The sequence below is a fragment of the Elephas maximus genome, chromosome 23 (genome assembly GCF_024166365.1).
Source record: "Elephas maximus indicus isolate mEleMax1 chromosome 23, mEleMax1 primary haplotype, whole genome shotgun sequence".
NCBI lineage: Eukaryota > Metazoa > Chordata > Mammalia > Proboscidea > Elephantidae > Elephas > Elephas maximus.
The window spans coordinates 48,815,573-48,959,751 of record NC_064841.1 but is presented as its reverse complement, the minus strand read 5'-3'; the positions used below and the strand labels follow the sequence as shown (position 1 = coordinate 48,959,751).

The 144,179-nt window shown below is 37.2% G+C and overlaps 1 protein-coding gene across 1 annotated transcript; it reads left to right on the top strand.

The window, feature by feature from the left end:
• Positions 1 to 25,167: 25,167 nt before the first annotated feature.
• Positions 25,168 to 106,084, top strand: PSPC1 (paraspeckle component 1). The gene is made up of 9 exons (XM_049867373.1): positions 25,168 to 25,722; positions 33,154 to 33,455; positions 44,078 to 44,173; positions 47,931 to 48,127; positions 64,152 to 64,236; positions 74,348 to 74,453; positions 89,887 to 89,944; positions 93,032 to 93,201; positions 95,490 to 106,084. Exons 1-9 carry the CDS (start codon positions 25,354 to 25,356, stop codon positions 95,673 to 95,675), a joined length of 1,569 nt encoding a protein of 522 aa, XP_049723330.1. The 5' UTR covers positions 25,168 to 25,353; the 3' UTR covers positions 95,676 to 106,084.
• Positions 106,085 to 144,179: the final 38,095 nt, after the last annotated feature.

Here is a 144,179-nt window from a genome sequence, read left to right as displayed (position 1 = left end):
AATATGTGGTCTATTCTAGAGAATGTTCCATATGCACTAGAAAAAAAAGTATACTTTGCAGGAGTTGGGTGGAGAGTTCTGTATAAGTCAATGAGGTCAGGTTGGTTGATTGTAGTAATTAGGTCTTCCGCGTCTCAGTTGAGCTTCTTACTGGATGTCCTGTCCTTCTCCGAAAGTGGTGTGTTGAAGTCTGCTACTATAATTGTGGAGGTGTCTGTCTCACTTTTCAGTTCTGTTAAAATTTGTTTTATGTATCTTGCAGTCCTGTCATTGGGTGCATAAATATTTAATATGGTTATATCTTCCTGGTCAATTGTCCCTTTTATCATTATGTAGTGTCCTTCTTTATCGCTTGTGGTGGATTTAACTTTAAAGTCTATTTTGTCAGAAATTAATATTGCTACTCCTGCTCTTTTATGCTTATTGTTTGCTTGATATATTTTTTTCCATCCTTTGAGTTTTTGTTTGTTTGTGTCTCTAAGTCTAAGGTGTGTCTCTTGTAGTCAGCATATAGACGGATCGTGTTTCTTTATCCAGTCTGAGACTCTCTGTCTCTTTATTAGTGTGTTTAGTCCATTGACATTCAGCGTAATTATAGATAACTATGTGTTTTTTTTTATGTGTTTAGTGTTGTCATTTTGATGCCTTTTTATGTGTGTTGTTGACAGTTTCATTTTTCCACTTATTTTTTTGTGCTGAGACGTTTTTCTCTGTAAATTGTATGTTCCTCATTTTCATAGTATTTGACTTTATGTTTGCTGAATCGTTATGTTTTTCTTGGTTTTTATTTTGAGTTATGGAGTTGTTATACCTCTTTGTGGATACCTTAATATTTACCCCTATTTTTCTAAGTAAAAACCCAACTTGTATCACCATGTATCCCTCTCCATATGGCAGTTCTATGCCACCTGTATTTAGTCCCTCTTTTTGATTATTGTGATCTTTTACTTATTGACTTCAATGATTCCCTGTTTTGAGCATTTTTTTTTAATTAATGTTTATTTGTTTTTGTGATTTCCCTATTTGAATTGATATCAGGATGCTCTGTTCTGTGACCTTGTGTTGTGCTGGCATCTGATATTACTGGTTTTCTGACCAAACAATTTCCTTTAGTATTTCTTGTAGCTTTGGTTTGGTTTTTGCAAATTCTCCAAGCTTGTGTTTATCTCTAAATATCTTAATTTCACCTTCATATTTCAGACAGAGTTTTGCTGGATGTATGATCCTTGGCTGGCAGTTTTTCTCCTTCAGTGCTCTGTATATGTCATCCCATTGCCTTCTTGCCTGCATGGTTTCTGCTGAGTAGTCTGAACTTATTCTTATTGATTCTCCCTTGAAGGAGACCTGTCTTTTCTCCCTGGCTGCTTTTAAAATTTTCTGTTTATCTTTGGTTTTGGCAAGTTTGATGATAATATGTCTTGGTGTTTTTCTTTTTGTATCAATCTTAAATGGGGTTCGATGAGCATCTTGGATAGATATCCTTTCGTCTTTCACGATGTCAGGGAAGTTTTCTGTCAGCAGATCTTCGACTATTCTCTCTGTGTTTTCTGTTGTCCCTCCCTGTTCTCGGACTCCAATCACATGCAAGTTATCTTTCTTGATAAAGTCCCACATGATTCTTAGGGTTTCTTCATTTTTTTTTAATTCTTTTATCTGATTTTTTTTCAGCTATATTGGTGTTAATTCCCTGTTCCTCCAGATTTCCCACTCTGCATTCTAATTGCTCGAGTCTGCTCCTATGACTTCCTATTGCGTTGTCTAATTCTGTAATTTTATTGTTGATCTTTTGGATTTCTGAATGCTGTCTCTCTATGGATTCTTGCAAGTTATTAATTTTTCCACTATGTTCTTGAGTAATCTTTTTGAGTTCTTCAACTGTTTTATCGGTGTGTTCTTTGGGTTTTTCTGTAACTAAAAAAAAAAAATTTTTTTTTTTTTTTTCAGTTAGCTTGCTTTATTTCATTTCTGAGGTCATCCCTGATGTCTTGAACCATTCTGTAATTAGTTTTTTATATTCTGTATCTGGCAATTCTAGGATTGTATCTTCATTTGGGAAAGATTTTGATTCTTTAGTTTGGGGGGTTGTAGAAGCAGTCATGGTCTGCTTCTTTATGTGGTTTGATATCAGCTGCTGTCTCTGAGCCATCACTAAGATATTGTAGTGATTTATTCTGTATTTGCTCACTGAGTCTTATCTTGTTTTGTTTTCTTTCAATATACGTAGATGGGCTACTAGATTGCGCTGTCTTGATTGTTGTAGCCCTTGACTCACTTATGGCGTATAACCAGCTGGTTTGGGCTGTTACCAGCTATATATGCCTGAGTCCATTCACTAGTCTTGAGTAGAATCTGATTTTGAGTCATCAAGTGTGTGATGCAGACTGTCACCTATCCACCTAGAGAAGTAGTGGTGCTAGTTGTGTACACCGGATTCTAGTAGCAGCTGGGGTTCACCCTGTGGGGGGGCAGGATGCTAACAGGCTTCCCCCAAGTGTCAGTGAGGTAGGTGTGTCTCTATTCCTAAAGCACCTTGGTGGGTGGGCTCTGCAGCTGTACCTTAGGCCCCCAATGCAAGTACCTCTACAGATTGGTAGGTGTCACCCTGTTTAGACCCCTAAGGCAGGAGGCTAGGTGGTCTGGGGGGAGCTTCAGCCCTCAGTTCCCTGTTGTGGGTCAGTGAGGGCTCTGTTGAATATGCAGAGTTATCAGACCTGAGAAACTTGTCTTTCCAGTAAATCTGCTAAAACAAATGCAGTCAGATTCCTGTCAGAAACGCCTTTGCATTATAGTAGCCACCTTGTTCCCTGTAGGGATGAAAGCCCGAGACTGTGGATCACATATGCTTGGCTGGAGCTGGTTCTGTGTTTTTAGTCCAATTAGGGAAGGATTTTTGGTCCCTGGGTTTTTTGTGGTTGCTTCTCTCAGGCCAGAAGAATGGGTTAGGAAAAGACCAAAAAAAAAAAAAAAAAAAAGGAAAAGAAAAACCACAGCGCAATTCTCCCTGTGGCTCAGGAAATTGCAATGTTAATGAAGCCAACTGGGAAGGGGAGGGATGTGTTCAGATAAACAGGAGAGAGTAGCACCCCGGAATATAGAGAAAATTACTTATCTTGCTTTGGATGACTGTTTTATCTGAGATTCCCGAGGGGCACATCGCCTGTGTGCGCTGGCTGGGTAGAGATTGCCCCCAAGGTTCAGGCCTGCGACCCGTGCTTGCATTGTCTCAGAAGCCGTGATCAGTTCCTCTGCTCCCAGTCCAAAGCCCAGTGTCAAGGTTCCCCAGCTCGGATGCTGCACTCCCGGCTCCAAAACCAGTCGCTTTGTCCCGGCGACTTCTCCTCCCGCCAGCCTCATGGCCACGCCGCCTGCACGGACGGGCTGGGCCCCCTCCTGAGGTCAGTTCAGGGGAGTAGGGCTGTGCCCGTGTCTGCGCTGTCACAGGATGCTGTGTTCAACTCCCCTGCACGCAGTCCAAAGCCCGGCGCCAACGTTTCCTGACTGGGACGCTGGCTCCAGGCTCCGAAAACAGTCGCTGTTTCCCCGTAGTTGTTCATTCTCCGTCTCTGTCACTCAGGTCAACTCTTTAAATCTGTGTTTGTTGGTCAGGGTTCGTAGATTGTCATATATGTGATTGATTCACTCGTTTTTCCGAGTCTTTGTTGCAAGAGGGATCCGAGGTAGCGTCTACCTAGTCAGCCATCTTGGCCCCGCCTCCTCTTGGACCTATAATTTTGATTATTGATTTATATTCTGTTTTTCAATTATCAACATGTTCATTATTGAGGTAATTGCATTTTTGTTACTAATCATAAAAAAAAAAAGATGTTAGCAATTCTTTAAAGGAAATGACTTTGTTAGGTTATCTCTATCTGTAGCTACTGCTAGTAACCTTACACGTTGCTGCATTTTTCACCAAAATCCTAGGTCAGCTAAAGAAAATTGTGATACCTTAGCTTCCCCATTTTCGAATTATCATATAATATCACCTCCCAGTATAAATGCTAGCTCAGCTCTTAAGTGGGCTAAAAGGATAAAATTATGGAAGCCCCTGATTGTTAGTCATACACCACCAATTCCTTGTTTTAACTGCCATCAAATTTCTGATTACAGCTGCAATAAATTATGATTGAGGGGGCATATAGATTTACCGGTAAAGAAGGAGAATATTTTCAGACTCAGCATCAGAGTACTCCTTGATATTATTCTGATTGGTATGAAGCCTGTCTCAGATGCATAACTACTAATCAGCAAGTTCCTACAATTTACGACAATGAAGTGTTTATGTAATTATTCACAGCAAGAACTGCTTTTCAGACGCCTACCCATACGTGATAATTCTTTACTTGAGACTTGGTTAACATGTGCTAATTTTTCTATTTTGTACCCCCATTCTAATCAAGTGGTATGTGTCTGATATAGATGCACCTTTTTATGTGGGAGTTCAAATTATACTCACACACGATCCTTTTCCTAAAGACAATTCTTATACCTGAGCTATCCCTTGTATTGAGGTGGTGTATGATGGGACAATGTACTTTGGGATCTCTAGGATTGCCCCTAGACATTCATAGCTATGATAGTTTACATTGGACCTGTAAACTAAAAGTAACAAAACTAGTGAAAAGAGAACCACCAAAAACCAAACCCATTGCCTTCGAGTCGCTTCTAACTTATAGCGACCCTAAAGGGCAGAATAGAACTGCTCCACAGTGTTTCTGAGAATGCAAATCTTTACAGGAGCAGATTGCCACGTCTTTCTCTTGTGTAGCCGCTGGTGGGTTTCGAACAGCCAACCTATTGGTTAGCAGACAACCTCTTTAACCACTGTGCCAACAGCACTCTTTAGTGAAAAAACAAAATAGACAATTCTGTAGCAGAATATGCAAGGGAGGAAGGTCATCTTTGAGGGCTTTAATACCTACCTATGGAATAGTTGAGTTAGAAAAATCTTAACTGAATTTATCCATTACCATGGCTCAAGTTGCTGATGAAGTAGCTGATGGAACGGTGGCTCAACAAAAATCCTTAATTTCTTTTTTTTTTAATTTATTTATTGTGCTTTAGGTGAAAGTTTGCAAATCAAGTCAGTCTCTCACACAAAAAGCCACACACACCCCACTGTTCACTCCCAGCTGCTCTCCCCTTAATGAGACAGTGTATTCCTCCCCTCCACCTTGTATTCCCCATGTCCATTCAACTAGCTCCTGTCCCTCTCTTCCTTTTCATCTCGCCCCGAGACAGGAATTGCCCACATAGTCTCATGTGTCTACTTGAACCACAAAGTTCACTCCTCACCAGCATCGTTGTCTATCTTATAGTCCAGGCCGATCCCTGTCTGTAGAGTTGGTTTCAGGAATGATTCCAATCATGGGCTATCAAAGGGTCCGAGGACCGTGACCATAAGAGTCCCTCCAGTCTCACGCAGACCCTTAAGCCTGGTCTTTTTACGAGAATTTAAGATCTGCATCCCACCATTCTCCTGCTCCATCAGGGATTCTCTGTTGCGTTCCCTGTCAGGGAAGTGATTGGTGGTAGCTGGGCACCATCTAGTTCTTCCAGTCTCAGACTGATGGAGTATCTGGTTTTTGTGGCCCTTTCTGTCTCTTGGGCTCATATTTACCTTGTGTCTTTGGTGTTCTTCATTCTCCTTTGCTCCGGGTGGGCTGAGACCAATTAATGTATCTTAGATGCCCACTTGCTTAGATGGCCCAAGTGGGATGCAGACCATTTTCCAAAAGTGATTTCCAAAGTGGTTGTACCATTTTACATTCCCGCCAGCAGTGTGTAAGTGTTCCAGTCTCTCCACAGCCTCTCCAACATTTATTATTTTGTGTTTTTTGGGTTAATGCCAGCCTTGTTGGAGTGAGATGGAATCTCATTGTAGTTTTGATTTGCATTTCTGTAATAGCTAATGATGGTGAGCATTTCCTCATGTATCTGTTAGCAGCTGAGTGTCTTCTTTGGTAAAGAGTCTGTTCATATCCTTTGTCCATTTTTTAATTGGGTTATTTGTCTTTTTGTTGTTGAGCTTTTACAGTATCATGTAGATTTTAGAGATCAGACTTTGATCGGAAGTGTCATAGCTAAAAACTTTTTCCCCATCTGTAGTTAATTTTTTACTCTTTTGGTGAAGTCTTTGGATGAGTATAGGTGTTTGACTTTTAGGAGCTCCTAGGTATCTAAAAAAAAAAAAAAAATCCTTGGTTTCTTTAGTTAAAGTAGTTTTAGACCATAGAATAACATTACATTTTTTATTGACACAACAAGGAGGGGTGTCTTAGGCTGCGTTCTCTAAAAAAGCAATATCAGTAAAGCATATAAATATGTATAAGGTTCATTGCTGATGAGTTGGCAATCTACCTCTTAACCACTATGCCAGCAATGCAAAAAAAAAAAAAAAAAACCCACTGCTGTCAAGTTGGTTCTGACTCACAGTGACCCTATAGGACAGAGTACAACTGCCTGACAGAATTTCTGAAGAGCACCTGGTGGATTCCAGTTGCCAACCTTTTGGTTAGCAGCCATAGCTCTTAACCACTATACCACCAGGGTTTCCTTACTATGCCATCAGCACTCCATACATATATATAGACAGAAATTGATATCAAGGTAATGGCGCACATGATTGTAGAGGCTGGAATGTCCACAGTTCATTGGTCAGACTGGAGACTTCTCCTGATTCACATAGCCACGGGGGCTGATGAACCCAAGATTGGCGGGACAGAGAGCAGGGCTCTTGCTCACAGGCTGCAAAGACTAGCAAATTCCAAGATCAGCAGGCAAGACAGCAGGTAAGCTGCTAGCTTAGCTCACAAGAACTGGAGGTCAGACAACCAGGAGCCAGCTGCAGGATCCAGAGGGAGCAAAAACCCATGAGTCCTGCCAGAAAGTCCACCTATATTGGATGCAGACCATACCACCAAGGAAACTCCCCTCCAACTGATTAGCTACTCACAACAGATTTCATCATGGAGGTGATCACATTGTATCAAATCTCATCATGGAGTTGATCACATCATCATACAACTGCCAAACTACACCATAATTACCTAACCACTGAGAATAATGACCCAGCAAAGTTGACAGGCAACCTTAATAATTACAAGGGGTTTGTGCAATAGCCAATACTTCATTTTGTACTTGCATAAATAATACAGAAATGCAACAATGTATTAATCAAATTTGCCAACAAGCTTCTTGGTTGCATATCACTCCCATAGAGATCACTGACTTATTTGTGTGGTTTCCTCAGAGAATTGGGTGTTGGACTCATTCCTTTCTAAAAGGCATGTTGAGTATTTTAATTTTATTAATAATAGTATTCAGCTTAGTTAAATGCACTATTTTTTGTGTCATCAAGTGCCAGCACTGTGGAACCAATCCAACTGCCAAACAAATGATGTATTCTGCCCATTTCTGCAACACTGTGGATGGCTTGAATGCGTTGTATTAAACACTTGGGCTTTTTGAGGGATCCTTTTCCATCACCCTACTGAAGAACCAGATGGTATCTGGTTAAATAGAGCTGTGAGTTTAAAGTACTTGCTATGGTGGCCATCTAGGAGCCACCTCGGCCTAGGGCATTGTCTTCTGCATGATCATCAATGTACATCCTGTAATTCAATGATCAAAAGGAGGGATTGATTTAGGATTATAACAAGAAATTTGCAAATTTTCCAGGAATTAGACACACCAAAAGAACTGATTGAACTGGTTTTGGTTGTTGGATTAAGCTGGCTAAGGATAAAAAGTCTTTTTAAGTCAAAGATCAATTCTTTGAGGAAAACACAGTAGTTTTAGGCAAAGCATCTTGTGAATACAATGGGTTGAGAGAAAAGGGAAATACAGCCATTAAGCACTTAGATATCTTTAGTTAAAATATCAACCAATCCTGAGAGATTTCTTTGTTTATAAAGAAACCTAAATTAACCTAAAAAAAAAAAAAAAAAAAAAAATTAACCTATGTATCGATAAATCCCCTTTTCATCATGATGAAGCAAAATTGTATCCAATAATGATTTTTTTGCTGTCTTTCTCCTGCTAAAATGGTGTAAATATAGTGAATAATCAATTGGCAGACTCAGTTTGATCTTCCTCTTAAGGCAGTTGGGTGTGTCCCTCACTGGAGTGATTTGTGTTGTTTGTTTGTCTTCAGATAAAGGATTTTTTCCTTTTCCTTGCTAATAATGATTTGTCCTCCATTTAATTCTGGAACAGTTGACACCAACATGTCTGACTGCCCCCTCCTCTAGTGGTCAGGTGGGCATGTAGCATGTCACACAGGCTTTGAGGTATGAAAATGGGTGAAGGTGGGACCTTGGGGCACCTTGTCTGTGATGCCAGGCAGAGGCATGTGTCCAAGAATTCTCTGTCTCCACCAGGTCAGCTTCCAATATCCATGGAACTGTCCCTTTGAGTCTCTCTTCAAACGTGCAGGGCATGTGTAGGTGTTTTCTATCTTCATCCAGACTTCTGAGCCAGGGGGTGGGGGCACTCTCCTGTTATGCTATCTTCTTCTTTTTGTAAGTAATCAAAGTTACTTTCCATGTGCTAACAGTCTGGGAGTATCTAATACGTTCAGGCTCTGATCAGAAGGACATAATATTCATGGAGGAATCTTTATTAGCAATTGGCCCCCTAATGGCCTGGTTATTTAGATATCTGAGAAAACCTGTGAGGGTTTTGCAATAACCACAGTATGTTTGTCACAACTAAGAAAATAGCATTGCTACAACGCTATCAACCGAAGTACAAACTTTATTTCGGTTTCATCAGTTTTTTGTTTTTTGGTAACAGCTTTATTGAAATATAAGTCATATATCATACAGTTCACCTATTTAAACTGTTCAAGTCAGTTTTTTTTAGTGTAGTCACAGAGTTCTGCAAACCAGAATTAAATGTAGAACATTTTCATCATCTCAAAAAGAAAACCAGTACCTATTATCAGTCACTCCTGATTTTTCCCTACCTCCCCCTCCTGCCCTAGTCAACTATAAATATACTAATTGTCACTGCACATTTGCCTATTTTTCACATTTCAATATGTGTTCTTTGGTGACTGGCTTCTTTCACTTAGCATAATATTTTCAAGGTTCATCTATGTTTTACCATGTATCAGTAGTTCATTTCTTTTTATTGCTAAGTAATATTCTATTACATGGATGTACCATATTTTATTTAATCTGTTAATCAGTTGATAGGCATTTGAGTTGTTTCTACGTTTTAGCTATTATAAATAATGCTGCTATGAACATTCCTGTGCAGATTTCTTTGTGAATATAATAAGCTTTCAATTCTTTTGAGTATATATCTAGCACAGGAATTGTTGGGTCATATGGTAACTACATGTTCAACTTTTTGAGGTACCTCCATACTGTTTTCCAAACCAGCTACACCACTTTATATTCACACCACCAGTATATGAGGGTTTCAATTTCTCCACATCTTTGCCAACATTATTATTATTTGTCTTTTTTATTGTAGTCATCTGTGATGGTTAAGGTTATGTGTCAACTTGGCTGGGCCACAATTCTCAGTGGTTTGGCAGTTGTATGATGTTGTGATGACTTCCATGATGAGATTTGATATAATGTGATCACCTCCATGATGGGATTTGCTGTGACTAGCCAATCAGGTGAAAGGGAGTTTCCTTGAGCATGTGGCCTACATCGAATACAAATGGACATTCTGGCAAGGCTCGTGGACTTTTGCTCATTCTACATCCTGCAGCTGGCTCTTGTTCATCTGACTTCTGATCCTTGCCTTGGGACTTGAGCAAGCAGCTTACCTGTGGTCTTGCCTGCTAATATTGGGACTTGTTGATTTTTGCAGGCTGTGAGCAAGAGCCCTGTTGTCTGACCTGCCAATCTAGGGTTCGCCAGCTCCTGTGGCTACATCAACCAGGGAGCTCTATCCTGACCCACAGACTTGGGATGTTCCAGCCTCTACAACTGCATGAGCCATTTCCTTGATGTAAATCTTTCTATACATATATGCTTCACTAGAAAACCCAGCCTAAAACACCATCTTGCTTTTGTGAAAGTGCTGCAATGAACATTGGTGTAAAATTATCTTAAATCCTTGCAGTGAATTCTTTTGGGTATATACCTAGTGGTGGAGTTGCTGGGTCGTATGGTAATTAATTTTTGAAGAACTACCAAATGGTTTTTCACAGTGGGTAAACAATTTTACATTCCCCTCAGCAATGAATGAATATCCTCACCAACACCTATAGTGTTCTTTTTTTTTTTTTGTAATAGTCACTCTAGAGGGTGTGAGGAGACCCTCAGTGGTGCAAATGGTTAATACTCTCATCTGCTAACCATAAAAGTGGAGATATGAGTCCTCCCAGAGCTGCTTTGGAAGAAAGTCCTGGTGATCTACTTCCAAAAAAATCAGCCATTGAAAACCCTATAGAACACAATTCTAGGCAGTTATGTTAATGAGGCAGTGCTCAATCTACAGGATTAGGTTGTGTCTTTAGTCAATCTCTTTTGAGATATAAAAGAGAATCAAGCAGAAAGGAGAGGGAACTCTTTACAACCAAGCAAGAAGAGCCAGGAGTAAAGCACATCCTTTGGACCTGGGGCTCCTGCACTGAAAAGCTCCTAGGGAAAGATTGATAACAATGACCTTCCCCCAGAGCCGACAGAGAGAGACTTTCCATGGAACTGGCACCCTGAATTTGGACTTCTAGCCTCCTAAACTGTAAGGGAATAAATTTCACTTAGTTAAAGCCATTTACTTGTGGTTTTTCTGTTATAGCAGCACTAGATAACTAAGACACTCCCACTCTGTGGGTTGTTTTTTTAGAGTAGGTATTTTAATATGTCCATGTTGTCGTTAGGTACTGTCAAGTCAGTTCAAACTCATGACAACCCTAAGTACAACAGAACTAAAAACTTCCCAGTCCTGCATTGTCTTCACAATAGTAGGTGTGTTTGAACCCATTGTTGTCTGGAATTTAGGAAAATGGTCTAGGTTACGTGCATCTTTGGGTATCATCAGCTTATAGATGTTAATTGGTAGTAGGTAACGTTGTGCAGGAAGAATGTATAGACAGAGACCAGAAAAGAGTCTAAAATAGAGCCTTGAGAAAAACTAACATTTTGAAATTGATAAGGGGAAAGGACTCTGCAGATGAGATAAAAAACGAGTGGCCAGACAGCAAGGAAAAATCAGGAGGAAGTCACCTTTCAGAATTCAAGAGAAAGAACTTTTCCAGAATTGAAAGTAGTTTATAGAGCAAAGGTGTCAAATGACGCCAAAATGTTAAGCAAGATGAGGACTATTAGTTAGAATAAAGCTAACTGCTGTAACAAAGGATCTCCAAACACAGTGGCTTAAAGTATACTAGAAACTTATTTATCTTGCATAACAGTCCTGTGGAGATTAATTAAAGTCAGTGGGGCAGCTCTAACGTATGCAATCGTTCAGGGACTGAATTGTTTATGATCTTATTGTTCTACTATCCCTGGAGCATTGTGTTTGTGTACATTGTCCAAGCTGTCACTGTCATATCTAGGTTTTAGCTCATACTACAAACAGCTAAGCCTAAAGAATAGCAAGTGTTGATGTGGATGTGCCAGAAAGGGAACTCTCATGCTGAAAGTTGGGTAGAATTTAAACCGGTGCAATCACTTTGGAAAACATATCATCATTATCTAGTAAGGTTGAAGGTAGCGTAACTTATTCCACAGCAATTTCACATCCAGATATACATCCTTGAGAAACTAGTACATATATTTACAAAGAAACTGGAATAAAAATGTTTGCAACAGCATAGTTTGTTATAGTCTCAAACCAGAAACAACCAACATGCACACATATCCACAGTAAAAAGGATAAATTGTGATATTTTCAAACAACTGGATACCATAAGGTGATGAAAATGAATGAACCATAAATACACAAACAATTAGGAGAAATCTCACAAACATGATATTGCACAAATGACTAAGGCAAAAATACGTACCGCAGGATTCCACTCATATAAACCCCCAAATCAGCAAAGCTAAAGTATGTTGTTTAGGGATGCATACCATGATGATAAAACTATAACTAAAGGCAAAGAACTGGTTCATATAACGTCAAGAGAACAGTACCCTCCAGGTGAGAGAGAAGAGGTGGTGATTGGTGAGTGGAAGGCAAGGCTTCTAGGTGATCATTACACATCTATTTATTAGACTGTACATATTAAGTTATTTTTCACAATCAAAAGAAATATAGAACATTTACTCTTGAGACAGGGAAGAGATCAGGCTGGATAAATTAGATAAGGGCTACATTTCAAGCTTCTGTGTGCTCGACCAGCTATAATTAAATTTAAACCTAAGTACAGACCACCATAACTTTTGCTGCTGGCACCCAAAAACTACTTGTAATTAACAAACTAGGTGCTTAGACAACATAAGGGGCTACATTTCAAAGCCCTTTGTGCTTGACCAGCTATAAATCACTGATAACCCTCCTGAGTTGTTTTTCAAGACCTCAGACGTGACTGCAAGTTTGGGAGTCCTCATGACTTTTGACCTGTTGGGTACGAATTCAAAGGTTTCCTCTAACCCCTCAGGATACCAGTTGTAAGCTCAGGGTTCCCCGGCTCCCTCACTTCTGCCCTATTGGCCCCCACTACAAACTCAGTTTCAACAATTCACTGGAATGACTTACAGAGCTCAGGATTACAGCTTTATTACAGCAAAGAGGATAAGTCAGGACCAGTAGAAAGAAGAGATGCATAGGGCAAGGTCTGGGAGGGTTCCCAATGTGGAGCTTCCACGTCCAAAAAAAAGCATGTCATCCTCCCAAGTACCAATATCTTTGGCCAACCTGAAAACCCATGGAACGTCTGGGTCCAGAGCCTTTACTGGGGCTTCATGACATAGGCACGCTTGAGTGAATCATGCCTCCCTTCCCGTGAGATTGGTTGATATCAAAAGGCAGGTCTTTTTGGCCTGGCCAGCCCCACCAAAGAGTCACCTCATTATTGTAACCTGTTAGGTTAGGTGTGGTCTGGAGGCCTCATTAAAAATACTTCAATCACTGGGGAAATTCCAAGGTTTTAGAGGTTATCTCTCAGGAAAGAAGGACAAAGACCAAATTCTTTGGTAAGCTTAATTTTAAACACCACAAATGGAATAAAAAATGTTTTTAATGGAAAAACCCAATTCTTAAATGAAAAATTATCAATAGAGTTAAAAATCTCCTAAGTGTCCTTTTCTGAACACATGCCTCTTTCTCCCCAGAAGAGATATATACTGTCCTGAGTTTGGTGCTTATTTTTCCCAAGTAATCTTTTTTTTTTTAATCAGTAATGGTATATTCAGGGTTGTATCCTTTCACCGTATTTATTCAATCTGTATGCCGAACAAATAATCCGATAAACCGGACTATATGAAGAAGAATGTGGCATAAGGATTGGAGGAAGGCTCATTAACAACCCGCAACATGTAGATGACACAACCTCGTTTGCTGAAAGCGAAGAGGACTTGAAGAACTTGTTAATGAAGATCTATACTTGGGTATGGATTACACTTCAACATAAAGAAAAGAAAATCCTCACAACTGGACCAATAAATAAGCAACATCATGATAAATGGAGAAAACATTCAAGTCGTAAAGGATTTCATTTTACTTGGACCCACAATCAAGGCCCATAGAAGCAGCAGTTGAGAAATCAAATGATGCATTGCTTTGGGCAAATCTGCTACAAAAGACCTCTTTAAAGTGTTATATATATAAAAAAAAAGTCACTTTGAGGACTAAGTCGTGCCTGACCTAAGCCATGATATTTTCCACCGTCTTGTATGCACATGAAAGCTGGACAATAAATAAGCAAGACTGAAGAAGAATTGATGCATTTGAATTATGGTACTGGCGAAGAATATTGAATATACCATGGACTGCCAGAGGAATGATCAAAGTCTGTTTTGGAAGAAGTACAGCCAGAGTGCCCCTTGGAAGAGAGGATGGCAAAACTTCATCTCACATACTTTGGACATATTATCAGAAGAGACCAGTCCCTGGAGAAGGACATGATACTTAGTAAGGCACAGTGTCAGCAAAAAAGAGGAGGACCCTCAATGAGGTGGATTGACACAATGGCTGCAACGGTAAGCCACTTGTGTCATATCAAACATAGCAATGAAAGTGAGGATGGCACAGGATGGGCAGTATTTTGTTCTATTGTACGTTGAGTTGCTATGAGTCAGAACTGACTCATCAGCAAGTAACAACAACAACAACTTTTTCTTACTTGAAACACAAATATATGTATAGCAAAGCAATATATAGGAGCCCTGGTGTTGCAGTGGTTAAAGGGATTGACTGCTAACTGAAATGTTGACAGTTCAAAACCACCAGTGGCTCCACAGGAGAAAGATGTGGCATTCTGCTTCTTCAGAGATTTACAGCCTTGGAAACCCTATGGGGTCGCTGTGAGTCAGAATTAACTCGACAGCAATGAGTTTGGGTTTTGGATGCAATACATTGGAGCCCTGGTGGCACAGTGGTTAAGAGCTTGGCTGCTCCACCAGCCACTCCTTGGAAGCCCTATGGGGGCAGTTCTACTCTGTCCTATGGTGTCACTCTGAGTTGGGATTGACTCAACAGCAATGAGTAAGCAATATATAAGGAGCCCTGGTGGTGCAATGGTTTACTGCTAGGCTGCTAACTGAAAGGTCAGCGGTTCAAACCCATCAGCAACTCTGTGGGAGAAAAGACTGGTGATCTGCTCCTATAAAGATTACAGCCTAGGAGACCCTTTGGGGCAATTCTATTCTGTCCTTAAGGATCACTGTGAGTTGGAATTAACTCAGTGGCAGATAACAACAACAAAGTAATATTTTCGTAGGCTGGGTTATCTAGAGAAGGAAAGCCAGTAAAGTGTGTATATATATATATATGTATACATATATAGAGATTTATATCAAGGAAATGGCTCATGCAGTTGTAGAGGCTGTAATGTCCCAAGCCCGTGGGTCAGGATGGAGGACTCACCTGATTCATGTAGCCACAGGGGCTGGTGAACCCAAGATGGGCAGGGCTCTTGCTCACAGGCTGCAAAGATCAACGAATCCCAAAATTGTCAGGCAAGACGCCAGGTAAACTACTAGTTCAAGTCCCGATAACCAGAGGTCAGATGAACAGGACCCAGCTGCAGGATCTGGAGTGAGCAAAAGCCCATGAGCCTTGCCAGAAAGTCCACTTATATTTGATGCAGGCCACACCCACAAAGAACCTCCCTTTCAGCTTTTTGGCTACTCACAGCAGATTCCATCATGGAGGTGAGCAGATTGTATCAAATCTCATCATGGAAGTGATCACATCGTCATGGGACTCCCAAACTACACCAAGACTTCCAAATCACTGAAAATCATGGTCCAGACAAGTTGACACACAACCTTAACGGGCACAAACATATAGTTCCTTTGCATGTTTTTAAACTTTACATTATTTGCTTCATACCATGTGTGTTCTTCATTTGCTTTTGTAATTCTGCATTGTTAGTGAGATTCATTCATGTTGATGCATATAACTAATCCACTTGTGATAACTGATGTTCGGTACTCCAATGTATGACCACACCACAATTTTCAAAAATTCCTTCTCATATTGATGAATATATAAATTGTTTTATATAAGATTCTCCATGCTGTGTGTAGCAGAAGCATGTTAATTTTCATTGCTATATGATGTATCAATGTATGAATACACTACAGTTTATTGATCCACTAAATTTTAATAGATGTTTGGGTAATTTTGAATTTTGAATATAACAAATAATTCTATAAATATCCTTGTACATGGCTTTTGGTGCATGTTATAAATGTGTTTATATTGGATATACATCTAGTAGTAGACTACCACTCATGGGAATGGCACAGGACCAGGCAGCATTTTGCTCTATTGTGTATTGGGTTTCCCTGAGTCTGGGGCTATGCAATGGCAGCTAATAACAACAACAAGAGACTCCACCTAGGAGTGGAATCTCTCAGGTATAGGGTATGCATATATTAAATCTGTCATTTCCATTTGCTTGCTTTTAAATCCTTTTTTTCTTGGAGGTTTTGTAGTTTTACTGTGAGGTAGGTCTATTCTGCTTCGGATCCTCCTGAATCTAAGAATAACTTTTTTTAAAAATCAATTTTCCAAAAATTTTCAGCCACTACTGCTTCAAATATTGTATTTCTCCGTTCTGTTTAACTCTCCTTCTTGAATTTCAGTTAGATAACTCCATACAATGTCTCTCATTTTTAATTTTTTAACCTTTCAATTAAAAATAATTTTAGTCTTTTAGAAATATTGCAAAAATAGTATAAAGCATTCCCATTCATCCTTCACCTGGATTCCTCAACAGTTAACATATTATATATAAAAAAAAACCACAGTGTAATTATAAAAATCAGGAAATTAACAATGATACACTGTTATTAATGAATCATAGGTATTATTTTTAAAAAATTCTTCCCTTCATGTCTTCCTTCCCCTACCACGTTCTCTAAAGTCCCACCCATTTGTGAGAGTGAGGGAGAGGCAGGGTGATTTTTATGCTCTTTTATCAGTGAGGCATGGATAGCTGGAAAAGGCTTCAGGCCACCTATGCAGCAAAAATCAGACTGAGGTGGACCTTGGGTCCATACGCCAGCCCCAGACTGCCTTTTCTACCCACACTGATTGCTCACTTGCTCTGGGTGCCCTTCCAGAACATATAAGGAAACTGGTTTGAGGATAACACAGAGTTCTGCTACCCAAAATTTCACGCATTGAGAGTGGCTTTTTTTTTGTTTTTAAAGCAATTACTCTCCATTTACCCCTGCCCCCAGTCCCCTGATAACTGCTAATCTACTTTTGTCTCTAAGCATTTTCCTGTTACAGCAATTTAATACAAGTGCAGTCATATAATATTTGTCCTTTTGTTTCTGACTTATTTCACTTGGCATAATGTTTTCAAGGTTCATCCATGTCAAAGCACATATTAGAAGTTCATCCCCTTTTTGTGGTTGAAGATTTAGCCCTATGTTTTATTATAAGAATTTTATGGCTTTAGTGCTTGTTGGTCAATTTTGAGTTAATATTTATATACGGCATGAGGTAGGGGTCCAACTTTATTCTTTCGCACATGGAAGTCCAGTTGTCTCAACACCATTTGTTGAAGGAACCATTCTTTCCCCGTTGAATGTGTTACTGGTAGAAACTCCAGGTTTTTACTCAGGATGACTTGTATTGGCCAATAAACAAGAAACCAAGGTGAGAGAACAAAAAAGCCATATTTATTTTGTTGTACAAGGAAATGGAGTCAGTAGGTGCTTACTGCTGCCAAGACTGCTCGCTAAGGATACGCAGGCAGGTTACTTTTAAAGGGGTTTACGAGTAGGGAGTTCATACAAATTACGTCAGCAACATTCTTAATCATACTATGTAGGCCTAGGTGCAATGGGGTTTACCTATAACCTCCAACCAAAAGCACAATTCAAATGCAAAGCTGAGAGGAGGGAGCCCAGGAAAGGAAATGATTTTGCAATACAATACTGTAGGGGAGGAAGCCAGGTAAAGAACACAGTACTGTGGGGGTTCTGTCTCAAATGGACATTGCTTTTTTTTGGATTCAGGGTATTCTTGGTTGTTATAACTCTTTGGCTGGCTTTTAGAATTCTGACAAAGCTGGTTCTGCCAGTGTTTGCTAGGGTTTTTTTTTGGTGTTTCTGAGCAGGGATGTGAGTGTGGAATTGTTTACACCATCATCTTGCCTCTTCTCCTCCTGAATTCGATGCTTTTGAAGTGTAGTGGCCAATTCTTATGATTAAATTCAGGTCATATGTTTTGGGTAGGAATACCATAAAAGTGATATAATGTCCTTCTCAGCGCATCATATCAGGAGGCACATGCTGTTAATTTGTGCCATTACTGATAATGTTAACTTTGATGATTTGGTTAGTTGCTGTCTGCCACCTTCGTAATTTATCTTTGCAATTATTCACTGTCTTAGGGAGTATTTCCTGGGTCTCAAAGAAATGATAAATTTCAACCTCTAATCCTTGCAAGGAAACCCTGGTGGCTTAGTGGTTAAGTGCTACGGCTGCTAACCAAAGGGTCGGCAGTTCGAATCCACCAGGCGCTTCTTGGAAACTCTATGGGGCAGTTCTACTCTGTCCTATAGAGTCACTATGAGTTGGAATCGAGGGCACTGGGTTTTGGTTTGGTTAACCCTTGCAAGGACAAGACCATAGTTACAAAAATAGTTACAAAATGTCCAAAACTAGTAATTTATCATGTCGTTTTCCTTTACAGTAGGAATATTTTTTTTGTCCAGCTTTTTCACTTAGGTTGCAAATCTCTGAGGGTCCTGGCTTTATTTGGGGAATCTTAGTTCCAATTCACTACCTTGGGTGGGTCCAAGGCTTTTTTTCCTGCCCCTTCCCAGACATTAACAAAGCAAAGCTTTCCGTCCTGGAAATCAGCAAAAGCCCTCAGGGCAGCTCTGGCTTACCTCTCTGGTTTCCTGATTTCTTTCAATTTTTTTGGTCTCTGGATTTCCCTTTGGAAACCTGGTGAGGCAGTGGTTAAGAGCTTGACTGCCAACCAAAGGGTCAGGACACTTTTTTGCAAGTTTAGCTCTGCATTTAAAGAATTTTTTCTAGTAATTCATCCAACCTTCCTTGGTGGTTTGTAGCAGGAGGGCTTTTCAACATATCTTGTCAAGATCCTATGGGAATCAAAAGCCTGACACTGCCCTGTAGAAGATTGATATTAGTAGAGCAAGAGCAGAGGCAAGAAGATAATTAGAAGAGTACTCCAGAAGGTATTAGATAATGATTAGTAGTGATTTAGGAAATAATACTGGAGTCATTATTCTCTGTCTTTGAGCATAGAGAATGTGACTCAGCTGGAGCTGGACTCACAAGGATGTATCAACCGGGCCCTGAGATACAAAGACAATAGCTGGGACAATGTTGGAAAATATCTTTTAGGGAACCTTTCACATAAGCCAATCAAACAGAACACAAAAGACTTTCCACTCTTATATTTTCCTATTAGCATTTAGTGAATAGAAAATTTGTTGAATCAATGAAGACCCTCCTGACTGTCCTCACCGAAACCTGTACCAATGATTATTAAGAAAGACAATTCAAAATGTAGGATTACAGTTTCTAGCTAATCTATGAAAAGGTGAAGCTTTTGATGCTTTGCCTGTTTGTAATGTTAATACATACTTACGACTCCGTAATATTCCTTGGACTACTATATTACTCTGTAATATTCTTGTGACAGCATGCTTGTCCATTTTCCCACTTTTTTCTGTAATATTTGCTGAAACTCAGGCAGACATGGCTCTGGAGGCATGATTGTCCATTTCCTACACTACCCCTTTGAATATATGCCAAATAAAACTTTCTTTTTGCTTCATTAGGCTTGGTGATGCTTTTTGCCCTAAAATAGTAGTTATTAGATGGTAGTGGCTTGATTTAGAATGCTTGTGTTTAGGATATATTTTGGAAGTAGAGCTAACAGAGTTTGCTGATTGGAACGCTGAGTGTGTGTTAAGAAGTCAAGTGTGACCACTGGTTTTTGGCGTGAGGATGTGGATGAATGATAGTGCAAGTTATGAAATGAAAAGGACTGTGATAGGGAAAGGCCTATAAGTTAATAATCAAGAGTCTTGATCTGGACACATTAAATTTGAGATTCTCATTTGACATCCGGGTACAGATCCAAAGTAAGCACTTTGCCTAGTGATTATAGAGACATACTGTTTGGATTCAAATCCTAACTGTATCGTTTATTAAATGCATGATTTCAGGAGGTTACTTAACCTTTCTTTGTGTTAGTTTTTGCATCTGTAAGAAGGTGATGCAATAATAGTACCTACTGTAAAATATTGTTATGAAAATGAGTTAATAAGTATAAAGCACTTAGAAAAATGCATGGCACAATTTGGGATGTCACATCTTGATGGGGTGGGGGTGCTGCTAAATATCTCCTCACAACAAATAATTATTCAGTCCAAAATACTAATAATGCCAAAGTTTAGAAAATCTGCTCCAGCCCATATGAGGCACACCTGGTATGGATGTTCTGACTTCAAGGAATGAATGCAGCGAAAGAAGAGATGAGGACCAAATCCAGTGGTTCTTCGTGTTGAAAAAAAATCAAAGAAATGGAAACAAAAGGTTTATTCCAAGCAGTCATTCTACATGAATGCAGGGAGATAATTTAGTATCTAAAAACAAGTGGCTAAATGTAGGCTAGTTACAATTGTAAAAAAATAAATCTTTGAATTGGCTCAAAACAATAATATAACATTTGATAGTTCCAAAATTTAATAAACAATTTGCAAATTGGAGTAACATGAGTCTCCATCCATGAAGGAGAAATGAAAAAGAAGCTCTCTCAAAGATCAGAGATTTTAAAGAAATAATCTTTTCTAAATGAATATGAATTTCCATGATGACCAAGTACTCAATGGTTACTGAGTTGGCATTAAAAAGGTAATTCCTGATGATTTGGACCTCCTGGAATTAAAATTAAAGAAGCCCACAGTCTTTTTCATTAAATCGCAAGGTAATGGTTTTGTTGTTGACTGCCCTTTTTTAACTGGAAAGGAGAAATTTACAATACTGCACAGCAGCTTTTGGTAAAAAAGAACGAGTAAATACTTTTGCAGTTTTGGTCAGTCTTTTTTTACAGTTAATTTTGGTTTTGCGGGTAAGAAAAAAATTTTAAATCAAAGTAAGATGTCTGTTATTAGTTTTTTTCTTTCACAGCCATCATACTGAGTTTAAGAATTCTGAGAAGGACATACAGACTGAGTAGTGGCCAGTGAGGTGGAATGAATAACAGGAGAATGTGACATTAAAGAAGGTAGAACAGTGTTTCAAGAAGGGGGAAGGAAGCGATCAACAATAATACTAATATTTATGGTGCTGGAAAAATTTCCAAGGGCTTTACATTAATTAATTCATTTAATATGCACAATAACTATGTGAACTAGGCATTATCCAGTTTTATAGTTGAGGAAATTGAGGCACAGATCTACAATGACAAACAGTGCTGAAAGGTTGAATAAAGTAAAATCTCAGATTTGACTATTGGATCTGGCCAGGTGGATGCTGCTGCAGATTACGACAAGAGAGGGTTCAGAACGGAATTTTGGGGATAAAAGTCTAATTAGTGTGGTTGAAGGAGAAAAGGAGTGATAAGGAAGTAGAGACAGAAAGTATAAACAACTCTTATCTTTTTTTAATTTTCTTTCAAGAGGAAAAAAGAGCCAAACAACAACACGCAATCTAGGGTGTTTTCCTTTTCTTCTCTCTTGTTTTTTTCCAAGATGAAAGATACGTCAGAGTTTGTTTTGCACGTGGGAGTCATCCAGTACATATCAAGAAATTGATCATTCAGGAAATTGGTTAGATAACTGCAGAAGCACAGTACTTGGCAAGCGGATGGCATCCAGTGTAAAAGTGAATGGGTTGGCTTTAGAGTGAAGCATGGGCAGTTTTACATGGTAATGAAGCCTCTACGGAGCTCTGCTCCATCGCGGTTCCCCGCCACCTCTGCAGCCCACCAAACCATGGCTTCTAACTGCGGTTTGGCCCGACCACACCGCGGCCCTAACCACAGTTGGAATTTGGTGCCAGAATCCTGTGCATGCGCGAACCAAGATTTTGGCGCATGCACAGGTCCTGAAGAGCTCTGTCCTCAATCTGTCCTTGGACCTAAACATCACCAACATGATTCAACATCCGGACATCCAACTGTGGACATAGGAGGGCTAAGGGCAGAGAGTTTTGGGCACCAAACCCAACCCCCTGGACACCATTGGAAATAAAAAGCTCCCCACCCCTCAGACAGCAAGCACGTGGCCTTATGTTCGCTAGACCCTGCCACATTGCTCCTTATCTGTGCAGACAATAAATTTCCACTTTCTGCTTCCCTTGCAACTGGTGGTGTGGTGTCTGTCTTATTTTTTTTTTTTTTTAATAGAACAGGACAAGAACCCTCGTTCAGTAACAGTAACAGGAGAGAAGGTAGAGTACCTGGCTTCAGATGGAGTTACTTTGGTAGATTTGTGTTGAGTGAGGTGATTTTATTCTGATTGTGACTTTTTCTTCAGTGAAATAAATGAAAGGAGATGTTATCAGCTACCAGTAAGCCACAGAGAAAATAGTGTGAAAATTATTTAGGGAAATACCCAACCAGTGCCCTCGAGTCCATTCCTACTCATAGCGACCCTATAGGACGGAGTAGAACTAGAACTGCCCCATAGAGTTTCCAAGGAGCGCCTGGCGAATTCGAACTGAGAGGGAAATAACTAGGGGCTGAGGTCCCAACTGGTATTTGTGGTCATAAATTTAAAGATAGGTCTAAGGCGATTGCTGAGACAGAGTGAGAGAGAAAGAGAGAGGAAAAGACAGTGCATTGGCCTGAGCTTTTTGGCGCTGGGATTTTTGACAGAGGGAGGAGAAAGTTGCAACGGATGAAGGAGGATATCGCCTATGGTATCCTCAAGTCCTGTGACATATAGGATGTAAGAGAAAAACGCATCCACCTCTTCAGAGATTGCTGCAGGAGAAGCAGTCCTCAGAGGATAGCCAAATTTTGGGTAAAGCAGGAAGGTGGGGTTGTTATGTGAAAAAGTTAAGAAAGGAGATTTTGCTGATGACAGGGAGTTTCCAAGGGCTCAATAGAAGGCTCTGGAGCAATTGGGAAGGGTGGGGGAAATTAGGTCAGACTGAGGAATGTATAAACATGTATGGGGATTAGAATCTGGGTGACAGTGACCTAGGACTTAATTTTTTTGGGTAGTGACTGAGATAAATAGGGATTAGCCCTGATTGTGTTTAAAATTTTTTTTTCGGACAGTGTAAATTTTGTTTAAGGTAAGCATACTAACGGTCACCCTTTTAATTACAGTTCCACAAGTTTTGAAAAGGCATACAGTCATGTAGCCACCACCACAATCAAGATCTAGTTATATCACTCTAAAACTCCTGTGTTCCTATGTAGTCAACCTCTCCCCACTACCGCAGCTCCTGGCAACTATTGATCTATGTTCTATCTTTATAGTAGTTTTACCTTCTCCAGAATGCTATACAGATGTAGATTTTTGAGTCATGTTGTTGTTTATTCATTTATATTGCTGAGTAGTAGTTTATGATTGGTAAATATGAATGTACCACTATTTATCCATTCACTAGTTCAAGGACATTTGGGTTGTTCCAGTTTTTGTTGATTATAAATAAAGCGTTGATAATACAAGTTTTCATTTCACCTGGATAAATACCTGGAAGAGGGATTGCTCTTATAAGGAAAGTATATGTTTAAGTTTATGAAAAAGAGTGAAAAACTTTATGAAAAACTTTGTTTTTCAGAGTGACTATGAGTTCATTCCTTTTTAACATGCAGTGAAGACTTAGTCTATGCCAGGAGCAGTACTGGGCAGAGCTGAGTAGTTGGTGATAATCACCTATGGCCCTCAAAGCCTAAAATATTTGCCATCTGTTTCCTTACAGAAAAAGTTTGTTGACCCCTGCAATAAGACTATGGCCTACAGGAGTTTACAGTCTGGCTGTTACTTTTTTTTTTATAATTTTTATTGTGCTCTTTTTCTAAGTGAAAGTTTACAAATCAAGTCAGTCTCTTGTGTTACTTTTATAAGCATTTTTATGGAGAAACCTGTGAGGTGAATAACTATTGCTGGCCATATGTGACTGTTAACAGCACAATTATTTTATAAAATCAGATTGTGTCATTAGAAATGAACTGTTAAAAACAATAAGACTTTTACAAAGAGATCAACTATTTATTGAGAGAAAGACAGATGGCATACAGGTAATCAGTTCTAGAGAGTCTGCTGTGACTATCATAAAAACGGTTTTTGCTTATATGCCATTTATGCCTCATAATAAAAGAATGGATCAAGGAAATAATACTGGAGCCATTATTCCCTGTCCTTGAGTGTAGAGAATGAGACCTAGCTGGACTCACAAGGACTCCCATGGACACATCAACTGTGCCTTGAGGTATAAAGACAATCTTGGAAAATGTCTTTTAGGGAATTTTTCACATAAACAAATCATAAACAGAGCACGAAAGACCCACATACTTCCCACTCTTTTTTATTAGCCTTTAGTGAATAATAAGATTTGTGGACCAATGAAGACTCTCCTGACTGTTGTTATGGAAACCTATACCAATGATTATTAAGAAAGACAATTCAAAATGTAGAGTCATGGTGACTTAACATTTTTTAGTCAATCTATGAAAAGGTAAGGCTTCCAATGATTTCACCCGTTTGTGATGTTAACATATACTGATGATTCTGTAACGTTCCTTAGACTCTGGCAGACAGCTCTGGCAGCATGCTTGTCTGTTTCCCACTTTTGCCTTTTTGAATATATGCTGAATAAAACTTTCTTTTTGCTTTACTAAACTTTGTAATACTTTTACCCTAGAACAGAACGTACAATTAGTTTTTTGAAGGTTATACAGTAGTGCACAAGAACAAGGCACATGGAATACCCAAAATCCCAGAGACACAGATCTTGGGGAAAAAACTTTTAGGTTAAATATCTACCATCTGTTACTACAGTGATTAACGTCCTTGGCAAAAAAAGAAGTGGCATTAAGGGACTGGTGAGGTTGGTGTGTAGGGTATATTTAATAAGATACCCAGAAGTCTTGGAGAGTTGTACAGGCTTCTGGGGGGTTGTTTAATTTTAACAATACTAAATACTTTGCTCTTCAAACGAACAGAAATAAAGGTGTTTTCACTTGTTTAAGTCACTGGAAAATATTTTGTTATTCAATGCTCAGTATAAAATTAAAGGTTTCATTTCTCCATAAGGTTACTGAAAATTGAGCTAGACATTTAAAAGAGTAAGGATGTCCTCCAAATCACTGTATTTTCACACACTGCTGCGCACATCACATAATTTTTCCTACAAGTACAAACAACGCGTATTAGAACTAGAAGTTCCCTGTGTATTAGCCCACGAGGAGCCCGAAAATCGTTAAGGCTTAAAGCGCCTCGCTCCAGCAAGTCCCTGCTAGCCGAAGTTCCGTTGGCGCCAAAACTGCGCAGGCGTGCTGGCTGAGGCTTAGGCCTTTGCGACCTGCGGCAGCGTGCGAAGGGGGCGGAGCTCGCATTTGGAGTCTCTTCCACTGACTACAGGTTTTGGCAGCGCCATTTTGTTTGTGCAGACGCCGCGGTTGTGAGTCCTGGAAGGTACTGTGGCCAGCTCCGCTACCTAAGCTTCCTCCTTCTCGGTGCTCGTTTCATTTCCACAGCTACATATAGCTTTATATATACCGGCAGAGACATATATTCCGTGTCCGAAGTAGACAGACTAAAAGATGATGTTAAGAGGAAACCTGAAGCAAGTACGCATAGAGAAAAACCCGGCCCGCCTCCGTGCGCTCGAGTCGGCATCGGGGGACAACGACCCGGCAGCCGCCACAGCCCTGGCTCTGGCTCTGGTCGGGGAGCAGGCGCAGCCGGGCGCCGCGCCGGAGGACCACCCCGAGGAGGAGATGGGGTTCACCATTGACATTAAAAGTTTCCTCAAGCCTGGCGAGAAGACATACACGCAGCGCTGCCGTCTCTTTGTAGGGAACCTGCCCACCGACATAACCGAGGAGGACTTCAAGAGGCTCTTCGAGCGTTATGGCGAGCCCAGCGAGGTCTTCATCAACCGGGACCGCGGCTTCGGCTTCATCCGCCTAGTGAGTGTCCGCGGCGCGTCGCCGTACAGCAGTCGCGACTCCCAAGGATGCTGCTGGCTTAGTCTAGTGCGGGAGGCGGATGAACGAGTAAACAAAGGGGGCTCACCGGTTGTGGGAAGTGGTGGCGCGAGAGGAACGCAGTGAGGGAAGGAAGGAGGGTCTTCTTTGGGGAGGAGACCTCCGAGCTCGGACTTCCTTTCTCCAGCTACGTTGGAAAAAGCCTTTGTGGCCTTTTTTTCGATACCGGCTTTGTGTGGCTGGTTAAAACTGCTGGGCTACGTTTCCTTCCCTTTCTGACTGTGCACAGCCGTTTAGTTTATTTAGATTTAGGGGCCCTGGGCTGCGGTCCCCCCAACATTTTATGTTCTTCGGGCTTTGCTGGGTGGATGAAGCCTGCCGCCACGCGCTAGGTGGCGTAGTTACTGAGGTTTTCGTTTGCCAGGGTATCTAAAAAGGCCGGGAGGCGCAGGGGGGTTGGCGGGGGGTGGGCAGCGGTTTGAGAAAGAAATTCTTCGAGGCAAAATTATAAAGGAAATGAATTGGGTAAGATGAAAAATCTTTGGAACGGAAGCTTCGGTCTTAGTAGAAATTTCAGTGGGTATGAAGGACCAACCCAGCAGCTCTCCTTTTAAAAAATTAATCTAAATCACCTTCTTGGCGGCAACCGTATCTTCGTACGTTTCACGGTAAACTACGTTATTTCTCACTTCAGCGCAGAACCATTGTAAACTGTCAGTTGCCTAAATTCTATTCCAGTTGCCCTGTTCAGTCTGCGGTAGTGGGTTGAATTGTTATGTATCTAATGTAATATGATCTCCCCGCCAACATTCTGGGGATTTCCACGCTTTTTGGGGGTAAGGATGGAATATATACTACTTTATGTTCTATCTACATGTTTTAGTATTAGAATATTATGTAGTCAACCCCTTTTTGATCTAAATCCTGAAAAGTTTTCCAGTAAATTATGCAAAAATTGTGTCTCATTTATGTTTTTACGAAATTACAACATTGAGGGTTTATCTGTATGACACAATATCTACTTAATTAGGTTTTCCTGTGTGCATTGTGGTGAATTCATCAACGTCAGTTATACAGCATTATTGTAACTCGTATTTGGTTGTTGAATTTTCGAACAAAATGTTTCAAAGAGCAGGACATTTTTACGCAAATGAGTGTTTTTTTTCCATTGTCTTTCCAGTTAGACCCTCATATCTGATGCTCATTGCAGTTTGTGGAAGTTTCCTTATTGGAGCTTTGACTTTCAAAATATGATTTTCTGCATGAATGGACAAAGCAAAATTTTAAAATGTGGCGAAAAATGATTATAATTAAATGACACTATTTTTTTTAGGGAGAACTTCTGAACATCTAAATGGCTCCAAGAAAAGGTCAGATCTTCATAGGAGATTAATAGTAATGAGAAATGGACATTTCCTTAAAAATCCAACTTAAATACATTTTAACATAAAATTAGAAATACTTTTACTTATCTTTTAGACATAGAGAAACAGCCTATCTCTTGGTAAAATTATTTTTAATATAAATGCAAAAGTTATTTTAAAGGAAGCAAGGTTCCTAAAATAAAGTATTATAAGCAGCTTTTGGTAAGAAATTTCCAAGAGGGATGTTAATGTCACATTTTCATCATCCTTAGCCTCTGGAACAATCTTGTCCTTTCCTAAAGTTGACATTCTGAAAGAGAAGGAATGGTTGAAGCTGCATTATTCCAACTGAATTGTAAATTTTATTTATTCTTAATTTAAATTTAAAAACCATATGTGGACAAAACAAAACAAAGCCAAACTCATTGCCGTCGATTCTGACTCTTAGCAACCCTATGGGACAGAGTAGAACTGCCCGATAGGATTTCCAGGGAACAGCTGGTAGATTTGAACTGCTGACTTTTCTGTTAAAGCCAGGCTCTTAATGACAACACCCCAGGGCTCCAGTGGCTGCTGTGTTGGACAGATTGCACAACAAAGCTCTACTCTAATAGTTCCTGCTTTCCCGCCATTTTTTATCACCTGTGGGGAGTTAATGTATAAATTGGGAGGTGAGAAAGGCCACTGTTGTTTGCTCCTTTGGGATATGCTCTTCTGAAGCTATCACTGTAAAGTTTTGTGTATGGATGTTAAAACTTCGTCAGTTGGAAATTTGGATTTAGTTTATAAAGTTAGACTTTATGGATAATTTTACAGTGTAATCTGTGAGTAACAATAAATGTTTCTGAGCTATTATGTATTTTTTTACTTAGAAAAATCAAAGTTTATATTCAATCTGAATATAAATACTGCTACAGTGGATAGGGTGTGTAGTGGCTTTAAAATAGTCGTGTAGGTTTACTTGGCTTATGTTTCTAGTAATTATTAGTCAGTTAATTGATAAGGTGAGACAACATTTTTGAGATGTATAGTGTAATTATTGCTAGTACGTAGGTGGGGGAAAGCTTTTAAGTGGCTGTTCCACATAAGGCCCTAATCAATATGGTAAATTTATGGTACTTCAGAATTGACTCAGTGGCAGCTGGTTAAGGATGAAATAAACTGTGTGTCTATTTTGGACTATTTTGACTCTTCGACTGTTTTGTTTACTGTGGGCTTTTAGATCCAAACCTGCATGTTCTTTTTTTAGATTTTGGCCGGTAATTGACAGTTTAGATTGGATAAGTTAACTGAAGAGTTGTAGTACATTTTAGTTTAATGTAACTAAAACTGAACCTGAACTCAGTTTCCAATTTTAGCTTTAGTAAACCAAATTTCTGGAGCAATGGATTGTGGTCCACGTCCAGCAACTTCACATGTCTTCTACTGTAAACAGAAGGCCACTTAAAGTATTTCCTCTGCCATTCATGCTAGCAGTGCTGATCCTATACCATCTCAAAAATTTACTCATCTCATCAGTTAACTGGGGATTTGCTAGAGATGCCTGTTGAATCAGAAAGCCTCAGCGCAAGGCACCCAACAATCTTGAGTTTTACCAGCTTTCCATGTTACTCTGATGGCTTGCCAAACTTTGAGAACCGGTTCTGGAGAAGCCAGTTAAAGATGAACTGAATTTACTTTTACGTAGTCTTTGTAGACTCAAACCACCCATGCTTTTTCTTTTTAATTATGAAATGATATATTAAAAAAATACTTATTATAAACTATTCAAATATGATAGAAGATATTGCAGAATGTACTTAGTGAGCCTGTCCAGGATATCATTTACAGTCATCTTTTATTGCAGGAAAATTTTCTTACAGTTCTAGCATTAGTGAAAAAGTCTTTCCTCCCCAAAACACTTCCTAAATATGATCATGTTAACTTTTGTATATAATTTTTCCTCCAAAATCAAACCATACTATATATATTATGATTTGATTTTTCGTTTAATAAATGTTTAACTTCTTTTCGTATCATTAGGTTGTTTTTAATAACCATATTGCATTTCATAGGATGGATGTCCTGCCCTTTAATCAATCTTAAACTGATTGACTTGAAGGCTATTTCCAGTTTGCATCAGTGGATTTCCTTGTATTAATTTGTTACCTAATACTTGTCTTAGTTTCCTAGGGATGCTGTAACAAAATAACATAAACTGGGTGGTTTTAGAGAACAGAAATTTATTTTCTCATTGTTGTGGAGGCTGGAAGTCTGAAGTCAGGGTGTCGGCAGGGCCATGTGCTCTCTCTCTCTATTCTGTGGGAAGATCCTTCCTTTTTTCTTCCAGCCTCTTGTAGCCCTGAGAGTTTCTGGGCATTCCTTAACGTTTAGATGCATCTTCATATAGCACCTGTCTTCCCATTTTGTGATTTATTTCCATATCTCTTTTCCCCTTTTATGACACCACTCAGAAAGGAGTGAGGACTCACTCCACTTCTGTGACCTCGTAAATTTAACAAATAACACCTTGCAAGAAAATCCCTAACTCCAAACAAGCTCACATTAACAGGTACAGGGACTGAGGTTAGAACTTCAGCGCATGTATTTGAGGGACACAATTCAGTCTGTAGCAGTAACCTTGCAGCTTTAAGCAGTTAGTAAACAGTGAGAGAATAGTTCATGTACTTTGAAAAGAGCCCTAAAATGGAAATCATTTTACCCTAGTTTTAGTAGCTACTATCTTGGGGCAGTCACTTAGTTTCTTGTATCCTTCTCAATTATCAAGAACCTGTAGTTTCACTCTTTGTGCACAGCGATGCAAGGACAGCAGCTGACAGACAGGATTTATGGTGTATTGATGGAGACTGAATTCTGTGTAGGTTTAAATCGTGGCACTTGCAGTGTGATCTTGGGCAAGTCCAACCTCTCTAGGCCTGTTTCCCCATGTGTAAGTGGGGATAGTAACAAAACCCACCTTATAGGATTGTTGGTGAGGATAACGAAGTGTGTGCGTGCTTAAGTAGCATATACCCCCCCCCCCCCCGCCAAAAGAAACCAAAAACAAAAAGCCCAAATCCATTGCTGTTGAGTCCGGTGACCCAAGTAGAACTGAGTTCCATAGGGTTTTCTTGGCTATAATCTTTATGGAAGCAGATTGCCAAGCCTTTCTTCTGTGGCACTGCTGGGTGGGTGCCTAATGCCAATTTTTCCTTTAGTAGCTGAGTGCAAACCATTTGTGCCACCCAGGGAACTCTGTCTCTGTACTTAATAAAAGTTTTATAGTTGTGATTTACTGAGGCATAAAGTAAAGAATTCTTTGGTCTCATTTCAAAGATAAAATTTTAATTTAGTAAATAGGGTTTTAAAAAGTAATTCTAAGAACAGATACTTCAGTACACATTTAGAGCAGTGGTTCTCAAACAGGCAGTTGTGCCCCCCAGTGGACATTTGGCAATAACTGGAGACATTTTTCATTGTCAGAACTGGGAGATGTTTCCATTGGCCTCGAGGCCAGGAATACTGCTATACATCCTACAATGCACAGGATCAAACAAAAAAAAAACACGTTGCCCTCGAGTCAATTCTGACTCAAAGGGACCCTATGGGACAGAGTATAACAGCACTGTAGGGTTTCCAAGGAGTGGCTTGGTGGATTTGAACTGCAGACCTTTTGATTAGCTGCAGTAGCGCTTAACCATTGTGCCACCAGGCACAGGATAGCCTCCCACAAGAACTGTGGCCCATGATATGTATAGTGCTGAGGTTGAGAATCCCTGACATAGAACCATTTAAAACCATGAAAAAAACATAAGCTTTGAAAAAAGAATTCCTAGTATAAAATATTTCTGACAGCATTTTGTTTGCCTGGCATAAACATTTCACTTGGCCTAAACAGCATTAAAAATTGAATTGGTTGCCATTAATTAAAAATTAGATGATTTAACATAAAAACTGACAATTCACGTTGTGAATGTGTCTGACTGAATCTGAAGAGTAAAACCAAAAAACCCAAACCAGTTGCATTGATTTGATTCTGACTCATGACGACTCCACGTGTTGTAGAGTAGAACTGTGCAGATTTTCAAGGCTATGACTTTTTGGCAGATCACGGGGCTTTTACGCCTAGTTGCCTCTGGGTGAGTTTGAATTGCCAACCTTTCAGTTAGTAGTTCAATGCTTAACCATTTGCACCACCTTACTTGAATAGCAGTTGCTCTCTAGAAACATTCTGTTTCTACCATGCCTCCTGTTGATACCCCACATCCAAACATTTTATTGTGAAAACTTTCAAACATGGAAATGAATAGAGTATAAATCTACCACCTAGAGTCTATAATTAAATTTTGCTGTAATTGATTTTTCACTGTTCATCCCTCTTGCAGTCCATCAGTTTGTGACTCCTAAAAACTCCAGCATGCTTGTCATTAACTAGAATCTAGTATTTTTTTTTTAGGGTATTGAAATTTAGTACAGTGCAGTGTACAAATTTTAAAGCGTACCATTTGGTGAGTTTTAACAAATGCTTCGTCTCTAACTCAAACCGTTATCAAGATATATTCTATTAACTTCACACCATGAGGTTTCCTTATTTGCTTTCCAATTCCTAATTCCACCTGACAGCATTTTAATTTAGGCTCCATTTCTCAGGGTTGTTGGATTAAATGATGTATTAGGTACAGAGTGCCTGTCCCTTGTTAAATATCCGTTAAATGTTGTCTGCTGTTACAACTGTTATTAATGAGTTAAGGATAATAACAAAATGGCAATTTTGATTATGTCTGAAAAGGTTAGCTTCATTTGTTTTTGTAAAAATAGTTTGTAGTAAGGTTTTTGCATAAGGGCAGTAACTTAAAGCTGTAACGAACATTCTAGCAACTGAATAAAGCTATTGTGACATTTTTTCATAACATAGTATATTTGTACTCTTCTTACACATATAGTGAAAACCCGGGTGGTGTAGTGGTTAAGTACTACAGCTGCTAACCTGAAGGTTGTCAGTTCAAATCCACCAGGTGCTCCTTGAAAACTCTATGGGGCAGTTCTCCTGTGTCCTGTAGGGTTACTATGAGTTGGAATAGACTCGACAGCAATGGGTTTTTGGTTTTACACATACAATGCCTCTTTCAATTCTATCTGGAGAGTTCTCACAACACAAGGAAAGAGAATATACCTCTATTAAATTTACCAGTTATGTATTGCTGTAGATGGAAACCCTGGTGACATAGTGGTTAAGAGCTAAAGCTGCTAAACAAAAGGTTGGCAGTTCAAATCCACCAGGCAGTCCTTGGAAACCCTATGGGCAGTTCTCTGCCCTGTAGGGTTGCTGTGAGTTGGAGTGGACTCGATAACAACGGGTTTGGTTTTTTTTTTTTTTTAATTGTTGTAGATGCCTATGTTATATGCCAACTTCGAGTACTTCAAGGAGAAGTTTCTCTTGTGGTTTCAGCCCTGAGCTGCTTTTCTAATAAGTGCATGTGTATGCTTGCTTCTCTTTATATAACGGAGAGAACTGTTGTAGTTCTTCATATGCATGTTTGCTTCTTTATAAAATGGTGGAAACTATGTATCTTATGAAAGTATTTCTGGAGAAGTGGTTAAAATGCGACTTAGTAGTTTTTACAGATAGTATGAAAGAAAATGGAAATTCTGGAACAAAAAAAGGAAAGGGGATTTATCTGGCAGTGTCGGGAAGGTGGGGTGCTTATGAAGGGTATAGGCAATTCTGTTTTTAGTAGTTTCTAGTAACTGGCACTTGGTCTCCAAAAGTGATTATTTCTTTTAACATATATAGGAGATTTAAGAACTATATTGCTTTGAATATTTAATAGCTGGTAATTTGTTAATCTTTAAGTGACACCTTTGAACAGGACAATGGGGTTGGAACTTTGTACTTTAAATGTTTAAAATTATTTATCTTTGATTAATAAAATGCATGTGATACTAAAATTGAAAGACAAAAAAAGAAAAAGCCCTTTCTTAAAGCTACCCAGTTCCCCCTAGAAGTAAGCTACTATTATAAATGTGTGTTACTATCAACTTTAAAAAATAAAATTTTCCTCCTAAAAAGGAATCCAGAACACTGGCTGAAATTGCAAAAGCAGAGCTGGATGGCACCATTTTGAAGAGCAGACCTCTCCGAATTCGCTTTGCTACACATGGAGCAGCCTTAACTGTCAAGAACCTTTCTCCAGTTGTTTCCAATGAGCTTCTAGAACAAGCATTTTCCCAGTTTGGTCCAGTAGAGAAAGCTGTTGTGGTTGTAGATGATCGTGGTAGAGCTACAGGAAAAGGTTTCGTAGAATTTGCAGCAAAACCTCCTGCACGAAAGGCTCTGGAAAGATGTGGTGATGGAGCATTCTTGCTAACAACGTAAGTTTTAAGCTTCCTGTCATTCTTTGTATCCAGTTGCATATGGGCTTGTTACTGTTGTGGAATTCTGTCTTTCTTTGCAGCTCCTCCTGTTCTTGATATTTGGTGAGGAGACGTTGAGTAAATACTCGGTGAATATAAATAAGGGATTTTTGTGTACCGCTAGGAATCAGGAGTCACACTTTTTTCAAACTTCAGTTTATTGAGTCATCATTGAATCTTAGGAATGTTTTAATACATTCTGATTTTCATTCAACTTACCGAGCATCTACTATATGCAAGCAAAATTTTACATTTAAATAAAGTAACCCTTTAGGAATTTTAATTAACTTTGTTGAGGTATAATTATACACAGGAAACCCTGGTGGCATAGTGGTTAAGAGCTACGGCTGCTAAACAAAAGGTCTGCAGTTTGAATCCACCAGGTGCTCCTTGGAAACTCTGTAGGGCAGTTCTACTCTGTCCTGTATGGTCGCTGTGAGTCAGAATCGACTTGACGGCAGTGGGTTTGGTTTGGTTTTGGTTAAATCTATACAGGAAAATGCACACAGTTTTAAATGTAGAGCTCAGTGAATTTTGAGAAGTGTATCTACTCATGTAATCACTACCACAATCAAGATACGGAACATTTCCATCACCCTACAAAAGTTCCCTTGTGCTCTTTTGCAGTTATTTGCCAGTTCTTGCTCCTACTCTGGACAGCTACTGATTTGTTTTCTGTTTATTTTATTTTAATAGATTAGTTTTGTCTATTCTAGTATTTTATATAAATGAAATAACATAGTATGTACTCTTGTGTCTGGTTTCTTTTGCTTAGTAAAAGTTATAAGATTTCATTATTGTTGGTGCATCATTATTATTATTTTTTTTTTAATGACAGTCATATTCCATTTTATGGACTTAACCACAGTTTGTTCAGTGATCTGTTGGTGAACATTTGATTTTAACTACTGGTTATTGCGAGTAAAGCTACTGTGAACACTTACATGTAAGGCTTCTTTTGGGATTATGTTTTCCCATGATTTATGGGTTAATTACCATATGTTCAATTTTATAAGAAACTGTCAAACTATTTTCCAAAGTGGTTGTGCCCATTTACATTCCTGCCAGCAATGTGTGAGAGTTCCAGGTGCTCCACATTCTCACCAACACTTGGTATTATCAGTCTTCTAAAAATTTTTTTAGATATTCTTAGTGAGTGAGTGAGTGAATCTTTCATGTTTTCTTGAGGATTTTTTTTATTTGTGCTTTAGATGGTTTACAGAACAAAGTAGCATCTCATTAAACAATTAGTACACATATTGTTTTATGACATTGGTTAACAACCCCACGACATGTCAACACTTTGCCTTCTTGACCTTTGGTTCCCTGTTACCAGCTTTCCTGCTTGAGAATTCTTATAGCTTTTATGCCTGTGATCCATTTTCAGTATGATGTGAGGTAAGGGTTTGTTTTTTTTTTTTTTTTTCCAAACATACCCAGTTGTTTGAGCTTCTGATTGAAAAGGTTATGATTTCCTCATTGTTACCTTTGTACCTTTATCAGAAATCTGGATTCTCTTCTGTACCATTGATTATTATGTCTCTTCTTACACCAGTGCTGTACTTTCTTTATCCTAAGTTTTGAAATCAGTTTGTCAGTTTCTAACAAAAATTCTTTTTGGCTTTTGATTGGGATTGCATTGCATCTGCAGATCAGTCTGGAAACGATGACGTTGTAATGAGTTTTCCAGTCCATGAATGTGGTGTATTTCTTCATTTAAAAGTATTTTATTTTTAAGTGATTAGCATGCCTTCCCTTCAGTTTGTGCATGAGGTATGGTTCTTGATGTTCATCCTGAATCTTCATATTGGATTTGGTGTAAAAGTTCTTCAGTTGAGTATTACATTGATTCCTTTTATTCCTAGTAACTTTGTTTACCTCTGACATTTATTGTGTGGTGCTGTCAGCTATTGGATGAAACTGTGCAAATATTTTAGGGTTTGGGGAATTGGATACAGAGACAGTGCGGGGGAAAAGAAGGTTTTTTGGCCCATGGAGGTTAGTTTTGTGATTCGTAAAACATTTTTCAGTATGTTTTTCACTGTTAATCAGTTATACTAAAACTGAAATTCATGTTATGTCTTCTGTTTTACAACATGGCCAGCATGTTTCTATCTCAAAGACTTTAGTCTCATTGTTCCCTATGCTTAGAGAATGCCTTTGCCCAGATCTTCATAGGCCTTGCTCTTCCGTTTTATTCACAAGTTTGCTAAAATGTTGTCTCTTCAGAGAACCTGACTGTTCTAACTCAATAGAGCTGTACTTGCTGCACCATCACTTGATGCTTTAGTCCCTAATCTGTTTTTCTTTGTAGCACTGTTTCAATTTATATGTTTTTCTTTGCAAGTAGAATGTAAGCTCCATGAGGGCAGGGGCTTTGTCTTGTTCAGTGCTATAATCCCAGCACCTGTATCCTGTTAGTTCCTGGCCACGTAGTAATGCTGTAATAATAATTTGTTGAATGAATGAGCTAAAACAGGTAGTCCCCAGCTTAGGGCAGGGTTCCGTTCCGATAACTCCGTTGTAAGTCAGTTCTGATTTAAGTTGTATACCTTATTTTTTAAAAGTTTTCATTATTATTGCCTTTTATTGTCAGTATCTTTATAAATCCAGTCTTAACTCTGGGAATGGAAAATATTACATATAAACTTACAGATACATTTTTAATACATAAAAATACAAATCATAAAAATTTACTCTGATGATGAAGAGTTGCATGACGGTGACATTTTGTCAATTGGGGCAATAACTCCACTTGTAGAAGGTTCTGGATCATCTTGATTATCCCAGGGAATGGGGATGGCATTGCAAGGAAGAAAATTAGTGAAAGTTGTATGGTCTTTTTCTCTTCGTGGATTCTGTGGTAACGTCTCACTGCTTCCCGAATCTGCCTGTTGATGTTAGTAAAGCTATCAGCACTTGGGTCCATGTTTTCAACAACTAAAGCTCCTGATTTAGTTTAGAAAAAACTCCACAGCTAATTCTTTCACTATAAATTTTTTTTTTGACAGTTTCTCCCCTTCCTCATTATTTCTGTCTTCTTCATTTCTTTCCTCTTCAAAATCCATTAAGTTCTGATCTGCCAGTTCCACTTCTTCGTGATCTATGAGCTGTTCTACATTGGTGATACTGAGTTTTAAGTTCAGCTTTATTGCCATATGGACCATTTTTCCAACGACCTCTTCCATCATACCATCAAATGCTTGGAGTATGTTCACATGACTCAGCAGTTTTTTCCATATCCCCTGTATGCATTTTCACATAACTTCCCCCAAGGAAAATGCAACGTTCTAGATACACTTAATGACTTACGTTAGTGCAGTTCGGCGTAACTTGAATACCTGTATGTAAAGCATATGATGAGTGTTTTTTTTCCATTGCAAGCTCTGATTACAGTGGTATTTTTTAAAGTCATAGCCAGGCATTGGTAAATATTGAATCATTTCTTGTAGGTAGCTTTTAGAATAATTTTAAAATGATTTTGAGGGCATGGGCATTTTATTGCTATCTGATATTTTATAATCATGGTCTCATGGATTTCCACAGCAACATTGGTCATTTTTTTTGTCCCATTTTTGAGGTGAGAAAATGGACCCAGAGTTGTTAAATAATTTGCTTATGGTTGCATAGCTGATAAATGGAGGAGCTTAGCCTGATGTCAGATCCTCGGCTTCTTATATTGTCCTACAGATAGAGTGGTTTATTCATCTCTAGACTCTCTGCTTAGGAACCTTGTTACTTGTTAGTTATGCCTTCCCTTGGAACTGAGGATGCTGTTCTCCTTGCATAGTACTTTATCTTAGCTGCAGTGTCACCTCATGAAGAGAATTTCTCTTACCACCATATCTAAAATGGGCTGCCTCTGTTTTTCTCTCTGGCAGTATCCTGTTTTTTTCCTCCTTAGCTCTTAAAATGATTTTTTAAATTTGTTTGGTCGCTTTTCAAAAATAATTTATTTTTGTTTTTGAGAATATGCATAGGAAAATATACACCAATTCAACAGTTTCTACATGTACAGTTAAGTGTGGTCACATTTTTTTGTCTCATATTTCTAAGCCTTATTCTGACTTAGGAGAGAAGAGTTTATGTCTTTGAAAATTATTTTTAAGATGGTTGGTTGATATTTAGATAGTTTTTTATTAGTAATTAAAGACAAACTAAACCTTTGTTTTTTTTGTAAGTAATTAAAAAATATTTACTGTATTCTTGGTGAAAGTGTACATAGTAAAATAGGTTCCCATTTAGCAATTTCTACACATACTCTTCAGTGAAATTGGTTATGTTCTTCACATTGTGTCAACATTCCCATTATTTCCATTCTAGTTGTTCTGTTTCCAGTAACTTAATCTCCCTGCCCCCTACCTTCTCATCTATGATTTAAAGTATTTTTTTTGACCATTTGTTCTCTTATAGATGTTTTTTTAAAGGAACGAAGTACTCAAGGTTGATAACCACCAAAACGCACTGCCCTCGAGTTGATTCCAACTCATAGCGACCCTATAGGACAGACTAGAACTGCCCCGCAGAGTTTCCAAGGAGCGCCTGGCGGAATTGAACTGCCGACCTCTTGGTTACAAGGGTGATAAAAAAATGAGCTAGTGTGCTGTCTATCTAAAAGGTGACTTGAGGGGATAGTTTCAGTTTAAGGTTTAAAGAGTTTCTCAGGGCAATAGTCTCAGGGATTCCTCTAGTTTCAATGGGTCCAGTTAGTGAATTTTTGAGAATTGGAGTTCTGTTCCACATTTTTCTCCCTTCCTATACCTTTAGTTTTTAAAATCTGTTACATTGACAAAGAATTAAAAATACCAGTGAATGAAGGTGAAGCCACATGAGTATTTTTATAGAATTCTGATTTTATTGTAAATTAGTCTTGCTATTTCTAGAAGGTATTTTAAGTAGTAGGTATAAAAACCTTAAGATTCTTTGACCATGTAATATTTAGAGATATATTTTAAATAAATAATTTGACTCAAAGACTTTGTGTATCATTTTACACCCACTACTCACTTATTGACTGTCTCATTATCTGACATTTTGCATTTGCGACAATAGTAAAAAATCTGCTACCCGACTATTCTATGTGTTAATGATGTACGTCTGGCAGTAATGAACACTGAGTTGCAAGGTGAGAGTAACGCTGGTAGTTATAGTCAAGGTTATATGTCAACTTAGCTGGCCCATGTTTGGCAGTTTGGCAGTTATGTAACTTGGCAATTGTGTAATGATGTGATCATCTTCTATTTTGTGATCTTTTTTTGTGTAATGCCGATTTCTGCAAAACAACCTGGTTTTTGAAATGTAACCATATCGACGAGCGGGTGTGTTTTGGTTTATCATTTTATTTGTTAACAAAATGTCTAAATTTCTTGGACGGATTTAAATTTCTTAATAGAAAATTGATTAAATACATTAAAGTATACTTACAGTGGTTTAAAATTTTAGTTATTATTTTGCAAAGAATATATCATGACATTGGAAAATGTAACACTTGTGATTTTTTTTTTTTTTTTTTTAAAGAGGGTACACCATGCAGACAGAACATGGATTAGTTGTTGCCAGGGCCTTGGGGGAGGAAGAATAGGGAGTGTCTACCATACGGGTTTGAGGTTACCTTTTAGAATGATGAAAATGTTTTGGAATTAGATAGTGGTGATCATTGCACATATTTGAGAATACACTAAAAAGCACTGAATTGTACGGTTCGGAGGTATGTGAATTACATCTCAGCACAAATACAAAATTAACAAATTACAACTCTGAATTTGTTTATGGCAGAGCATTCTGCTGTCCACATATGTTGTCTAACAACTACTCTAAAGCCATTTAGTTTTCTATAAATAAAACTTTAGTAAGTGAGAAAAAGGAAGGATACAAAACTAGATGTATGCTGTGATTCAAGTAATTGTGTTAATAAACTGATTAGGAAAAAGTTTGAAAATAAAAATGGGAAAATGTCAATAGAGGTTATATTGGGTTAGTATGCTTTACAGGTCTGTTAGGGAGGCTTCAGGACCATCTCCAGGTCTCATAGGACTCAACATACAGTTGTACTTGTAGGTAAGATTCATTACATCAAAAAGATACAAAGCAACATCAGCAAAGAGAAAAGGTGCATGGACCAGGCTCAAAGGAAACCAGGTGCAAACTTCCAAAAGTCTTCTCCTGGTAGAGTCACATAGGAGTTGCTTAATTAACCAGCAACATGTTGAGTGAAGTGTTGTCTACTAGGCAAGCTCACTGGAGCCTAAATGTCCAGAGTTTTTATTGTTGTGGGGGGAGGGGGAAGGTTGGGTGGAGGCACAGTCACGTGGGCACCCTGTCTAGCACATACCAAAATTCCCAGAAGGACAGGAGGTGTTCAGCATTAAACCACATCGTACGAAGTGTTTAAGCACAGAAAACCACTCAGTTAGGGTGGTGAGATAGCAGTCTCAGGACTGCACATAGGTGCACATGGATAATTTTTTGTACTTAATTATTTTTTCAACATTCTGTCTTATCACATACCTTTTCATTAAGAGAAGTTACTGTTATATTCAGAAAAAAACAATTTAATAAAGCTTTGTAATATTTCTTTTTCCCCTGTCAAATTGGAAACATAAAGGATGTCTAGACAAACCTGCTGGTAATGGAAGTATAAATTACTACTAATTTTTCCAGGACAGCAGCTTTAACCCTTAGGGTATACCGTCAGTGTCAGTTGGACCCAATTTTAGTTGTTTCTTGAGCAGTCGGAATTATTAGTAGAATTGACTTGATAGCACCCAGCAACATTATCAGGAAGGATAGATGTTTTATGATATTTCTTAGAGGTCTTCCAAAGAAAAAAAAGAAAATTCATTAAAAAAAAACAAAACAAAACAGGATAACCTCAATATTTTCTTAAAATTACCACATGGTTTCATCGGGTCGTTTTATAAATCTAAGGTAGCATTGTCAGATACTAGTAATTTTATTCTTCATTATCCTAGGAATTATTTTATTATTACTCTTAGTTATTCACAACTATGTAAAGAAAAAAAAGAATGGTGTATCTACAAGGATAGTTCAGTAATGAATCATCACTATTAAACTTCACCCATCAGTTTTTTTAATTGCATGAGCAAAATATTGCATTATCTTTCAAGTCATTATATTTGTAGTACTGTATATTTCATCTTGTTTTCACAGTTTTACCTCTAAAGAGATTTGAACAACAGTGAGCAAGGATTAGTCACAAACATGTTAATCATATTATGTATCACTACAGAAAACATGGAAACCTTAAATGTACATTAATTGGCATGGTTAAAAAATTATGCATGCAAAGTAATGAGAATGTTGACATAGTGTCACTGAATACTAGAAATTGCTGAATGGGAACCTGGTTTGCTGTGTCCATGCTCACCAAAAATACAGTAAAATACTAAAAAAGATTATGGTACATGCATACATCCGAAATGGTGCCATTTTATATTGAGTGACAAAGGGGTGTCTAAAAACAGCACACACAGATGATTCATTCTATGTAAAATTATATATGTTTAGAAGGAAAAGTCCGAAGAGATGTACATGAAGACATGATCAGAGGGCCTCTCCAAGTGGTAGGATTTCAGGAGACTTTCTTCAGTAGAACTTACTGTATTGTTTTTTCCTCACATTGGAACATTTATCAGTTATATAACAAACTAATGATTTATTTGGATGCAAAGTGGAGGAAAATGAAAACCCTACAGATCAGCAACTCCGGATTCAACATCATGGTTGACCACATTATTTCCTTTCAGTCTTTTTTTCAATATAATGTTTACCTACATTTGTAAAAAAGGATAAATTTAGTAATTGTGCCTATAGTAGACAGAATTTAAGTTAGATTTTAAAGCTTTTGTTAACACCTAATGAAGAAAACGAGATGAATGAGAAAAGGGAGGTTCTGTAGAGAGTGGTAGCTACACTGAAACCATAAATGTTTACATGTTAGTATACTCACCAATAAGCAGGGTAGGACAAATGACAGTCTCTTAAGACATCCCTTGTACACTACATGCACCCATGTTGCTCACTTTTTGTGTGTTATATGTTGTGATAAACATGGTTTGACTTATCTTTGCTCACTTGTTTACTCATCTCTTTAGAAGAGGAATTGCAGGAACAAGGCAATATACATATGTATGTATTATATATATGGTATAAATTTGTATATATTGGTCTATTTCTGTCCCAGAAGGATGTACAGGTTCATTCCCCACCCCACAGTGTAAAAGAGTGTCTAGTGGCCCATATTCCTGTATTGAAAGTTTAAAATTTTTAGTTACAACGTCCCGCATATTTGAGGGTACCCAAAAACCCGCTGCCTTAGAGTTGATTCAGACTGAAGTGACCCATAGGGTTTCCGATGTTGTAAATCTCTATGGAGGCAGAATGCCACATCTTTCTCCTGTGGAGCCACTGGTGATTTCTAACTGCCATCCTTTCAGTTAGCAGTCGATGGCTTTCACCACTGTGCTACCAGGGCTCTCTGACTTTATTCACCACTTCTCTGGGGTTCATAAAATTAATCTGTCAATTCGGAGTAATTCTGTTGTGTTCTGAATAACAAATTTGCTTAGCAGTTACCCTCTACAGTCTCCTTTTCTGGTTTTTCTCTGATGGGGGGATGGTCTTCTCGTGTTGCAGGGGTGTGCTTGTTTCTGTCTTTGCTGGCCTCTGCTAAGGTGTACCTTCTTACCTGGTCCTTGTGTTTGTGGTTTTGATGTGATTTTCAGTGGGGTGTGATCCATAAACTGTATCTTCTTCATTTGGGTCCTCCAACATCTTCTGACTGGTTGGGTGGACTTAGGAACTCTAATCTGTTTTTTTTCTATCATACTGAGTTGCATGTATTCTTTGAGGCTCCGTTTCCTCATACATTTTCTGTTCTAACGTGTTGGATATGAGGTCTACCCTAGAAATTGAGACCCAAGTACCTTTTTTTCCTGGGCTCCCATTTTATCTAGGTTTCTATATTCTCATTCTCTTCTTCAAACCAGGCTATTCCACACCTGCTTCTAATACTCTTTCTTAATGTCTCTTTTACTAGCCGACGAATAATTTTAAAAGATTATATCTTTTCTTCCCCTGCAATTTAAGATCTAAGTCTCTGTTAATCTCTGGATCTTTGTATTTAAAGGGAAGCTTTTGTAATCCAAGAAGAGCCCCCTTTACTGCACTAGGTATTTTTTTTATTAATTGTGTTAAATATATGTGTGACAAAACATTTGTTGTAGGAACATTTTTACATATTCAATTCAGTGACAGTTATATCATTATGTTGTTCAACTCTTCACTACAATCCGTTTCCACATTTTTCCATCACCCGTAATAGAAGCTTATGTCCCTAAGCATTGAGTACTCCTTTCCTCTCCCTCCTGCCTCCCTGCCCCTGGTAACACTAATTCTTTATGCTTTCCTGTTCTAGTTAATTCATGTAAGTAGTATTGTATTACTTGTCCTTTTGTGATTGACATTTCACTCAGCGTAATGTTTTCAAATTTCATCCATGTTGTAGCATGTTTGTGGACTTTATTCTGTTTATGGTTGAGTAATATCCCACTGTATATAGGCACGTCATTTTGTTTATCCATTCATCTGTTGATGGGCATTTGGATTATTTTAATCTTTTGGCTGCTGTGAACAGTGCTGTAGTGAACACTAGTGTACAGTTTTTTGTGTTTCAGCTTTCATTTATTTTGGATATATACCTGTGAGTGGAATTGTTGAAGTGGGCAGTAATTTCTCTGTTGTTTTCTGATTTTTTTAATCTTAATTATTGGATGTGGAGTGATAACTCTAGTGCTTATAAAACCTCAAAAGTTAACAGTAGCTTTTTTCTCTCAGAAGCATCTTTGTTCTGAAGGCAATATGAATAGATTTTATGGGTTGCTTCCATGGTAGGGAGCTGGTAGCAAGGAGAGTTTTATTACCAATATATTATCTACTCCTCTTTTTTTCTCATTTTTCCCAATGAGCTTTCCCTTCTTCCTTTATCATGGAGGAAAATTGTATCCCTATCTTTATCAGCTGCTTTTCTTGTCCCCCTCCCCCAAAAAAAAAACTTCCTGCGTCATTATACTGTTGTCTTCTGATTCCTTTGTCCGTTTGCTTGGCTGACATCTTTCAGGTCTAATTTTAGGTGTTAGCTTTTTTTTTAGAAAGACTTCTGAACAAGGCAGGTAAACACAGGGAGGCTGAGATGTTTGTGGAGATATGGGGTATCAGGTAGTGCAACACGGGAATGATGAGGGCCACATAAATAAAACATGAATTAGATACTGTTTTTTCCTTGTACTTTGTAAAAGTTAACTACAGTGATTATGCTGGTTCATAGTTATCCGTCTACTTGGCTGTCATCTCATATTGACTTTACACTCTAAAAACAAGCATTCTGGTTTTCATCTTTGTATCCACTATGTCTGGCTCAGTAAATGTTTATTGACAGATTTTATGAGTATATGATACTTCTGATACATTTTTCTGTACATATTTTGCATGTAAAAATTTCTTGGAGGAAGTTAATTCTAGACACTACGTTAATTCTTATTTATGCTTTTATACCTATCCAGGACTCCCCGTCCAGTTATTGTGGAGCCCATGGAGCAGTTTGATGATGAAGATGGCTTGCCAGAGAAGTTAATGCAGAAAACGCAACAGTATCATAAGTAAGATTTTATTAATAAAGCTATTTCAGATGTACTATCAAGGGTATTATCATGTTTGTTATCAAGTATTGTTGGATTATAGTATGTTCCCTTTGGTAATATAATCTGGTTATTACAGTAGGCTACTCTAAATAGAATGCTGATTTTCTTTTTTATGTGGGTAAAACATTTTGTTTAGAAAAGCCTATTTTTATAACTGGGGTAGGGGTGGGTGGGTAGGTAGGAGGAGATGTCAGTAATATTTATGCCCTCAGAAAAAGTGAAATCTGTATATAATGGCAATACTTTATATGGGTAAGATACTAATTTTATTTAGAAAAGTCTCTTTTTATTACTGGGGTAGAGGTGGGTGGGTAGGAGAAGATGTCAGTTAATATTTATGGCCATGGAAAAAATGAAATCTGGATATAATGTTAGAAATATTTTGTTAATTAGTATGCTTCAGGTACATTAAGAGTTAAAAGGCGACTTTTTGGGGGGTAAGGGGCCGTAGTTAAATAACCCTATAACCTGGCACAGCGAAAGTATTCTTAGAGATAGAAAAGTTATTTCACAATGTTGTGTATTTATTCTTTTACCAGTTCTCTTTTTCACTTGGTATGATATGAATATTGTTACATAAATTGCTTATATGAATATATTGTGTATTTTTTTTTAACTAATCACTTGTTTATTATTATAAATAAAACTAATATTTTCATCAAATTCAAGTTGGAGTGCATTTGTGCCAGGCATTGTACTGGCAATGCTGCTTTGAATTGTCTCTGCCCCCATGGTGCTTACATTTCTGGTGATGGAGGCATGTAATAAACAAATGAGCCAAAAAATTATGAAACGTATATTAAGTAGTGAGAACTATTATTAAAAAACTCAAACAAAAACAAAGTATAAGAGCTTAGATCAAATGGTATACATATTTGAAAACGATTAATATTGGCTTTCCAGATTTTACCAGTTTACACTCATTGTCATATGTACAAAAGCATTTGTTTTTCTTCATCCTCACAAAAAAATTGGTTTTACGATTTTAAAATTTGATAGTCTATGTTCAAAATGGTATTTTGTGCATGTTATTTTAATTAGCATTCTTTTATTTTAGTGCAATTGAATATTCTTCCATGGAATTGATTTACATGGTAAATAATTGAGTGCTTACTATGTGCTCAAAACTGGTGATACGTCATTGTACAAAATGGCCAAAAATTCATGGTGATGTGGGTGCGGTGGGAAGAACAACAGTAAAATTAGTAAAATAAGTGTGGAGAAAAGAATGCTGGGGAGCAAGGGAGTGGTGGTGGTTAGGAAGGCCTCCCTGAGAAGGTGACATTTGTGTAAAAACTTCAGGGAGGAGAGGTGGGAGTAGGGTAGAGAACAGTAGTGTCATCTAGAGAATAGCAACTATAAAAGCCCTGAGGGAGGAATGTGCCTGACATGTTTCAGGACTAGCAAAGAGGCCAGTTTAGCTGGAGTGGAGTAAGAGTAAAGATGAGAAATAGAATGTGTCGGGAGGAGTGCAGATGGTTGGGCTTTGTAGGCCACTGAGTTGACTTTGGCTTTTGTATTGTGAGAAAGGAAGGAGCACAGTAGTGACTTAATCTTAAGTGTTTGACAGGATCATTCTGGCTGCTTTTATTATTTTAAATTTCATTGTGATAAAATTATATATAACATAAAATATTTAACCTGGCTGCTGTTTTAAGTGTAGATTATAAATGGGCAAAGGTGGAATTGGGGACATAAATTGGGAGCCTACTGACATGGATTAGTCACATTTGAGGCAGTGCCAAGTGGTCATATTCTGGATTTAGTCTGTGGATTTTGCTGATGAATATGGGGATATGAGAGAAAGTTAAAAGGATGACTAAACAACTCAAAAACACAAAAAGGAAACCCTGGTGGTATAGTGGTTAAGCGTTTAGCTGCTAACCAAAAGGTGAGCAGTTTGAATCCACCAGGTGCTCCTTGGAAACCTTGTGGAGCAGTACTAAACAACTGGAAGTATGGAAATTGGAAGTGATTTATTTGGAGAACCCGAGAGGAGGAACAGATTTTGGGAAGAAAGATCAGGAGCTCAGTTTTGGGCATGTTAAGTACGATATGACTATTTGCTATCCAAGTGGAGAAAATGAAGTAGGTAGTTGGATTTGAATCTGGAATTTAGAGTAGCTCTCTGGGCTGAGTTAAATCCAGAGGTTTGGAAGATGAGAGGAATCAGCAAAAATGGGGACAGAGCACTCAGTGAGTGGAGTAGGGGGACAACCAGGAGAAACTGCCTTGCTTCCAAGCAAGTGAAGAAAGCATTTCAGGGAAAAAGCATTAGTAGTAATCAATTTTAAGTCATAATCATTTTAATTTCTGTTATAATGCTGTTTTTCAAAGACTTAATTTCCCATCTACTTTTTTCCTGGTCATGGCTTACCATGACAGATTTGAAATCGCTCACTTTTGGATTCAGAAGTTAGAGAACAGGAATTACAAAGGTGTTAAAAGAAGAATTTATAGATGTATATTTGTGTGATAATTTAATAATCTTAGCAAACTATGTAAGATCTAGTTATAGTCCCGGTATTATTACTAAAGAGTTATGCTCTGAAGGGAAAGTTCACAAAGCCTAAGAGCCAAGATTCAAAATTATTTGTAATTCGAAAAATCCATATTCAGTGGTGTTTCCCTGGGAAGAAAATGAAGTTTTTGTATTTATGATTGTAGTAGACCTCTGACTTAAGAACTGCTGACTAGTAAACAGTTCTTTGAGAAAAATTAATGGATGGTGCATCCCCCTACTCTTTAAAAAGAGAACATCCAAATCTGTTTTCTCAGGTATTAAAAAAAAAAAAATGAAACTCATTGCTGTTGGTTTGATTCTGACTCATGGTGACCCCATAGGACAGAGTAGAACTGCCCTATACGGTTTCCAAGGAGTGGCTGTTGGATTAGAACTGTTGACCTTTTAGTTGGCACCAAACTCTTAACCACTGTGCCAGCAGGGCTCCTTTTTCAGGTATAGAAGTTGTGGCTAACTTTGATTTTTCTCATGTACTGCTAGAAATCTTTGTAACCGTTGTTAATACTTTTCCCCCGTTATGACACCTTCCCCTTTTATCTCCCGAATTTTATGACAACTTCCCCTTTTATCTCCCGAATTTATCCCACCCATGGTTGTCTTCCCCAACCCCAAAATAAAAGCTACAATTGTAAATTATATTTTTATTGATAGGGTGGGAATTGTGTTGTCATCAGTATTTTTCTTAATAGGAGCTACGACAGCCAAGAATAATTGAAGACTTTCAAGCTCAGGTATACTTTTTAAGGCCTTAATTCTTTGGCCTGGCACATAACACTCAATAAACTGTAGCAGCTTTTAGTACCATCTCTAAATAACTTTTAGGGAAAGAAATCTGATTCCAGACAGTTAATTTATATTTGATTCATATGTTGGAGACTATCTTGCATAAATTGTTATTCGTGTAAAAATCAGACAGGCTTTATTAGAAGCAATAGGAGAATATAGGTTATAGCATCAGATTGCTTAGGTTTGAATTCTGGTTTCATTACTTACTAGTTTGGGATCCTTGGGAAATTTGTCAACTCAGGCCTATAAAATCTACCTCACAGTATTGCTATAATTCATGTAACGAATCTGCTTGATAAAGTATCTTGAACATTTTAAAGTGCTCAGTAAATGGTAGTTGTTGTTACTGTCTGTTGTTTTACCTTTTCAACATACATTTCTGTATGTTTTTAAATGTAAATTTAGGGAAAGAGAACAGCCTCCACGTTTTGCTCAGCCTGGGACATTTGAATTTGAGTATGCATCTCGATGGAAGGCTCTTGACGAAATGGAAAAGCAGCAGCGTGAGCAGGTTGATAGAAACATCAGAGAAGCCAAAGAGAAACTAGAGGCAGAAATGGAAGCAGCTAGGCATGAACACCAATTAATGCTAATGAGGCAAGGTAAAAATTGGTTTTCACGTAGATATGGTATGATTTTTTTCTCTCCAGAGGTTCATATTTATGTCCCATTGATATGTATTAATATTTATCTTGCCATTTAGGAATTCAGAGACAAACCTGGAACTCAAGATCTTAGAAACAAAAATCATCTTTTTCCTGGAGGACTTTACAAAAACCCAAACTGACTTATTACTAAAAATATTTTACCAACATGAGTAGTATGGTTGGAGGTAATTCAACCCTCCCCTCACAGAAAAACAATCCTGTTGTTGTCTAGTCAGTTCCATCTTTATGGAGACCCAAGGTGTAATTCAAGGATGTTACATTTTACCAGTAGCACATACATGATTCTGCTGGTAAAAAGAGAAGCACAATGGGTAATTCTTGGTAGGTAGTTAGGGCATAAAGTCAGATACTAAAACTGGTAGAAAGAAGAATTAGGACAAATGCTTGCCATTTAAGATTATGATTACACTCCAAAAGATGACGGATAATCTTTGGCAGAGATGAAGAAGATTTATGTGTGCAGGTAGATGGGAATTCAAGAAAAGTAAAATTCTTACGAACTGGCAAGAGAAATTTAAACACTGAGCCTGAGTCAGCTGAATTTCTAACAGCAGTCATAATGGTGATAATTTACGGTCTTATCCATTGGTCAAATAACTAACATGATGAAGCTCACTTCTCCCCTTTTCCTTGTTGTAGGTTTGTTTTTATGGCCATCTGTTTTTGCTTTTTTTTTTTTTAAATCTCTTCCTCCCTTCTTGTCCACTTTAATTCTGCAAATAATTTTCCCTGTCATTTTTTCAGTAGTCATAATAGTTTTGTATTTCTTTTGAACTTTTTAAAATTGTGCTTTAAGTGAAATTTTATGAACCAAATCAATCTCTCATACAGAAACTTACATACACCTTGCTATGTGCTCCTAGTTGCTCTGACTCTAATGAGACAGCACACACCTTCCCTCCACTCTATTTTCGTGTCCATTCAGCCAGCTTCTGACCCCCTCTGCTCTCTCATCTCTTCTGCAGACAGGAACTGCCCACATAGTCTCGTGTGTCTACTTGATCCGAGAATCTCACTCTTCACCAGGATCATTTTCTATCCCACAGTCCAGTCCAACCCATGTCTGAAGAGTTGACTTTGGGAATTCTTTTGAACATTGTATTGTGCTTTAGGTGAAAGTTGACACAGCAAATTAGTTTCCCATTTAATACAGATTGTTCTGTGACATTGGTTGCTATTCCCGTAATGTGTCAGCACTCTTCCCATTTCCATACTGTCTTGCCTGTTTCCATCCCTCCAGTTTCCGTACCCCTCCTTGCCTTCTCATCTTGGCTTTGGGACAAATGTTGTCCATTTGGTCTTGTTTAGTTGATTGTTCTAAGGAGTACATTCCTCATGGGTGTTACTGTTTTTTTTATAGGCCAGTCTATAATCTGGCTGAAGGGTGACCTTGAGGAGTGGCTTCAGTGCCAGGTTGAAAGGGTGTCCTAGAACGATAGTTTCAGGGTCCCTCCAGTCTGTATCAGTCCAGTAAGTCTGGTCTTTGGATGAATTTGAGTTTTGTTCTACGTTTCTCTCCCTTTCTAATCTGGATCTTCTGTTGTGCCCCTAATCAGTGTGGTCTGTAGTGGTAGCCAGGCACCATCTAGTTAGTCTGGTCTCAGGCTAGAGGAGGAGTGATTCATGTAGGCCATCAGTCCTGTGGACTAATTTCCTCCTTGAATCTTTGATTTCCCTCACTCTCCTTTGCTCCAGACAGGAAGAGTCCAATAGTTGCGCCTTAGATGGCTGCTCGCAAGCTTTAAAACCCCAGATGCTACTCACCAGGCTAGGATGTAGAATATTGTCTTTATGAACTATGTTAATGCCAATTGAAATAGATGTCTCCAGAGATTACAGTCCATAGCCTTCAAGCCCAGCAACTCAGTCCCATGAGGTATTTGGATATGTCTAAGAAGTTTCCATAACTGTGTCCCTTATGTGCTCTATTATATATATGTATATACATATGACTGTATGTGCAGCACATACAAATATGTGTACACAGTTACCCACAACTATACCCAAGTATGCATATGTGCGCATTCCCATATGCCCTCCCGCATCTATACCAGTCACAGAGTTTTGGTTGTTCTTACTGTTGTTGAAGATTGTATATGGTTGTCTTAGTCATCTAGTGCTGCTATAACAGAAATACCACAAACAGATGGTTTTAACAAAGAGAAATTCATTCTTAGTCCCGTAGATTACAAGTCCAAATTCAGGGTGTCAGTGCCAGGGGAAGGCTTTCTCTGGCACCTCTGGAGGAAGATTGCTTGTCATCAATCTTCCCCTGGTTGAGGAGCTCCTCAGTTGCAGGGACTCCAGGTCCAAAGGACACACTCTGCTCCTGGTGCTGCTTTTTTGGTGATATGAGGTCCCCAGCTCTGCTTGCTTCCCTTTCCTTTTATTTCTTGAGAGAGAAAAGATGGTGCAGGCCACACCCCACGGAGGTGACCTGAGTGAGCGTGGTGTTACAGTCCCATCTTAATCCTCTTAACATAAAATTACAATCATAAAATGGAGAACAACCACAGAATACTAGGAATCATGGCCTAACCAAGTTGATACATATTTTTGGGGGACACAATTCCATTCATGACAGTGGTGTAGTTGTTACTGTTGTTAGGTGCCCGTGAGTCAGTTCTGACTCACAGTGACCCCATGTACAATAGAACAAAACACTGCTGGTCTTGCTCCCACCCTCACAGTCGTCGTCATGATTGAGCCCGTTGTTGAAGCCACTGCGTCATTCCGTCTCGTTGAGGGTTTTTCTCCCTTCTGCCGACCCTCTACTTTACCAAGCATGGTGTCCTTCTCCGAGGACTGTACCCTCTTGATAACATGTCCAAAGTTATGTGAGACAGAGTCTCGCCATCCTTGCTTCTAAGGAGCATTCTGGCTGTAGTTCCTCCAAGACAGATTTGTTTGTTTTTTCGGCAGTCCGTGGTATAGTCAATATTCTATGCCAACACTGTAATTCAAGGGGGCCAATTCTTCCTTGGTCTTCCTTATTCTCTGCCTGGCTTTTGCATGCATATGAGGTGATTGAAAACACCATGGTTTGGGTCAGATGTACCTTAGTTCTACAGTTGTTACTGCAGGTGTCCCTCATTCTTGTGTACTTTTCATTGTCTTGATTTGCCCTGTACTGACTTCCTCCATATTGTGTATTGCCTTTCCCTTCACCAGAATTAACATATGTCTACTATATAGTAAGTGATTCTCCTTCTCCCCCCATCTGTGGAAGCCATAAAAGAATGTTGTTTTATGTGAGTAAACCTATTAACTTTTTATAAAAATGGTATCTTACAGTATATGTCCTTTTGCGATTGACTTAATTGCACTCAGCATGATGTCCTCCAGATTCATCCATGTTATAAAGATGTTTCGCAGACTTATTATTGTGTAGTTTTCCATTGTATGTATGTATGTACCATGATTTGTTTATCCATTCATCTGCTAATGGACACTTAGGTTGTTTTCCTCTTCTGGCTATTGTGAATAATGCTGCAATGCAGTGAACATAGGTGTGCATATGCCTATTCATGTCACTGCTTTTATTTCTCTAGGATAAATACCTAATAATGGAATTGCAGGATCATATGGTGTTTCTATTTCTAGCTTTTTGAGGAAGTAGCATACTGTTTTCCATACTGGTTGTACCGTTTTGCAGTCCCATCAGCATTGTATGAGAGTTCCAGTTTCTCCACAACCTTGCCAGCATTGGTTGTTTTCTGTTATTTTGATCAGTGCCATTTTTGCTGGGATGAGATGGAATCTAATTGTAGTTTTGATTTATATCTCTGATGCCTAATGATTGTGAACATCTCTTCATGTGTTTGTTAGCCCCATGAATGTCTTTGGTGAAGTGTCTGTTCATACCCTTTCCTATTTTTTTTTTTTGGATTGTTTATCTTTTGGTTGTTGAGGTGTTCTATATATTTTAGAGATTAGACACTTGTCAGATAATGTTGTCAAAAATTTTTTCTTTTGATGAGGTAGGTTCTCTTTTTTGTTGAAGTCTTTTGATGAGCATATTTAATTTTAGGAGGTTCTAGTTAACCTAGTTTATTTTCTGTTTGTGCATTTTTAGTTATATTTGATAGTCTAGGCCATAAATCAGGGCCCCTAGCTTTGTCCATATGTTATCTTTCAGAACATTATAATTTTAGGCTTAAGATTTATGTCTCTGATCCATTTTGAGTTAGTTTTTGTGTATGGCGTGTGGTACGTATCCTGTTTTATTTCTTTGCAAATAGATGCCCATTTTTGCCCTTTGTTAGACTATCTCTCCCTCATTGAATGGATTTTGATCCTTTGTTGAAGATTAGCTAGCTGGTTGGATTTACTTCTGCGTTTTCAATTCTGTTCCATTGGTCTGTGTGTCATTGTACCAATGCCAGGCTGTTTTAACTACTGTGGCTGTATAGTAAGTTTTGAGATCTGTGATTGTGAGGCCTCCTATTTGTTCTTTACTTGGGGTCTCTTGTCTTTCCATATAAAGTTAGAGATTCATTTTTCCATTTCATTAGATAATAATTTTGGGATTTGGATCAGGATTGCATTACATCTGTAGATGGCTTTGGGTAGTATTGACATTTTCACAATGTTAAGTCTTTCAATCCATGAGCATAGTGTGTTTTGCTGTTTATGTAGGTCTCTTTTGGTTTCTTGCGTAGCGTTTTGTAGTTTTCCTTGTATAAGTCTTCTAGTGTTTGGATAGATTTATTCCTAGGTATTTTATCCTTTTGGGGGGATACTGTAAATGGTATTATTTTCCTTATTTCCTTTTTCGAGTTCCCCTTGTTAATGTAGAGGAATCCAACTGATTTTTGTATGTTGATCTTGTACCCTGCCACTTTATTGAACTCTTCTGTTAGTTACAGAAACTTTTTTGTGGAGCCTCTGGGATTTTTTATATACAGGATTATGTCATCTGCAAATAGGCACAGTATTACTTGTTCCTTGCCCATTTGCCTTATTACTCGGGCTAGGACTTCTTGTACAGTATTGAATGAGAGTGGTGATAATGGGATAATTCTTGTCCCATTCTCAAGGGGAATGCTTTTCAGTCTATCTCTGTTGAGAAGTATGTTGGCTTTTGGTTTTGTATATATACCCTTGGGAGTTTTTTTTTTTTTTTTTAGTGACATGGTCATTTTCTTTTGTTATGGTTCTATTTAGGTTTTCTACCTCATTGTGGAATATTTGTACCTCTGCTTTGTTAGTTTAGGTAGATAGTACATCTGTAGAAACTTGTCCATTTATTCTAGGTTTTCAAATTTATTAGAGTACAGTTTCTCATAATATTCTGTAATAATCCTCTATCTTGGTCTGTTATGTTGTAATGTCGCCCATTTCATTTCTTTTTTCATTTACGTCTTCTCATTTTTTTCCTTTGTCAGTTTGGCCAGTGGTTTGTCAATTTTATTAATCTTCTCAAAGAACCAACTTATTTTGTTGATTCTTTCATTTTTTTGTTTTATTCTACTCTGATCTTTAGTATACCTTCTCCTTATTTACCGACGTGGTTAGGTTCCAAAGACCAGGTCATTACGCCGAATCAGTGTTATGTGATGATGGAGGATGGCCACGTCAGATCACAGAATGGAGGATGACTGCATCATTACACAACTGCTGAATTAAATCATCACGTAACTGCTGAACCACTGAGATCATGGCTGAGCAAAGTTAACACATAACCTTAACCATCAAAACCCGCGTTACTCTTGCCTTGTACCTCAGCGCTCTTTACTGCCAGATGTACGTCTTTAATGTACAAAATAGTTGGATAGTAGATTTTTACTATTGTCGTAAATGTGAAATGTTGGGTAAGGAAATAGTTGATAAGTGTATTTCCTTCTGCTGGCTGTGGACTTTTGCTCTTCCTTTTCTGTTTGTTCAAGTTATCAGGTTAAGTTACAGGTTTTGGATCTTTCCTCTTTTTTGATGTGTGCATTTATTGCTATAAATTTTCCTCTGAGCACTGCTTTTGCTGTGGCCCAGAGGTTTTGATATGTTGTCTTTATCGTAATTTGATTCTAAGAATTTTTTAAATTTCTTCTATGACCCAGTAGTTTTAAAGTAAGGTGTTACTCAGTTTCCATGTATTTAATTTTTTTCCCTGCACTTTCTGTTACTGATTTCTAGTTCTATAGTATTATGTTCAGAAAAGAAGTTTTGTATTATATCAGTGTTTTTGTAATTGTTGAAGCTTGGTTTGTGGCTTAGAATATGGTCTATTCTGGAAAATAATCTATGTGGGTTGGAGAAGAATGTGTACTGTGCTCATGTTCGGTGGTATGTTCTGAAAATGTTTATTGGTCCATTTGGTTGTTCTATTATTTAGATCTTCTGCGTCTTTATTGACTTTCTTTCTAGTTTTGTCTATCATTGAAAGTGATGTGTTAAAGTCTGTTACTATTATTGTAGAACTGTCTCTCATTTCAGCTCTCTTAGAACTTGTGTGTATTTTGGAGCTTTGTCATTAGGTGCATACCAAAACCAAACTTGTTGCCATTGAGTTGATTCTGACTTATAGTGACCCTACAGGACAGAGTACAACTGCCCTGTGGAGTTTCCAAGGACCGGCTGGTGGATTCAAACTGCTGACCTTTTGGTTAGCAGCCTAACACTTAACCACTGTGTCACCAGGGCATAGGTATTGATTATTGCTAAATCTTCTTGGTGGGTTGATGCTTTAATCATTATGTAATGCCCTTGTCTCTGATAATGGATTTAGATGTAAAGTCTGTCTGAAATTAATATTGGCTACTTCTGCCTTCTTTTGGATATTATTTGCTTGGTATGTTTTTTTCATCCTTTGATTTTTAATTTGTTTTTGTCTTTGTGTCTAAGATACAGCATATTGATGGATCACGGATTTTTATTCATTCTGTCACTTCTGTCTTGATTGATCTATTTACTATTGAGGGTGGTTATAGGTATAGATACATTGCTGTCATTTTGTAATACTTTTTTGTGGTGTTAATGGTTTCTTTGTTCCTCTTAATATTCTGTGCTGAGTTCTCTTTGTGTAGATTTTCTTTTCCCATCAGTTATTTTTGTGTTTACTGAGTCTTTTTCGTTTTCTTTATTTTGGTTAGTGGATTTATTACTTTTGTTCATAGTTACCCTGAAGTTTACCTTAATTTTCTTTAAATTGAAACAGTCTGTTATGTACTGAAATCCTGTTGACTTTCACTCCCTATGGAAGTTCTGTGACTTAATTTTTTTTTATTGTGCTTTAGGTGAAAGCTTACAAATTAAGTCAGTTTCTCAAACAAAAAGCAATACACACCCTGCTGTGCATTCCCAGCTGCTCTCTCCTTAATGAAACAGCACATTCCTGCTCTCCACCCTGTATTCCTCGTGTCCATTTAACCAGCTCCTGTCCATCTCTTCCTTCTCATCTTGCCACCACACAGGAGAATCTCACATAGTCTCATGTGTCTACTTGAGCCACAAAGTTCACTCCTCACCAACATCATTGTCTATCTTATAGTCCAGGCTAATCCATGTTGGTTTGGGGAATGGTTCTAATCTTGGGCTGTCAAAGGGTCCAGGGACCATAGCCATCAGGGTCCCTTCGGTCTCACCAGACCGTTAAGCCTGGTCTTTTTATGAGAATTTAAGATCTGCATCCCACTATTCTCCTACTCCATCAGGGATTCTCTGTTGCGTTCGCTGTCAGGGCAGTGATTGGTGGTAGCTGGGCATCATCTAGTTCTTCCAGTCTCAGGCTGATGCAGTCTCTGGTTTATGTGGCCATTTCTGACTCTTGGGCTCATATTTACTTGTGTCCTCGGTGTTCTTCATCCTCCGTTGCTACTGGTGGGTTGAGACCAATTGATGTATCTTAAATGGCCGCTTGCTATTTTTAAGACTCCAGATGCTACTCACCAAAGTGGGATGCAAAACATTCTAATACATTTTGTTATGTCAGTTGACTTAGATGTCCCCTGAAACCATGGTCCCCAGACCCCTGTCCCTTCTACTCTGGCCTTCGAAGCGTTTGGTTATACTCACGAAACTTCTCTGCTTTTGGTTTAGTCCAGTTGTACTGGCTATTCTTGTGTTATGTGTTGCCCATCCCGTCACCTAAAAACATTTTTCTCTGCTATCTACTTAGTGAATATCCTTCTCCTTTCCTCCCCACCCTTGTAACCATCAAAGAATATGTTCCTTCTGTGTTTAAATTTTATCTAGAGTTCTTCTAATAGTGGTCTCATACAATATTTGTCCTTTTGCAGTTGACTAATTTCACTCAGCATAATGCCTTCCAGATTCATCCATGTTATGAAATGTTTCACAGATTCATCATTGTTCTTAATCATTGCATAGTATTCCACTGTGTGAATGTGCCATAATTTATCCATTCATCTGTTGATGTGCACCTTGGTTGCTTCCATCTTTTTGCTATTGTAAACAGTGCTGCAGTGAACATGGGTATGCATATATCTGTTTGTGTGAAGGCTTTTATTTCTTTAGGGTATATGCCAAGGAGTGGAATTGCTGGGTTGTATGGTAGTTCTATTTCTAGCTTTTTAAGGAAACGCCAAATTGATTTCCAAAGTGGCTGTTGCATTTTACATTCCCACCAGTAGTGTATAGGTATTCCAGTCTTTCCTCAACCTCTCCACCGTTTATTTTGTGTTGTTTTGGATTAATGCCAGCCTTGTTGGAGTGAGATGGAATCTCATTGTAGTTTTGATTTGCATTTCTCTAATGGCTAATGATTGTGAGCATTTCCTCATATATCTATTAGCAGCCTGAATGTCTTCTTTGGTAAAGTGCCTGTTCATATCCTTTGCCCATTTTTAATTGGGTTATTTGTCTTTTTGTAGTTGAGTTTTTGCAGTATCATGTAGATTTTGGAAATCAGATGCTGATCAGAAATGTCATAGGTAAAAAGTTTTTCCCGATCTGTAGGTAATCTTCGTACTCTTTTGGTGAAGTCTTTGTGTGAACATAGGTGTTTGACTTTTAGGAGGTCCCAGTTATCTAATTTCCTTTGTGGTGTTTGTACATTGTTAGTAATGTTTAGTATACTGTTTATGCCGTGTATTAGGGCTTCTAGCATTGTCCCTATTTTTTCTTCCATGATCTTTATTGTTTTAGATTTTATATTTAGGTCTTTGATTCTTTTTGAGTTGGATTTTGTGCATGGTGTTAGGTATAGGTCTTGTTTCATTTTTTTGCAGATGGATATTCAGTTATGTCAGCACCATTTGTTGAAGAGACTGTATGACTACATTTTTTATTCCCCACTTCTGACGCTGTTGTTGTTTACAGCTTAATTCCTCTGGTTCCCTGTAGTCAGTTTTTTTAGCTTTATTTTTCTTTAGTGAAGTCTTTGGGTTGGTATCCAGGTGATGTTGTCCTGTGGCTTTATCTTAGGTCATTGTCTGATTTCATTAGGTGTCTCTCTGAAGGACTCCCTTTAATATTTCTTTTAAGTCTGGTCTTGCTTTTACAGATTCCCTTGGTTTCTGCTTAACTAGGAATGTTTCAGTTTAGCTGTCATTTTTGAAAGATGTTCTTACTGATATATAATTCTTGGTTGACAGTTCTTTTCCTTCTGGATTTTATATATGTCATCCCATTGCGTTCTTGCCTGCATGGTTTCTGCTGAGATTTCAGCACATAGTCTTATTGGTGCCCCTTTGTAAATCATATTTTGTTTTTCATGAGTTGCTTTCATAATTTTTTCATTGTCTTTGGTTTTGGGGAGTTTGATATGCCTTGGTGGTTTTCTTGGTGGGGGGTATTCTATCTTGTTGGGGGTTTGTTCAGCTTCTTGGATGGTGACTGTCTCGTTTGTCATGATATTTGAGTTGTTTCCAGCCAATATGTCTTCAGTAATTCTCCATGTAGTTTTCTTTTTTCCTTCCTCTTTTGGAATTTCTATTATGCATAAATTATTCCTCTTGATGGTGTCCCACAGAACTCTTAGACTTTCTTCATTCTTTTTTCTGATTGTTCCCCAAATAAGTTAGTATCAAGGAATTTGTCCTCTGTTTCGCTGATTATTTCCCCCATTAATTCAGTTCCACTTCTGTGTCCTTCCATTACTTTATCTGTTATTGATATTTTATTGTTAAGCCTCTGGATTTCTGTTGTTTTTGTATGGTTTCTAATTGTCTTTGTCATTTTGTTCTTGTATGGTTTTCTTAGTTTCTTCTAGGGCTTTGTGTTTTCCTTGATCTCTTTGAGAATCATTTATATAAGTCTTTTGAATTCCTTATCAGGTAGTTGTATTACATTTCTTCTTCAGGAATTTTGGTCATTAATTTGAGCCATCATATCCTGTTTCTTTATATAATTTGTTAAATAGTTTGAGGCATTAGGGTGTTATTTATATATTGATTGTAAGTTTGTTTGTTTTGTCCTGATTCTTTTGTTTTGATATATCAGCCTGAGTGGGTCAGTCATGCTGCCTATGGCCCAGGGTATGCTCCCACTGGCCTGGTGGGTGGGGCTGTGTGGCCTGTGGCTGGGAGCACAAGAGCACTTACCTGCTAGGTGGGTCTAGTGGTGTTGGGGCAGGGCAGGTGGCTGGAGAGCACTCCCCCTCCTCTCCCCTGCTCACTGCAGGGGGAAGGGGAAGGGTGGTGGACGACGGGGATGGGGGGGAAGAGGAGGCAAGTACTGTGGTCCTCAGCTATCTGGGTGTTACAGATATGGGGGTTCATGCCGTTAATCACCAGAAGGGTGAGGGGAGGTCAGTGCCTGGGCACTTCCTAATGACTGTAGCCAGCCATTGAGACCTGGCCCTGACCAAGTATGAGGAGGGGGTCTGCCTGGAGTCTGGTTGGGTATTGGACCTCCTGTTGTCACACTATGAATCTATTAACTCTGTATATGCCGTGTGCCAGTTGTGTGTTTCCCTGTCTTGGAATCCTGGCACTTTTCCTGTTGTGTGAATGCTGGGACCTCGAAAGCTCTTGCATTTTTTTCCTCTGGTTCATGTCCTCATCCTAGCTTCATTCTGGGTGTGTCTATACAGCTTCTCTGTTTCCTGTTGGTCATTCCGTGAAGTTACCTTCCTGTGCTCTTCACCCAGATTTGGTACTGGCTTTGTCTCCAGATGGCATGCTGTGCTAGGCAGGTCGTCAGAGCACCTCCACTCCGTATCTCTCCTCATTCGCTGTTTTTGTTCAGTTTCTTGTTCTAGTCAGTGTTCAATCTGATTCTTTATCTTTTCGTTTGATGCACAGGGTTGTAGGATTGTCATTTGTGTCGCCTCACTTAGTTTGTTGGGTCTTGCCGTAGAGGGACAGTATGGTGTGTCTGACTAAGCCTCTATCTTGGCTTCACTCCTGTATTCCTTAAAATAAGCATCTAATTGCTTTTTGTTTTGCTCTTAATTTGTTTTTTTCATATTTTTAAAATTTGTTCTTTTCAAAATCACCTGTATGAGACCAAACGAGCCACAATTCCTTTAAAACAAAGATGAGAATGTAAGGGAGCAGGGAAACTAGATTAATGGAAATGGAACAACCAGAACAGAAATAATTAGAATGTTCACACGTTGTGAGGAATGTAACCAATATCACTGTGTAGGAATTGTTGAATGGGAACCTAAACTGATGTGTAAACCTTCACCAAAAAGACAGTAAAATATTGTTTAAAAAAAATTGTTCTTTTCAGTAAACATCTACACTCCCTTGGTTGCCACCGGAGATCAAGGCACCACAGACAGTCTTCCTGGTTTCTGTAATAGCCTTCTTTCTGAACTTCCAGCCTTCTAATCATGGCCTTCTATAAAACATTCTATATACTAAGTCCAGTATTTTTTTTTTTAAATGAAAATTTGATTCTAATTCATCTATAAATCCTGTTAGTAGATTGTCATTTTTTTCAGGATAAAATCCAGGTTCTCATTTGATTCCCCTTCAGTAAGTGTTTACTGAACAGCTATAATTAAGTCATTGAATAACTGTTCTGATGCCAAATAAGCCAAAACAAAACAAAGCAAAAAACCCAGCTAAACAAACTACACAAATTAGTCAGACATTTATGGTTTCACTTGGACCCTAAACCTGGCAGTTTCGTAATTTCACTGTTGGTGTTAGAGCTGGTTGTTGTTAGTTGCCATTGGGTGGATTCATGGTGACCCCCATGTGTGCGGAGCAGAACTGTTTCATAGGGCTTTCAAGGCTGTGAGTTTTTGGAAGCAGATCGCCAGGACTGCCTGCAGAGGTGGCTCTGGGTGGATTTGAACAGCCAGCCTTTTGGCTGGTAGTCCAATGTTGAACCATTTATGCCACCCAGAGACTTTTCCTTTTGTTTTTTGAATTAACAGCTTCCCCCTTGTGTTCTACAGTTTTGTATTTCATCTAGGACTTGTGTGTGTGTGTGTATGTGTATTTATTTTATAACACGACAACGGTTATCTTATGCTATACCTTGCTTTTTTTGCTTTCTACCTAAGCACATACATATTTAATGCTACTTAGCTCATTCTCTGTTGATAGATTCTTTTTTCACTTGTTACTAGAAATACTGCTGCAATGAATATTTATGTATCTTAGCAAATTTTTATAAATGAAGATTCCTTTTATTGGACACAGTAGTACCTTATACTGATTGCTTCATTAACACTTCTTTCACTGATGTTCATTTAGCCCTTTCTAGACCCAAATCCCATTATAGTCGTTACTGGTTATTTTTATTTCCCTCTCCATCTCTTTATCATTGTCATAGGAAGCAGTTCCTGAATTTTCTTCATGATTACTCTTGTTAAGTTAACCTTTGTTACTGTAACTTTTCTGTAACTCTCAGCAGATCATATTAACTCTGTACCAGTATTTTGCTTTACTCTGTCCCTTCCATCAGGAAGGTATTGATTGCATTATCATTCTTTGTGCTTGCCTTGTGCCAATGCATAAGTAATAGAAGTATATTTATTTTCCTTAAATGATATCTTTGGATTCCCCACTATAAAATAAAACAATGGAATGAGGAAATAGGCATTTTTTGCTCCTCCTTTTTTTTTTCTTCTGATTTTTATTCACCGTTTTGCTTATTTGTCTGGATTTAACGTTGAACACTTCATACGAAGATTATGGTTAAAATCTTAAATCTGTCTTCAAGAAGTTTAGTCAGGATTTTCTGCTCATGACTTGATTGCCTGATATTTTCTATTGGTTCCTGTAAGAAGGGCTTATAGGAACAGTTTTCCTCGAGTTTTTGTATGTTCTAAAATATCTGTGATCCTTGTACTTTGAACTGGTATGAAATTCTTAGTCTTTTTCCCCCTTTCCTTTCAAATACTAGATAATATAATTTCATTGTCTTCTAGCATTGAATGTTTCTATGGAGAGGTCTGAAGTAAGCCTGAAATATTTTTCCCTTGTACATGACTTCATCCTTTTACCTGGTTTCCATGTGGAATCTCTCTTTTGGATTCCAGTAACTTATCGAGGGCATATTCCCCCCTTCCCCCAACATTGTGTTATGAAAAATTTGAAACATAAGGTTGAAAGAATTTTCAGGTGTTCGCTAATGTTAACATTTTCCTGTACTTGCTCTATTATATCTTTCCAGCTATCCATCTTTCTGTTCAAGATATATCTTGTTGCGGACCATAATGCTTTGACTATTCTTTGGGAACTAGATAAGCTCTTTCAATGTGTAGATTCAAATCTCAACTTTTAGAAAGTGCAATTCTTAGAGGGTATATGTTCAGCTTTCATGACATGATGGATATTCATTTGAGAAAACACTTTCTCACGGTCTAGCAAATTGGACTTGTAATTTGCGTACATTCTCTTTTGCTGTGTGCCCATATTTATGCTTTATTAAAATCATAGTATAGGTACTGTTTTTATGTTCTTTTATCCTTAAATTTGTCATGTGAGCATTTTTAAATGTTATTTGGCTTAGTAATAAGTAGTGCTGCAGCTGATAATATTCATATATATGGATTATTAAGGAAATTCCTATGTGTGATTTACTGGATCAGAGGATAAGAACACTTCTCATTATGTATTTTTTTGTAACTTTTTCTCCAGAAGGGGGCTGGTATTATGACAGTGTACAAATTATAAGCGTTAATGAAATATCAGGAACTTTGGATATTAATCAACTTTTTTTCTTATTAAGTGTAAAATAGTACTTTGTTTTAAGTTGATGGTCATTCTACTAAATATCAAATAACTGTATTTATCTGATAATTTGATTGTGAGAACGTTTGAGTTAACTGTACCATTATACCAGTGTTACAGGTAAGGAGGAGAGGTTGACACAGCTTTTTCAAATGCGTAGTTTAAAAGTAGCACGTGCAGTTGTTTGGGGCAAGTAAATCATGTTCTTTCTTTTCATGGAAGAAAATGTAATGCAGATTTTCACATTTATTATCATATGTGGTAGGTAAACCAGAATCAAACCTGTTGCCATCGAGTCGATTCTGACTCATAACAACCCTGTAGGACAAAGTAGAACTGTACATTAGGATTTTCCAGGCTTTATGGGAACAGACTGCCACATCTTCCTACCAAGGAGTGACTGGTGGGTTTGAACTGCCAACCTTTCGGTTAGCAGCTGAGCGCCTAACCGCTGTGTGCACAGTGGGTCCTAATATGGTAGGTAGTCCCTCATTAAGAACAGCTACCCTTTAAAACAAATCATGCATAAATTTGTTTTGGGATATACAGAATTGATTTTCTTGGGTAGTGATAGTGAAACATGCTATGTTTTGACTTAATGAAGCATTTCCTCTTAGGAATCTTAAGTAAATTATATATTTTTGGTCTATACTAAGTTCCTTCAGCAAAAAGAATTATATGATAGTTGCGTGGTTCTCAAAATTGATTGTACAATGGAAAGCCTTCCCCTGGAGCTGACACCCTGAATTTGGACTTTTAGCCTACTTTACTGTGAGAAAATAAACTTCTCTTTGTTAAAGCCATCCATTGTGGTATTTCTGTTACAGCAGCACTAGATAACTAAAACATTTCCCTTGTAGGGTTATGATGCCTGAAGGAGCTATTTGTAATGCACATAAAATGGTTGCTATTACTATTAGTATTCTGTTGTTAGCTGTTAAGTATAGGAATTTATTAAGAAACATTGAATTGAGATAATGTATGTTCATTTTATAAATCTCAGACAATATGATAATGAGGGAAGGAAAATAAAAACAACAAATAATTGTCTTCTTCAGAGTATTTTAATGTTTTTTAACCTTCGTATATGTGCAAACATCTTTGTAAGATGTTACAGATGAGAATTTATAGAAGTTGGGAGGCTTATATACTGCTTCATTGAAGTACAGAACCAAATGTATTTTTCATCTGCAGCCCCTGTTCTTGATGATACGGCAAGGATTGTTGGTAGCAAGGATGCTTTTCTTGTTTAAAATGGCCTTCTTCACATCAGTATTCAGCCTTTTCTCCCTTTTCAAGAATTCTCTAATTGCCCCCTTTCATAGAACATTGACTTAGTGCAGGAGGAATCTTACCCTGATTGTGTTGGGAGGGATGATCTTTATTTGAGTTTTATACAGTGTCTTGTCATTCATACTGATTATCTGGTCTGGCTCTTAGGTACCCTTCACTGGTGTCTTTTCCCAGTGCATATTTTTGGGCTTTGCCCTTGGTACTGGAAAAATTGTAATTCATTTAAAAAATGGAAATAAAAGATGGAGTAATATACCTATCATTTATTCTGTTTTTGGAATATGGCAGGTCCTGTGTTTAAATATTATTACCCATTTTGATTTCTTAACATAAGGTTAGACTTTATTCTCTGTATACGCACGAAGAAACAGGCCCAGAAAGGGTAGTAATTTGATGACTTCACAGCTTTTAATTTTTCATTATAAAATGCTTAATAAACAAAGAGGAGTTAGATGTACAAATGTGAATAAGTTACTGAATATGTTCCTTGCAATAGGAGTTATCTGTGCCTATTGATATAAAAATACAGAAAGGAAAGCTTAAAATATTAATATGTAATCAATATTTTATAGATCTAATGAGGCGTCAAGAAGAACTCAGGCGCTTGGAAGAACTCAGAAACCAAGAACTGCAAAAACGCAAACAAATACAACTAAGGTAAAAGATTCACATTGTAACATAAATGTGAATATGCATGTTTTGCATTGTGTGTGTTATTAGCAAAACTCCCTACTGTCCATTATAAACAAGTTTTTCATGCTGAGAAATGTAGGAAAAAATCAGAATGTTGCCTATTTTTGACCATACATAGGGAATTACTCAGCATTCTAGCACTATTCTTTGTTATTCTTAAAATTGTTTGATTTGTTAAGGCACTTTGATTGCATAACTGTGAACTTATATAAGAGGTTTAGGCATGTAATTTATTGTAAGAATGTGCTGTAATTCATTGAACCTTTTTTCCAGTGATGGATATATTTGAATTGTTCTTAGTTTTTATCTTTTTCCTAAGTATGTAGTTACTATAAACATATTTATGCATCTGTGCTTTTGATGATTTGTTTAAAAACAAGAGATTTCTGGAAGTGAAATCCATGGTAAAAGGGTCATGGACATTTAAAATCTTTGTACATAATAGACAACTGTGATGATCAGTTGGAAATCTTTTTTAAGCTTAGTAAGGAAGTTTGGAAGAGTGGTTGATCTAAGATATATAAACAAAAATTAACAGCTTTTCTTATGTCTGTAGTGTTTAGTTGTGAAATGTACAACTAGTAAGTGCTCATGGCAGAAAAAGTAAAGTGCTCATGGGAAAGTCAACATGTAAAGAAGAAAATAAAAAACCATGAATGAGTGTTGTATTTTCACATTCTAGAGATAGGTGATATTGACTAAATTGAAGTATTTTTTTTTTTTCCAACTTTGTCTTTGCACCTGGTTATATAACTATATATATATTCCTATTTTGGGACTACTCTGTTTTTGTTTTAGTCATTCTCAAAGTTAGGATTTTTGGACCAGCAGTGGCAGCATTGTCATCTGGGTAGTTGTTAGAAATGCACATCTTGGGCCCCACTCCAAATCTACTGAATCAGAAACTCTAGGGTGGGAACCAGCCATCTGTGTTTAATAAGCCCTCCAGATGATTCTGATGCACCCTAAAGTTTGGGAACCATTGCTGTATGCAGTTTCCCACATGAACTGCTTACCTCAGCGACCTTTTTTTGACTTTTCTTTTTCGTCTTTACTTTTTAAATAAACAGATTTAAGCCTCTTCCACTTTTACAAAAAAGTGGGAAAAACCTCCTCTCCCTTAACTAAAACACTATCCGAATCTAGTTTTCTCTTCTTATATTTAGACTTGACATCTAGGCTTTTGAAAATAGCACACTGCCCTTTACATACTCATAAAATAAAAATAAAACCGAGCAGAGTGTGGGGGGACCAAAAATGGGCTACAGAGACCAGAATAAGTGAACATAACTGTTTGACACATGAATAACATAACTACCCTGAAAGAGATTGGGAAAGAAAATGATAATCTAAATAAGTTTAGAAAGCAGTACCTTGACTCACACTATAAGCCTAATGACAAGAAGAATTGTACATCAGTCCTATAACCTAGTTAGTATATGTGTTTGTCATAGGGATATAGGTTAGCAATTCTAAACTACTTTGTGTATATACTTACTTACGTGACCAGATGAACAAATACAGATAGTGAGAGCTGGGTTTCTCATTGTTGGACAAAGAAGGAATAGGAGGAAAAGGGCTAAAATTAAAATGAGTAAATGTGTTGGATTGGAATCAGATATCACTATGACTCAGTGATACTTAGTATATGTAGATAGATGCAGAAATATATTTGTGTATAAAATGTATGAGTATGTGTTTTAGGTATCTAGTGCTGTTATAACAAATACCACAAGTGGATGGCTTTAACAAAGAGAAATTTATTCTCTCACAGTCTAGCAGGCTAGAAGTCTAAATTCAGGACGCCAGCTCCAGGGGAAGGCTATCTTTCTCTGTCGGCTCTGGAGGAGGGTCCTTGTCATCAGTCTCCTGGTCTAGGAACTTCTCTGCACAGGAACCCCAGGTCCAAAGGACATACTCTGCTTATGGCGCTGCTTTCTTGGTGGTATGAGGTCCTCATGTATCTCTGCTCATGTCTCTTTTATATCTCAAAAGAGATTGGCTCAAGATACAGTCCAGTCTTGTAGATTGAGTCATGCCTCCTTAACGTAACTGCCACTAATGTCATGGCATTAACATACTAGAGATAGGATTTACAACATCTGGGAAAATCACATCAGATGACAAAATGGTGGACATTCACACAATAGTGGAAATCATGGTCTAGCCAAATTGATACACATATTTTTTGGGGGACACAATTTAGTCTATGACAGTATAAAAATATGCATGCATATATTTCATAACCCTGTCCACTGTCATCCCAGAAACACTCTATCTAGCATCTAGATTTTGGTTTTTAAATACCATTCTCCATTAAAAGGAATCAGGGTTCTTTGAAAAAGTGGTTGATTCCAGGACTGGGGCATGGAAAATTCAAGATGAACGTGGAATATCTTATACAAGAAGGTAAGGAAGTACTCAAAAAAAGGTGGAGCGTGTCAAAAGAACACAGGAGCCAACATGAAGGAGTTCCTAATGGCCAAAGCTGAAACAATTTCTGCAGTAAAGTAAATCACGATGGTATTAGATTTTAAACCATAAAAGAAATATCCAGGAGTTCATACTGATATCAGCAATCGAATAAATAAATGGGGGCAAAGGACAGCTTTTTCTTGAAGAATTCCAGTTAAATGTGGAAGCAATGAGGGAAATAGGTAAACACTATAGTAATAATCTACCCCTTGGAAACTCTATGGGGCAGTTCTATACTCTGTCCTTATAGGGTCAGTATGAGTCAGAATTGACTCGTTGGCAATGGGTTTTATAGCAGTTATTATTACAGAAATGTTTATTCATGGACACCAACATTGGTGGACGAAAACATGAGAAACAGGATTTGCATAGTCTCGTCTGTATTAAGTACAATGGAAAAATAGTAAATTTGAAGTGGAGAATCTTGGTAGATACTGCCATAACCAAGTAATTAAGGTTAATATCACCCAGAATAAGACATACTGACATCAGGAACCCCGTGTTAAGATGAACTGAAAAAGACACATCATCATTTCTGTAATATTCTTGCCCAAACTGCCTAACTTCATTTCAGTTATGAGAAAACATTTGACAAAACCAAATTCAAGGACATTTATGGGAATTTCTTCAATTGGTTAATGAAGTGTGATGATGGGGCAGGGGAGTTTGCTTGTGAATGCTTCCTTCTGCACATAATAGTGATTATTGTCTAGTCAGTGTGGTCCTTTGTGGTAGCTTATCTTGGGGATCCTTGGGTGGTGCATACATTTACTGTTGCTAATTGAAAGGTTGGTGGTGCAAATCCACCTAGAGGTACCTCAGAAGAAAGGGCTGGCAGTCTGCTTCCAAAAAACTAACCATTGAAAGCCTTATGGAGCATGGTTCTACTCTGACATACGTGGGGGAGGGGGGTACAGTCTATTGTTCATGGAGTACTGAGTTTCAGTTTACCGTAATGGAAAAATCACATTGATTAAGGGTAGGGTTGCACAGCCAATTATCATAAGTGCTGTCAGTAAGTTGTACACCTGCAAAAAGTTGAATTGGCAAAAGTTGTGTAATATATATATATATATATTTACAACAACGACTGGGGAGAAAAAAAAGTAGCTGCTGAGGCTGCTTATGTATACAGCCAAATACCTCATGGAACTTGGTTCCTTGGTTTGGAGGTTTAGGGTTGTGGTTTCTTCGGCCATTCCAGTTAATTGGCCTTATAGCGGGTTTAGTGTTTTTATTCTACCTTCTAGTTTGATGCATAGCATCTGGGGTCTTAAAAGTTTGCCAGTGGCCAGCCAAGGCGAAATAATTGTTCTCTATTCACCAGGAGCAACAGAGGAATGAGAATCAGGAATAGGAGGAGGAAATGATATATATGGATAATTGCCTTCATGAATAACTGCCCCCTTTGCCATGAGACCGGAACTGAATGGTGTCTGGCTACTATTTCTGAATATCTTGATTAACGATTCTGTAGAAGAATCCTGCTTATAGGGCGGAAAATGCAGAACAGAATTTCAAATTATCATGGACTCCAGAATTTCTGGAGCCTTGGAAGCTGAATGAAGCCCTTTAACTATTGCCCTAAGATAACCTTAAAACAAAAAATCCCTTGAAGCCTTCTTAAAACCAAACAATAGCGTAGCTAAACTAGTAAAGAATGTCTGCCTTGAGCATTGTGCTCATTTAAGATCTCTCTGTATGGAATTGAACTGACAACAGCAACTTGAAAGATTATGTAGGAAATTTAGGGGGTAATGAGTTTGTTAGTGGGGGAGGAACAGCTCAGAAAAGGAGGGTAAGAATAGTTGTACAATTTGAAGAATTTAATCCATGTCACTGAACTATATGTGTAGAAACTGTTGAATTGGTCTGTGTTTTGCTCTGTGTATTTTTATCATCACCACCATCAAAAAACTCTATGGAGGAGCATAGTTATATTCTGACACACATGGTTGGTATGAGTCAGAATCATCTGTACGGCAACTGTATTGGAAAATCTAATCATAAAATAAATATTGTTTGCTTGATGTGATAAATATTCTTCTGTGCACAAGGTTTTTTTCGTTATGTAATCATATTAATTTGGTATGTAAGTGCATCAGTTCAGTTTAAAATTCAGATAATTGAAGCATAAACAACAAAAATATTTCAACAGTGAGGTGATAATTTGATGAATAACCTTTATGCTTGGCAAAATTGTAACAGACGCAAACAGTGATAAATCTGTTACAGCCTTATTCTTTGGTGACTGGGGCTTTCTTTTGAAATTAACTGTAAGAATCTTGGTTTTTAAAATGTGATCAACTTAATCTTAATAGTTTTGCACTGTGTATCAAGAAAAGGGAAAAAAACCCGTGCGTCTAGGAACTTATTTTAATACTAATAATAGTCAAATATGCCCCATACATTCAAGACAAAAGAAATAAAAGGAATCTGTAGCCATTAAGGAGCTGTGGTGGCATAGTGGTTAAGAGCTCAGGCTGCTAACCAAAAGGTGGGTGGCTCCTTGGAAACCCTATGGGGCAGTTTTACGCTGTTCTTTGGCGTCACTATGAGTCGGAATCCACTGGATGGCACACAACAACAAAGCCATTAAAGGAACCCTGGTGGCGAAGTAGTTAAGAGCTTAGGCTGCTAACCAAAACGTTGGCAGTTCGATTCCACCAGTTGCTCCTTGGGGCAGTTCTGCTCTGTCCATGTCTTAGTTATCTAGTGCTGCTATAACAAAAATACCACAAACGGATGGGGTTTAACAAAATGAAGTTTATCTCTCTCAGTCTGGTAGGCTAGAAGTCTGAATTCAGGGGACCAACTTCAGGGGAAGGGTTCCTCTCTCTCTAGGCTCTGGAGGAAGGCCCTTGTCGTCAGTTTTCCCCTGGACTAGGAGCTTCTCAGCGCAGGGACCTTGGGTCCAAGGGACGAGCACTCTTGGCTGTACTTTCGTGGTGGTTATGAGGTCCCCATGTCTCTGCTTGCTTCTCTGTCTTACATCTCAAAAGAGATTGGCTTAAAACAATCTAATCTTGTAGATTCAGTCCTGCCTTATTAACATAACTGCCACTAATCGCAAGTCATTAACATCCTAGAGATAGGATTTACAAACATAGAAAAACCGCATCAGATGGCAGAATGGTGGACAGTCCACACAATACTGTGAATTATTGCCTAACCAAATTGATAGATATTTTGGGGGGATACAGTTCAATCCATGACAGTCCTATAGGGTTGCTATGAGTTGAAATTGTCTTGATGGTAGCAGGTTTTTTTTTTTTTGGGCATAGCCATTAAAAGGAGCCCTAGTGGTGCAGTGGTTAAGTGCTCGGCTGCTAACCGGAAGGTCTGCAGTTCAACCCAGCAACCACTTCATGAGAAAAAGATGTGCCAGTCTGCTTCTGTGAAGAGTAAAACCTTGAAAACCTTTGGGGACAGTTCTACTCTATCCTACAGGGTTGTTATTAATTGGAATCAATTTGATGGCACTGGGTTTTGTTTTTTTTTTTTTTTTTTGGTTTATAGCCATTAAACAAAACATTTATCTGGCTGAGGCTCTTAAGACAGTTTTAAATGCTAACAAGCCAAATAATTTGGACTCTGCCTTTTTGTTTACCTTAGTTTAAGATAGAAAAGTTAATTGATGCACAAGTTTGTGTTTTTACTTCAGTGCTACAGAGTTTTAGTTTTTCATTGGTTACTTAGTTGTTTATGTTTTGTGGTATATGGAATAAATAAGCTAGATGGCCTGGTTCAAATTGTTTATCAGTTAGTAGTTCTTTGTTTTTTAAGTTCATTTATTCCTTCATTCGTTCACTTTGTTCATGTTATTATGCCATTAAGCAAATTATTATAAAGTCCTTCTGATGAATGGGCCCTGTGATAGGCATGGGGGACATAGTGCCGAAACAAGAGCAACGGGGCTTTTTTATCTATTAGCCATCATAGGCATAGTGCCGAGAGGCTGTCAGTTTTTCAGAGTTCTACACAAATATTTGAGGTCTGAAAATAATTAGTAGGCTTCAAATTTAAAAAATTGCAAAGTAGAAATTTTATCAGTTTTCAATTAAATATAACGTGAATTGAAAGCAAACGTATGTACAGCAGGAAATGTCGTATGGTATTTTCTTTAGGTTATGAAATTGTCAGTGTGGTGTAATCACAGCTAAGTTGAAAATAAAGTAAGAACTCTGGACTTTATAGGCAAAGGAATGGAAGAAAAAAACAACAAAGGTTTAAAGTGATTTTATTTTACCTTTTTACTATATTTTTTCTCTCCTGATTTGTAAATGTATTTTCGTTTCCTAATCTGAAAGAATGACTTTTAACAATGGGAGAGATACGGTATAAATTTTACTAAAAATACTTTGTTTTTATAAAAAAAAAAAAGACAACGGTATGTGCTAAAAAGGGAACTCGGGTGTGTATAAAATAGAAAGGGTAATGCTACTGTTCCCAAATTACTCCCAGCGTGATAAAAATTTTTTTAGTATCTTCTTCTATACCTCATACAAATGATTTTTAAAAGTGGGAGCAGGAATTAAATTCTTTCTTTGCTTTTTTTCTGTCAGTTCTGTCATAGACATTCTTTCATGCAAATCTGCTTTTTTTTTTTTGTCTTATTGTGTTCCTTGGATTCAGTACATCAAAATTCATTGACCTCCTACTTAGAAATAATTAGGTTGTCTTCAACTTTTTGCTATTACACATAATAATACAGTGTATATCTGTGTACATAATATCCTTGCACGTTTGTGCAGATATTTCTGTTTAGTTTGCTGGAAATGGATTTGCATGTTTAAAATTACATTAAATGTTACCAGTTGGTCCACAACAAGGTCGTACATGTCCACAGTACTGTATCTGTAATTCTGAGGACCAGAAAGCCTCGAAAACCGATTTTTTCTTGTTTCTCATTAGTGGCAGGCTCTGACCTGAGCCTATTTGATGGCAGAACCTGAACTGAACTCATGTCGTGGTCATGTAAAGCCTTTATTTTTTTTTTCCACATAGTATGAATAGTCATTTTACTGCAGAAGTATTACTGTGATTGATTGTGGGGTGCTGCCCTGGATCCCATTGAAGATACAAGTAAGATTAATATATTAACTCGTTTTAAACTTGGAAAAAATCTGAATTTTAAAACACATCTGGCCCCCAGAACGTTGGGCAGCCAGTGAGGAGGTCTGTATTCTGGCTCTGACTCTGTCATTTAGTATTTGGAAAGGCATTTCACTGCTCTGGGCCCCACCTTCCTCATTTACAAAGGAAATGGCCAATGTGGTCTCTGAGGTCTGTTTTCAGCTCAAGCAGGCTGTCATTTTCTAATTATCCAGGCTCCTGGCTTCTCCTGCTAGGTCACAACTGCTTTTTGTCCGTTCTTCCATGCACTGGCACTTCTTTTTGAATGAGGGTGGAGAGAAATCAAAACAAGACTGTCCCACATCTGCACCTGTCTACAGCTTTGGTTAGAGCTTTATGTAGGCAAGAGAGACAAAAATTAATGGTTAAAATGAGAACTTTATCCCTCCTCCCTCCCTCTGAATTCTTGGAGTCACTGATTTTTTTAAGGTATGAGGTGGAGCACAGGACATTTTTAGGGCAGTGAAACTTCTGTATGATACTGTAAAGGTAGACACATGACATTATGTATTTGTCAAAACCCATAGGACTGTGCTGCACAGAGTGAATCTTAATATAAACTATGGACTTCAGTTAAAAATAATGGATAAATATTGGTTCATAAATTGTAACAAATGGTGCCACACTAATGTAAGATACTAACTATAGGGGCAGCTGTGTGTGGGGGAGAGGGCACATATAGGAACTCTGTACTTTCTGTGTAATTTTTCTGTAAACCTAAAACTGCTCTGAAAGCGTATTAAAGTTAATACATACACGCACCCACCCACCCACCCACCTAGAAGTTTTGAATGAAGGAATTTTTACCTGGTCCTACTTAACACTTCCTATAGTGTATGAATGTGAAAATGTTTTCTTAACAGTAAAATTATGAACGTGTAACTTTCTGGGAAATGGATTAACCAATCTATTTGAAAAATTTCTCCACAAATACAGACGATTATATTTTGGCAAGTTAAACAAAAATCTCATATTTGGCTTGAAAATTCCTTAGGAGCAGGTAGTCCGACGTGAAAGTCCTAACAGCCAATTTTTCTGCTGGCACTCTGTCTTATACCTAGTGCACTTGTGTTTAGGGGATGTGCTATAGTACAACAGCAAAGCAAAGTATCTTGAAATTTGAGAATTACACTCAGTGTAGAAAGGTGCTTATAATAAGAGTGACATGGAAATGAAACCCACTGAGGGAGCCCGGGTGACCCAGTGGCTATGGCTGCTAACCAAAAGGTCGGCGGTTTGAATCCACCAGTTGCTCCTTGGAAACCCTACTGGGGCTGTTCTACTCTGTCCTGTAGGGTTGCTATGAGTGGGAATCGACTCAACGCATTGAGCTTGGTTTTGGTGGAGGGAACATCAGCTTTATGTAGCCTTCATTGTTTAAATTATTTCTGGTTGAGGGTTTATGTATTTGAAATTTGCATTGATTTAAATGTCAATATAGTGAGCCCATTGGTTCATTATTTTGTAGTTTTCTCCTCTTGATCATAATATCACAACAACTTAATTACTGATTTAATCACAATCCTGGGCATTTTTTGCATGGGTAAATATACCTCTAGGGCAGGGCTTAGCAAAATTTTACTGGAAAATGGCTAGGTAGTGTGAATATATTAGACTTTGCAGGCCGTATGGTGTCTGTCTAAACTACTTAGCTCTGCTGTAACATGAAAGCAGCTATAGACAGTAATTGATTGCCCTACCAGATGTAATTTACTACAGCTAGGCAATGGACTGACATACGCTCCAGAGGATTTCCTCAGTTGGTTAATGAAATGGGGCAGATGGGGGACTTGTGAAGGCTTCCTTCTGCATATAATAGTGATTTTTTTTTTCTACTCATCTGTGGTCCTTTGTGGTAGCTCATCTTGGAAGTTCTTGGGTGACACAAATGTTTAATGTTGCTAGTTGAAAGGTTGGAGGTTCAGGTCCACCCAGGGGCACCTCAGAAGAAAGGCCTGGCAGTCTGCTTCTGAAAAATCAGCCATTGAAAACCTTACGGAACACAGTTCTACTCTGACACACATAGGGTTGCCCTTAGTTGGAGCTGACTCAATGGCAGCTGGTTTGGTTTTTTTAATCTTGGAACAGGACTCGAGTGTCTTTTAAGAATTGTGCTATGGCACCGATAGATCCTAGTCTTTTCTCTTTCTACTGTACAGGGTAGATGTTTTGAGCTTTTGGGCTCTTGATTTCTTGGATGTAAACTGTAACTACCCTAGTTATAAATTAAGTTGCTTAAAAAAATATTTTTAGTTAAGGTACTTTATTTCTTTGATTCATTTGATTTATCAAAGGCCTTCAGCAGAATAGAAGAATGAAGGTAAATCTTGTAAGCCATGCCATTCATTGTTCACTGTTTAGGATAATTTAATGTATTAAATAATTTTGCTTTAAATGAAGTAAAGCATGTGATTATACTTCACACATTGCACAATGCTAAAATTTTTATTTAAAAATCTTTCAGACACGAAGAAGAACATCGTCGTCGTGAAGAAGAAATGATAAGACACCGAGAACAGGAAGAACTTAGGCGACAGCAAGAGGGCTTTAAGCCAAACTATATGGAGAATGTAAGTAAAATACTAGTTCATTAAAATGATGCGTAGAATTCTTTAGGGCTTGGTTTATATAGCTGGTACATTTTCTAATCTTTCTGAATTTGTAATGTGTTTATTAAACTAATGATTTTCTTTAACAGATTTTAAATTAAAATTAGTTTCTGAAGATAATCATGTTTTAGGAAATGGATGTTTTATTTTTCTCCATTATTTTACATGTTTCGGTATATGTTACTAAAGCAGAACTCTTGATAAGTATATCATCTCCACTTGAGTTTTACATTTTACCTGTACTAGAAAGTGTGTATTTTATTTTGGAAGATTTCAGATACACCCAAAAGTGCATGTGCTCGTCACCAGCGATAACAGTTAACAACACAAGGCTAATATTTTTCTTTTTACCAACTTCCTCTCCCACATTATTATATTTTTTCCAAATTTATTTTGTATGAAATTCCTTAGTCACATAATTTCATTCATGAGTATTTCAGTGTGTATCTTTCAAAAGATTAGGACTATTTTATAAAAAATACTTTACCGTATCTTAAAAATGATCAATTTCTTAACATCACCGGTCAAAACACAGATTTACTCAGTTCTTGTAAATATTTTTTAATACTGGTTTCTTTGAATTGAGTGATACTGCCAGTCTACATTTTCTCTCTCTCTCTTTTTTTTTTTTTCCATATTCTGTTTTTTCCTTAAGAAACAGCCTTGTCGTATAGAGTATTTCACATTCTGGGTTTTCCTAATTGCAACCCTGTGGTGATGCTTAACATGTTCCTTTATCCCTTAATTTTCTGCAAAGTGGAATTAGAGCTAAAGGCTTGATCTGATTCAAGTTTTTGTTTTAGGGGAGGTCAGGGTAGTCTTCCAAACAATACTTCAAGTACATTAAAATTTTTAATTGCTTAATGATAACTTAAAAAAAAAAAAAAGGTCACATTGTTCACTTTGGGAGAATGCCAGTGTAACAAAATCATTAGTCTGAAAAAATATTTTTCTTTAGCTGTTCAAAAGACATAACTCTTAAAAAAAAGTTGCCCAGGTTTTCTGAGGCTAAAAGTATTCAGATCTTTGATACCTTTTCTCCTGACCTTCTCCATCCCTAGAAAATTTTAAAACCTTTTTTAATTGAAAAAAAAAAAAAAAAAAGAGACACAGAATAAAATAAATCCTAACTTGCTTTGCAACAAGAATTTTTATCGTTATCTTCCATCAAGTAAATATTCTTCGTATGAAATATATGTGACATTTAAATTCAATTAGGAAAGGTTTATTATTTGTTACATTAGAGATTTAGTTTGTTTTTAATACTCCATTACAGAATTTGTTGTTTTTTAAGCATTGTAAATTTTTGCTGAGTAATTTCTAGTTTCGTTTTGCAATTTTTGTTTCTTCCTTGGATAAGTAGCAATTGCTGTGGCCTTCAGTTTTCTGGTTGTTAAATCTCTGTTGGAATTATCAGTGTGCGGATATTTTATTATGACTATTAAAAAAACCAAAGCACAAAGAAGACAGTGTATTTGAGCAGTAGGGAAACCATTCTGATTCTAAAAAACCCAAATGACTCAACAGTAGGCTAGTTATAATGAAGCTTATAAAGAGGAGGGAGAAGAACAGAAAATCAGCTATTGACTAACCTTAACAGGATTGGATGAAACTTCTCCCCGCCCCCCCCGCCCCCAAATTGACATCGGCTGTCAATATAGGTTTTTAAGATAATAAAAGGTACCTCATCTTTCAGGAAGCAGGGGAAATCACCTAGTTACTTTTTGTGTGAGATAAATTCTGAGCTACTTTATGGTTAACTAATGTCTGTCACAAATGGGCTTTGAATGATTTAATCACTGTGTTTATAAGGAAACAGAACATCAGTTTCCTTATTAGCACTCCTTAAGGCTGGGGAAAAAATACTGCAAAGTAGTTAGAAGTTTCTGGTGAAAAAACCCACGTTAATAATTTTACAATTTTTTGGGGGATCAGGCTGTTATTGTTAATTTTGGGCTTATGCATAAGAGAAACCCCTTAAAATTGAAGTAAGATGCCTATTTTTAATTTTATTTCTCATGATTTATGAAAGAAAGTGGAATTAAAAAAATTTTTTTGAAGCCCGTATTTAGAGAAAGTGTTTTTATGATCAGATATAATCAGATGTAAGCTATATGTGATATATTTCTTAAGGAAACTGTTTCTTTCCATTGAGGACTAGGAAATTCTACCTAGTCTTTTATTTACGTGAAAATTTCTTTTATTAAAGTGTTTGCTTACAGTAAAATCAGTGGAATTACTTTTTAAATATTTTTTCTTGCATAAATCTTAGGTATTTGAAGTGGATATGTAGATCATACACTAAAATCATTTCGATGACTATAAGCTAATGGTCAAGTAATTCTCTTGTTAAACTTGATTGAGTTGGTCATATAAACTCTGTCCTTTGAAACCATTTCACAAATTTGTTACCAGTGTTTTTCATATGTTTACTGGAAATTAATATAGTATACCTATTAAAAAAAATTTTTTTTCCCTATTAACTAAGGACAGCTAGCTTTAATTTTACATTAACAAATCGTATCTGGAAACATTGTTACAATATAAAGTTGAATCACTGCAAGTTCTTATTAATTTAATAACATCTGTATGCTTAAAACTCATTTTAATGGTGGAGTAAATTTTACAAATACCCGATGAGCTGACAGTAGATAAATTAGATATTTAAAAATATTCATACTGGATTTATTGGCGTTTAAAAAAATACATCATTTATCGTTTTACAAAATTGTGCTTTTAGAAAGGATTATTATATATTATCTTTTTTAATATACATAATTTTATACATAAATAATAAGTTACCTGGTTTTGAAGTTGTTACTTAAATACGTGTTACATATGTGAAGCATCATAGCAAGATTAATTTGGCTAGAGCCAAGGTCTGCAAACAATAGCCAGCCAGGGCTTATGGCCTGATCTGCTTTTGTACTGCCCTGACATAAAGTTCAGGTGGTTGTTTATATTTTTAAAGGGTAGATGAAAAAAAATAAAGATGAATGTTAGAGACTGTTTTGGACTGAACAAACTTAAAATATTTACTTTGTCTTTTTATTGACAAAGTTTGCTGAACTAAGCTAGAATATTCGTGATTTTTTGGTTAATACTTGAGTTAGGTAAGTTACAAAGTTACTGTGTTCTAAATTTTCTGAAGAACATTTATATTTAAAATACTACATAAATGAGCTGTAATAATTTGTATAACAGTGGAAGAAATGTAGTCATTTTCCTATTTTTAGGTTTTTTTTTTAAGATAAGAAATCAGTGAATTGGCATGGGTTTTTCATTGTTTTGGTGTTAGTTTTATTTGGTTCCTAGATTTGGAATACTTGTTAATATAAACTAATAAAGTTTGTACTACAAGAAATACTCTTTTCAGATCTTGGTGTTCATAGGAAAACCATTGAGGCAATTGTTTATCAATTATTCTCCATTTGCTTTGAAAACTGTCTTTGGAAAAATTTGTTAAATAATTTTAATGTTTGTTTTCGTTTTTAAGAGCTTTGAAATTAGTCTTTCTTATGTGCATTCTTTTTTTCACTGTTCAGTTTAAAGGGAGGAATCAAATGGTAAGTGTTCAGCTCGCCCAAGAACAATTCAAGACTAAAGCAGATTTTCTTGTTTTAAGGTGGACATCTCTCATTTTTTCCCTAATATTCCTATTAGAAGTATTCCAGTGCAGCTGAATATGGGGTTTGTAGTATAAAATAATTTAAATAGTTTGTCTTGAATAATAATTTTTTTTTAATGTAACAAAAGACTAGGAAAACATATCTGATTTTTTTTTAGCAGCCTGCTTCAGCTTGACCATGGTTTTAGGACATATATGTGAATACATTTTTAAGAGTTTTAAGGTCCTAAGTGAGCACTTCATCAATTACAAGTTGTCATTTTTACTTTATACCTATTTTTCCTTAGGGGATGTTGGAACTTTCTGTCTTTGATAAAGCTGTTATAAGTATAAACTAAATGTATTCATAGTATCACACTTTTGACTATCTTAATGTATGCATTTTTATACTCTGTCTTAGTTGTATTTAAGTTTTTATTTATCATACTATAGAGTGTATTTGAGGTAGTAATTACTAGTTTGCAATTTTCTTTTCACAATTTTATAGCTTTTGGACATACCACAAGAAGTTATTTGAGAATAGTGAGAATTTTACGGGATTGTCTTTTGTGATTGTCTTATTTTCTTATTAGTTTGCCCCGCTTACTGTAGATTAAGTACTGCAGTGTGCCACTCATTTGTGGAAACAATTTAGGGTGGAAATAAAAGATAGGTTTTAATCAGAATAATTTCATTGATGCAGTTTCTTTGTGTAAAATTTTCTTTCTTGGGAAAATGTTTATGTTGCAAAAATATCTAAATATCAAACTTACTTCAACTTTCATAATTGTATCATGTAGTTATAAAGCATTCTGTTACGAAAATTGCGATAGTGTTTAGTTTGGATGCTACTTAGTTTTAAAACCTGAGAGAGTTCTTTATGTGGAGTGGTCCTTCTGATATGTTTTAAATATACTGCATTAAAGTAAATCTCTACATGATACTGAAGACCTTTGTGTCCTATTTGAGTAGGTAGGAATAGCCCTGCATTTTTGAACACATGTAGCATAATAAACTTGAGAATAAGGGTATATTACATGCTAAGGTGACAGTTTGACCCAGTTGTATCCCACTGTCAGAGGTGTTAAGTATAGTTCCTTGAAAATATGAAATAGTGAGGCTAACAGCATGAAAGATAATGTAGCCAGAGGATGAAAGTTTTGCTTTTTCCATGCTTAGTGTTTTCAAACAGTGCATAAGAAATGCTCAGGAAACTTTAAAAATATGTGGATTCGTAGGTCCTACACCTAGAAATTGATTAGTTTGTTTTGTGATTCTAGCAGCTTCTGATGCAAGTTGTCCATTGATAACATTTTTGGCTAAATCTGGTAGTTTTCAACTTATGTAGCACATCTGTGGAACTTAATTAAAAAAAAAATGCCTGTGATATAATTCATCAAAAATTTTGATTCGGTAGGTTTGGGTTGGGGTCATGGGATCTACGTTTTTAAAACTCCACAGGTGTTTACTCTGTTAGCAAAGGAGGTTGAAAACCACTGGTTGCTAATATGTTGAAAGGAGAATAGTAGTAGTAGAATTCTTTTTTGGGGGGGCAGGGGAGTTTGAATGGAGGGAGGTCTTAAAATATGTGGGGTAGGAGTCTTACAGAATACAGTGTAAATAGCACAACATTATGTGTGAATAGGCTCTGAAATTTTGGCATGGCAACCTCAATTTAGGCACTTAGACTATATATACAGTGGGGCATTGAGGCTGTATGGCCTACGGATTGCTGATCTAGAGCCAATATGTGATGAAGGATCATATATAAATGGCCTGTGTAACCAAATTGATAGAGTTTGTGAATTATAACAAATTTATTAATTTATATGTTTATTTCCAGTGATTTTAGAAGGCTTATTAAGAGTGCCTCATAGCCTAGAATCAAGCTTCCTGAGGAATTCAAATAGCATCTAGGAGGTTCATTGGTAATCATGGTTATGAATCAGAGGAAAAGTTAGGGGAAGAATATGATAGTTCATTACTGTGCCACATGGGTACCTTGTAATTTTCATATCTTTTTTTGTTTTAGTCAACAGAGGCCTCCTTTTGATCAGTATTGCCAAATTTGGTCTGTTCTTCAACCAACTGCTTTATGTTCATCTTTTTCCTGCCTTTTGCATGGACCTTGTTTCCTTTTATAGTGTACCCCTTGATTTAATGACTGCCTGGCTTCCCCCAGTGTGCCATGTACAAAACTCAAAACAGAAACTTTAGCTAGTAATAAAATTTGGTGCTGACAGAGAGACATGACCCCTATTTTTACATAATGAGTAGGTATAAATTTGTTTTCTGAAATGGTTTGTTCATTTTTGAGGGAAGAAATTGGCATTTTTTGGTTTCCATGTGGCCATCATACCTTTTTCCACAAATTGTTTAGCTCTAACAAGTGATTTGATTGGGCTGCGGTAGAAGATTATTTTTGGGAAGTCTAAATATCTGAGGCATTCAAACAAAGGATGTATTTTAAAAGGGATTTTCGTGGCCTCTTAATCATCCTGTGAAAATAACTGAAGATTTATTTGCTGTATCATTTGGCATCAGGTTTAGGTGTGACTGCTATGTAGGTAATTTCTTAATGTTGGCATAATGGTGGCCCAGTCCCAATAGTTTGGAAATGATGGTGAAAATCAAAATGGATAACAACAGCAGTATTGTAGCGATTTCACACAGTAATGCTCTGTTTGTGCCCAGACTTTGGTTGTTAATTAGGTTTTTATCTATTCACTAAAATAATTTAGTCGATTGCCTACAATGGCCTAAGGACTGTTTAAATACTTGAGATACGGTATGTAATTGAAACTTGATGTAGACCTTTGTGGTCAAATGATAACAAAGAAATACAAGATTGTAATGTTTATACGTAGTCTTGAAAACGATCTCTGGGAATTTGATAATTTTGGGTATTTCATTTGAAGGTTTGTATCACGAAATTAGTAGTTTTAAAAATATTTAATTGTATATAGGGAAATCTTTAAATTTATCAGGCAAACGGGGGTAAGTGAATAGGAACAATATTTAAAATTACTTCCTTTACTGTTTCGGGCGAACACTAATCATATAAGTAGTAGTTTTCTTTTCTCTGTTTTAGCATTTGTATTTAAAAGTTTTTTCTGAATAAGTCCAGGTGGAAATGATTACTGTACTCTGTACTCAGTTTATTTGAAGACACTTTATTATTTCTGTCATATTAGATGACTCTTGTGGCTTTTTTTTTTTTTTTTGGCCTTAACCTTCCATTGGAGCCCTGGTGGTACAGTGGTTAAAAGTTCGACTGCTAACCAAAAGGTTGGCAGTTTGAATCCACCAGTCATTCCTTGGAAAGCAGTTCTACTCTGTCTAGTAGGGTCACTGCAGGTCGAAATTGACTCGATGGCAACGGGTTTTATTATTTTTTTTTTTACCTTCCTTTAGAGTTTCATAGAGTTCCACAACCCAGAATAATTTCCATGTCTCCTTTTTCTCCCTGGAGAATTTCTACACAGACTCATCTCATAGTACCTCCTCTGACTCTTCACCCAGCTGTGATCTTGTATCATTTTTAATATGTGGTCATATTGCTGTCTAATTAATTTCTGACTCTGTTATCTACTCTTTGAGCTCTCTGAGCTTTTTAAGGTCAGGTATTTTGTCAAATTAACCTTTATGTTCATAGTACTTAGCTAGTTACTGAGCTAGTCACACTATATTTGTCAAATTGTAATTACTTAGAAGTAAGTTGAGAGAATTCAGTAGTAGTTTAGTGTTATATTATTCATATTCCAGAACACCCCAATCGTGGTTTTCAGTGTTCAATTTTACCTTGGGATTTATTGAATACTAATGTCTTAGATATTGAACATTTGGTGGTTTTGAAACATAGGTGGCATTGAGGGACAACTATTGATGTATTTTCATAGACTGCATAATGGAATCACATAATGAGTAATTTTTAAACAGTCAAATAACCAACAATTATTTGGGCTTGGTTTCTAGCACACCTAACTTTTCAGTATATGGATCCTACTTGAATATTCTTTCAGAGTGTTAGACTTACAGGAAGACTTGGAGGTTTCCATTTATTTAGAAAAAATTTTTTCACTGTTTTCTATCTACAAAACATAGCGCTGAGCGCCATAGACTATGCATAGGTGAATCAAGCCCGGGGTCTTGTCATTGAGAATTTTAAAGTATTTTAGGTACAGATTACCTATACAGAGTATATTAAGAAGAGATACAGCTAAAAAGTTCTGAGAGTTTAGGGGGAAAATTTCTCTACTGGAAAGTGCCAGTAATGCCATTGAGTATTCTCAGCACTGTTGTGGAACTATTATTTTGTATAACTCATGATTTATCATTCTACGATGTTGTAGCTACCAGACCTCATGTCTTTGCCTTTGAAGTGGTAAGTTCTTCTAATACTTTTTGATTCAGAATGGCAAGACCTTACTTTCAGCTAACGTTTACATATTTTTGAGGAATTGGAGAATGGGAGAGTGGAGATTGGCGATAGAAGAGGTCAACTAAAGTAAAAATATTTTTTGAAATTTTAATATGTCTAATATGATTAATAAGAATTTTGTCTAATTTAGTTAATAAATGTTTTGAAGTAGTAACAAGATCCAAATAAGACATAAAATTTTAAATTGTTACTTATACTTTGTGACTTGTTTAGTGTGTTTTAGAGCCACTTTATAGGAGTTGTCCTACAGAAAAATTTTTAAGCCAATCAGTGTCTAGTATCATTTACTATGAGTTGGTATACTTTATATTGAGGGCATGTAGTGCTATAGTATCACCTGAGAAGTCAGAATTTGATACTAAATTAAACTAGGTAAATGTGAATATTAATATTCATGTCTAATACTGAAAGTAGCTCCTAGTGGCAGTGGGAGGAACTTGGATTTATAAATATGCTCTGCTGATGAAATGTAGTCATTTCAAGTTACATTATTAATAAATATTAAAATTGCAAAGGCTTTTTAAAAATTTCAAGTAATGAAGTATATAGGTAAGTTTGCTTCTTTCTCTTATGATAGCCTCCACTGTATTATGTAGCACGCTTCAAATCCTCTCTTCTGGTTGAAAATTTACCATAGTTTTCACAAGATAATTTTTTCATTTTGCATATTACTGCTTTTTATTTCTTTTAAACAGTTGATATGTTTGTTAGTTTGTCTTAAAATTGTACATTTAAATGACTTTACATTTATCTCAGTACAGTTTAAATAATTAAAAAATCTCTTGCTTTGAGTTAGCTACTTAGAAAAATATGTATTAATTTGTAAAAACGTTAAGGCTTCTGTTAGACTGTTAAGATAATTTGTCTAGTGCCTTCTACCACAAACAGGAAAGGACATTTTCCTCTATATATTCTTAATTCTTACATGTTGAGCCATGTATGCCTTGTTTGGTGCTTCTACTACTTTCTTCTGTTGGTGGGGCCAACTTGAATTGCTTCTTACGTAGTTTATATTCTTTTGTTTTCACCTTACTCATCTTACTTTGCCCTGGCCAATCAGCGGTAGTTATTTTGACTTTGGTAAGAAACTGTACTGGGTAACAGGTTCAGGATAAAGAAATGCAAACCAGTCTCCAGTATTAGGTGAGCTTTGTTAAGATAAGATACTATTAATAGTATTATATTTGTCTCAAAGCTAATATCAGTTGCTGATTTCTTTTAGAAGTTCTGGATGAAATAACTGAATTTGAAGAATGAATATTCCTAATCAATTTTAGTTTTAAAAAGCACCTCTTCAGAGATAGCTTGCCATGAAAATTGAAAATAATAACCTTGTAAATGTCCTCAGCTGAATATAAATTTGTTTTGAAAAGTTAGTATGTTTAAAATCCCTGTTCCATTTTGTGTCTTGATGCATGCTGGTTTATATGTGATTCCACTTCATTTCATCTTAATTTTTAGAAAACCAACCTATGTATTAAGAAAAACCATTAATTTTGCTACATATTCACTTGAATTTCACAGTGATGCCAGAATAACTTATATAAAAAAATAATCTATATACTGGTTAAGTTCCCTGAACCAGGCTTTAAAAGTAGATTGTTGAGTGAATGCAGTTTAATAGATAAATCTCTTCAGGTTATCAAGCAAAAAGTCAGCTAAGACATAAGTCCTGTTCTTCTGTTTGTTGCCTCTATTTCTGATTTGTTATTTAACAAGTAACAAATACTCATGACTAAATGATATTGTGTAAATTGAGATGTAATGAAAGATTTTAAAGTTTCATTTTAACAACCATAAAACTGAGGAACATTTACCCAGTATTCATGGGTGCAGATAATTTGGAATACATATATTCAAAGGGGAAAAAATAAATACACCAAAATGTAGATTTATATATATTAAAAGATTGTCTTATGCTTTTAATTCCCTCAATTAAAAATGTTAAATGTTTCAAGCTTTATTGGTTACAATGGAAAATTTTACTTGAGTTGTATCAATGGGAACATGTCTCTTTGTCTTTCTAATTTAAAATTGTTTTATTTACTTTCATAGAAGAAGATTACTTTGCTGACTTAAAACTGTCAGTATTTTAACACTTTTAATAATTTCTTGGCAAAGAGGTTAAATCTATTTTGGATGTTTTTCTTCATATCTACTTTTAATATTTCATATAATTGATTTCATTCCACTTTTCTTAAATATATTTGTTAGCTAGTTAACAGTTTCTTTTTAATTTCTCCCATGAAAATTTGACTAGCTATCTAATGATCTTACTATTCTTTTATATAAACTTAGAGAAGTTTCTTTTTAGTGATAGAAAGGACCTAAGAATATAGTTTGCCAGTTATTCAGTGCTACATGTAATTTATTTAAATGTAATAAATAAAAAAAAAAATTTTAAGGAGAATTTAATGATAGATTGAGTTTTATTACTTGCCAGAACTTACACATTTCTCTAGAATTATATTTCCTTCAGTAGATTTAAATGTTCTATATCAATATTTTCAGCATTTTCTTATTGGGAAGTGGAACCTAAATATCAGAAAGTCATCCCTACACATTCCTAAGAAACTTTATTTAGAGATATATGTGAGAGGTCTTTACAATTAAAGAAGAATGTTGCTTTGGTTGTCAAGACTGTGTTCACTCAAACAAATTTGGACTGATTAAAGTGTTAGGTGAACACATCTTGTCGATTGATTGTAAACTGTTGTTACAGTTGATAAGACAATATTCATTTAAATCGCTGTCTCCTAAGCTTTAGGCATTTGTATTATACTTTATTTTGCCTTATCTGAGTGCTGTGTAATTCGTTTAAATTTGGTTATCTAAAAAAACACTTCTGCATTTCATCTATTGCAAAATGTTGGTTTGGTTAAAGTGTATGAAGAAAATCTGGCTTCACACAGGTAAATAATAAAGGGAGGAATATTTTAATAACCTTTTCAGATAATTATGGATATTCTTTGAAACTCCATTAACACTTGATATGTGGTAGTTTTTTTTTAAAGGTACTTTAAAAATCATTGGTTTAGCTTGAACTTTGAGAGGATCTTTTACCCCTGTGTTACTTTGTTAACATCCTGGATCAGTTATTTGAAAAATAATTGATCTGTTACATTAAGCAGATCTTCTAAATGCTGATGCATTTTATCATACAAAATTAAATCACATTTGTTAACATCACCACTGATATCAAAAAATGTCTGCCAAATAAACATACAAAAGTCTTGAATAATCATACTTTGTCAGTTGCTGTCTCAAGTAAAAATCTTCCATGGAAAAGTGGTTCTTTCAGCTTGCTACCCAAGCACAAAATGCTTTTTTAAAATAATAACGTCCTGTTTTAGAATGCAGCAGAAGTACTTTGTGATACATCCTACTGTTACATAAAAAAAAAAAAAATCCAGTAAAACAGACGCTTACACAAGGATAGATTGAATAAAATTAATATTTTTAGTGCTTTGTCAAGGTAATTCATAAAGTTTTTTTTTTTTCATTGAAGTCCGTGGATGTGAAAAATACAGTGGTTACTAGTAAAAATTTGACCTTGATTTGTGCTAAAACACCAGAAGGTTTGCCCACCGTTGCCTTTGCACCATTAGTGTGAATGTTGGTCAAGGGAAAAGGCAGATACGGTCAAAGTAGTTGAAGTATGTCTTATTGTTAATAAGGAGAATACTTGTGGAGCAGTTGGTTAAGTGCTCAGCTGCTAACCGAATGTTGGTGGTTTGAACCCCCCCAGCATCTCTGTGGGAGAAAGACGTGGCGATCTGCTTCTATAATGATTGCAGCCAAGAAAACCATATGGGGCGGTTCTACTCTGTCACAGGGGGCACTGTGAGTCGAAATCAGCTCAAGGCAACATTGTTACTGAGACAAGTAATTTTGACTTTGTGCACTCTCAGTAGGTCTTGGGGACTCCTAGCGTTCAGTGGACCACACTTTTAGAACCCTGGTTATAATGTAATGCTGATTAGGTACATGATACTAGGAAACTTTGCTTACTTTTTTTGGTCATTTGTGAATTTAAGCTGATTTGTGCTACAGGCTTTCAGGAATACATTTACACTTCTTGTAATGGTATGACACACATTCTTACACTGTCGGGATAAATTAACCTTGTTAGGCATTGACTGTTGAAATTCTTGAAGAATGAAGGCACCTTGTGAAGGTTGAAGGTTTTGAAACTGTTCGGCAAAATTTTAAAGGCCACATCAACCACTTACTGCCCGTGTGACTGTGAATAAGTTATTTAACAACAGCCTGGTGCCTCAGTTTTATCATAACTAAAATGGGAGTAACTGCAGACCTATCTCATATGGTGGCTATAAAATCAACTGAATTAATATAAAACTGAGATTTTAATCATATGCTATCATTTTATTGCACTGTAGTCTTGACATTTTGGTTACATGTAAGTTTCTTGGTGGTGCAGTGGTTAAACTGCTCGGCTGCTAACCAAAAGATCTGCAGTTCGAACCTACCAGCCACTGTGGGAGAAAGATGTGGCAGTAGAGATTACAACCTTGCGGACCCTGTGGGACATTAACATGAGTTGGCATTAACTTGATGACAATGAGTTTGGTTTTTAAGTTGTTTCAACTTAAACCAGAATTTTAATTTTTGGTAAAGTAACAAAGCACCATTTTATATATATATATATATATAGCCATTCTAACTTAAAATATATTAAAAGTAACTCATGGGAGAAGTAGCAGTCTTGTATATGGCTTATTGAGAGGGCACATAGTTGATTGAATTTTTTTGAGTGATAACCTCTGATTATCAGATTATAATGAGAAATACTGTCTTAATTTCAGTTTACAAAACTACGTTCATACTGTGCTTCTTTTGCATTTTACTGGAAGCATATAGTATTGGATTTATAAAGAGTAATGGCTACCTGAAAACATGACTAAAAAGCTGAAAGCTGTTTTTTGCTCCTTCTACAATATTTGCAAAATGATCTGTCATACCATGCTGTCTTTTTTAAAACTTCTTAGTGAAAGCGTGTAAAATAGCATTTAGTATTTTTCTTTAAAGAAATGGCATTACTAAATACAGTGTATATTTAGTGAAAAAGGCTCTAATATCATACAACATGAATTGATATTTTAATATAAATAGTGATATGCGCCCTCATGGAATATTGTAAGACGTTATCTAAAGAATCCAGAACTGGAATCAGTTTTTAATAGAGCATCAGAAAAGGAATGTGATTGCCACTGTTGGATAGTTGACTTAAAACCATAGGCCTCTTCAGTAAATTTAACAGATTTTCTACTAAATTCTGTTAATGAACAAAATAGATTTAAAAATAATGAAAGTAGTTATCTTTGTGAATAATAAAGCTAAACTTTGCTATTCCAGAAAGGTATAGTTAGGGTTGGAAGTATGAAGAGATTATAAAGAAGTGATGTCTTCTGCACTTCTTCCCCCCTCCCCCCGCCCCCGTGAGTCATAGACATCCAGTTCGTGTGTTAGGCTGTAAGGGATATTTGGAAATTGAAGTTACAAACAGCAAATAATCACCTGCTATTAGTAGGTAGGAACGCTGGTGGAGTGGTGGTTAAGGGCTGTGGCTGCTAACGAAAAAGGTCAGCAGTTTGAATCCATCTGCTGCTCCTTGGAAGTCCTACGGGGAGGCTCGTCTGTGTCCTGTAGGGTTCCTATGAGTTGGAATCGACTCAAAGGCAATGGCTTTTTGGTTTTAGTGGATAGATACTTTTAGCGTAAATCCAGAACTAAAAATATGAATTAAGCCCTTGTTCGCAAAATAGTCATTTTACAATTGATGTATATAATGCTGGAATGTAACTGACCAGCTTCTGAACAACAATACCTGAATGATTTTGGGTATGCTGAAACAGTCTTCACTTTATCAGTAGGTTCCAAGTAGTGTTGAGAAAATGACACCTTGGTTTGGTTTATTGATAGTAGTGATAAATGTGATTATGAAATAGTTTTTTCATAGGATGCTTGATCAGTAGTCTATTTTATAGTCTTTTTCTCCCCCCACAGGTTAAGAATTGTATCCTTTAATAGTAAACAGTTTTATGAGAAGAGACATTTAAGAAAATTTAAAAAATAACTGAGAAAGATTTGGCATTTAAGTTTTCCTAATGTCACAAAACATTTCAGTTCTCTTTGATGCTATGTAAGTGGTGTTTTGTGCCATAGCTTTGTCAAGGATAGATAACCTTTTATGAAATCTCCATTAGGTTAGATAGATTTGCTTCCTAATGACATATATGTTTTTATCATAGGCTCTTGTCTCCTTTATTTCTAGAGTTTTAGGTGCTTTTTTACCACTATTTCTGTATTACTAATGGAATTTTTGATGAACATATAGAATTCAAAAAAATTGCTTTTGAAAACTAGAATTATGGTTTCTTTAGATTTAAACCTTGCTGCTTTTTGTCTCTTAATAGAATGTTTTTCACGGTGGCTACATTTAACACACTTTTCCATGATTGGAAAAGATTATCAAATAAAAGTGGAAATTTCAATTTTAACATTATCTTGAGTAATTTCACCTAAAGTTTTTATTGAAGTTAATTTTATATAACTAATGTTTTTTTTTTTTTAATGTTAGTAAATGAGTTTCAGGAAGCAGTTTCTGTACTGTTAACTCAGAACTTTTGAACATTTCTTTACCCTTTTGTGTCGTAGTAAATCTTAAGAGCATATTGTTTTAGAACTTGACAACTGCGTGACACCTTTGTTTAGGTTTCCAAGTAAAACGCTTGCTCAGCTGCAGGAAAACAATTTTACGTTGAGCTTATGTGTAGTTGGGACTTTTGTGGTATATCTTTAGAACCTGGTTGAAATAATGCTTGAGTAATTAAAAATTTATACAATGACAATTGTCTATAACTTTAAGCTTAGTGCCTGAAAGCTGTTTCTGTTGTATGTTTGAATAAATTTGAATATAAAATGGTAATAGTCATTTCTATTTTAATACTCCAGTGGCCCAGGAGGAAGAAAATAATTGGCCCTGGTGGTTATTACTACTAGATTTTTCTTTGTTTTATCTGTAGGCAAGCGTCTTTGATCCATTGGAGTAAAACCATTAAAGGTATTTTTTGATAGTTTTTATGTACTCAGACTCATTTATAGTTTAATCTTGGTAATATAAACTAGGTGCTCTAAGCACTTGTAGTATATTAACGCTGAGGAGACTGAAGTGTCTTTTTAGTGTTATTAGTAAATTCTATTGGAAATTAAAACAATTTTAAATGGAAAGTGATGTTCCAATTCTTTTCTTTTTTTGATTTTAGATGGGAAATGTAAAGTCTTGAGATTGATAGGTTGACTGTGATAACTATGTTTACTTGCAGAGAGAACAGGAAATGAGAATGGGTGATATGGGTCCCCGTGGAGCAATAAACATGGGAGGTAGGGATTTGAAGTAAAAGCTTTCTGTAACTTATAATTCTTTGGGGGACTGTACATGCTTTTTATGGTGCCAAGATATCAGTAATAAATTAAAATATGGGACAAATGCTTGTAAAGGTGAAATCTCTTAAATTTATTAAAATATACCTATATTGAATATATATGCCTAGGAACAAAATTTTCATTTTCTTTATTTGAAAACTGGAAGATATGTTTTGATAGACTTAATGAAAAAAACTTGTAGCTAGGTTTTTGATACAAGGTGAAACTAGTTCAATTAATTACATGGTGTAATACAACTAAGTTGTATTATTTAAATCAAACTTCATGCCTTTAAATTGAATTTTTACCTTGGAAATTTAATAGTTTCTGAGTTGTTGTGTTTTAAGCTTTTTGAGAGTATTTAAAAAATTTCTGTTTTAAGCTAGTTTTTTTGTAACTTAGAAGCTATTTTTATACATTTTATCAAAGATTTAACTTTTTTCCTTAACTACAGTGTTGTGCACAGTGTTTCATTGTTTGGAGCCGTCTGTAACTTGTCAAGGAAATGAGATGTGTCTTTATGTTTTTAGGCTAGTACACATCTTAAAAGTTGATCTAAATTTGTAAAGAAAGTGCCTATGTTAGCATTTTGAATATGGATTAACTTGTATAATCAGGTTGTGGGGGACAGAATCAAGTAAACAAACTGAGGGAAAATTAAGTGTGGAATATACACCCATATTATGAACACACATGTACAAAATCCAGCATGTTCTTAGAATACATAGCATATAAAATGAAATATGTTAAAACATATAATACGTGGAATGTGCATATTCCTATGATTGGTCTATTTTTTCTTTGTTGTTTCTACTTCTGATGTCAGTTTCGTTGCTGCAACCAGTCACATAATCTAGAAGAGTTTATTGCTGTTTACTTGGTCACTTTTCTTATCTACCAGCAAGAAGTTACTGAATATCTCTCGTATACAAAGGAAGTAGGAGTCATGGCCCTTGCCTATAAAGCACTTGATTGTGGAGTTAGTATAATGTATACATTAAATAATAAATGAAGAAAGAGTATATAAGAAGTTTGAAATTATACCTAGCATAGTTGAGTATATAATAGTGTAGTATAATAGTCCATTATTTATGTATTTTTCAAAGTAATCTCTAGAATGATATATATTATGATCCAGGCAGTTTTAGGGATTACAAAAGTGAGGTTGTTATAGATTTAGAGTCCTTACTTCATTAGGAATTAAAGATAATTTAATTTTTTAATAGTATTTCAATCACCAGAGACTCATCTTTACATTTTAGTGCTTTTCAGCTCCTCATTTGTTATAATGGTTTTCTAGAGTTATTAATCATTATCATCCAATTGAAAGTTGTTGTTGACTAGATAAAGTGTCGTATCCCATCAAGTTACATTGATGGAATGTGGGAACAGATTTTTTAGGGTATTATTAGCATATATATACCAACTGAAACATTATCAAACTGCTTTTCAGGGGACCAAATATGCTAACACTTCCTTAGATCTCTTAAACCTAGTTTAATCATAGCTGATGGTAGAAGATTTAAGTAGTGAAAATAAGGCTCTATGGCAAATACTGATAGTTGGAAATAACTGTTTTTTATTGATTCTATTTATACACAAAGTTGTATAGTTACATTCCAGTCTTACAGATTGATTGTAACTACCTTGAATTGGAAAGAGAGAAGGAAAAAAAAAGAAAAAAAGCTTTAGCTGTTGTTTCTTTTTGGGGAAAGTTGAGGTAACATACTTCATAGATACTATCCTCCACTCTCCCTTATTTTCATCTTGGGAGACACTGTGGAAATCTATTAAAAATTGCTCTTTCTGGCTGTACTGAGGGAATGGAAATATTGTTGGGAAGCTTTATCAACATGAGAGTTTTGGCATTAACGAAATATTTCCTTCCTAGGAAGTTTCTAGGTTCCTGGGGAGAAGAGGGTACAGAAAGAGCAGTAGGGTTAGAGAGTTAAGACTTCTTCATTTCAGCTTCCCTCTGGACTGGGCATGTAGAGAATTCTGCTGCGTCAGATATTGCGTAGAGTTGTGGGTTTGACTGAAAACTTCAACTCAGTTTAGAATGTATTTTTTGAGGTTTTCTGAGATTCAGAACTCAATTTCTCAGAAAACTGACATACATAATGAAATATTAGAAGAAAACCCCTAGATTGAAATCAATCTTTGTAGATTTTTATGAGCACTTAGAAAAGGGGAAAAAAGTGTAAAAGAAAATGCCTGTGAAAGATGTATTCAAGACCTTATATATGTAGTAGTATAGCTCAAGCATTATTGCAATTAATATTAAACAGGTAGATACCTTTTTGATGATAAATTTTAAGTGTATCTGTTTCCATTTCCAGAGTATCAACATTCACAAAATTTAGATAGCCATACTAATATTTTATCTGTATTTAGTTTAAAAAAACCCGGTAAAAAATATATCTGTATTTAGTTGCAGCTGCTTTTGAAAATAAGTTCTGCCATAATGAGTCATTCTGTTTTTTTCATTAGATTGCATATTTCCATATGTAATTTAAAAAAACTACCTTGTGTAAGTTTGGGGGATGTTCATATATATATGAAAGAGTTCTGCTTACAGTGAACTTTTTATATATTGCAGGAAATGTTTTCTCCCTCGTACCATAACTTACTCAGTTTATATGTCAAATATTTTTAGCCATGACTTAAAAAAAATTAGTTTTCTATTTGTTTAATCCTTCAATACTAATTTAAATTGGTAGAGTAGTCACCATTATGAGGAAGTATTTGGTTAAAAAGCAGACTAGCAAAAATACTGATGTTTCAGAACTTCTAGATTTTTACATAAAGTATCAAATTTCTTAAAATAATTCACAATTGCTTCATTTGTTTTTATGTACATTTGGGGATGAAAATTCTGTAGGGTACACAGTGCTCTTTTGCAGAGTAGATAATTGAGGATTCCATTAAGGAAGGAAAATCGCTTTTGATAATAGTTTTGCAATGTAAGTTTTTAAAGTACTGTTAAATTTTTAATGTTTACTAAACTAAGATAGGACAGCTCTAAGTATAGATTGTTTTGCATAGATGCGTTTAGCCCAGCACCTGCTGGTAACCAAGGTCCTCCTCCAATGATGGGTATGAATATGAACAACAGAGGAACTATACCTGGCCCACCTATGGGTCCTGGTCCTGCCATGGGACCAGAAGGAGCTGCAAATATGGGAACTCCAATGATGCCAGATAATGGAGCAGTGGTAATGTATCATAAACATTATTTTGATTATATTCCCTAATATGCACTTCTGTCCCAAAGATAACTTCACACTTAACATAATTTGGCATCATTTGTTTGGGTAGTAGAGGTCAACGTGCAATGAAGAAAAAGTAATTTTTATGAATTTACATGTTGATTTATGAAAGACAGTTTTTAAGTTGCCCAAAAGTTAATATACATTACAGTCAGTGGCAAGTACTTACATATGTAGCAGATATGTTGGTTCGTTTTTTTTGCGGTGTTTTTAATTTGTATTTACCTTTTACCAGCATTAAATGTAATAGTCAAGTATTTTATGATTGTGTATTTTCCTGTGTGAATGACTTTGCTCGGGGATAGGACCCCAGTATACATGAAAACACAGTTTTCAGTAGATGTTTTTAATAAAGTCACTTGTGCTTTATTTCAGAAAATTTACTTGAACTGTAATTCACATTAAAAATCAATATATTCTAAACTTATATTACTGTATTTTTATTACAGAATTACTAATTATAGTTGTTACTAAATTTAAAGTAGATTATTTTATGTCATAGGTTGAGTGTGAAGATATCTTTATGTGGGTTAAATTTTATAAAAAGAGATTTTCAGTTGTAATTTTTATTGTATTTGAATATCAGAAAGACTGTTACCTTTTATCATTTTCTTTAAAGTCTATCACTATGTAAATGAGGCATTACAGTGGCAAAACATTTATTTGGTTTTTGTTAATGGTTCTTCTAGATAACATTTAGAAAGAGAATTAGTTGGGTGTATATTTTGAAAAGTCAATTTTGGAAGTACCATATCCAATCTTAAGGCCCCATTTTTGATTAGAGAGCAAAAGCTACTGCCATTTAAACTAAAACATTCCATTAAATGTAAATTCATCCTGATTTCAAAGTTGTTAAAAGTGAAACATGTGCCTTAGAATTGATGAATACTATGTTTCTTTTTAGCTTATTTACATAAAATACAATCTTTTAAGAATTTGGAAAAATTGGACGTGCTAACAGGTTTTTTTTTTTTTTTACCTGATAGTTTTTACGGGGAAATTAAGAGGCAGTGTCCTAATATCTGCTATGAACAGGTGGTGCATAATATAGTTAGTGGAACTATCAATTAATTTCCTTCAACGGAGGCTTTATTATACAGTAAAATATCTTAAAGCCAGTAAAAACTTGTATTACAGGTAGTCCCCAACTTTTGACAGGGCTGTTTTGACAACTCCTCAAGTCAGTTCTGACTTTAAGTTAAATATCTCATTTTCTTTTTTAGTTTTCATTTCAAAACACAGTAGTGTTTTGAACACTAAATCATAAATTGGACATCTGTGAGTGAACATCTGAGAATAGTAACATCGGCAGATTACATGCTGCAACGTTGTGTATAGTACATGTTACTAATGAGATGGTCATAAGGGTGGTTTGTTACACTTGAATATGTTGTAACTTGAGGACTGCCCATACTTTTGTTTCGAGTAGTAAATCATCAGTAATATAGAAGTAATATTAACTGTCCCTCTTTCCTCCCCCTAACTCCAAAAGTACAAACTTTGTTTAAATACCATTTTTGATCCTTTTTTGCACTGACATTTTACTACTATGCTAAGGGAGTTCTGTTCTCCTAGCCTGAGATTAATATGTGTGGTTATTATTGTGAAGTTTTGCAAAATATGTGATTCAGGTGTTAAACTGTGCTATTTAGTAGTACATGTTTACAAATCATCAGTTTTTTTTAAAAAGAGTAAAATTTCCCAATAACTTTTCCAAGGAAAATACCTCAAATTTCAGTATTGAGATCATAATTCTTTATGTGTGTGTTTGTACTAGTACTTTTTATCTTAGAAGTATTGATGTTGAAATTTTCAGAATGTTTGAGGAAACGTTAACTTTTTAAAATAGAAATTGATGCTGCATCCCAGTTTTAGCTCTGATCTTTATTTTCCTTACATGGGACAGCTATATACAATATAAAAAACTTTTAAAAGGTATCAGAACAGTGTTATAATACTGATGGCATTTGCTTACATCATAAAAGCAATTCTTTTTTCATGAAATTGGGGCATAGCATTAGCAATTTGTAATTCTTCGGATGCTTTTTTTTTTTTTTTTTTTAAACATAGTAACTAATTAAATTGCTCCTTTCTTCCTTCTATGTGTGATCCTGATTCTGCTGGACTTTCTGCTGAACTTCATGACACCACCACTTGGGATTTTGCCAATTTTTCTTGTCACTTACATTTGGCGTGTTCCAAATGGACATCATATTTACTGTGTGGTATAATAGCACAATGATAGATTTCCACAAGGACCACCATCTCAGATGGGATCACCAATGGGTAGTAGAACAGGTTCTGAAACCCCTCAAGCACCAATGAGTGGTGTAGGTCCTGTGAGTGGTGGTCCTGGCGGATTTGGTAGAGGAAGCCAAGGGGGCAACTTTGAAGGCCCTAATAAGCGCCGCAGATATTAAATATTCTTTCATTTCTGGCTACTTAGAAAAAGAAATTCAGTGGTATGCCTTTACACTTTTACCTGTTACCTGGAAGAAATCGTTTTATTGTTAATGTATGTAGACTTCAAACTTTTCTTTTGTATAACTTGAGGTTTTGTATTTTTCTTTATTCATAAGCTTTGTAGATTAGAATGGTAATGATGATGCTCATCATTGTGAATGTTAAAATGTGTTTGTAACTATAACTAAATATAAGTATGCCACAGTATTGTGAAATCTGTGTAGCTCATCTCAATAAAGAAATAATTTTGAATAATTTTAAAATGTGATTAGTGGTATTCTCTTATGGTTTTACTAAACCTTGCTGTAACTTTGATTGCTTTAACTAATCCCGGCTGTTTAAAAACGGAAATGATTTTCTGCTTTTTAGTTTGAGCAGTAGCACTGAAGATAGAAACATAGTTAAACCTAATGTCAATAAGGGGTAGTTAGAGTAGTACATATTTTGTGGGGATGTGGGAGTATACGTTTGTATAAACCATTAATGTTCTGTGGAATCAGCGTTGCTGTCTACATTTCATGTAGATTCTGAATATTCAAATATTCTTAGAAGGAATATTAAGGATACCTTTGTCCTGTGATTTTTTTTTTTTCTAAATAAATCTTTTGAATCTCGAAAACAAAAAGTTTGAAGGCAAATCTCTTTTGCTTCTAAAGTAATGTCTAGTTTTAGTCTTATCTGCCATCATTTATTTGGTTTCAATATATACATTTTATCTAAAAAACGGTCAGTATAGTTAGTGTTAAATTTTCTTTAAAATCAATACTATTGGGTTGGATTTTGAGGATTGGCTGTATGGTTCATGATGAATTACACATGCCTTGAGAATCTTGTTTTCTGTAAGTTTGAAGATGGTTTGACTATGCAGTATTCTGATAAGTACAGTAAAATAGTAGCTGAGTTTGTCTGACACGCTGTGTTTTTCTCCAAAGAATACAGTTCAAACGGTGATTTTAAAAAGCAGTGATATTTTTGGAGATGGAGAGCGGTGATGGTTGCACAGCATGTCACTGAATTTATTACACTTAAGACTGGTTGAAACAACAATTTTTTGTGTGTGATATATATTTTGCCACAATTAAAAAAAAAGCTGTGAATTAACTTGAGAATGGCTAAAGGTCATTGAAATCTAATTCTCTAGGTCCTTCTGTCAAATATCCATTTAGAATTTTGATTTCAGTACTGAGAAGGAACTAATATTGTCACATTATAATGTTTATTCTAAAACAAAGTCATAGCTACATTAAAAAAATTGTGTGCTAACCTCGTTTTTCTAAATAAAATTTAATGAATCACATGTGTAACTTTTACTATGGATGTAACTGATCAGCCATTGATTGCAGCAGTTATTTCGCACACAGCAGCTTAGTGTGTTACTATATTCTGCTTTTAGAATTTTTCTGGAGAATAATATGCTGTTTTTAAATAAACTGTTTAAATAGTGCCTCTTAGTTTTGCATGGTTTCTCTTTGCTGGAAGGCATATTTTGGAAAGAAGTAAATTTGCTTAATTATTTAAAATCTTGTATAAAAGCAGTTGGCTGTAAAGCACAATTGAGATCCATTTTTGTGTACCAATTAATTTTTTCTTATGTACTATTTCATGTTTTATATTTTAGACCTATCGGCATGGATGCAATTATTTTCTAAAATTTGTGGCATTCACAGGCTTTTGTTTTTGGCAATCCTTTGAAACCATGATATGGAGATTGTAAAATAAGAGAGACTATTCTCATCAGATTTTCTATAAGTATTGGGGAGGGGCGTTTGACATTGATTATAATTTTTAGGTGATATCTGTTGCACTTGAATTTACCTTTCCCGTCACTGATACTTCATTCCTGAGGGAATTTTAATCTTTGTATTTCAATTCAAAGCTAAAATAAGATTGGGAGAAATTTGATCCTTTTGTTAATACCAAGCTACCTTTCCCTAAAGGCTGTAAAATCCTGTGCGATTCATTCAAGATCATTCAAAAGTCAGTGCACAAAGAGATGTCTTAATCTGACCATCCTAGTGTCCGGGTTCAACTCTGGCTCCAAGAATAGAGTTCTACACAGCTTTTTTTCCAGCATCAAGAAAATTCTTGTTCCAGTACTTACGAGTTTTCCTGGAAACAGTCAGCTTCCGAGTTACAGTCAAGTGGAGCATCTGTGAACTCCTAGTTACTCAGTGTTTAGTTTTTGTGTAGTTAAATAACTTGTTACTGGCTCAGTATTTTTTCTTGGTAAGTTAGTATACCAAGGAAGAGTTTTGAATTTCATTTACCTAAAACTAGGAGATATAAAAATAAAGAGGAAATTCAGTGCCATTAGATTTTCTAAATGAGTATGAATTTGTCATATACGCTAGCATCATTCTCTTAAAAAAAGAAACAATTTTACTGCTGTAATATCACAATACTACGGTTATTTTGTGTTGTGATTTGAAATCGTAGTTGGCAGTATTTAGATTTCATGTGTCGTTTGTAATTAATATGCATAAAATAAAGGAACACCCGTTTTCTTAATTTTTTATTCTAGCAGTATATTTTGTTGAAATTCCCTGCATGGTTTTGTTTATCTTGAAAATAAATGCATTTATTTTCTTCTTGATAGATGAAGTTTTCAAAAAACTTTTGGTTCACTCTTTTTGTAAAACTCAATTTCTTATTCTTCCTTGAATATTAGATTTTCTAGTTGAAATCAAAGCTGAATAAAAGAGAATAAATCCTTGTTTTTAACCCTAAAATACCAGTAATTTTTGGAAAGTATCTCTGTTAGCTGGAATTGCCATTCAGCAGAAGTAGGAATTATCAGTAAGGACAGTGATGGCAAACATTTGCTGTTGTTTCTCAAACACTGTAATTGCAATTATGCATTTTATTCAGAAGCATACTTTAATATTTCAGTAACTTGGTGTTTGTATGTAAAGTCTGTAATAATCACAGAATACCAGTATGAGTGACTGTAGTCACCATTTCATAAGTGTCATGTTGAAAATTGCAACCTAGATTCCAGATAAGAAAAAGGACATGTTTTTGGAAGAATGCTATCAAATGTATGGTAAAACCTTTAAAAATGTGTGAAATGTAGCGGCAGACGAGACCAGTCAAAAATAAAATGAGAGGCCATTTTGTTGAAATAGGAAGTTTCCTAGGAGATAGGGTGGTATTTGCACTTTGTTGGTTGTTTTTAAGTTGCGTTACGACATTTCCTAATATATTAAACTATATCATACCTGAAATTTGAGAGGATAGTAGTCATTTAAAATACCAGGTTTCTTTTCCAATCATCTATGAGAATGTTGAATAAGACAGTGAATACCTATGTACCTTTTTTTTTTATCTCCCAGATTGAACAGTTGGTAATATTTTCCTGTTTTTCCTCTGTAGTTAGATATATGTTCATAGGTGTGGGCTTTTTTCTGGTGCTACTTCAAAGTAAGTAGCAGACTTTCTGTTGCTTCACCCCTAAATATTTCAGCACACCTCCTAAAAGTAAGAATGTGCTTATGTCAGTTTCATACTGAAAAATATTGATGATTTCCCAATATCGAATCAAAAAGTATTGAGTTTATTTAGCCCAGTATGGTTTTAGTTCATCTTATATGATTAAGTAAATTAGGAGTGATTTCATACTTTATAAAAGCATTGCTATGTTTTGTAGCAGTATGTATTACGGGACTTAAAAGAATTGGAAATGCTTATAGGGTGTCCACTTTACATGTAGATTTTCCCAGTGCTGTGAAGTGGGGTATGCATGCACTTTCACATGAGAGAGTGTAACTCTGGGGAAATAATGAAGAATTCCAGAAAACGTTTTTATAGTATTTCTGATTTTTAAATCTGGATTAATACCATATGCATTGTAGTAACTCTCATTCCTTTTTTTTTTTTAATGTGAAAAGCACTATCTCCTAAGTGTTCTAAAAACATTTTGAAAATTTCTTTCGTGTCCTCAGTTGCTGAATGACAACGATGATAGAATTTTGAATCTTATAAGACTGAATACTTAAGGTTGTACCAGAGAGCTCTATTATCTTGAGAATATTATTTGACTTCTTGACTTTTCTGCAAAACCATGTTTGGATAATGACTATCTCTAAGGGTTCCATTTGGTTGAACTTGTAATTTGATTCTTTTTGTTTTATCTATTGAAATTAGGAATATGTACTTTGTTTTATGATTTTTTTTTTGCAATAATCAAAGCCTAGTTTTTACTGAAGGAGAAGGCTGCATTTTTTAAATTAATGTAACCCAAGTTCATATGTATACATTAAAAACTATTATTTTTCCAAGTATATTGTTTTGTGGTTTGAATCACCACTTATCATAAGCAGTTTTCCTTTCTCTGCAACAGATAAGTTTATCATGCTTAAAAAAAAACCTTGAGTCAGAGTTAACCTTTTTTAATTTGGCTTTGTGGTTTTAAAGCAATGAATTTTGAAAGGGTTGCTATTCTGATTATACTTTCCAGTAAAATTTAAGTTCTGTCTGCATTTTAGTCTCAAAGTTAGAAGTAGAAGTGTACTTAGACATACATGATTTTTTTTTTCTTTCATTTCCCTTATTTTCTAAAAGTAAATTTAGTCGATTAATAAATGGCTTTTTAGTTATTCATTAAATTATTTTTAAACTGACATACAAGGGTCCCCTGCATTTCTCAGTTATAATGTAACTGTCTGGAACTTATGTTTTTATATGTTTAAGTGGGTTGTTGATGATGCTGAAGACTTTAGAATTGGTAATGTCTAAAATTCTTTCTAGTGTGCTAATTGTCATTACAGAGAGAACTTCACATATTTGTCATTTTGTATGTTGTACATCTCAATGTAAAGTAGAAAGTACACCTATATAACTTGCTTCCAAAAACTTAAATGAGTAGCCACAATAATCTGTTAGGTTTTATGTTGTACCTCTGACTGGATGTCTAAGACATATTCTCCTGTGTTCTTTGTGCAAAATGGGCGTTGTATATTTGTTAGCCATCCAGGCTTTTGTGAATGTCATCAAGATTTTATGTATGTTTTTGGGTTTAGAGCTATGTAAATTTATTATTACTATTTTACCATATTCAGCCTGTTAGCTACATTTTTATATGCTTATTTAAATGATCTGCTTTATGCAAGTGAATAATTTTTATTATCTCATGTGCAAACAGTATCTTAGAGCTCATTTTGCTAGAATAATTCTAGTTTATTGATTTTTCTGAGAGTACTTTGAAATTATTAGATAATTTTAGATCAGTGTAAAACATTAGACATAGCTTAGATTCACAAATGCTGCTGCCTGGTGGTTCTCTGTAATGAGAAAAAAGTAAACTGAATCTTACATATAGTGATTCTCTTGATCATTTTTGACCTTTTGTATGTTGGAACTTGATGGTTACTTAATTGGTAATGTTAATTCTTTGTTGAATTGGTTAATTATTTTACAAATTCCTAGACTTATATTTTACACATTAAGATAACTTTAGATTGAACAGTTTAGCAGATTGACTGTGATAATTGAAATAATTATCTATAAAATGATACTTTCTTAATCAGACAGGATTTTTGGGGAGCCATGTCATTCAGAATTTCACTGTATGCATTGATTCTACCAATACAGATTGAGGACCTACTACATACTGGGCCCCTTTCTAGGGCTAAGGTTCAACAGTGGGAGAACAAAATCTCTGCTGTAAGTTAAAGGACAGCAGCCATGGACATCCCTCTAAATCAGTGGTTCTCACACTTTGGTGTGCATCAGAATCACCAGGAGGGCTCATTACAACACAGATTGCTGGATCTTATCCTTGGTGTTTTTGATTTGGTAGGTCTTGGTGGGTCCACATAGTTTGCATTTCTAACAAGTTCCCAGATGTTGCTGGTCTGGGGCCCACACTTTTGAGAACCTTTTCTCTAAAACATAGCTACTCAAAAGAGGCACAGTACCAATTTTGGCTGTATAATTTATTTGTTGTGACTGACTGTTCCAGTACATTGTAGGGTGTTTCGAACTCCTGGCCAATTGCTGAGACAATTCAGAACACCCTCAGACATTTCCAGTTACTGCTACTTGACAAGATAAGCACTATGAAAGTCATGTAATGTTTACTCAGGGTTTTTAAAAAAAGTGACAACTATTAATGTTGACTAGGGAAATGTAGTAGTAGTTTAGTCCCATAACACCTATGAATTATTTTTTTGAACTCGCGTCTTATTGTTGCGTTCACAAACCTAGTAAATGCAAATGAAGAGGAAATTTAGGAAAGCACATTTTGAAAATTTTGCAAAATAAGATTTTGCACTTAACTGTTCTCAATTATCCATACCTATATGAGAAAATTTTTTTTTTATATGAGAAATGAAACAATGAACTAGTGTTTTTGTATCAGTATGGATGGATGGAGGTGGTAAAAAACTGTTCTGGTTTTTGGAAATATAAATTTGACACCATTTTGTTGGATTAAAAAGATGGCCTGACCTTTCCTTTGCATGAACTTGTCTTTTCCTTTTCTAGCCTGAAGGTAAAGATTTTAAAAATGTATTTTCTTTAGGCTATGTTTACTGAGACTGTAATTGCCTTTGCAGCTTCATTCTTCTTTAATCATTATAGGAGGTAATGCCCACAAAGGATAAGTGGGAATCGTTGAGTAATTCTTTGGTAAAAATTTAAAGCCTGCCTTATGAGACCTTAAAAAGATTTTGGCTGCATGTATGTGTAATTCAAAGACTGGTGAAAATTGTGCAGTATATTAGAAAATATTAAATTGGCTCATAATTAGAGCACATGGTTGCTATGTTGATAATACCTATTGTTGTTGAGTTGATTCTGACTCAGAGTGAACCCTATAGGAGAGGGTAGACCAAGGCTGTAATCTTTACGGAAGCAGACTGCCACATCTTTCTTCTACAGAGCAGGTGGTGGGTTTGAACCGCTGACCTTTTGGTTAGCAGCTGAGCACTTAACTACTGTGCTGCCAGGCCTCTGTATTGATAATAGTCTCTTCCATGAAACTGTGACTGTATTAGTGCAGAGGAACAGTCACCCTGATATGCAGCCTTTTAAAAATCTCTGAAGGTGGTTCTAAGAAAATTGACCTTGGTGTATGTATGCTAGGGATTTCTAAGTGTAGGAAATATTTAAACATAAAGACTTGCTTCTAATCTAGATGTTACCTGGAGACCTTTCTAGCCCTGCTTTCCATAGGTGATCCCAGTGTAGAATTGAGTGTCTTATTAGTTTCCCCAGGGGCTTTGTGATTTTTCTGAACTGAAGATGGGTTTGGCACAGGAAGGGCACATTCATCTGATCAGGGAAGTCATCTACCCTTTATCTCTCAATGTTGTGGCAAAGCGGCCTTTTCCGATCTTTTTCTGTTAAGGTGTCACATTTTTCTTGTTCCTTGGAAGCCCAGGACGAAGAAATTCAGCTTCTACCTCAGAGTGCCTTAATAACCCATTTTTGAACTGAGAGAGTCTCATGCAGGCTGATGAGAACAAAACTTTTTCATCTAGTCTTCTCAAAGATGTGGCTAGTAGATTTTTTGACATGAGTTTGTCTTTGATAATTTATTAGTAATCTTCTTGATGAAAAATTTAGTTTAGCTCTGTGACATTACTTGACCACTAAAATAAGTCATATCTCTATGACAGTTAAGTCAGTGCTTAACTTTATTTTTAGGCACTTCTGTTACTATTACCTACTTGATATTATTTCCATAAAGTTTTATTGTCTTACAAGTTTTCTCATAAACACTTGAGGGCCATTATCTTACTTATTTGCTTACTTAATTCTACCCAAAATGTAAACTCCGAAGATTAGCATAGGATTTTATCCTCAGTTTTTTCGAAGAGACTCTTGCAAGCTCTTCTTAAATGTTCGTTGAATGGATGAATGACAACCAGCTGTGGGATGGGCATGAAGTTTGCTAATAAAAATACAAAAATGAATAAAATATGTTCCTTGCCCCCCTGGAAATTGGCCTTTAATGGGTATGTGTAGAGTTGTAAGCAAATTGTTTCACCATGTGGTAGCAGTGAGGGGAATGGGAAGTGCTATGAAAATCTAGAAGCAAATAACCACCTATTTTGGGGGAAACTAGAAAGATTTTGAGCAGGTCCTAAAGGTGAGTAGGTGCTTGACAGTTGCTAGGTTTTGTTTTTTTTTTTTTCGGGTGGAGGGAGGGCTTATAGAATGGTGAGGTGGTGTGGCCAAAAGGGCCAAGAATGGCAGTGAGCATGTTAGGCAGAAATCTGTAATAAGGAGCTGTCTCCGGAATGCAGATAAGAGAGTGAAGAAAAGGGAATGGAGATAAGAGGGGGAAGAAAAAGTTTGGATACAATTGTGATTGATGTAAGGAGTTTAGATCTTTACCTTTTAGGTGATGGGGAGCCAGATAATTATTTTAAACAGGGGAGTGACTAGGTCAGAAATAGTGTTTTAGAAAGCAAAGAACACATGGATAATTGATTTCCTGATTCTGCTCCCTGTGAGGATCTTAATTGGCATTGGGGTTCCTGACAGTTTTTCAGATTCCATATATAAGTAATGCAGAGGTAGAGTGAATTTAATTATGACTAGCGTGACTCTAGGGCAACTAACAACAGTGTGTTGGGGTAGTCCCTGGGTGGTGCAGCAATTAACATGCTTGCCAGTTGAAAGGTTGACAGTTTGAGTTCACCTAGAGGCATCTCAGAAGAAAGTAAGTCCTAGTGATCTGCTTCTGAAATTATCAGCCATTAAAAACGCTACGGAGCACAGCTCTACTCTGATACATATGAGATCACTGTGAGTTGGAATTGACAGCAAATGGTTTCTTGTTTTGCTTTAGCGTGTTGAGGGGTGCAGGAGGAGTAGTTGTTAGGTGCTGTTGAGTCACTTCGACTCATAGCAACCACATGCACAGAAGAATGAAACATTGCCTAGTCCTGCACCATCCTCACAATTGTTGCTATGCTTGAACCCATTGTTGCAGCCACTGTGTCAGTGCATCTTCTTGAGGGTCTTCCTCTTTTTTGCTGACCCTCTACCAAGCGTGATGTCCTTCTCCAGGGACTGATGCCTCCTGACAGCATGTCCAAAGTATGTGACGCAGTCTCGCCATCCTTGCTTCTAAGGAACATTCTGGTTGTACTTCTTCCAAGACAGATTTGTTCATCTGTCAGTCCATGATATGCTCAGTATTCTTCTCCAACACCAAAATTCAGAGGCATCAATTCTTTGGCCTTACTTATTCATTGTCCAGATTTCGCATGCATATGAGGCGATTGAAAACACCATGGCTTGGATCAGGTGCATCCTAGTCCTCAAGGTGACATCTTTGCTTTTTAACACTTTAAAGAGATCTCTTACAGCTGATTTGCCCAATGCACTGCGTCCTGATTTCTTGACCGCTGATTCCGTGGGTATTGATTGTGCATCCAAGTAAAATGAAATCCTTGACTGGGATGGGGGAAGGAGAGGGAAATGCAGAGTTAATATAGGGGTTTCTAGTTTGAATGATGGATTGATGATGATTGCATGAATTGAGACTGGGAAGGTAAGTGTGTAGGATTGGAGGAGAAGGGGGATGGACGTGCTGCTGGGAGAGGAAGACACAGTTCATTGGATTTGTGAGCATTTTGATTTTGAGTGTATTGGTAGGTAGTTGGGTTTAAAAACTAGGAAACCTCTGTATTCGGTGGATTAAACACACATCTCCCAAGGCATTATTACCTATTACTGAAGGTTCTACAATACTCACCTAACTAGTCCTGCTTTTACTTTTGTTCTTACAACTTATTCTCCGTATAACATTAATACATCCTTTTAAAACATAAATCATGGTCCCTTCTTTTTTCAAACCTAGTAGCTTCCCATCTAATTAAAATCCAGCAGAAGTATTGTAGGCCACAGGGCTTTATTTCCAGCCTCATCTACCTTTATTACTCTTGCTCACTAAGCTCAAAATAGTTCCTTTGTCTCTCCAGATATGTTTTGCATGTCTTAAATCAAAGCCTTTCCCTTATAGTATTTAATATCACCTCTGTTTACTCATGGAACTTTGTCAGTATATGATATTTATTTGCTAGTTGTGCCTATATTTTGTTCATGTTTATCAATATTCTGAGTATCATATGCAATTTCTGGCCCTCAGTATTTCTTGAGCCCACCTGATGAGCAATTCAGGGGAGAAATATGGAACAATGGCATAGACTTAAGTCTTCAGTACAAGTTTATGTGTGTGGATGAGAGTCCCAGATTATTTCTTCATTCAGCAAGTATTTATTGAGCATTATTTTCTCTCCCTGTGCGTATAGTTGTAAAGAAAATAAAATTGGTTCCAGCCTTTTTTGAGATTAAAGTATAGTGAATGAAAATGGTAAGAAAGGCTGTAAAGAAATTCTTTTTTTTTTTTTTTGTCTTTCAGTTTCCAGAAACTGCCAGGAGCACTGAACTTCAGAACCATGACTGGCTTGTGGCTTTGCTTATCTTTTTTAAAATAATTTTTATGGTGCTTTAAGTGAAAGTTTACAAATCAAGTCAGTCTCTCACACAAAAACCCATATAAACCTTGCTGCACATGCCCAATTACACTCCCCCTAATGAGACAGCCCGCTCTCTCTTTCCGCTCTCTCTTTTTGTGTCGATTTCGTCAGCTTCTAACCCCCTTCACCCTCTCATCTCCCCTCCAGGCAAGAGATGCCAACATAGTCTCAAGTGTCCACCTGATCCAAGAAGCTCACTCCTCACCAGCATCCCTTTCCAACCCATCGTCCAGTCCAATCCATGTCTGAAGGGTTGGCTTCGGGAATGGTTCCTTTCCTGGGCCAACAGAAGGTCCGGGTTCCATGACCACCAGGGTCCTTCTAGTCTCAGACCATTAAGTCTGGTCTTATGAGAATTTGGGGTCTGCATCCCACTGCTGTCCTGCTCCCTCAGGGGTTCTCTGTTGTGTTCCCTGTCAGGGCAGTCATCGGTTGTAGTAGGGCACCATCTAGTTCTTCTGGTCTTAGGATGATGTAGTCTCTGGTTCATGTGGCCCTGTCTCTTTGGCTCGTAATTGCCTTGTGTCCTTGGTGTTCTTCATTCTCCTTTGATCCAGGTGGATTGAGACCAATCGATGCATCTTGGATGGCTGCTTGCTAGCATTTAAGACCCCAGACGCCACTCTTCAAAGTGGGATGCAGAATGTTTTCTTAATAGACTTTATTATGCCAATTGACTTAGATGTCCCCTGAAACCATGGTGCCCAGACCCCTGCTCTCGCTACGCTGGCCTTCGGAGCATTCAGATTATTCAGGAAACTTCTTTGTGTAAAGAAATTCTTAAACAATTCCACCATTGTATTCGAGAGTCAGAGCAAGAAGAACCAACAGAGAAAGAGTGAGCAGCTCAGTTTTTACTAGAATTTGGTAGAAGAATATGTACCCTTTTAAAAATAAAGTACCAACACAGAGGGAGAAGCTGGAAATGTAAAGACTGAAAATTTGGGATGGACGAGTGAGAATCAAGACATGTTGCGCTAAAGCTTAAGAGTAGATGGGATTGGTGGTATGGGAGAAGACAAGTATTTCGCATTTGAAGTAAAATTTGAAACTTAAATCACTAGGTATATTTTGTGTATTGGCTATACCAAATACAGTAGTGGTTGTTAGTGGAATGCCAGGTATTCAGAAGACCAGAGGTCCTGAAAGTAAGTTTAAAAGGCCTACCTGAAGTGTTTAAAATCTTTTTTCTCCAGGAAAAATGTTTTTTTCCTACTTGAGTGTAAAACGAAAGCTACTGACTTAAAGTTCACGTTTGTTTTTTCCTCTTGCATTTCTTTCTTTCTTTGGTACACATTAAAGAGAAGATTAGAAGCAACAGAAGTGGAATAAGTCGATTGGCTACTAAAAGCATCTCATTGGGAAATACTTAGAAGATTCTACTAGTAAAAATACAGCATATACACTTAACTATATATAATCATGTATTTTACAGACACTTTTATAGACACTGAAGGTCTGATTATGTTAATTCTAGTAATTGAGCTTTACAATTGTATACTAGTTAAGATTTTCAGGAGAAATCAGCGAGATTTTTGTGAGGTATTTTGAAGGGAACACTTTGTTCTCTGACAGATTTTGAATAGTCAGTTGGGTTTTGTACCAAAAAGAAGTTGAAAACAAACCTGCATGAATATTGGGAGGAGAAGCAGCGGGTAATTTATAGCTGAAGAAGTGTTAGTGCCCCAGAACTCCCTGACTTGGTCCTCTGTGTTTAAGGATGGGTACTGAATTACTCAAATACTCTCAGGAGTTTTTTTTTCTTTTTTAATTTTTATTGTGGTTTAAGTGAAAGTTTACAAATCAAGTCAGTCTTTCATACAAAAATTTGTATACACCTTGCTATACACTCCTAATTGCTCTCCCGTAATGAGACAGCCCGCTCCTTTCCTCCACTCTTTTCGTGTCCATTCTACCAGTTTCTAACCCCTTGTGCCCTCGCATCTCTCCTCCAGATAGGAGATGCCAACATAATCTCGTGTCTACTTGATCCAAGAAGCTCGTTCTTAACCAGCACCTTTTGCTGTCCCATTGTCCAGTCCAATCCCTGTCTGAAGAGTTGGCTTTGGGAATGGTTCCTGCCCTGGGCTAACAGAAGATCTGGGGGCCGTGACCACCAGGGTCCTCCTAGTGTCAGTCAGACCATTAAGTCTGGTCTTTTTAGGAGACTTTGGGGTCTGCATCCCACTGTTCTCCTGCTCCCTCAGGGGTTCTCTGTTGTGTTCCCTGTCAGGGCAGTAGCCGGGCACCATCTAGTTCTTCTGGTCTCAGGCTGGTGTAGTCTCTGGTTTATGTGGCCTTTTCTGTCTCTTGGGCTCATAATTACTTTTGTGTCCTTGGTGTTCTTCATTCTCCTTTGGCCCAAGTGGGTTGAGACCAATTGATGTATCTTAGATGGCTGCTTGCTAATGTTTAAGACCCCGGACGCTTCTCTCTAAAGTGAGAGCAGAATATTTCCTTAGTAGATTTTATTATGCCAGTTGACTTAGATGTCCCCTCAAACCGTGGTCCCCAAAACCCTGCCCCTGCTATGCTGGCCTTTGAAGCATTCATTTTATTCTGGAAACTTCATTGCTTTTGGTTTAGTCCAGTTGTGCTGACCTGTCCTGTATTGTGTGTTGTCTTTACTGTCACCTAAAGTAGTTCTTATCTACTGTCTAATTAGCGAATACCCCTCTCCCTCCCTGCCTCCCCCCCGCATAACCATCAGAGAATATTTTCTTCTCTGTTTAAACTACTTCTTGAGTTCTTATAATAGTGCTCTTATACAGTATTTGTCCATTTGCAACTGCCTAATTTCACTCAGCGTAATGCCTTCCAGATTCTTCCACTTTATGAAATGTTTCATAGATTCATCACTGTTCTTTATCAATGTGAAATATTCCATTGTGTGAATATACCATAATTATTCATTCATACATTGATAGGCACCTTGATTGATTCCATCTTTTTCCTATCATAAACAGTGTTGTAGTGAACATGGGTGTGCATATATCTGTTGGTGTAAAGGCTCTTATTTCTCCAGCATATATTCCAAGGAGTGGGATTATGGAATCGTATGATAGTTCTTTTTCTAGCTTTTTAAGGAAGCGCCAAATCGATTTCCAAAGTGGTTGTACCATTTGACGTTGCCAGCAGCAGTGTGTAAGTGTTCCAGTCTCTCCACAACCTCTCCAACATTTATTATTTTGTGTTTTTTGGATTAAGATGGAATCTCATTGTAGTTTTGATCTGCATTTTCCTAATGGCTGATGATGGTGAGCAGTTTGTCATGTGTCTGTTAGCTACCTGAGAATGTCGTCTTCAGTGAAGTGTCTGTTCATATCTTTTGCCTGTTTTTTAATTGGGTAATTTGTCTTTTTGTAGTTGAGTTTTTGCAGTATCCTGTGGATTTTAGAGGTGAGGAGCTTATCAGAAATGTCATAGTTAAAAACATTTACCCAGTCTGTAGGTAATCTTTTTACTGTTTCGGTGAAGTCTTTGGATAGGTGTTTGAATTTTAGGAGCTCCTCCCCCAACCCCCCCCCAAAAAAAAACTAAACTCAGTGCCATTGAGTTGATTCCGACTCATAGCGACCCTATAGGACAGACTAGAACTGTGCCTGGTGGATTCGAACTGCTGACTCTTTGGTTCTGCTTTTTCTTTTGCATTGTTAGTAATGTTTTATATACTGTTTATGGCATGTATCAGGGCTCCAAACGTTGTCCGTAGTTTTTTTTTCATGATCTTTATTGCTTTAGATTTTATATTTAGGCCTTTGATTAATTTTGAGTTAGTTTTTTGCATAGTGTGAGGTATGGGTCTTGTTTCATTTTTTTGCAGGTGGATATCCGTTGATAACTAGCACCATTTGTTGAAAAAAGTGTCTTTTCCCCATTCAGCTGATTGGGGGCCTTTGTCAAATATCAACTGCTCATATGTGGATGGATTTATGTTTGGATTCTCAATTCTGTTCCATTCATCTTTGTCTCTGTTGTTGTACCAGTACCAAGCTGTTTTGACTACTGTGGTGGTACAGTAGGTTCTAAAATCGAGTAGAGTGAGGTTTCCCACTTTGCTCTTTTTTTCAGTTATGTTTTACTTGTCCGGGGCCTCTTTCCCTTCCATATGAAGTTGGTGATTTGTTTCTCTATCTCATTAAAAAATGCCGTTGGAATTTGGATTGGAATTGCATTGTATCTATAGATGGCTTTTGGTACAGTAGACATTTTTACAACGTTAAGTCTTCCTATCCATGAGCAAGGTATGTTTTCCCACTTACGTAGGTCTCTTTTGGGTTCCTGCAGAAGAGTTTTGTAGTTTTCTTTATAAAAGTCTTTTTACGTCTCTGGTAAGATTTATTCCTATGTATCTTATCTTCTTGGGGGCTACTGTAAATGGTATTGATTTGGTGATTTCCTCTTCAATGTTCTTTTTGTTGGTGTAGAGGAATCCAGCTTATTTTTGTATATTAATCTTGTATCCTGATGCTGTGCTCTACTCTTCTGTTAGTTTTAGTAGTTTTCTTGAGCATTCCTTAGGGTTTTCTGTGTAGAAGATCATGTCATCTGCAAATACCTTTACTTCTTTCCTGCCAATCTGGATGCCCTTTATTTCTTTGTCTAGCTGAATTGCTCTGGCTAGGACCTCCAGCACAATGTTGAGTAAGAGTGGTGATAAAGGGCATCCTTATCTGGTTCCCATTCTCAAGGGGGAATGCTTTCAGGCCCTCTCCATTTAGGATGATGTTGACTATTGGCTTTGTATAAATGCCCTTTATTATATTGAGGAATTTTCCTTCTATTCCTGTTTTTCTGGGAGTTTCTATCATGATTGGGTGTTGGATTTTGTCACATGACTTTTCTGCATCAATTGATAAAATCATGTGGTTTTTGTCTTTTGTTTTATTTATATGATGGATTACATTAATTGTTTTTCTAATGTTGAACCATCCCTGTGTACCTGGTATGAATCCCACTTGGTCATGTTGAAGGATTTTTTTTTGATATGTTGTTGAATTCTATCGGCTAGAATTTTGTTGAGAATTTTTGCATCTAAGTTCATGAGGATATAGGTGTGTAATTTATTATTTTTGTGGTGTCTTTACCTGGTTTTGGTATCAGGGATAAGCTGGATTCATAAAATGAGTTTGGCAGTATTCTGTCCTTTTCTGTGCTCTGAAATACCTTTAGTAGTAGTGGTGTTAACTCTGCTCTGAATGTTTGGTAGAACTCTGCAGGGAAGTCATCCTGGCCAGGGCTTTTTTTTTTGTTTGGACTGTTTTGATTACCTTTTTAATCTCTTCTTTTGTTATAGGTTTATTTAGTTGTTCTACCTCTGTTTGTGCTGTTTTAGAGTAGGCAGTGTGTTTCTAGGAATTCATCCATTTCTTCTAGGTTTTCAAGTTTCTTAGAGTATAGTTTTTTATCATAACCTGATCCTTTTAGTTTCAGTTGCGTCTGTTGTAATATCACCCATCTCATTTACTATTTGGGTTATTTGCTTACTCTCCTGTTTTTCTTTTGCCAGTTTGGCCAATGGTTTATCAATTTTGTTGAGTTTTTTCAAGGAAGCAGATTTTGTTCTTGTTAATTCTTTAAATTGTTTTTCTGTTCCCTATTTCATTTAGTTTTGCCCTAATTTTTTATTATTTGTTTTCTTCTGGTGCTTGAGGGTTTCTTTTGTTGCTGTCTTTCTTTTTGTTCAAGTTGTGGGGATAATTCTTTGATTTTGGCCCTTCTTTTTAGATGTGTGTATTTATTGATATGAGTTGACTTCTGAGCATTGCTTTTGCTGTGTTCCAAAGGTTTTGATAGGAAGTGTTTTCATTCTCTTTGGATTCTGTGAATTTGTTTATTCCATCCTGAATATCTTCTGTAATCCAGTCTTTTTTGAGCAGGGTATTGTTCAGTTTCCAAGTGTTTGATTTCCCTGCTTTTTCTGTTGTTGATTTCTACATTTATGGTCTTATAGTCAGAGAAGATGCTTTCTAATATTTCAGTGTTTTGGGTTCTGCTAAGGTTTGCTTTATGACCTAATATGTGGTGTATTCTAGAGAATGTCCCATGTGCGCTATAAAAGGCTGCTGTTGGGTGGAGTGTTCTATATATGTTTGTGAGTCAATTTGGTTGATTGTGGCATTTAGGTCTTCCGTGTATTTTGAGCTTCTTTCTGGATGTCCTGTCCTTCACTGAAAGTGGTGTGTTGAAGTCTCCTACTGTTATTGTGGAGCTGTCTATCGTTTTTCACTGCTGATAGAGTTTGTTTTATGTGTCTTGCAGCCCTGTCATTGGGTAGATAAATATTTAATACAGTTATATCCTCTTGGTATATTGTGCCTTTAATCATTATATAGTGTCTTTCCTTATCTTTTATGATGGATTTAACTTTAAAGTCTGTTTTGTCAGAAATTAATATTGCCACTCCTGCTCGCTTTTGATTGTTGTTTGTTTGATATATTTTTTCCCATACTTTGAGTTTTAGTTTGTTTTTGTCTCTAAGGTTTGTCTTTTCAGGCAGCATATAGATGGATCCTGTTTTTTAATCCATTCTGCCACTCTCTGTCTCTTTATTGGTGAATGTAGTCCATTCACAGTCAGTGTAATTATGGATAGGTATGAAATTAGTGCTGTCATTTTGATGTCTTTTTTGTGCGTGTTGTTGACAGTTTCTTTTTCCCACTTAATTTTTTGTCCTGAGTAGATTATCTTTATATGTTGTCTTTTCCTCATATTTGTTGTTTTTGATTTTGTTTCTGCTGAGTCTATTTTTTTCTTGCATTTTATTTTGATGCGTATGATAGTTTGTCTCCTTTGTTGTTACCTTATTATTTACCCTTTTTTCCCTACATTTAAACCTAACTTTTATTTCTTTATATCGCCTTGTCTTCCTCTCCTTATGAAAGATCTATGACTATATTTCTTAGTCCCCCTTTCTTGTTTTAATGTTGTCTTGTTTTATATAATAATATCACTGTTACCCTGTTTAGAGCTTTTTTTTTTTTCGTAAATCTTGATTTATTTTCTTGATTTTCCTGTCTGGGTTGACTTTTGATTGCTCTGCCCAGTGTTCTAGTCTTGGGTTGGCACCTGATATTATTGATTTTCTAACCAAAGAACTCCCTTTAGTATTTCTTTTAGTTTTCTCTAGTTTTTATGAATTCCCTAAACCTCTGTTTATCTGGAAATGTCCTAATTTCACCTTCATATTTGAGAGATAGTTTTGCTAGATATATGATTCTTGGATGGAAATTTTTTTGTTCAATGCTTCATATAAGTCATCCCATTGCCTTTTTGCCTGCATGGTTTCTGCCGAGTAGTCTGAGCTTTTTCTTATTGGCCCTCCTTTGTAGGTGACTTTGTTTATCCCTAGCTGCTCTTAAAATTCTGTCTTTATCTTTGGTTTTGGCAAGTTTGATTATAATATTACTTGGTGACTTTCTTTTAAAATCTACCTTATGTGGAGTTCGATGAGCACGTTGGATAGATATTTTCTCATCTTTCACAGTATCAGGGAAGTTTTCTGCGAACAAATCTTGAACAATTCTCCGTGTATTTTCTGTTATCTGTCCCTGTTCTGGTACTCAGTCACTCGTACGTTTTTTCTCTTGATAGCTCCCCACATAATTCTTAACGTTTCTTCATTTAAAAAAAACTCTTTCTTCTGATTTTTCTTCAAATATATTGTTGCGAAGTGCTTTATCTTCAAGGTCGCCAATTTTGTGTTCCACTTGCTCAGTTCTGTTCTCTGACTTTTCTGTTGAGTTGTGTAATTCTGTAATTTTATTGTTAATCTTCTGAATTTCTGATTGCTGTCTATGGATTTTTCCAGCTTATTAAATATTTCTCATTATGTTACTGAATAACCTTTTTAATTTGTTCGTCTGGTTTATATGTGAGTTCTTTGGCTCATTCTGCGTGTTGCCTGATTTTCTTCCTGATGTCTTAAAGGGTTTTGTATGGTAATCTTTTGTATTGGGCCTCTGCGAATTCCAGGAATGCACTTTCGTCTATAAGATCCCTTGATTCTTTGTTTTGAGAGCTTGTTGAGGCGATCATGGCCTGTTTCTTTATGTGACTGGATATCGGCTGTTGTCTCCTGGCCATCTATTTATTTTATGTTTTCTTACAGTATCGTAGCTGCTTGGTTGGTTTTGTTTTGGTATGCCCAGATGGCTTGTTTGATTCAGCTCGCTTGAGTATTTTTGTGTTTGGAGCTCTGACGTCCTGTCCCCAGAAGGCTAGAGCTGTTATGAGGCATATCAGTCTAGGAGTCCATTCACTTTTCTTGTGTGAATTCAGCTGAGGTATCCAGGTAGCTGATCATCAAGTGTGTGGTACAGGCTGTGTCCTACAGTCTTAGAGGGGCAGTGGTGATTGGTGTAGGTACCAGTATCTGGTTGGTGAGGGGGTCATGCTCTTAACAAGGCAGGGGGCTGTAAATCATCTCCCAGGAGTCTTTGAGGAAAGCTTGTCCATGTTTCCTAGAGCATACAGGTGGGTGAGTTCTACAGACAGACCATGGGCATCCAGTGTTTTTGGTTGTAAGGATTCAGAGGTACCAGTTATTGTTTTACCACTGTTACGGGTGGGTGGGTGACCTGCATGAAACCACCAAACCTCAGGCTCTTGATGTGGGTAGGTGAGGATCCTGTTTAATAGGCAAAGCGGTGTCAAACATCAAACAGCCACCTCTCCACCACACAGCTGAAACAGTTGTAGTCTGCCAACAAGGGCCTATTCTTCTGAAATAGGCCCACACAGTTCCATGCTGAGGGGAAAGGTACTCAATGTCCACGGATTGTTTATGCCTAGATAGGCGCCACTTCTGTCCTGAGCTCCTGTGGTTAGTAGAGCTGGCAAATTATCTTTTCCCCCAATTGCAAATTTATTCTTTCTTCAGTGCCTGGAGGGTGGCTCCAGGGGTTCAACAGGGCCTATCTCATGCCAAGGTTAGTGACCAGCACCCCTTGAAGCCATTTTGGTGGCGGGAGGCACGGTAAGATATACGCGAGTAGTTAGCTTTTGCTGAGAGCGCCGTTCTTGTCTGGTTCCCGAGGTGTGAGCAGGCTGTGTAGTTGGTGCTTCTCCTTGTGGAAGGTGTGGCCCAACGCTAGTAACAGCCCACCGCAGTGGTTCCCGGGAATGGTGCCTGAGGGCTTCTGGGGATTCAGGTCCGGTAACTCCTCTCTGCTTCTGAACTCTCTTCCTACCCCTCAGTTGGTTTTCTAACCTTGCCTTTGATGTTTAGGACTCCTAGCTTGTCATAAATATACTCATTTCACTTTTTTTGGGGGGGGGGTGCGTCTTAGTTTTAAGAGTGCTCACTGGAAGTGTCTGTCTGTTCCACCATCTTGGCCCTGCCTTTCAGGAGTTCTTAAAGGTCACAAGGCTTTCCTTTTCAGTTGCTTGCATTCTGGTTAGTTTCTCTCTTTATTGTAGTCTTTGAGTTAATGTTAAGCCAATAACGAAACCCATTGTTTGTCAAGTGGATTCCAACCTAGTGACCCTATAGGACACAGTAGAAGTGCCCCATAGGGTTTCCATGGAGTGCCTGGTGAATTTTATCTGCCGACCTTTTGGTTTGCAATCATAGCTCTTGACTACTATTCCTCCAGGGTTTCCCGAATTGGCATTATTTCCCTCAATTGGATGGATTATAGAAAATTTGAACATTATGTCATAAAGGCTTTTGGTAGTATAAAATAGGTTCTGTTTTCTGGGTTTCTTTTAAAATGATTTTAAATGTTTCTTAATAAGATTTGTTAGTTAATATTTTTCTTAATTATATGGTATTCATACTAAGTTCCTACATTTTGGTTTTTGTCTTTCAGTTGTTAAATATATTAAGTATATTCTTATAACTCTCCTGGGTGCTATCATTTCTAATAAGTGCTGATTAATAAATGGAACTTATGAAGAATGAGAATACCACCAAGCCTGGGGACGTCTGCAAGGAACAGTTTCCTGTTTTGTCGGTTCTTCTCTGTCCTTAGAACTGATGAAAAGTGGGGAGAAGAATTTGTATGTAATGCAGCGTTTGGAAAATATGTATTTTTTTTAACTTTCTAGGTTATATTGTGGTATGGTTTTGGTCAATAATCAGCATGTTACATCGGTGTATCTTGTTTCAGAGCATAGATCAATGGGAATCCAGTGAAGTTAGCTAAAACTTGAATTTTTCTCTGTAGATAATATATAGTATGTGAAGTAATAACTAATTTTAATACATTTAATAGAAACATGGTTAAATTTTCTATGCATATAATTGTTGTTAGGGGCCGTTTAATCGATTCCAACTTGTAGCAACGTATGCACAACAGAACAAAACACTGCCCTGTCCTGTGCCATCCTCACAGTTGTTGCTATGGTTGTTCTCATTGTTGCAACCACTGCGTCAGTCCATCTTGTTGAGGGTCTTTTTTTAGCTGACCCTCTGCCAAACATGGTGTCCTTCTCGAGTGACTGATGCCTTCTGATAACACATCCAAAGTATGGGAAATGTACTGTCGCTATCCTTGCTTCTAAGGAGCATTCTGGTTGTGCTTTTCCAAGACAGATTTGTTCATTCTTTTGGCAGTCCGTGGTATATTCAGTATTCTTTGCCAGTACCCTAATTGAGAGGCGTCAGTTCTTCTGTCTTCCTTCTTCATTGTCCAGCTTTCACATGCATGTGTGGAGATTGAAAACACCATGGCTCAGTCAGGCATACCTTAGTCCTCAAGGTGACGTCTTTGCTTTTCAACACTTTAAAGAAGTTTTCTGTAGCTGATTTGCCTGATATAATGTGTCTTTTGATTACTGCTGCTTACGTGGGTGTTGATTGTGGATCCAAGCAAAATGAAATGCTTGACAAACTCAGTCTTTTCTCCGTTCATGCTTATTGGTTGTTGTGAGGTTTTTTGGTTTATGTTGACGCATGATCTATACTGAAGGCTGTGGTCTTTGATCTTCATTAGTTCTCTTCGCTATCAGCAAGCAAGGTTGTGTCATCTGCATATTGCAGTCCCAGTCCAGTCCCAGTGCCCTGTCCTTCGTCGTGTGATCCAGATTCATGAATAATTTGCTCAGCATACAGACCGAATAGGTATGGTGAAAGGATACAACACTGGCGCACACCTTTCCTGACTTTAGACCACATAGTATCCCCTTGTTCTCTTACAGCGACTGCCTCTTCATCTATGTATAGATCTTCAGGAGCACAATTAAGTGTTCTGGAATGTCCATTTTCTGCACTGTTATCCATAATTTGTTATGATCCACATGATTGAATGCCTTAGCAAAGTCAATAAAACATAGGTAAACATCTTTCTGGCATTCCCTGGTTCCACGTCTTCTTCTAAATCCAGGCATTTTCCTGTTGATAAACTGCTGCAGTTGCTTTTATGTGATCTGCAGCAGAATTTTGCTTGCATGTGATAGTAATGATATTGTTCAATAATTCTGCATTTGGTTGGATCACCTTTCTTGGGAATAGGCATAAATAAGGATCTCTTCCAGTAGGTTGGCCAGGTAGCTGTCTTCCAAATTTCTTGGCATAGTTGCATGAGCACTTCCAGTGCTGCATCCGATTGTTGAAATATCTCAATTCATATTCAGTCAAATCCCGGAGCCTTGTTTTTCACCAATGCCTTCAGTGCAGCTTGGACTGTTTCCTTCAGTACCATTTGTTCTGATCATATGTTATTTCCTAAAATGGTTGAAAACCAGCCCTTTTTTGGTATAGTGACTCTGTGTATTCCTTCCATGTTCTTTTGCTGCTTCCTGTGTTGTTTAATATTTTGCCCAGTCCTTCAGTGTTGTGACTTGAGGCTCAATTTTTTTTTTTTTTGGTTGGTTCAGCTAGAAAAAATGCTGAGTGTTCTTCCCAGTTTGCTTTCTATCTCCAGGTCTTGTACATGTAATCACAATACTTTGTCTTTTCAGGCCGCCCTTTGAAATTCTCTATTCAGCTCTTACTTTGTTTTTTCCTTTTCCTTTAGCTACTTGACATTCAAGAGCAAGTTTCAGAGTCTCTTCTGACACCCATGTAGATCTTTTCTTTCTCTCTGTCTTTTTAATGACCCCTGGGTTTCTTCATGGATGGTGGGTCTTTGATGTCATGCAACAACTCGTTTGGTCTTTAGTCATTAATATTCAACATGTCAAATCTGTTCTTGAGATGGTCTCTGAATTCAGGTGGGATATACCCAAGGTCATACTTTGGCTCTCCTAGACTTGTTCTAAATTTCTTCAGTTTCAACTTGAACTTGCATATGAGTAATTGATGGTCTGATCTGCAGCTAGCCTCTGGCCTTGTTCTCACTGATGATATTGAGCTTTTCCATCGTCTCTTGCCACAGATTTAGTCAATTTGATTCCTGTGTATTCTGTCTGGTGAGGTCCATATGTATAGTCGCCATTTATGTTGGTGAGAAAAGGTATTTGCAATGAAGAAGCCGGTGGTCTTGCAAAAATCCAGTCACGCAATCTCCAGCATCGTTTCTGTTATCAAGACTATTTTCCAAATAAGGGTCCTTCTTTCCAGCTTTCTCATTCTAACCACCAATAATTATCAGTGCATCTTGATTGCATGTTGTATCAATTTCAGACTGCAGAAGTTTGTAAAAATCTTTAATTTCTTCATCTTTGGACTTAGTGGTTGGTGCGTGAATTTGAGTAGTAGTTGTGTTAAATGGTCTTCCTTGTAGGCGAATGTATATTATCCCATCGCTGACAGCATTGAACTTCAGGATAGATCTTGAAATGTTCCTTTTGACAATGAATGCAACACCGTTCCTCTTCAGGTTGTCATTCCCAGCATGGTAGACCATATGATTTTCTGATTCAAAATGACCAATACCAGTCCCTTTCAGCTCACTAATGCCTAGGATATCGATGTTTATGAGTTCCATTTTATTTTTGATGATTTCTAGTTTTCCTGGCGTCATACTTCATACATTCCATGTTCTGAGTATTGATGGATGTTTGCAGCTGTTTCTTCTCATTTCGAGGCATGCCACATCAGCAAATGAATGTCCCGAAAGCTTGACTCCGTCTACATCATTAACGTCGACTCTGAGGATGTAGCTCTTCCTGTTGCACTTCAGGGCCTTCCAACCTAAGGGGCTCATCTTTTGGCCCTGTATCAGACATTGTTCCGCTGCTATTCATAAGGTTTTCACTGGCTAATCCTTTTCACAAGTAGCCCACTGGTTCATTCTTCCTCGTCTGTCTTAGTCTGGAGGCTCAGCTGAAACCTATCTGCCATGGGTGACCCTGCCGGTATTTGAATACCGGTGGCATAGCGTATAGCTTCTAGCATCACAGCAACACAGAAGGCCCCCAGTACATCACACTGACAGATGCACGGGGGTTCATAAACTTAATAGTGTAGAAAGAGTAGTTTTAAATAAGATCAGTAACAGATTCAAGTATTTTGTATGCATTTTTCATATTTTATTTATCTTGAATATTTCCTTAATTTTCCATGCTGGGCAACTTCCCTCTGGAGGCCCTTCCTTTTTCTTCTCCAGGCTGAGCTGTTTACTGTCTAGAACTGCTGCAGCAAAACCCTTAGGCCTTTCTTTGGCATTCTTCTGGAATGGATGTGCTCTTTGCTGGATTATCATCAAATGAACACTTGACAATCGGTTGTGAGAACTATGATTTTTTTTCTGTTTGTCCTTTTATATGTAATTATGTGATATATATGATACATATGTATGTATGTCCATGTACATAACAGCATAGGTGTTGTAGGAGAACTACGAGATTTTTGATGAACTTGTGAAGTTATTAAAAGTAACAAGGAATTTAAATGCTAATGTAAATGTTTAGTTGCTATGATGATATCAGGAATAAGCTAATAAGCTAATGTATTTAATTTTAGCCTCTTGAGGGATAAAAAAAAACCACTGGAGACTGGCAGGACTCCCTGAGGGAAGGGACCTCACTACATTTAGGGAGCTGAGCCTTGTTACTTTCCCAGACACTAAAAAAAAAAAAGGGTGGCAAATGCCTAACTTACAAAAGAGTGTGTCTCCTTCATTTTTTTTTTTTAATTGGTGGAAGTATACTCAACAAAGCATTCACAAATTCAACAATTTTTACATGCACAATTTAGTGACATTGATTGTATTATTTTTGTGCAACCTTTTTATCACTCTCCCTTTACAAATTATTCCACCACCATTAACATAAACCCTGTACCTTTTAAGCAAAAACTTCCCCCTCTTTCCCATCCCTGGTAACTACTGATTACCCTTAGTTTTTATGTATTTGCTTATTTCATCTAAGTGAGATCATATAGTATTTGTCCTTTTGTGACTGATTTATTTTGCTCAGCAGAATGTTTTCAAGGTTCATCCGTGTTGTAGCATGCATCAGGGCATCCTTTGTCTTTATGGCTGAGCTGTATTCCATTGTGTGTATATACCACATTGTGTTTGTCCATTCTTCTGTAGATGGACATTTTTGGTTTCCACAGACAACATATATGTATATATTTAACGTACAGGAATCAGGAATGAATTATAATGGATTACTGTATATGGGAAGAGACTAGATTGATGTAGTGTAGTCAGTAGACACTTAAAAAAAAAACACCGGCATCGAGTTGATTTTGACATGGTCATATACGAGAGTAGTGATTCAATTGTAGAATTCTTGCCTTCCATTTGAGAAAGTTGTTTGATTCTCAGCCGGTGCATCTCATGGACAGCCACCACCGGTCTTGTCATTGGAGGCTTGCATGTTGCTGTGATCTTACACATGTTCCAGTGAAGCTTCTGGACTAAGATTACAAAAAAAGGCCTGGTAATCTATGTCTGAAAATCACCCAATGAAAACCCTGTGGATCACAAAGACAGGATGTGCACCCAGTCATGGGGATTGCTCAGGACTGGCCAGAATATTGTTCTGTTGTGCATGGCTTTCCCATGAGTCAGATCAACTTTATGGCAGCTAACAACAAAGACAACTAAGAAGTGGTCATAGTTTATTAATGACTAGTTTACAGTAGGTATGGGGTGACGAGGAGCCTTGGTGGTGCAGTAGTTAAGAGCCCTGCTGCTAACCAGAATGTCGACAGTTTGAATCTATTGGGCACTCCTTGGAAACCCTGTGGGACTGGTGTACTCTGTATTACAGGGTCGCTATGAGCCGAAAATGGCTCAACAGTAATGGATTTTTTTTTCTTGTATGGCGTGAGGAGGAATATCAGCTCAATTAAGCAAGTATTTGCCACATTTAAGACTAAGACACCCAATGTTTTTGGGTGCTCATGTCGTCCAACAACTCCCAAAGAAGTGGTGGAGGTTAAAAAACAGTACAGTAATCACAATGCATAAAGGTCCAATGAGAACAGAAAAGAATGGTACATATCAATAGTATAAAAATTATAATACAGTGCAGAAATGTCTAAGGGAGGACATAAGAGTGAAAAAAAGAGTTTTTTACTTTGAGTTTGGATTAGACGACCATTTAGAGCAAAAAGGGGAGGATTATTTAACATGTCCAGTGATTCTGGGGAAGTAAAAATGTCAGAGTCTTATCTTCAAGATGAGTGCCTTGTTTGGGAAGCAGGTGCAGTGGGAGAAGGGCCAGTAAGAGCAAAAGCTAGTAGCTGGTGAATGTGTTGTAAATGAAGCCAGTTATGCACTGAATCATAGTGACCCCGTGTACAAGAGAATGAAACACTACTTGGCACTGTGCCATCCTCATAGTTGTTATGTATTGAGTCTATTGTTGCAGCCACTGTGTCAGTCCACCTCGTCGAGGGTCTTCCTCTTTTCTGCTGACCCTGTACTCTGCCAAGCATGATATCCTCCAGGGACCCTCCTGACAACATGTCCAAAGTATGTAAGACTCAGTCTCGCCATCCTTGCCTCTAAGGAGCATTCCGGCGGCACTTCTTCCAAGGCAGGTTTGTTTGTTCTTCTGGCAGTCCCTGGTATATTCAGTATTCTTTGCCAACACCATAATTCAAAGGCGTCAATTCTTCTTTGATCTTTCTTATTCATTATACAGCTTCCACATGCAAATGATGCCACTGAAAATATCTTGGCTTGGTCAGGCACATCTTAGTCCTCAGTGTGACATCCTTGCTTTTCAGCACTTCAAAGAGGTCTTTTGTAACAGACCTGCCGGGTGCAATGCGTCTTTTGGTTTTTTGCCTGCTGTTTCCATGGGCATTGATCATGGATAGAAGTAAAATGAAATCCTTGACAACCTCAGTCTTTTCTCCATTTGTCATAATGTTGATTATTGGTCCAGTTGTGATGATTTTGTTTTCTTCGTGCTGAGGTGTGCTGCATTACTGAAGGCTGTGGTCTTTGATCTCCATCAGTAAGGGCTTCAAGTCCTTCTCACTTTCAGCAAGCAAGGTTGTGTCATCTGCATATTGCAAGTTGTTAATGAGTCTTCTTCCAATCTTGATGCCCCGTTCTTCTTCTTATTGTCCAGCTTCTCAGATTATTTGATCAGCATACAGATTTAATAAGTATGGTAAAAAGATAAACCCGGATGCACACCTTTTAAGCTATGCAGCATCCCCTTGCTCTGTTTGAACGACATCCTGTTGGGGTGTGTTCAGGTTCTATATGAGCGTAATTAAGTGTTCTGGAATTCCTATTCTTTGCAGTGTTTTCCATAATTTGTTATGATCTACACCGATGAATACCTTTGCATTCAATAAAACACAGTTAAACATCTTTCTGGTATTCTCTGCTTTTAGCCAAGATGCATCTGATGTCAGCAGTGATATACCTTGTTCCAAGTCCTCTACTGAACCTGGCTTCAATTTCTGGCAGTTCTCTGTTAATGTACTGCTGCAACTGCTTTTGAATGATCTTCAGCAATATTTTATTTGTGTGTGGTATTAATGGTATGCTTCAATAATTTCCACATTCTGTTGAACCACCTTTCTTTGGAGTGGGCACAAATATGGATCTCTTCAAATTGGCTGGCCAGGTAGCTATCTTCCAGATTTCTTGGCATATGCAAGTACATCTCAGTTGCTATTCAGTTAATTCCTGTCGCCTTGTTTTCTCACCAGTGCCTTCATTACAGCTTGGACTTTTTCCTTCAGTACCATTGGTTCTTGGTCATATTTTGCCTCCTGAACTGGTTGAACATTGACCAATTGTTCTCAGTACAATGAGTATTCCTTCCATCATTTTTTGATGCTTCCGTCATTCATGATTTTGTCCATCATGGCAAGGCTTGAATTTTTTCTTTCATTTGAAAAATGCTGGGCATGTTCTTCCCTTTTGTTTTTCTAACTCCAGGTCTTTGCAGATTTCATTATAAAACTTTGTCTTCTTGGTCCCCCATTTGAAATTCTCTGTTCAGCTCTTTTACTTCATCATTTCTTCCTTTCCCTTTAAATAGTTTGCATTCAAAAGAAAGTTTCAGAGTGTCCCTCAGACATCCACTTTTTTTTTTTTTAATGACATTTTCCTTTCTTCACAAATGATGCCCTTGATACCATCCCACCATTCATCTGAAGTGCGGTCATTAGTGTTCAGTGCATCAAATTTATTCTTGAGATGGCTTCTGAATTCAGGTGGGATATACTCAAGTTGTACTTCGGGTCTCTTGGACTTGTTCTAATTTTCTTCAGCTTCCACTTGAACTTGCATATGCTCAATAGATGATCTGCTGCACAGTCGGCCCCAGGACTTCTTCTGACTGGTGATATTGATGTCATGTGCTTTCCAGTGTTGTTTCTGTCCCCAAGGCTGTGTTTTCTGACTGTGTATCCATTCCTTGTTTCCCACTTTGGCATTCCAACCACCAGTAATTATGAATGCATTAAAAAATTTTTTTTTTATTGTGCTTTAAGTGAAAGTTTAAGTCAGTCTCTCGTACAAAAACTTACATACATCTTGCTGTATGCTCTTAGTTGCTCTCCTTCTAATGAGACAGCACAGTCCTTCCCTCCACTCTATTTTCTTGTCCATTCAGCCAGTTTCTGACCCCCTCTGCCCTCTCATCTCTTTTGCAGTCAGGAGCTGTCCAAATAGTCCTATGTGTCTACTTGATCCAAGAAGCTCACTCCTCACCACTACCATTTTCTCTCCTATAGTCCAGTCCAATCCCTGTCTGGAGAGTTGACTTTGGAATGGTTCCTGTCTTGGGCTAACAGAAGGTCTGGGGATCATGACCTCTGGGGTCTTTCTAGTCTCAGTCAGACCATTAAGTCTGGTCTTTTTATGAGAATTTGAGATCTGCATCCCAGTGGCCTCCTGCTCCCTCAGGGGTTCTCTGTTGTGTTCCCTGTCAGGGCATTCATAGGTTGCAGCTGGGCACCATCTAGTTCTTCTGGTCTCAGGCCGATGGAGTCTCTGGTTTATGTGGCCCTTTCTATCTCTTGGGCTTATAATTACCTCTGTCTTTCGTGTTCTTCATTCTCCTTTGATCCAGGTGGGTTGAGACCAATTGATGCATCTTAGATGGCCCCTTACTAGCATTTAAAACCCCAGATGCCACTCTCCAAAGTGGGATGCAGAATGTTTTCTTAAAAGATTTCATTATGCCAATTGACTTAGATGTTGCCTGAAACCCCTGCCGCTGCTATGCTGACCTTCGAAGCGTTTCAGCTTATTCAGGAAACTTCTTTGCTTTTGGTTTAGTACTATTGTGCTGATCTCTCCTGTATTGTGTGTTGTCTTACCCTTCACCTAAAATAGTTCTTATCTACTACCTAATTACTGAATACCTCTCTCCCACCCTCCCTCACCACCCTTATAACCATCAAAGAATATTTTCTCCTGTGTTTAAACTATTTTTCGAGTTCTTACAATGTGGTCTCATGCAATATTTGTCCTCTTGGGACTGACTAATTTCACTCAGCATAATGCCTTCCAGATTCCTCCATGTTATGAAATGTTTCACGGATTCATCATTGTTCTTTATCGAAGTGTAATATTCCATTGTGTTAATATACCATAATTTATCCATTCATCTGTTGATGGGCACCTTGGTTGCTTCCATCTTTTTGCTGTTGGAAACAGTGTTGTAGTGAACATGGGCGTGCGTGTATCTGTTTGTGTAAAGGCTTTTATTTCACTAGGATATATTCCAAGGAATGGGATTGCTGTATCGTATGGTAGTTCTATTTCTAGCTTTTTAAAGAAGCCCCAAATTGATTTCCAAAGTGGTTGTACTATTTCACAGTCAAACCAGCAGTCTCTCCACAACCTCTCCAACATTTTTTATTTTGTGTTTTTCAGATTAATGCCTGCCTTGTTAGAGTGAGATAGCATCTCATTGTAGTTCTGACTTGTGTTTCTCTAATGGCTAATGATTGTGAGCATTTCCTCAGGTTTCTGTTCACTACCTGAATGTCTTCTTTAGTGAAGTGCCTTTCATATCCTTTGTCCATTTTTTTATTGAGTTATTTGTCTTTTTGTAGTTGAGTTTTTGTAGTATCATGTAGGTTTTAGAGATCAGACGCTGATCTGAAATGTCATAGCTAAAAAAATTTTCCTAGTCTCTAGGTAATCTTTTTCCTCTTTTGGCGAAATCTTTGAATGAGCATAGGTGTTTGATTTTTAGGAGCTCCGAGTTATCTAGTTTTTCTTCTGCATTGTTGGTAATGTTTTGTATACTGTTTATGCCACGTATTAGGGCTCCTAACATTGTCCCTATTTTTTCTTCCATGATCTTTTTCGTTTTAGATTTTATATTTAGGTCTTTGATTCATTTTGAGTTGATTTTTCTGCATGGTGTAAGGTATGGGTCTTGTTTCATTTTTTTGCAGTTGAATATCCAGTTATACCAGCAACATTTTTAAAGAGACTACCTTTTACCCATTTGGCTGACTTTAGGCCTTTGTCAAATATCAGATGCTCATATGTGGATGGATTTATGTCTGGATTCTCAATTCTGTTCCATTGGTCTATGTATCTGTTTTTGTACCGTACCAGGCTGTTTTGACTACTGTGGTGGTAAAATAGTTTCTAAAATCAGGTAGAGTGAGGCCTCCCACTTTGTTCTTCTTTTTCAGTAATGCTTTCCTTATCCGGGGCCTCTTTCCCTTCGATATGAAGTTGGTGATTTTTTTCCTCCATCTCATTAAAAATGTCTCTGGAATTTGGATCAGAACTGCGTTGTATTTATAGATGGCTTTTGGTAGAGTAGACATTTTTACAATGTTAAGTCTTCTATCCATGAGCAAGGTATGTTTTTCCAGTTACATAGGTCTCTTGGTTTCTTGCAGAAGTGTTTTTTAGTTTTCTTTGTATAGGTCTTTTACGTCTGTGCTAAGACTTATTCCTACGTATTTTATCTTCTTGGTGGCTATTGTAAATGGTATTGATTTGGTGATTTCCTCTTCAGTGTTCTTTTTGTTGGTGTAGAGGAATCCACCTGATTTTTGTATGTTTATCTTGTATCCTCATACTGTGCTCAGCTCTTCTGTTAGTTTCAGTAGTTTTTTTGAGGGTTTTTTGTGTATAAGATTATGTCATTTGCAGATAGACATACTTTTTCCTTACCTATCTGGATGCCCTTTATGTAGCCTAATTGCTCTGGCTAGGTCCTCCAGCACTATGTGGAATAGAGCAGTGATAAAGGCATCCTTGTCTGGTTCCCGATCTCAAGGGGAATGCTTCCAGGCTCTCTCCATTTAGGATGATGTTGGCTATTGGCTTTGTATAAATGCCCTTTATTATGCTGAGGAATTTTCTTTCTATTCCTATTTTGCTGAGAGTTTTTATCATGAATGGGTGTTGAACTTTGTCAAATGCCTTTGCTGCATCGATTGATAAAATCATGTGATTCTTCTGTTTTATTTATATGATGGATTTCATTAACTCTTTTTCTAATGTTGAACCATCTCTGTATACCTGGTATGAATCCCACTTGATCATGGTGAATTATTTTTTTTGCTATGCTGTTGAACTCTATTGGTTAGAATTTCGTTGAGGATTTTTCCACCTAAGTTCATGAGGGCTATAGGACTGTAATTTCTTTTTTTTTTTGTGGTGTCTTTACCTGGTTTTGGTATCAGCGATATGCTGGCTTAATAGAATGAGTTTGGGCGTATTCCATCCTTTTCTATGCTCTGAAATACCTTTAGTGTAGTAGTGGTGTTAACTTTTCTCTGCAAGTTTGTTAGAAATCTGTAGTGAACCCATCTGGGCGGGGGCTTTTTTTTCTTGGGACTTTTTAAATTACCTTTTCAGTCTCTTCTTTTGTTATGGGTTTATTTAGATGTTCTACCTCTATTTGTGTTAGTTTAGGTTGGTAGTGTGTTTCTGGAAATACACCCATTTCTTCTAGGTTTTCAAATTTGTTAGAGCACAGTTTTTCATAGCAATCTGATACGATTCTTTTAATTTCAGTTGGATCCGTTTAATATCGCCCATCTCATTTCTTATTCAGGCTGTGTGCTTCCTCTCCTGTTTTTCTTTTGTCAGTTTGGCCAGTGGTTTATCAGTTTCGATAATTTTTTCAACGAACCGACTTTTTGTCTTGTTAACTCTTTCGGTTGTTTTTGTGTTCTCTGTTTCATTTAATTCTGCTCTAATTTTTATTATTTGGTTTTTACTGGTGCCTGAGGGATTCTTTTGTCTCTCTCTTCCTATTTGTTAAAGTTGAAGGGATAATTCTTTGATTTGGGCCCTTTATTTTTGAATGTGTGCATTTATTGATATAAATTACCTCTGAGCACTGCTGTAGCTGTGTCCCAAAGGTTTGGATAGGAAGTGTTTTCATTCTCATTGGATTCTATGAATTTCTTTATTCCATCCTTCATGTCTTCTGTAATCCAGTCTTTTTTGAGCAGGGTGTTGTTCAGTTTCCAAGTGTTTTCTTTTCCCTGCTTTTCCTGTTACTGATTTCCACTTTTATTACTTTATGGTCAGAGAAGATGCTTTGTAATATTTCAGTGTTTTGGATTTTTCTAAGGCTTGCTTTATGACCTAGTATGTGGTCTACTCTAGAGAATGTTCCATGTGCACTAGAAAAGAAAGTATACTTGGTTGCTGTTGTGTGGAATGTTCTGTGTATGTCTATGAGGTCAAGTTGGTTGATTGTGGCATTTAGGTCCTCTGTGTCTTTATTGAGTTTCTTTCTGGATGTCCTGTCCTTCACAGAAAGTGGTGTATTGAAGTCTCCTACTATTAATTTGGAGCTCTCTATCTCAGTTTTTAATGCTGATAGAGCCTGTTTTATGTATCTTGCAGCCCTGTCATTGGGTGCATAAATATTTAATATGGTTTTATCTTCTTGGTTTATTGTCCCTTTAATCGTTATATAGCATCTGTCCTTATTCTTTCTGATGGGTTTAACTTTAAGGTCTATTTTGTTGGGAATTATTATTGCCACTCCTTCTCCTTTTCGAATGTTGTTTGCTTGATATAATTTTTTCTACCTTTTGAGTTTTAGTTTGTAACTCCAAGTCTAAGATGTGTCTCTTGTAGGCAACATATAGAGCTATTGTGTTTTTTTTTAATTATTCACTTATTGAGCTTCAAGTGAACGTTTACAAATCAAGTCAGTCTGTCACATATAAGTTAATATACATCTTACTCCTTACTCCCACTTGCTCTCCCCCTAATGAGTCAGCCCTTCCAGTCTCTCCTTTCACGAAAACTTTGCCAGCCTCCAACTCTCTATCCTCCCATCCCCCCTCCAGACAGGAGATGCCAACACAGTCTCAAGTGTCCATCTGATATAATTAGCTCACTCTTCATCAGCATCTCTCTCCCACCCACTGTGCAGTCCCTTTCATGTCTGATGAATTGTGTTCGGGGATGGTTCCCGTCCTGTGCCAACAGAAGGTTTGGGGACCATGACCGCCGGGATTCCTCTAGTCTCAGTCAGACCATTAAGTATGGTCTTTTTATGAGAATTTGGGGTCTGCATCCCAAATTTTTGCATCTATGTTCATGAGGGATATAGGTCTGTAATTTTCTTTTTTTGTAATGTCTTTACCTGGTTTTGGTATCAGGGAGATGGTGGCTTCATAGAATGAGTTGGGTAGTATTCCGTCATTTTCTATGCTTTGAAATACCTTTAGTAGTAGTGGTGTTAACTCTTCTCTGAAAGTTTGGTTGAACTCTGCAGTGAAGCCATCTGGGCCAGGGCTTTTTTTTGTTGGGAGTTTTTTGATTACCGTTTCAATCTCTTTTTTTTGTTATGGGTCAATTTAGTTGTTCTACTTCTGAATGTGTTAGTTTAGGTAGGTAGTGTTTTTCCAGGAATTCATCCATTTCTTCTAGGTTTGCAAATTTGTTAGAGTACAGTTTTTCGTAATAATCTGATATGATTCTTTTAATTTCAGCTGGGTCTGTTGTGATGTGGCCCTTCTCGTTTCTTATTGGGGTTATTTGTTTCCTTTCCTGTATTTCTTTAGTCAGTCTAGCCAAAGGTTTATCAATTTTGTTAATTTTTTCAAAGAAGCAGCTTTTGGCTTTGTTAATTCTTTCAATTGTTTTTCTGTTCTCTAATTTTTTTTTTTTTTTTAATTCATTTAGTTCAGCTCTAATTTTTATTATTTGTTTTCTTCTGGTGCCTGATGGATTCTTTTGTTGCTCACTTTCTATTTGTTCAAGTCATAGGGACAGTTCTCTGATTTTGGCTCTTTCTTCTTTTTGTATGTGTGCATTTATCGATACAAATTGACCTCTGAGCACTGCTTTTGCTGTGTCCCAGAGGTTTTGATAGGAAGTATTTTCATTCTCGTTGCATTCTATGAATTTCCTTATTCCCTCCTTGATGTCTTCTATAACCCAGTCTTTTTTCAGGAGGGTATTGTTCATTTTCCAAGTATTTGATTTCTTTTCCCTAGTTTTTCTGTTATTGATTTCTAGTTTTATTGCCTTGTGGTCTGAGAAGATGCTTTGTAATATTTCGATGTTTTGGATTCTGCAAAGGTTTGTTTTATGACCTAATATGTGGTCTATTCTAGAGAATGTTCCATGTGTGCTAGAAAAAAAAGTATACTTTGCAGCAGTTGGGTGGAGAGTTCTGTATAAGTCAGTGAGGTCAAGTTGGTTGATTGTTGTAATTAGGTCTTCCGTGTCTCTATTGAGCTTCTTACTGGATGTCCTGTCCTTCTCCGAAAGTGGTGTGTTGAAGTCTCCTACTATAATTGTGGAGGTGTCTATCTCACTTTTCAATTCTGTTAAAATTTGATTTATGTATCTTGCAGCCCTGTCATTGGGTGCATAAATATTTAATATGGTTATGTCTTCCTGATCAATTGTCCCCTTTATCATTATGTAGTGTCCTCCTTTATCCTTTGTGGTGGATTTAAGTCTAAAGTCTATTTTGTCAGAAATTAATATTGCTACTCCTCTTCTTTTTTGCTTATTGTTTGCTTGATATATTTTTTTTTCATCCTTTTGAGTTTTAGTTTGTGTCTCTAAGTCTAAGGTGTGTCTCTTGTAGGCAGCATATAGACAGATCATGTTTCTTTATCCAGTCCGTGACTCTCTGTCTGTTTATTGGTGCATTTAGTCCATTTACATTCAGCGTAATTATAGATAAATAAGTGTTTAGTGTTGTCATTTTGATGCCTTTTTGTGTGTGTTGTTGACAATTTCGTTTTTCCACATACTTTTTTGTGCTGAGACTTTTTCTTAGTAAATTGTGAGATCCTCATTTTCGTAGTGTTTGACTTTATGTTTGTTGAGTCGTTACGTGTTTCTTGGCTTTTATCTTGAGTTATGGAGTTGTTGTACCTCTTTGTGGTTACCTTATTAATTACCCCTATTTTTCTAAGTAAAAACCTAACTTGTATTGTTCTATATCGCCTTGTATCACTCTCCATATGGCAGTTCTGTGCCACCTGTATTTAGTCCCTTTTTTTGATTATTGTGATCTTTTACATATTGACTTCAGTGATTCCCTGTTATGAGCATTTTTTTTTTTTAATTAATCCTAATTTGTTTTTGTGATTTCCCTATTTGAGTTGATATCAGGATGCTCTGTTTTGTGACGTTGTGTTGTGCTGGTATCTGATATTATTGGTTTTCTGACCAAACAATATCCTTTAGTATTTCTTGTAGCTTTGGTTTGGTTTTTGCAAATTCTCTAAACTTGTGTTTGTCTGTAAATATCTTAATTTCGCCTTCATATTTCAGAGAGAGTTTTGCTGGATATATGATCCTTGGCTGGCAGTTTTTCTCCTTCAGTGTTCTGTATATGTCGTCCCATTCCCTTCTTGCCTGCATGGTTTCTGCTGAGTAGTCAGAACATATTGTTACTGATTCTCCCTTGAAGGAAACCTTTCTTTTCTCCCTGGCTGCTTTTAAAATTTTCTGTTTATCTTTGGTTTTGGCAAGTTTGATGATAATATGTCTTGGTGTTTTTCTTTTTGGATCAGTCTTAAATGGGGTTCGATGAGCATCTTGGATAGATATCCTTTCATCTTTCATGATGTCAGGGAAGTTTTCTGTCAGGAGATCTTCAACTATTTTCTCTGTGTTTTCTGTCCTCCCTCCCTGTTCTGGGACTCCAATCACACGCAAGTTATCCTTCTTGATAGAGTCCCACATGATTCTTAGGGTTTCTTCATTTTTTTTTAATTCTTTTATCTGATTTTTTTAAGAGCTATGTTGGGGTTAATTCCCTGGTCCTCCAGATGTCTCAGTCTGCATTCTAATTGCTCGAGTCTGTTCCTCTGACTTCCTATTGCGTTGTCTAATTCTGTAATTTTATTGTTAATCTTTTGGATTTCTACATGCTGTCTCTCTCTGGATTCTTGCAACTTATTCATTTTTCCACAATGTTCTTGAATAATCTTTTTGAGTTCTTCAACTGCTTTATCAGTGTGTTCCTTTGCTTTTTCTGTAGATTGCCTTATTTCATTTCTGAGGTCATCTCTGATGTCTTGAAGCATTCTGTAAATTAGTTTTTTATATTCTGTATCTGATAATTCCAGGATTGTGTCTTCATTTGGGAAAGATTTTGATTCTTTTGTTTGGGGGGTTGTAGAAGCTGTCATGGTCTGCTTCTTTATGTGGTTTGATATGGACTGCTGTCTCCGAGCCGTCACTGGGAAACTAGTTTTTCCAGAAAATCCGCTAAAAAAAAATGGAGTCAGATCCCTATCAGAACTGCCTTTGGATTATAACCTCCACCTTGTTCCCTGTAAGGATGAAAGTCTGAGATTTGGATCGTATATTCTTGGCTGTAGCTGGTTCTGTGTTTTTAGTCCAATTAGGGGTGGATTTTTGGTCCCTGGGTTTTTTGTGGTTCCTTCTGTCAGGCCGGAAGAGTGGGTTAGGAAAAGACCAAAAGAAAAAAAAAGGGGGGTGGAAGCAAAGCCGCCTTGGACCTGGAGCTGTTCTCCTTCTGGCTCAGGAAATTCCAATGTTAATGAAGCTGCCAGGGTAGGGTGGGGGAAGGATCAGAGAGATAGGAGAGTAGCACCTCGGAATATAGCCTGAGTTGCTTGTGTTGCTTGGGATGACTATTTTATCTGAGATTGCCGAGGGGCGTGTCGCCTACGTGTGCTGGCTGTGTGGAGATTGCCCCCGGGTATCTGGCCCACTGAAGCCGCGGTCAGATCCTCCGCTGCCAGTCCAAAGCCCAGTGTCAAGATTCCCCTGCTGGGACGCTGCACTCCCGACTCCAAAATCAGTCGCTGCCTCCCGGGGACTTCTTGTCCGGCCAGCCGCATCGCCCCGCCGCTCCCGCGGACCGGCTGGGCCCCGTCCCGGGGTTAGTTCAGGGGAGTGGATCTGCTCCCCGTACTTGTGCTGTGACAGCGCCCAGTCAAAAACCCGGCGGCAGGATTCCCTGGCTGGGACGCTGCACTCCCAGCTCCAAGACCAGTCACTGCCTCCCAGGGAATTCTCCCACCGGCTGCGTCTCCACGCCACCTGCGCGGACCGGCTGGGCTCCCTCCCGGGGTGAGTTCAGGGGGGTAGGGCTGCGCCCCTTGTTTGTGCCGTCAGCTCCCCTGGGCCCTGACCTAAACCGGGCGCCAAGGTTACCTGACTGGGACACTGGCTCCAGGCTCCGAAAACTGTCGCTGCTTCCCCGTATTTGTTCGTTATCCGTCTCTAAATCTGTGTTTGTTGTTCAGGGTTCGTAGATTGTTACGTATGTGATCGATTTACTTGTTTTTCCGAGTCTTTGTTGCAAGAGGGATCCGAGGTAGGGTCTACCTAGTCCTCCATCTTGGCCCCCTCCAGCTCTATTGTGTTTTTTAATCCATTCTATCACTCTCTCTCTCTTTATTGGTGCATATAGCCCATTTACATTCAGTGTAATTATGGATATGTATGAGTTTAGTTCTGTCATTTTGATGTCTTTTTTTGTGTGTGTTGACAGTTTGTTTTTTCCCACTTAGTTTTTTGTGCTGAATGGTTTATTTATTGTCTTTTCCTCATATTCTTTGTCGATTTTGTTTTTGCTGAGTGTTTTTTTCTTGTATTTTATTTTGATGAATAGGATTGTTAATGTCCCTTGTGGTTATCTTAATATTTACCCCTGTTTTTCTAAGTTTAGACCTAACTGTATTTCTTTATATCGCCTTGACTTCCTTTCCATGTGAAAGATCTATCACTACCTTTCTTAGTCCTTCTTTCTTGTTTTAATGTTGTCTTCTTTTACATAATGACATCGGTGTTTCCCTCTTTTGAGCTTTATTTATTTATTTATTGATTGATTTACGTTTGTGATTTCCCTGTCTGGGTTGACTTCTGATTGCTGTGCCCAGTGTTCTAGCCTTGGGTTGATACCTGATAGTATTGATTTTCTAACCAAAGAACTCCCTTTAGTATTTCTTGTGGTTTTGGTTTGGTTTTTATGAATTCCCTAAACTTCTGTTTATGTGGAAATGTCCTAATTTTGCCTTCATATTTGCGAGACAGTTTTGCTGGATATAAGATTCTTGGTAGAAATTTTTTTCTTTTTTTTATGTAAGTCATCCCATTGCCTTCTTGCCTGCATGGTTTCTGCCGAGTAGTCTGAGCTTATTCTTAGTAACTCTCCTTTGTTAGGTGACTTTTCGTTTATGCCTAGCAATTCTTAAAATTCTGTCTTTAGCTTTGGTTTTGGCAAGTTTGAGTATAATATGTCTTGGTGACTTTCTTTTAAAATCTACCTTATATGGAGTTTGACGAGCATCTTAGATATCATCTCTTCTTTCACAATATCAGGGAGGTTTTCTGCCAACAAATCTTCAACAGTTCTCTTTGTATTTTCTGTCATCCCTCCCTGTTATGGTACTCCAATCAGTTGTAGGTTATTTCTCTTGATATGATAAAGTCCCATGTGATTATTAGGGTTTCTTCATTTTTCCAAATTCTTTTATCTGATATTTCTTCGACTGTATTGGTGCTATTTCATTTTCAGTCTCACTGATTCTGCCTTCTACTTGCTCAATTCGCCTCCTGTGACTTTCTATTGAGTTGTCTAATTCTGTAATTTTATTGTTAATGTTCTGAGTTTTTGATTGTCGTTTCTCTGTGGATTCTTGCAGCTTATTAAATTTTTTGTTACGTTCTTGCATACGTTTTTAATGCCTTCAGCTGCTCTATGTGTGTGTTCCTTGGGTTGTTCTGAGTTTGCCTGAGCTCCTTCCTGATCTGGTTCCTGATGTCTTGAAGAATTCTGTATATTAATCTTTTGTATCCTGCATCTGGTAATCCCGGGAAGGCACGTTCATCCAGAAGATCCCTTGATTCTTTGGTTCCAGAGCTTGTTGAAGCGATTATGGTGTGCTTCTTTATGTGATTTGATATTGACTTTTGTCTCCGAGCCATCTATTAATTATTAATTTATGTTATGTTTGCTTATTGTATCCCAGCTTCTTTCTCTGTTTTGATTTGATATACCCAAATAGGCTGCTTGAGTGAGCTAGCTTGATGATTATATTTTCGCCTTTGAAGCTCTAACATTCTGTCACCAGATGGCTAGAGGTGTTACCAGGTATATGAGCCAGGAGTCCTTTCACTTTTCTTGTATTGATTCAGCTCAGGTATCCAGGTAGTTCACCATCCAGTGTGTGGTACAGGCTGTGTCCTACAGTCTTAGAGGGGCAGAGGTGATTGGTGTAGGTACAGATATCTGGTTGCAGCAGGGGGTCATGCTCTGCACAAGTCGGGGTCCTGACAACCATCCCCTAAGATTCTGTGAGGATAGCACTTCCCTGTTCCCTGGAGTGCAGAGGTGGGTGGGTTTTGCGGACAGACCATGAGCACCTAGTGCTTTTGTTTGTAAGGACTGGGAGGTACCAGTTATCCTTGGACCCCTTTTGTAGGTGGCTGGGTGATGTGGGTGGAGTCACCAGTTCTTAAGCCACTGATGTTGTAGGTGAGGACCCTGTATAATAGGCAAAGCAGTGTCAAACATCAAACACTCACCTGTCCACCGCATAGCTGAAACAGTTGCAAAATGCCAACATGGGCCTATTCTCCTGAAATAGGCCCACACAGGTCCATGCAGGGCTGAAGGTAATCTTTCCTCCCAATTGTGAATTTATGCCTTCTCCAGGGCCTGCAGAATGGATCAGTGCACTCAGCAGGAGGCCCAGGGAAGTCAACAGCCACTGAAGGCGGCTTAGGGGCTGGGGTGTGGTGAAAGATATGGAAGGACTTAGGTTTTGCTGAGAGCTCCATTCTTCTCTGGTTCTGGAGGTATGAGTAGGCTGTGCAGCTGACTGTCTCTCCCTGAGGATAGTGCATTTGGAATGGTAGCGCCAGCCCCTCCACGGTCACTCTAGGGAATTGATGCCTGACGGCTTCTGGCGATTCAGGTTCGGCAACTTATTTCCGCTTGTGAACTGCCTCTCCCTACCCCTGCCACTCAATCTGTTTTCCTACTTTGCCTTTGATGTTCAGGGCTCCTAGCTTGTTATAAATACAACCGTTTCACTTGTTTTTTCGAGTCTTTGTTGTAAGAGGGATCACTGGAAATGTCTGACTACTCTGCCATCTTGTACTCACCTGGCCATAAGACTTTTATTGGCTGGTTTTCAGAAGAAGATCATTAGGCCTTTCTTTCCAGTCTGTCTTAATCTGGAAGCTCTGCTGAAATCTGTTCAGCATCATGGTAGCTTCCAAGTCTTCAATGACATGGGCGGTGACCGTACATGACATGCATTGGCCAGGAACCAGACCTGTGTCTCTCGCAGGGAAGGTGAGAATTCTGCCCCTGAGCCACCAATGCCTCATACACTTCTGTAGATGAGATTATTTTGGTTGACCAGGCAAGGCTTGGTGAACAGGAGTCTTACAGTGGAATCAGCCCTTACAGCTCCATAGGGTACTGCAGTTGCTTTAGTAGGTACAGAAACAAGCACATTAGATAAATGGATATTTGTTGGAAATGATTAGTTTTATTAGTACTTGGTTAATTGTCTGCATGAAGAAATGTGGAAACCCCTGTGTGTGAGCTAATCCCCATTTTCTCTTGTTCCTCATTCTTACAAATTATCTAAACAATTCCTGTGTTGTAGATGCCATTAAAATCAGCCTTTGAGATCTAGAAGTAATCTTTATTACACCATTGTACTTTGCAAAGCGTTGTCACCTAATAAAAATTAACTACCCTTCAAATACTGTTTAAGGATAAAGTAGCTCAATTTTATATATTTTTGAATTTTTTGGTAATATTTACTTACCAACCAAACCTGTTGCCATCTAGTCAATTCCAATTCATAGCAACCCTGTAGGACAGAGTAGAACTGCCCCATAGGGTTTCCAAGGAGTGGTTGGTGGATTCAAATTGTAGACCTTTTGGTTAGCAGCTTGACCTCTTAACCACTTTGCCACCAGAAATAAACAATGCTGCATAGTGAAACATAGACTTCTTAATGCCGTCCCCCAGCTATGCAGTTTTTCTCTAAGGGGCGGTTTTGTTATTAGTTTCTTTACAGAAGTTTCTACAAATTTACAGGCACACGTGTATATATTCTTAAAACATATGCAAATGAAAGCATACTACACACTTCTCTATAATTTGCTTATTTCCTGCACAGTATTCTATTTTGGAGACTGTTCCAAGTCAAAAAGGTGAGAGCAGTTTTCCTGTGTTTTTAAATATTTATTGATAGGGCATTGTTGTGTATGTACTAGTTCTTTTATATCCAGTCCTTAATTGATGTTGCCTTTTATGTTTTTCTGTTACATGCTCCATAACATGCCTTTGGACATGTGGTATGGAGCATATGTTTGAATATGTCTGTAGGATAGAATTTCTACCAGTTAATTGCTTGGCCACTGAATATGTGTATTTGCAGATTTTTTAAGATGCTGCCTAACATGGTAACTGCTGCCTCCCATAAAGGCACCAAATTACATTCCTACCAAAAATCTCCTCAGGCTTTTACCCAGAGTTACCAACATTTTTTATCTTGGACAATCTAACAAGTATAAAGTTGTATTGTATTTCTGATTTGCTTGACTCTTAGTGTAAAGTGACACTGAACATCTTTTGATTTCCTAACTATGGAAAGTGAGAATTTAGCTTTAGTCTCTGTAGTCCACAACCAAAGTTAATAAAGATCAGATGGTGATAAAAACCGGTGGAATTGTTGCATTAATAATAAAGGTTAGGAATAGAAGTATGATTCAACTTTTGAGAGCTTTGGGGAAGTCCATTGTTGGTTAATGAGAATTCCAGAAATTAGAGTCCTGAAGTCATCTTGTACTTTAAGTACTATATTTAAGTAGATGGCACTATTTATCTTTCTATGTATATATTTAATGATGTGAACGTTAGAGATTTGCTTTATGACAAAGTCATTACATTCAGTATAATATCTTAGTTTACTCCTTTGTTGATATAAAGAGGCACTATCTTGATTTGTAATCTCTTTCATTTAAAAATTATTTCATAATAGTTTTCTTCAGATGACAATGGGTAATGCTATGCCCAAATACCAAGATTAGGAAGAATCACAGAGTCTTTGTTTTATAGGGTTGCTATGAGTTGGAATCAACTCAGTGGCAACAGATATGGTTTGGATTTTGGTTAGAGGGGTGGGTGCACTTCGCTGCAAAACAGAAAGGATGGAGGTTCTAAACTATTTTAGATAAGCTCTCCCTAGAGTGAATTGAAAATTAAAATATACTTAAATATTATCAAAGTTTTGTGGTTTGTTGTTGAGTGAATTATGTAACTATGAGGACTACAGCAAAATGAAATTAGTATTTTAATTCAAAATTTTATCTCATAAGTTAGTAACTTTAAATAATTATGTATACATTGTGTTCCTAGGGACTTGAATGAGTTTAATTTGCTCTTTGGCAAGCAAAAATTTTCTTATTCAGGAGTCATACTTAAGTATTCATTATAATGGTGGATTATTAATTTCTCCTTGGTATGATCAGAGAGTAAATGTTATGTTTCATTGTAATTATCACACTTATTAAAAAATACTGAGCACATACTATGGCAGTACCGCTATTCTAGGCATGGGGCTATAGCATGGACTGTATTATATTGTAGATAGAGGAAACATGTCCCTTTTAGTAAGGATGGTCATAGAAACATCCTCTGAGGAGACATTAATGTCGGGGCTGAAACCTGAATGGTCAAAAGGAGGGAGGCCTGGGAAGTTGGAGGTGAACCTGTTCCAAGCTGTGGGCAATACTATTCAAAGCAAGAAAGTGGGAAATATCTGTTGTGCTGCAGTTCATTGGGCAAGGGTGTTTCTTAACCTTTTGTATCATTATTGCCCCCTTCCTAGAAGCCTTTTTAGGCATTATATTTTTTAATCAACCCCCCTCCAAAGAACTTTTAATGCCACAAATAGCTGTTGATGTATTGTATGTATGTCTGTGCTTTATACATAGAAAGAATTTTTTGTTCCCCTTCCTGAACCAATTTTCTCTGCCTTGGGGCTGTTAAATCCCCATTGAGCATGCCAGATGTAGACCAACATATGCTATGGGATTTGTTTCTGAATGAGATGGGAATATTGGAAATTTCTAATTTAGCTACTCATGGAGAATTTACTGGAGGAGAGCCAGGGTAAAAGCAGGTAGACCAGTAAGACCATTAAATGCTGGTGAAAGGCCTGTCTACAAAGGTGATTATTTTTACAGAGAGAGAAACACAATGGGAGAAACAATGTAATGCATTAATTGTAAAAAGTATAAAGTATATGTATAATACTGATGGAAGCAGGAGGAAAAATGCCTATGGGCCCCATTGAATTGTGGGAAAGGAAATGACCCTCGGGAAATGAATATTTGAGGGAGACTTGACACTTAGTTTTTGCTTTGAGATCATTTTAATTTACTGTTTTCAGACAGTTGAGTATAAGATGATCACAGAAGAAAACAGGATTTATAACCTTTGTAATTCCATATTTATTTCAGCCCCTCATTTAGTCTCAGAAGGAATGTGCCCCCACTTTTTGGTAGTTGTGCCTTTCATCCAGACTTTTCTCTATACTGGGGACTCTGTTTTAGACCCCATCTACTGTTTCTGATCTGCCACTACTTTTGTTTTTCTGAGCTCACACTGACTGACTTATTAGCAGGATCAAAATGGAGTTTCTTTATACCACATGGTTTTACCTCAAAATTGGATATCATCAGTGCAAAATTATAGGGAGTGCTTTAATAAACTCTGATTCTGACTAATGATAGGAAATAGCATTGTATGTTCTCATCAAAGGACTGCAGGAACTTTTTCTAAGTTCTGCCCCATCTCTCAGATTCTGCCCTGCTTGGCCAAGCAAAGACGTGGAAAGTCTGTTTGGGCTCTGGAGCGATTCAGAGCAGGTATTGGGAGCTCTTGCTGAGAGAGTATTTGCATTTATAAATGATGTGGAGGCAGCAAAATGAGAAGTGAGATTCACGACTACCTTGTGGTTTTTAATGCATTGTTTTTGTATTCTGTATTAAGGTAGTTTGTAAATCTACATTTCTGAAAGCCCCCCCCCGCTTTTTTTTTTTTTACCAATAAAGAGGAATTTAGTACATTTTTAAAATTTGAAAATGTGTTTTTAAGCTCTCTCTCGTTTTTAGACTTCTCAACTCCCCTTTTTTGAAGACCTAACCATTTATGAAGTATTGGCATCTTGTGTTAAAGAACAAAACATTAAAATATTTAACCATCTTAATGTATTTTCATATAAATATCTTTGTTCACCTACACTTCTTATTCAGAAATAGTATAACCGAGTGAGGAAGACGTGAGAGATGGAGCTCTAGATGAAAGAAGATCCTCTTGAATGATATAATTTTCCTTATCACTGATTCAGTTTAGTACCCCCTCCCCACTTAAATAGATTTAAACAGATGATCAGCACATGATAATGCAGATTACACTTGCTTGTTATTTAAGTAATTTTCCCTAATACCACATTCTTATATTTCATGCATATGGGTGTATATTTGATTATGCAAGAAATATTTTCCCTCATAAGTTGGCTCACATATTTTCATTACTTAACAGTGAAGAGCTTTAACTGGTTTTAACTATGGAGAAAAATAAAAGCATATGGTGAGAAATAAAATGTCATTTGGTAATTCCTTTCCAGTTCCTTAACTGTTGGATTCTTGGGTGTGGTAATAATTTACTTGAAATATTGAACTCTGAAAGGAAATAGAGGCGAGACCAGCTCTTCAGGTACGTTCCTATTAATCATTTGTTGTCTTGAACTAAAAATACAGTTTATTGCTATTACAGTCTAACAAGTTTATTAAAACTTAATCCTGGTTACACAGTGATCAAGGATAGGTTGTCTTTGATTTGTGTTTGTATGTGCGTGTTTGAGGAAAATTAGGGGATTGCAAGAGGTTAATGCTAGATTTTTGTTTTTGAAATGGCTTTGTAGGAATTTGAGGATAAAATTAAGGTTCAGATTTTTCAGTGGTATCTTATATTCTCAAACAGTGTTTACCTCATCATAGTTGCCTTGCAAATTCAGCATTAATTACATGTTTTATTGAGACCTATTTCAACATTAGACTGTCTTTTTTTAAGGTCTTCGGGCACTTGCAACTTAGTTAATTTTTTATTTATTTTAGAAATGATTATGAGCATGCTTGATGAAAGCATCAATATGTGCTTTATTAGATTTAAAAAAAATTAATTTTGTTGGGAATATACACAGCAAAACATACACCAGCAAGTTTCTAAATGTACAAGTCAGTGACACTGATTACATTCTTCTACTTGTGCAACCATTCTCACCCCCCTTTTCTGAAGTGTTCTTTCTCTGTTAACATAAATTCACTGGCCCCTGAGGTTCCTGTCTGATCTTTCGAGTTGCTGTTGTCAGTTTGATCCCATACAGATAGATGTTAAAAGAGCGCAGTGCTTGAGGGATACATACTTTTAATTTATTAGATTTTTATTAGTCTATGCTGAACTTTAGGAATCTGTGGGTGGTACAGATGGTAAAGTGCTCCACCATTAGCTGAAAGGGTGGTGGTTTGAATGCATCTAGAGATGCCTCAGAAGGCAGGCCTGGCGATCTGCTTCTGAAAGGTCACAGTCTTGAAAACTCTGTGGAACAATTCTGCTCTGCACACATGGGGTTGCTGTGAATTGGAATTGATAAGGGTGGCAACTAACAACAACAGCAATGCTAAAGTTTACATTTCTATTATAACTACAGCAAATATTACCTTACGTCCTTTGGAGAAAAAGACATACACGCACACACACATAAATATGCGTGTGTATGTTGTTGTTAGGTGCTGTTGAGGTAGTTCTGACTCATAGTGCCCTACGTACAACAGAATAAAACACTGCCCAGTCCTGTGCCATCTTCATAATCGTTATGCTTGAGCCCGTTGTTGCAGCCACTGTATCATTCCATCTTGTTGAAGGTCTTACCTGTATTCCCTGTGTCTGTTCAATCAGCTCCTGTCCCCCTCTGCCTTCTCATCTCGCCTCCAAACAGGAGCTGCCCACATACTCTTGTGTGTTTACTTGAGCCAAGAACTCACTCTTAACCAGTATCATTTTCTGTCTGTAGCCCAGTCCAATCCCTGTCTGAAGAGCTTGCTTCAGGAATAGTTCAGTCTTGACTAACGGTCCAGGGTCCATGATTTCCAGGGTCCCTTCAGTCTCAGACCATTAAGTCTGGTCTTTTTACGAGAATTTGTGGTCTGCATCCCACTGTTCTTCTGCTCCAACAGGGATTCTCTGTTGTGTTTTCTGTCAGGGCAGTCATTGTTGGTAGCCAGACACCATCCAGTTCTTCTGGTCTCAGGCTGATGGAGTCTTTGGTGTATGTGGCCGTTTCTGTCTCTTGGGCTCATATTTGCCTTGTGTCTTTGGTGTTATTCATTCTCCTTTGCTCCACGTGGGTTGAGACCAGTTGATGTATCTTAGATGGCTGTTTGCTAATGTCTAAGACCATAGATGCCACTCACCAAAGTGGGATGCAGAATGTTTTCTTAATGACATGTCCCCTATAATCCTGGTGCCCAAACCCCCCCGTCCCTGCTACTCTTGCCTTCCAAGTGTTTGGTTGTACTCAGGAAACTTCCTTGCTTTTGGTTTAGTCCAGTTGTGATGACCTCCCCTGTATTATGTGTTGCCTTTACCTTCACCAAAAATAGTTCTTGTCTACTATCTAATTAGTGAATACCCCTCTCCCTCCGCCCCCACCCTTGTAACCATCAAAGAGTATTTTCTTCTGTGTTTAAACTTTTCTTGGGTTCCTATAATAGTGGTCTCATACAATATTTGCAACTAATTTACTTAGTATAATGCCTTCCACATTCCTCCATGTTATGAGAGGTTTCACGGATTTATTGTTCTTAATTCTTGGTAGTATTCCATTATGTGAATATACCATAATTTATGTGTCCATTCATCTGTTGATGGGCACCTTGGTTGCTTCCATCTTTTTGTAATTATAAATGGTGCTGCAATAAACCTGGGTGTGCATATATATGTTTGTGTGAGGGCTCTTATTTCTCTAGGATATATATATCAAGGAGTAGAATTGCTGGATCCTGTCGTCTTACATACTCTGGAGATGTCGTCAGGAGGGATCAGTCCCTGGAGAAGGACATCATGCTTGGTAAAATACAGGGTCAGCGGAAAAGAGGAAGACCGTCAACGAGATGGATTGACACAGCGGCTGGAACAATGGGCTCAAGCATAACAATGATTGTAAGGATGGCGCAGGACCAGGCAGTGTTTCATTCTGTTGTGCATAGGGTCACTATGAGTTGGAACTGACTCAACGGAACGTAACAACAACAACAACGTGGTAGGTCTATTTCTGGCTTTCTGCGAAAGAGCCAAATCAATTTCCAAAGTGGTGTACCATTTTACATTCCCACCAGCAGTACGTAAATGTTCCAGTCTCTACACATTCTCTCCAACATTTATTATTTTGTGTTTTCTGGATTAATGCCGGCCTTGTTGGGGTGAGGTGGTATCTCATTGTGGTTTTGATTTGCATTTCTCTTAATGGCTAATGATCGTAACCATTTCCTCATGTATCTGTTAGCCACCTGAATGTCATCTTTGGTGAAGTACCTGTTCTTGCCATTTGCCCATTTTTTAGTAAGGTCGTCTTTTTGTTGTTGGGTTTTTGCAGTGTCACGTATATTTAGAGATCAGATCGTGATCAAAATTATCGTAGCCAAAAACTTTTTCCCAGTCTGTAGATAGTCTTTGTACTTTTTCAGTAAAGTCTTTGGATGAGCAGAAGTGTTTGATTTTTAGGAGCTCCCAGTTACCTAGTTTTTCTTCTGGTGTTTGTGCATTAGTAGTAATGTTTTGTATAGTGTTTATTCTATGTATTAGGGCTCCTAATGTTGTCCCTGTTTTTTCTTCCTTGATCTTTATTACTTCAAGTTTTATATTTAGGTCTTTGACCCATTTTGAGTTAGCTTTTGTACATGGTGCGAGGTATTGGTCTTGTTCCATTTTATTGCGGATGGATATCCAGTTATGGCAGCACCATTTGTTAAAGAGACTGTCTTTTCCCTTTTTAACAGACTTTGGGCCTTTGTCAAGTATCAGCTGCTCATATGTGGATGGATTCTCAGTTCTGTTCCATTGGTCTATGTATCTGTTGTTGTACTAGTACCAGGCTGTTTTGACTACTATGGCAGT

Bases quoted from the DNA above. Each gene is read 5' to 3' on its own strand.
- PSPC1 (XM_049867373.1), top strand. From the start codon at position 25,354: ATGATGTTAAGAGGAAACCTGAAGCAAGTACGCATAGAGAAAAACCCG. The intron at 48,128-64,151 runs GTAAAAATTGGT...AATATTTTATAG, and splicing joins ATTAATGCTAATGAGGCAAG to ATCTAATGAGGCGTCAAGAA. The intron at 93,202-95,489 runs GTAATGTATCAT...GTGGTATAATAG, and splicing joins TGCCAGATAATGGAGCAGTG to CACAATGATAGATTTCCACA.